This window comes from Micromys minutus (genome assembly GCF_963924665.1).
Source record: "Micromys minutus genome assembly, chromosome: 2".
Classification (NCBI taxonomy): domain Eukaryota; kingdom Metazoa; phylum Chordata; class Mammalia; order Rodentia; family Muridae; genus Micromys; species Micromys minutus.
The window spans coordinates 68,529,285-68,673,463 of record NC_137971.1 but is presented as its reverse complement, the minus strand read 5'-3'; the positions used below and the strand labels follow the sequence as shown (position 1 = coordinate 68,673,463).

The following is a 144,179-nucleotide window of genomic DNA, read 5'->3' as shown; positions in this document are numbered from 1 at the left end:
GTCTATGGTCATATATTCAAGGCCTAACCCTGGAAACATCAAGAAGTAGGGCTTTGGGAGGTGATTAGATTTTAAATAAAGTCCTGAGGCAGGGTCCCCAAGAGTGAGATTAAAGAGACTAGAACAGTTGTGTTCTCTCTGGGAGAAGATGTGTTTGGTTTGAGTTTAAGGTGGATCGGGGCAGAGAAAAGTGAAAAGGGGTAAGAAGGAGGGAGGGGAAGGGGAGAGAAAGGAAAAGGAGAGTGGGAAAGAGAGATGGGGAAGAGAGGGGAGGGAGAAGGAGAGGGAGACAGTAAACAGGTTTTCAAGTCTATGTGCAGGAACTGAGAGCTGCCCTTGGGTCTAGGGTACCCCGACTGCCCCCCACTGAGCATTACCCCACTGTTCAAGTAGCGTTTTTTTGTTTGTTTTGTTTGTTTGTTTGTTTGTTTTGTGTGTGTGTGTGTGTGAAGAGTTAGACATTTTCATCTAGCATCACCACAAAAACATACCAGGCTCCTCGGAAAGCAAACTGTCAATCAGCCCAGTACTAGAGGACTCAACAACTAAAAAGAGCTTCCCACAGGACGGAGCAGTGCTGTATTTTATGGGTGGTTTCTGGGATTTTCAAGGGTAGTTCCCACCATATGTTTTTCTCAGGTCACGTAATGGCTTTAGCTTCTATCCCCTGAGTTAAATGGGATTACTCTCACTGACAGAGTGGCTAACTTCTCTGTTCCCAAAACAAGATCCAACATTACTAGAAGACACCCCCACAGCAAGCTCCCTGGTCTTCTGGCTCTTACAGCTCACTTCCTCGTAACGTCAGAAGCTACATCTACAGGTCTTAGCACAGAGGCTGCCTAAACGCAAGCAACAACAGACACAGTACAGCACATAGGGTTAAGCCAACGAGGTCTCAATCCTACACCAAAAACTACAGGCAACTAAGGAATACTGAGAAGAGAGAACAGTCTTTCCCAGGGAAGAGCTCACCAACTGGTAACCTGATACCAAATGATCAGCCCTGAAAACATACATGCTGGTGACTCTGTACAGACCGAGAAATATATACATGCACATACAAGTGTGCATCTACAGTTAATGAAGAAAGAGGCAAAGGATTGGAAAGAGAGCAAGAAAGGGTATAGGGAGGGTTTGGGGGAAGGAAAGGGAAGAGAGAAATTATGTGATTACATCATAATATAATCTCAAAAAAAAAAAAAAAAGACAAAAGATGCAGGAATCACTCATTCCTGCCCAAAGTGCCCCCAAAACGCCTCACCTTCCCCTCCCAAATGCCTATGATGCTTTTGTTTGCTACATGGGGATGCAAGGAAGGTGTGTGGGTGCTCCAAGGGTGACTGCACACAAATCTCCCCAAACTGAGGCTTAGAAAGGCTACATGATTATCCCTTGTTCCATGGCTGAGCTAGGGGGCTGGTGGAGGGGTAGGTGGGGGGGGGGTAGTGCAATTGGAATCCAAACCCCAAGTTTCACCCACTTCACCATTTCGGCTAAATCACTCTCATCAGTTTAACCCACCTTCATTTTTTCCCCCAGTGCTAATTTATGTCTTCAGTTTGCATCCAATTTAGTCTTTTCTACTCAGGCAGTTTTCTTGCCTGCAAATCCCCCTGGGGAGGCCTTAAGATGACTCTTGCCCAGAAATTACTGCCTTCAGTCTAAGCACACGTGCCCAAGGCATTCCTCAGGGTCCTGAATCCACACCGCGGCATCGCCAGCCACCTTTGCCAGCAGTGCCTCCACCAGCCCACTGACATTTCGAGCCCCTCTCTAGCCCCTTGGTAGCACAAATGCTGCCTGCTTCCTTGGCTACCTGCGGCTCTCATTACTTTCCTGTCATTGACTTCGTGCTGGGGTTTCTAACCACCCAATCCAACTTCCCTGCTTTCATTTCTTTTTCTGTCCTTGGAATCTGAAGCATCTCCCGATTTACTACCATCTGCTACCTTAATTAATAGGCTGTTTACCTCCCCTGTAGGACCTTGCAGAGGTTCTCCTGGACGCCATCCCTGACTCTGTAGAGTTGCAGGCTCTCATTAGTCCTGGTTTATGATCCAGCCTTCAATCTATCTGACAGCTCGCATCTCCAAGCCAATTTGAATTACATTTTTTTTTCTCATAGGATTTCATAAGACACAAATACGCTTTATTCAAACCTGGAACAAATTATAGTTACAAGATTCCCTCTGTCCAGTCCTTTTATATTTTGAAAGGAACCAGAAGAGGAGGGAGGGGAACAAAAAATGAGCATTAATCTGATTTGTTTGATATAAATGCACTGAGTTTTTCTCTGAGCAGCAGTCTCCGGGTTTTATTTCTGAGTGATGCTCCTTCTACATAACACAGTTGGGCGCCTTCTGCTCCCCCTCCATGCCACGCCCTCATCGGCAGACTTCCACTGTATCCAGTGCAGTCACACAAACCTATGGCCAGAAAAGCCAAATGAAGAGTGTGGCTCTTTCAACATGAACTGCCAATGTTCTTACGTCAAAGATGGCGGACTGTCTAGAGGAGAAAACAACTTGTAATTAGTATTCATTGTTGTCGAGCTGAGGAGATGGCTCAGTAGATCAAACACATACTTACTAGGCAAGTTTGAGGATCCATGTTTGGATCCCAAGACCCACATAAAAGCCAAGCTCCATAACACACATCTGTACTCCCAGTCCATCTGTAAGGAGATGGGAGCCAAAGTCAAGAGTTCTCCGGAAGCCTGCAGGGCAGCCTGACACAGGCAGCGCAGAGCAAGAGAACCTGTCTCACAGTGGAAGGTAAGGACTGGCAAAGGAGGGTATGCAGAAATGTGCTGTGGTATGCTCAGGCCTACACTTAAAACACACACAGAGACACAGACACACACACACAGACACACACACACAGACACACACACAGATACACACAGATACAGACACACACACACACAGACACACACACACACAGACACACACACAGACAGATACAGACACACACACACAGACACACACATACAGACACACACACACACACACACACACACACACACACATTTAAAAATGACTTTTTACAGACTTTTGTCAGCTAGGTGGTGGTGGTGCACACCTTTGATCCCAGCTCTGAGGAGGCAGAGGCAGGTGGATCTCTGAGTTTGAGGCCAGCCTGATCTACATATGGGATTCCAGGACAGCGAGGGCTACCCCGAGAAGTCCTATCTCGAGCAAAGAAGCAAAAAGAACGTTTGTTTTTGTTATGTGTCACGGTCATTATTGCAAGTGTTTCTTAAAACTCAGGTGTCTGTGCTCTTCAGAGATGAGGAAGGGGAGAAGGATGGTGTAGCATTGAGCAAGCTCCACCTGTGGATCAGACGCTGAGAGATTCACCCCTGTGGTCACAAGCATGAGTTTAAACTACCCTTATTCAGATCAAAGTGTGGATCTCCAAGCCTTCACCCCAGAAATATCAATTTCAGCCCTTTTCTTGCCCGTCATTTGTCACATGCAATGCTCAAACATCTTCAACAATTTGCCCAGCAGCCTCAGACTGTGGAACCATAAGCCTAGCAGGAAAAAGAGGCCTAGAAGTTTCTGGAGCCCAGGACTTTCTTTATGGCAACACAGAGTCCCCATGTGATGGGAAGGTTCCTTTCCTGCATGGGGTTGGCTTGGCTTTTGTTGTTGTTGTTGTTGTTTGTTTTGTTTGAAATATCTCAGCATCATTTTTTATAAGAAAATAATGTTTTTCGGCATACCCAAAGATACTGATGCATGTCAGAGCTCACTTTAGCTCTACTCATCACAGCCAAAGTCCTGGCCCACCCACCTCCACTGCAAATGAACACACGCGTGCAGTAGAACACCTTTTGCCTACGAACAGGAGTAAAGCTCCTATACACCCTACAACATGGAGGAAACTTGAAGTAAGATATAAGATAGATAATGAATGATAGCACTTTTGAGATGCCCAGGACAAACAAATCCACAGAGACTGAATGCAGAATGATTTCTGCCAGAGACCAGAAGAAAAAGAAATGAAAAGTAATTGTTTATTGAGAACAGGGGTTTTTGTTTAAGGTGAATGGAAAGTTCTAGAAACAGGTTGTGGTTCTGGAGCCCATGCTTTCTTTGGCCTTCACCTGCTCTGCAAGGCCATACGTGTCTTTGGTCAGGGCCTCTGACACCTGCAAAGCAAGGACTCCTTGACTAGTAAGGCATGGCAGATGGCTGAGACATCTTTTGCCTCTACATTTCTTTTCAGATAGATTCTTGCTATGTAGCCCAGGCTAATATTCCTGCCCCCGCTTCCTAAATGCTCTGATTACATGCACACACACCCTTCCTGCCTTCTGCTGTCGTTCTCTTGGTTTCTGTTGGTGGTGGTTTTGAAAAACAAATATGGCCAGCCCAGTGGGTTAAAGTAATTGCTTCATAAACCTGATGACCAGAATTCAGTCCTCAGAACACACATAGAGATGGAAGGAGGAAACCAAACTCAACAGAGTTGTTCTCTGTCATCCACACGTGTACTGTGGTGTGTGTGTGCATCACGCAAATAATAATGATAATAAATACAAAAGGAATGCTCAGTGCAGAGGATGAGTAACTACAGGACCTCATGGACAAGTGCTACATCTACAATACAGCCCAACACTGAGGCTCAGAAGCAATGGAAGAGGGAGCAGAAAGCTAGACCAGAATATTACCAACCTACTGCCTGCCTACCTACCTACCGCAAGATAGTATCATCTAGGTATGACTGAATCCATGAAATCTCAACACATACTGCTGCCTAAACAAGGCATGCACAAATGGCCACAGCAGTCAACACTCCAGCACAGAGGGAAGAAATGTCACAAGGCCTCACCTCTCAATTAAAAAATGTGGGCAATCAACGGCCTGATAAGGGAGAGTTGGTTTTCTATAAGAAAGAATTTCTTGACAGGTTATTGAACTCTAAGTTCTTGACAGGATATCAAGCCTAAATGGTTATGCCTAAATAGATACACACAGAAGCAACATGCAGGAGACTCAGTAGGTTGTGTGTGCTTGTGTGTTTCTATATGTGTATGTGTGTTAATTATAAAAAAAAGAAGCCACACATTTAAGAAGGTGTTGAAGAGGAAAGGAGTTGGAAGGAGAGAGGGAGGAATGATTATATAAGTACAGTACTTATGTGTGAAATATTTAAGAAATGTTAAAATAAAAAGAAATAATTTTTAAATTTTATTTATTTGATGTATATGGGTGTTTTGCTTGCATGTATGTTTGTAAGACTGTGTGCATCAGGTCTCTTGAGAGTAGACAATTGAAAACCTCCATATGTGCACTGGGAATTGAGACCAAGTCTCTGGAACAGCAGAGGGCTCTTAGCCACTGAGCCCCAGCAGTGATTTTTTTTTTTTTTAAAGAACAATTAAATGCAAATGTAAATCCTTTGGCCCTGAGACATTCATTCCAAACCACCTGGGCCAAATGATAAACAGGTAGCTGGCTAACCAAGAAAATGCTAGAAATCTTTCAGGTTGTGGTCCTCCCATTCAAAAGCAGATGAGAACAAGAGATACGGGAAAGAGAACCATGGAAAAAATAGAAATAATTAATGTCTGCCTTAAATTTGGCTGGAGGAGTTATTTAAGAGCCTTGTTCTCTCCTCTATGTGATCGGTATCTTCAAGAAAAATGTGATTTTTTTTTACCCTTCAAATGAAAGCTTCTCCAGCAGAAGACTATAAAAACTGTAGGTGCATAGAGGTTAGGAAACATCACCAGAGAGATGTGGTAGGTCTGTTGTGTCTGAGACAAAAAGGGATGGGACTCTCATGGGCAAGCTGGCGTTGGGTTCCAAGTGGAAGAGTCAAAGTGGAAGATACAGACCACGATGGAGCTAGGGAGATAACCAAGTCAGAAAAGTTCTTGTTCTACAAGCACAAGGACCTGAGTTTAACCCCCAGCATACATGTGAAAATCTGGGTGAAGTGACATGTAGCTGTAATCCCAGTGCTGGGGAAGTGGAAGCAGGGGGATATCATTTCCTGTGGTTTTCAGATCCTGGCCTTCTTGGTGAGATAGTGGCTGGTGAGAAACCCTATCTCAGAAAGCAAGGTCCCAGAAAAAAACGAAAGCCAAGGTTGTTCTCTGACCTCTACACATACATACATGCATACATGCACACACACATTCGATCACAGACAACCTATGACTGAATGCCTTTTGTGTCAATGCATCTCTGAGGGATAGACATCCATTCCTCCCACAGAGAATAAGGCAACGTTTAACCATCACAAAGGAAGAAAAACGCCATGAATCTTTGCCTGCAGTAAATTGCCAGTGGCTCTCTGGAGAGCCAGGAACAGAGCTAGAGGCTAAGTGAGATGTTCCCGAGAAAGAGATGGAACGGGCATGCCTTAAATAAACTGCGGGCTTTGTTAGACATACTTTCTGCCCTCTTTTAATAGTTAACTTGACCCCAGTTCAGGAATCCAAGATAGCAAGGGGCATCTATTGTGCCCTGGAGAAAGCTTTGCAAACCTGGATGCCTTACAGTCTTGGCTTCAGCATTGTCTCTGTGATTCGGGTATGGCCCTTCCCTCCTGGATCTTACAGCCCTCCAGGCCCACACAGAGCTTATCTCCAGCAGGAGACTCAAGGGTTTATGATTTTAAAGCATAACTTGAGTAAGTCTCCATCTTATCTCAGAACGAGTTTCTCTCACTCTGAGTCCCAGCTGCTTCTTGCTGCCCAGCCAGACTCCTGCGGAGATAAAAATACAACTCATTTAGGTAAATGATTAAATTGAAAGTTACAATATTACCAGTTAAGTTTGAACAAAGGAGGGGGAGAGGAAAGCAAATTCTTTGTGAGGGTCAAGAGAGTGCCTGTCCTTCCATACAGCCCCTAGGCAGGCAGCCCTCGCCCTGGAGATCGATGAGGAACTCATGAAACCTCCCCTACTGCCTGTCACTGGGCTCTCCACTTTCAATCTCAGAACAACTACTTATTGTCTCGTGTTGGGGGAGGGGGTGGGGGAGGGAGAGAGAGGGAGAGAACGTGTCTGTGAGTCTCTGTGTCTGTGTGTCTATATGTCAGCATGCTTATTGGGCTATGGAAGGAACTGTTCAAGCATATTTTTTTGAACCTACCAGTTCTGAGGTTGATGGGAAAGAAGATGCAGGCTGTGTGAATAGAATTGGGGTGGTGGCACGTGTTGAATTACTTAGAGTAGTAAAACTGAGTATGCCGAATACAGATACCAAAGATAAAATAGCTACCAGGGTATATCATAGGGCAGAATGGGCACACTTAGGGTGAGGAGAAAAGTCCCTTTTGTGCCCAGTGTAATCCCTCTCAAGGACCAGTCCCATGTCGGCATAAACCCAAGCCTAAGACTCAGTATCTTTCCTATATCAGAAATTCTGGGTAACTCTCTTAAGACATCCTTATTCCAAGCCTATGGCCCAGATTCCCAAAGATCACAAGTGGGCTCCATTCTTCTACCTGAATTTTGTATGATAGGAGAGAAACATTGTAGCAAGCCATCTGCCAGCAGTTACCACAGCTTTATCCTAACTGCTGTTGAATCCTGGTCACAGCAATCCCCAGGTAGCCTGGACAAAAAGAGCTGGAACACCCTCAAGATGAGGACACTGAGAATGTAAGAGTCCATGAAAGTGACATCCAGTGTTCTTCTGTCACTGTGCCCTAGACCCCAACCCTGTGCTGCTGCTGAGGATGGGCAAGGTGATATGCCCTCATGGGACAAAGGCAGCTGTCATTCAACAGTCCTCTAGAGATTACTCCCACCCCCAGGAAGACAGCCCCAGCTTTCACCACTGCAGCCTCTGGGATGCTAAGGTTGATGGGAGAAACTACATGTTTCAGGAATAATGTGTCAGGAGAATGATGTGTAAGCAGACCCAGGTTTGAGTACGGAAGAACAGTTTCCTGTCTGGTGGCCCACTCAGAACGCTGGTCAGGAAGTTTGAATTGGTCCACAAACCACACAGGGCCCCTGATCTTGACCCAGCTTGACCTTAGCCTTGGAGGTTTCATTTAATTCTTTCTAGCATAATGTTTTCCAGGACCTTTTGTTTCATTTTGCTCCTTGTCTACAGAAAATAAATGATTAGACAACACTAAGTTCCCTTAACATCCCATGTCCTCCATTGTTAAGACTTTCATTGAAGAGGTATTTTTATAATAAATATGACAATACAGAGCTATAACTATTAACTAAAACCCAATGTTTACACTAGGGTATGTTCTTGGTCTTATACATCCTATAGGTTTTGGCAAATGAATGATAACATATATCTGTCATTATAGGATTGTATAAAAAAAGAAAAAGAAAAACCCCAAACCTAAAATCCCCATGTTCTACCTTGTTACCCTCTCTACCCTTAAATTTATAGAAGTACATTATCTCCAGTTTACTGGAGAAGTATATATATGGTCTTCTTATTTTTCTTCTTTAAAAATGATGTTGATTGACAAGTAGAATCACCATAAGGCTGAGGTCACAGTTTCACCAAGTCTAGTCTGGACATTCAGACCCTGTGTATTTCAGGATATTTGATCACACTCTAAAACCTAAGATTGTGTTGTTTACTAGAAAAACCTGTTTCTGGTTGTGGTTGGGCTCAGCTTTTCCACACACCTTCAATCCCAAGCATTGAAGGTAAACTAGTTTGTAGAAGGAAGCACCCATGTACGAAAGTGATGGCTAATTGGGTGGCAGACAAAGGGATGAATCAGAGAAAGATTTGACAGAATAGAATATGCCCAACTCTCATGAGAACAGAGAGAGAAGACAAGATTTAAGAAAAAAACCAGTGCAGAGAGATAGAGGAGGCAGTTTTACTGGAACAGTTGTACAGAGACAGATTGGAGAGAGAGGGGGGAGGGGCAGAGAGAACAAGCTAGACACATGTGAAGACTGGACACACCAGAGAATGAGAAGGAGCCAGATGAACATATTGCCAAAGGTCATATGAGGCCAAGCAGAGCAATTCAGCCAGAACCTGAGAAAGAAGCCAGATTGAATCAGTCAGCTTGGTGAGGAGTTTGAGTCAGAACAGCTGAAATGAACCAGCCAGTGAGAGCTCAGAAAGAACTAGGAAAGGGTCAGCTTATTCAGGAGCAAGTCTTAGAGGCTGAAAACATTCTAGGCCTATATTAGATTGTACGAAGGCTAGAAGCTTCCAGGACTAGGCCTAGGTTAGTAGTCAGAGGTAATAAGCCTCTGAGACAACAGTTACATCAGGAGAATAAAAGGCGCCTTTCCATCCATGCGCCCTAGTTTCTGACTAGAACACAGCACACCATTGCTGCTCTCACCAGGATCCCACAGCAAAGCTGAGCTCAGTGGATGCTCTAGTCTGGCCAAATGGGTGGGGGCAGAGAGTGGAAGCATCATCTTGGCCCCTTGCTTGGGAGTAAATAGGTTGGATAGAGTCGATATCCACATTATGCCGAACTGGCTGAGAGACAAGAATGGACAAGAGGTCAGCTCAAGAGAAGGCAGAACACAGCAATACCAAGCAACCAATCTCAAAGCGTCACCAAGGCAGCCACTGCGGTTCTCAGGACCTTCTCTAGGGCTCAGGAGTTTATAATGGTTTTCTTAGCAATACTGTGAAATATTATCCCTTTCTCATTCTTGAAACACCATATGAACAAGTTTTCCTGTCTATATGATATGCCATCTCTCAACAGATCTAATACATAAGCAGTTATAAATTTCTGTTAAAGCAGACAATAAAGAATTTTCCAAAGAGTTAAAAAAAACAGCCATTTTTCCCTTTTTACTATATTTTATATGAATGTATTTTATATGCACACATTTGTTTGTGTGTGGGCATGCACATGATAGGTGCACATGTGGAGCTCAGAGAACAACGTAGGTTTGGGGGATTGAGCTTGGGTTGTCAGACTTGGTGGCAAGGTAAAACCCAGTGTGTACAGTCACCGAGGGCTCACAGGGAGGGCTGCCTTCCTACACAAGCAAAAGCAATTACATCCAAAATCCAAATCTCCAGTAACCGTGCTACAATTAGCCAGAGCTGGGCATATCACAGAAACACTCTGTTACCAACAACCTTCTGGGATGCACCACAACCTTGTCTGCTGATTCCCATCCCAGGCCCCGTCCCAGGATCTGGGCCTCCACATAACAGACACAACCACTGGACACCACTCATTTGCTGATTGCTCAAGCTAGGCTTGTTTATCTAAGCCTTGTGTAATCAGAGGCTTAGAGGGCACCACAGAGATACTGAGAGAGCAGGTCCCTTACCCTGGTTGACGTGCAGTGCAGTGGAATATTCTGGAAGGTTGTTTTATTATAAGAAATGGTAAAGATTTCAATCTCACATCTCTTATGTGGTGGAAGTGGTGGGAAGCGAAGTTCAAATGCCTCTCATTCACCCTCACATCTCTGGACTTGAGGCATGCCTCCTTGTAGCCTCCTAGGCTATGCCTCCTGTTTTCTCTCTCTACTAGAACTCCTTCATCACTCCAGATAGCTTCCGGCCCCATCCATGGACCTGAGACTTAGACTGACCCCATTTCTCACGACACCCCCTTTTCACGTGTGTAAAACCACTATTAATTCTCTAAAAAAGAATCGGAGTAGGAACAAGTTCTTTGCTCTTGTGTTTGTCTCCACACTGATGTTTGGGTGACCTAAAACTTCTCATCCTCCTGTCTTCGATTCTCAAAGTGCCAGGACTAAAGATGTGCACCGCCAGGCCATGTTTATGAAGTGCTGTGGCTAGAACCTGGGTCTTTAAGCATGAATGATACACATTCTCCCACTCATCTGCAACCCCAGCCTCCCGAATGTCTTGTTCTGGGAAGACACAAATGCCTGGATCTCCCTTCCTCAAGCCTCCCTGCACTGTTGCCATGGCTGATGCTGAGATTCTGGATGCTGACCAAGGCTCCACAGTTCTTCTTGCCCTGCAGCAGGCATAACTTAGAGATAACAGGAGCCTCTGCAGTTCACGGAGGTGGCCAGGCTTCCCCTGGGTGGGGGACACTCCACAGAAAAGGTCAACATGGCTTTGTTAGAACAGAGATAACCCTCCCCAGTAGAGAGCATCCCAGCTATCTAATCAGCTGGGTTCCCAGGCCTTTCTCTTGGATGTATATGCATTTGTAAACAGAGAACAGTCCAGAGCCAAGGGCACTGCATTCCTTCCTTTATTTCCTTTTCCTTTCCTCCTTTTTATCCTAAGGATTAGGCCTGGGTGTAGTGAATTTTTTTTCTTCCTTCCTTCCTTTCTTTCTTCTTTCTTTTTTTTTTTTTTTTTGCAAAGTGACCAGGATCTTCTGAGCTGGCCCCAGGCTGCATGCTACACTATCTGTAGCAGGGGCTCCTGGAACTGTGTGGGAAAGGCTGCCAAAGCCTGTGTGAGTGGCGTAGGGCAGGACTCTGTGCTGGGGTGTGGAGAGTGACAAACATAGCTATCAGGGCTGGGGGACAGCAGAGGGCCCAGGTGAGAAGGTCATTGATAAGAAAGTTTTCAAATCCTTCACTCTTAAAACTTTTCTCAGGCCAAGACCATGAGAAAACACATGAACCCAGGGAGCACTGGATTCCTCATCCTCACAACATGCTAACACCCAAATCTTCAAAATACCTGCCAGGGAAGAAAAGAGGAAGATCCTAGCACAGGCTTGCACACACACACACACACACACACACACATGCACACACACACATACACACACACACACACACATGCACACACACATACACACACATATACGCACATGCACACATGTATACACACACACACATGCACACACGCACACGCACACACACTTTACTTCCTGCTGCCTTTCTTCTGATCTGTATTTCAGCGCCTCTGTTAGGACCTTTTTCTAGTCACATCCCTTTTTCTAAGGACACAGATAGAAGCTTGAGTCTTAAAAAATAAAATAAAATAAAAAGAGGAGACACCTGGACCAGTGAGATAGAATCCTTCCCCTACAGTCATCGTGTTGTTTAATTTCTGTACGTTCCCTCACCATGCTGTTAAATCTCAAAGACAGGACAAGTCTCTCGCATTCCCTGTGGCCCCTCTCAACACTTCCCCCAACCATAAACTTCTCCCTTTCTGCTTGCTCTCCCTGGGCCAGACCAGGTCTAACTCAGCCATTTTGATCTCCTGGCCTCGCTGCCTCTCTTGTTGGAAGGCTCCTCTCTTGCTCACCCTCCCCCTTTATTCTCTCACAGAGTGGTTTGATTGACTGGCCATGCTCAGCCTGGGTTCTTCCTCTCACTCCCTGCTTTCTCCCATACATCTGCAATAAAAAGCTTCCCCACGCTTTAGGAATCATGGCTGTTTATTTATTTCCTTTCACTCAGGCAGTGAGTAGATTTCCCTCACCCTGGCAGGCTCACAGAGCCACGCACACAGTGGGTGCTAAATAAGTGCACATTGGGATGAGCGAGTCCATGGATGGTATACCTTGGAGAAATATAGATCTCCTGTGTGCTCTCTCCACGGGTTGTCGTTCAAAGTCACAGCCTTAGTTTCCCTCTCTAAACTAATAATTTGCTAGAACCTAAGACCTTGGGTTTCCTCTGCCCCTCCTCATATCAGGACCACTTGCTGACATCCTCAGAGAAGGCCTTGGTTAGCTCCTAACCTTTACTCATAGTCTTTCCTGCCCTGAAGCTTCAGAGCCTGGAACTCAGGTGAGTTCTTATAATTGCTACCCACTGCTTTCCAACACCAGTCCTGGGTGGCTCCTGAAGACCTCAGATAAACAGCACTGGAGGTTCAGAGGCCTGCCTCCCAAGCCCTAACAGATGGTATTCCGAGTCTCCTTTCTCAGCATCTTTATCACCACTACCTGCTGAGCCCAGACACTTCTCAGAACTGAACAGGCTGTTCTCAGGCCTGAGCCACTGAACAGTGTATCCCGGCTCTACAATGTTTAAGAGAAGTGTTCCACAGAGAGAAACTCCAAAGCCTCCCAGATGCCTAGGCAGCTCCAGCACCACGGGCAATTATTTCCAGCTTGCTGGCTCTTCAACCCACACCCTCTCTCCTCCCTTCTCTTCAAGCGATGCTATCCTGATCTCCTTCTGAGGAATGAGCTCTTTGTCACTTGGACACAGTCTAATGGGACCATCATTCATGACATATAGCCTCCCCAAGCCCCAACCACAGACTCCTGAGCCCCCGGCAGAGCAGGGCTCCCAGGAATCTGAGATATGAGCACAACCAAGGCAGTAATAGGAGAGGGGCAGCTCTGTGGCTACCTTCCATCTGCTTCCATCAAGGGGTACCCTCAGGAAAGTCGAACCTTCATGCATTTGCCCTGACACCCCAGCCATCTCTCTGATCCTTCCACCTGCCCCCACATCTTTATCTTCCTGTGCAGTTGCACATAACCAGTAAGCCCTAATTGATATGCCTGCATCCTAGGTCGAAAGCAAGGAGATAGTACCTTCAACTGTTATGCTATGCTATGCTGTGCTGTGCTGTGCTGTGCTGTGCTGTGCTGTGCTGTGCTGTGCTGTGCTGTGCTGTGCCCTGCTATGCTATGCTATGCTATGCTATGCTATGCTATGCTATGCTATGCTATGCTATAATCTGAGCCACACTCATGCTATGGAGAGGGAAAAGCCAGAGCACTAAGCATGACACCACCTCCAGCTACAGTCTCAGGACTCCACAGCCATCTCTAAAACGGCAATGCTTTCTCCCCTTGTGGCACTGGGGTATGTGGGAATAAAATGTACAGAGGACATTTTGATGTAGTCAGGAGTGGCCGGTGGGCGTCATGGATATAGTCCTAATCTATATATTCTCCCTGTTCATTCACCCCACATCCAAAGAGGCATCCGGGAATTCTAATCAGCCTCCTGCTAATCTAACACACCACAGTCACCTTGGTGCTTCTTGACTGTGCAGAAGCTTGGGATGTCCCAGCATTGCCTTCCAAAGCCCCTTTCAGAAAAAAAAAAAAAAAAAAAAAAAAAAAAAAAAAAAAAAAAACGCTTTTTGAAATAAGAGGAGGTCGGCTGCCAAGTTGAAACAGCCATAAACCTTAGAACCCGCAGATTTGAGGGAATTCTAATCTTGGCCTGAACTGGCAGAAGGAGAGGTGTGGGGGAGGGGAAGATGAGTCAGAGATTCCACCCTTCTGAGGGGGCAGCCTAATATGGCGTTGGGGAGCCAAGGGAGACGACTTAGGTATGCCTGGATTTTCAGACTGGAGCCATGACTCTGGCCAGGGACCAGCTGTGCACCCCCACATGCATGCACACACCTACCTCTCACACAGAGCAGAGCTTGGGGTAGCAAATGAATCAAAATCGAGGACGGGATCATCTTGGAAGAAGCCAGCTGACCTACTTGCAGCTTGACACATGAGGTGACAGCAGCCAGCCTCTACCCAGAATGCACTGGGGCTCAGCCCCATGTGGCCCTGTGTCAGCCCCTGGCGGACTCTAAGGTCTCCTAAATGAAGCTGCCTTTGGGTCTGTGAGACAATACACATGCTGTGAGTAATGGAGGCCTCATCCCAAAGGACCTCTCAGCATACATCAACACCAGGAGGAAAGGGCTTCTAGAGGTGAGATTCCAGCCCCCACCATCCTCTACAGCTTATGAAAACACAAGTTCAAGATGGCGTTTGAAGGAGTGAGTGGGAAGTTGGTGTAGTCTGGTCCTGGCTAGGCTCCTCTCCAGCCGTGTGACTGTGGGCATCTGCTTTGACCACCTATAAGATGACAGAAGTGGAGAGGTGCTCCTCAGATCGTGTGTTACTAAGAATCATCTAGAAGGGAGTTTTTGCTGAGCCCTCGCTCTGCAGACTGGGGAGGAGCCTAAGAATCTGCATTTCCAACAAGTCCCTAAGGCTAAATTAAGAAGGGGAAAGGGTGCTTTATCTTGTATCAATAGCTTAAGTCCTCTGATTAGACCAACTTAGAGCGCATGTCTGGCCAATAGTGTATGGCTACCTTGTGGTAATCGGCCAGGCCAAGGTCCTGGGCTCCATCCCTGGAGACAGAATTAATTAACATCCCCCTAGAAACTCAACCAACAGGAGCAGAGTTGTTGGAATGAGTCAGGGGAGGTGAGCAGTCATTGCTCATGGAGGAGGCAAGGCAGAGATGTCATGGAGTCTGGTGAGACTCCGTTCCCTCCAGCATGGCTGGCTATTTGTTTGGATCCTCTGTTGAAGAGGTCAGATCTTGGTGGTGCTCTAGATGGAGTTTCTGACTAAGGTGGGGACACTCTAGAAAGATACCTTCTTCTCTCTCAGTAGGGACAAGGCCTAACTGTCAGAGAGGAATTTGGTTTTCCTGCAGACAAACCTCAGCAACACTCCCTAGTCACCGGGGTGCTCCGACTACAAACCAGTGCTCTGAAGCAAATGAACAGAAAACTAGCTCGGTCTCGGACCCAAAGACATTTATTAGTATTTTTCTAAGAAGATGTGAACAAATTCTACCTTCCCCACAGAAGGCACCAACAACAGACCAAAGAGTAACCACTGGCGTCCATCTTGGCAAACCAGCAAGGTTATTTGGCCTACTTAAAGAACAGCGGTGAGGGTTTACTTCCAGGAGAATGGGTGAACCCCAGAGCAGTAGTACCAGTAAAGAGTCCTACCTAGCATGGATGACAGCTTCTCCATAGCTGCAGAAATGAAAGCTCCTCCTCAGTGAACCTCCTCCACACACTCCCTGTACACTATCCCCTCCCTAAACCTTGGGCTGGAGTACAGCTGGGGCAGAACTACATACAGCTGGATGGGATATGTAAGAACGGATGGCTGAATTTGATGGTGAGGATCTAATGCCTTCCCTAGCCCCTCCTTTTATGAGGGAACATCAGCAGACCTCATCTTAAGAGTCTTCTCCAGGTAGTCCTAAGAGGATATTGTTCTACAACAAGTTGATACATGAAGTCTGTTTCCGACCTCAGAGAGACTCCTGAATAATGAAGATGGTGATGATGGTGGTGGTAGTGGTGATGCCATTGTTACTGCTGGAGGTAATATGCCTCTCCCTTTGTCCTTGGGGGCTTGGCACTTCCTACGAGGTGCCCTTTGGGACCAGAAGTTCAGGTTTGCAGTTATTTATTTGCTCTCCTTCGAGACTGAGCCTGCACTGGCTCACCCAGGTCCTCGAGCTGAGGATGGAAAGATAACAAAGCCTTAGCATTTAGTCCATGGGCTGGGATGTAAATCTTGGACCAGAAGTGGCTCTCAGATTTAAATCGCAATTGTATTCAAAGACAATCAGGCTTGAGACTCATTCACTAAAAACCAGAATAATTGGGCCCTGGCTCAAAAGATCTGAATTGAATGAAACAGGGTCCTGCCTGTGACCTTCTGAAACATCTGGTTCCCTCTCTGTGCTTCCTCAGCTCCAATCATAATTGTTGGCATCTTTCTCTTGTAGGTGGCTGTGAGCGTCTGATCAGTACTGATGAATCTTAGCAATGATCGTTGGATGCACACAACATTGATGTAGCCCTTCCTATGGGCCACGAGCTATCAGACCAGATACACATCTCCAACCTTGTGTTCCACGTGACCGGAGTCTTGGAAAAGATAAGACTTAAGGATTACCCACAATGCCTGTCTTTACTGAACTTTGCATAAAATGGTAATTCTGCCTGGAAGAGACCTGGAAAGACTTTGGAAGGGCAGGATATCTGGCAAAGACCTTGACTCCCTTGCCACAAGAGGGTATCTGAAGGAAGACACTGTAGATAGAGTGAGCCAAAGATATGTTGTGACCAGGCCTCTTGTCCACCCAGTGGTGGCTTCAGGGCAACAGGAATGTGAAGTTCTAAAGGGGAAAGATATGACAGTATCCTGGAACATAATTGTATAGCATGCATTAATTTGGGCCTTGCCTTGAGATAGCAAGGGGACACTGGAGTTTTAAGCAAGAGAACAGACGGGGATTGTAGGGCTTACAAAACAAAACAAATAAGAATGTGAATAAAATAAGAAATAAAACTGAAACTGGTACCAGAGTAGAAAGTGGGATACAAGAAAAAGATGAGGCCGGTGGGGAAGCTAAACCCAAACAAGGTACCAACAAGGATGCAGGCGAGGCCTGAGGGTGGAGATGGGAAGATGCCTCAGGTTTAGTACATTTTGTGGGATGAAAAACAGGAAGTGGTAGCCAACTGAATATTATACAGAGAATGGGGGGCTGGGTAGGTTTTTTGATAGATTAGGAAGTACAATGAGTAGGAGCCTGTGAACGAAGCTTGAGGGCAAACACCAGGAATAGTTACATTTCCTCCAGGGAACCACCCCACATTTAGCGTGGCCTGTCTCTTTAAAACAGAAAGACAAAGAGTCAACTTTCAAAACTTTCAAAACCCTGAGAATGCCTCCGAGAGGCCTCAAGCTCCATTTTCTGATCATTCCGTCCAGACTGTTAGAAATACATTCCTAGGATAAAACAGACACGGAAGGCTGAAGCCCAGGTATTCTCCTCGGCTACCATTAATTAACGCACTTAAGAAGTATTATTGTCCTTAGAACTCTACCAAAGTCCAGTGTCTGTCTTCAGCTCAAATGGGAGTCCTCCTTTATGTAACCCTGTCCTCATGGGGGGAAATGAGAGAGAATGCCGATCTTAACCACGGAATAAATATAGGGGTGGTGGCTTTAAAATTAGAGGTTGGAAGAATGGCATACTGTGAATTCCCAAACCCCAGGCATGGGATAGGGAGCCGCAAACCGCACCGATTTGAACTTCAAGAGGAGATGATGTCTTGAAGAGCCTGGAAATAAAGAATCTCAGGTTCTGCTGGGGAAGGATGAATCCTCATCCAAAATACATCTTTATGGCTGGGCTCTTGGGCCCGGAAAGTGTTCCTCATGGAAATGCTGAGCCGTCTCTGCAAATCCTACACCAGTGAGGTCTCCACTTTGAGAAAAATCAGACTTTCCCTGCAACTAGGTCAGCTGGTTGGGCAGCAGGAGATTCCCTGGGAGTTTGAGTTTTCCAGGACTTTAAAGAAAGAACCCATTATGGACAGGAACGTCTCTCTTTTTTAAATGTGTGTATTCCTTCACAGTGTCATACATGCACACGGGACGTCCTCTATTGTACCTCCTTCCCCACTGTCCCCATTTACTTCTCCTCTCAAAGCCATGCCTTCCCAACAAGCCCCTCTCCATTTCTTGTCCTTTGTATCGTGGCCCACTGCAATGAACTAGGGTTGCTTGCTTAAGCATGAGGGGTTATTTACTTGAGTTAGGGTCATTTACCTGTGACTGTGCCATTGAAGACTACGATGCCTCCTCACTCTCCTGCCTCCGCTGCTGCACCACCAAACATTAACATCACTATAGCTCCTGGAGGAGAAACAGAACCTGACAAACCTTCTAATCCTTGATGAGACGCGGCCTGACCCAGTCTTGTACAGATAGGCATTGCTATGGGGTCATGTTGCCAGTGGGCTGGGATTTCTTTGCTTTTGCTTTCTCTTTGCTCCTATCTGAAGCCCAGTGAACTGCTTGTGAGAACGAAGAGGCAACCACACAAAAAGCTCTTGTTGTCCAGAGATGTCACTTGCAAGCTCTATGTCATGGACCACTAAGTACAACTCAGGAGACAAAAACTCAAGTTTCACAAACACCAGAACTCAGACACATCTAGGAGTGATGCTGGATGGCAAGGTGGGTGTTGGCCAGATGACATTTTGTGCCCGGTCTAAAGGGAACAACCTCTTACACACCCCACCAAGGACTGAGGCTGTCAGGAAAAGCAAGCCAGTGGCACCAACATTGATATTTCTAAGAGACTCGTTGAAATAGGCACAACCTCTTGAAAGCCTCTACATTTTAACATCGAGAACAAGTTCCAAAATATCTTAGACATAACACGGGCCAAGCAAAGCACAGCACACTGGCGCCCTTCAAGATTTGGGCTCTGTTGCCTCCCAACGTTATCAAGACAAAATTTCAACACGTCAGTGGAAGGAGAATGAGCCCTTGCAGCATGCAGGCTTAGGGTACAGTCAACTTCCAGACTAAGTCCCTACCTACCAGCACCTGTGTGGCTCAGGCTGAGCCCCTCAATCTGTGAGGAGAGGGGAAGGACAAGGGGAACACCAGGGATTGTCTACAGCAAGAATCTATACCTGTGGCCTATAGGCTCATTCACCAAACAAGGTATTGAGAAGCCCTTTAGCTTATGACAATTCAAGGCTAGGTGGAGTCCTGGCTACAATGGTACCATGTTCCAAGTCTCAGGTGATAGCTCACCAAGACTCTTCCTAAACTCTGGTTGAAACGGGGCTGAGAAGATGAAACCACACCTTGTTTGTATAGGAATCAGACCTCCGCTCTATCTTTCATCCTTATCTTTACAAGAGGCTCAGAAGACTAGGGCCTTATCAAGGCCTTTGTCAACATTTTTGGAAGGAACTGGAGTCTCAGAAGGGCCAAGGCAGGCCGGCCGAGAAACAAGAGCAACAAGAACACAAACCACTTCTTCACAATTGCATCTTATCTGGTTATTTTCCTCTACTAACGTTAGTATACTCAAGAGACTTCCACTTTAACATTGTCTTAGGTTACTAAGAGGAAAAGGGAGACAAAGACCTTAATCGTGGAATAAATAGAGGATATAGTAGCTTCAAAAGGTCACTAGCAAGAGGCTGGAAGTAGGTCATGATAAACTGGGGCACGTCTTTTTCAGAGCTATAAGCTCCCAGCTTCTATTGGAAGATTAGAGCCTGCTGTGGAGAATGGGTCATTTGCAGACCTATCTACACCCATTCAGGAGCTGAGGAGTTCCATGTTCCAATTAGTGTAACAACCCCCTCATACTAGTCTCTCTCTCTCTCTCTCCTCCCTCCCTCCCTTCTGTCTGTCTGTCTGTTGTCTTATGTTCTCATACCATGTAGCACACTCATCTTTTACAACTCAGTTTACAAACAAATAGTCATTAGGGTAAAATGAAGGAGACCCTCTCCTCTCTCTGATAGTATCCTTCACGCGTTGAAGGTGGGAAGTAAGGGACCCTGTAGATGTCTATTTTACATCTGTGAAAGACAGGCCTGCTGGACCACCCTTATGCCTGGGTGTCCTGCTGTCAGAAAGGACATGGAGGATGTGTTCCTACCTCCCGTTCCCTGAGAGAAAAAGGGTCCCTTCCTCCAGTGTTTGCACTTGGAACAGCCTGAGCCATCCAGGGAGCTCCCCTTTGGCTTAGCATAGGCAACTTTGTCTCAAGAGGAAGGGAGGTTGAATCTGTGCCATGGCATCATTTCCATGTTCCGGAGTTGGCTGTTTCTTTTATTAGTACAGGGTCTCATTCAGTAGCCCAGGCTGGCCTTGAGCCCTCCATCTTCTGGCCTCAACTTAGAAAGTGCTGTGGTTGCAGAAGTGTGTCACCACACCCATCCTATCAAGTATTCTGTCATATTTGTCCACTGACTTCATTGGCAGCCATGGGGAAGAACCCGGAGCCTTGCAATAGAGTCATGTCCCCAGCTGATCTACTCGGATTTCTTATTTACACACACACACACACACCCCTGTTTCAGACTTTTGTCTCTTCCCAGGGATTTCTCAAGGTTACCGGAGAACAGCCATCTAGAAAGCTGGAGCAAAGGTTATGATCTTGCCCTTATGCTATGCTTGAGAAACCTGGGAACACAGGGCCTGAGTGTTTCACTAGGGTCGTCTGGATGGTGGGGGCTGAAGTTCAACTTCTAGACTTCATTGATGCTGAGTTTCCTGGCTACTGTGTCATCTCTTCTCAGCCTTCCTTGAACGTGAAGGGACTCCTAGTGCCCCACACAGTGAATGTCAGACAAAGGAGGCAAATGCTGCCTTTGAAGCCAGTAGCCACTCAAAAGCTACCCCATTGGCCTGGGAGAGCAAAGCTACATCCACAGTTCATGCTGTGGTCCTGAGGAAACCTAGTTTGTGTATCCTCAGTGGATAGTATCCAGGACTAAATATGACAGCAGGACAGAGGAAGAGGGGGATGGGGAGGAGAAGGAGGGGGGAGGGGGGAAGGAGGGGGTGAGAGGAGAAAACCATCGTTATAGCCTTGTGCGTTATAGTGATGTGATAAATTATCATTTGTTATTCAAATTCACTGCAAAGCTGGCTCTGCAGTTGGGGTTGCTCTCCCTGGTTTTATACTCAAGATTATCTCAAAGCATCTTTCAAAGCCTCTTGCCTAGGGATGGGCCTCCCCTCTAACTCTGTGCAGGAGAGGAGAGAGAATAACAAAGGAGTTAAAGAGTGAAAACCCTGAGTCCTTAACAACAGCTAGGAGGTGAACCATTCCCATCAGGGGTTATTATTTTTATCCTATCTCATGATATAAAGGAGCATGTGGTTGGTGAAGGGAGCCAGAATCTTCCACAGAAGCTCATCCAGAGAGAAAGCTCCTCCAGGAAGTCCAGCTCCTGCCTCAACTTTCTCAATTGGATTTTCCTGGATGTTGTGAGAACTTGACTTGATGATGTTGGAGAACACCTTACCTGAGGGGACATACCACTCCATTTGGGGACTCTCTCCATTGGCATCCTCAGCCAATGGGGCCTCCTTGGTTTATTTCTGCAGGAGGTTTTAAGTCCTTGGTTTGATAGAATCTTTCTATCCATCATCTATCAAACTACCTCTTGCCATTTATTCTTTTATGTTGGCTCAATATATACTTAATAAACTCACTCATTCACAACTGAAAGTATGGCTGTCATAGATTGTTTCTGGAGTGTGTAGAAAACTAAATGATTTGAGGACATCGAACCCTTCCCTCATCTCCAAATTCACACACAAGCTCCAGCCACTGGTTTTGGATGGGGATGTATTAAGGTTGAAAAAGGTTGTAAGGGTGGGACCTTGTCTTAGATAACTTTTCTTCTTGCTGTGATAAAACAAAATAAAAACTGCAAAAGTGGCATAAGTTAAAAAGGGTTTATTTGGCTCACAGTCCAAGGGTAGAGCTGCAGGATTTTGAGGCAATCTGTCAAGTTACATCGCACACAGTTAGGAAGCAGAGAATGATGGATATCCATACTCAGCTAGCTTTCTCTTTTTTATGTAATCTGGGACCCAGGCCTAGGGAATGGAACCACCCATTTTAGGGTGGGTCTTTCTATCTTAGTTAACCTAGTCAAGATAACCCCTTACAGGCTTGTCCAGAGATGATTTGTCTCCTGGGTGTGGGGGATTAGATTCTGTCAAGTTGATGATATTAGACATCACAGGCCTTATTCAGTAGGATTCCAGTAGAGTCTCTCTGTCTGTCTCTGTCTCTCTCCATTTCTGTTTCTGTCTACCTCTGTCTCTCTGTCTCTTTCCTTTTCTTCCTCACTCTCTATGTTCTTCTCTCCTGCCTTTATGACTAAGCACCAAAGAAAGACCATATGAAGACTCAGACACATATGGCTGTCTGTAAGCCAAGAAGAGAGCCCTTCCAGACCCCAGCAGACGTCTTCCTGAACTTAGACTTCTGGCCTACAGAACTGTGAAGAGATAAGGTTCTATTACTTAAGCTTCCCAGGATTTTTATCCTGGCAGCTAGAGCTAGAATTACAAAGACAAAACTAGAAGATGAAGAGAAAAAGAACAGACTTTGCAAGAACCAGGCACCACCCTCGCCTACCGCACTCCTCCCCGCCATGATCTCTTTCATCCTCAAAAACCACAAGAGATCCTACTCTCATCTTCTACAAAATTCCTGTCCTCATGGAAATAGGCTGTAGCTATACCTATACCAAGAGTACACCAAGGCCCTAGCTCTACTCAGTAGCAAAGCACTTTCCTGGCAGGGGCTATGTTAAACACACACCCAAGTCTCCCTCTGCCTATAACTCTGAGGTCACTTTAGCTTTGTAAACCTCATGCTATCTGCATCCCTCTGGAGATCAGCTTGGGCTGCCAGCTGTTTCCACAGGGCAATACAAGGGATGTAAGCAGGGTGGGAGAAATGTTCCATCCTCCTTCTTATCCGCAGGATTGGAGAAAGGGGATGCTCGGAACTTGAATATGGTCAACTACTTGGGAGAAAGACTGAGATCCAAAATACTCAAGCTAAGTTAAACTCCAGTGTTGGCAGGGTTAGAGTGCGTAGTCAGGGAGCCATCTTAGCCTCTCAGATTCAACCCCTACCTAGACTATTTGGTGTATACAAAATTAGTGTGCTTGATGTACAAACATGCTCTGAGTCAAACCCCCCAACTCCCCAAACCTCCTTCTGTATAGACTTCAGTTAATTTATTCCTAAAGAAATTCCAGAACCATCCAACCTCCCCTGATCCTTTCTCACTAGCTGCTCTCCAAGCCCTTCTGAACTCTCCTGTTAAGATGCTCCCAGGCCGTGTAAAGGATCTTAAGTAAGCAGCTGGTCCTATATGGTCCTCACCATAAGAATCTTGAATGTTCTTTTTGTTCTGAGGAGCTGTTGAATCCCGGTCTACAAGAGTGTGTGTGCACACGCTCATACAGACAGCCACAAATGGTCCTTCTCAGGTTCTTCTTGGGGTCATTCCCAGTCCACAGGTGCCTGGTAAGTCAGGCTAGGCCAACAATGCACACCTTCGCCGTGTTCTCTGCATCTTCTCCTTCTCCCGTGAGCCCACCCAGGCTTTGAAAGGGGTCTAACTTTCCACTCTAGGGATCTGCACAGGGCTCAGCTTCCCTAGAGCGGCTGTGTAGCCAGCTTCCTTTATGAGGGGGTCACCCCTTGGTCTCCTATCTCCTGCACTTCACTAAATTCACCCACTGTCAGGTCAGTAAAATAAGAGCTGAGGGCTTGATCAGCTTTCAGCCTCATCTGGGAGACAAGGGATTGTTGAAACTGGATCTGAGCACTTTGATTATCAGTCTCCATCACCTGTGCACATTTACAGCGTATGGAGGGGTTTCTGTGGCTCTGTTTACACGGGGGAGTTGTGTGTGGATTTATGGGGCAAGTGGCTCATGGGTCATTTCAGGTCTGCAGCAACTAGAACTTTGTGAATACTTTTAACTGAAGTTGTTGAGAAGAAGAAAAGAAGAAAAAAAGAAGAGAAGGAAGGAAGGAAGAAAAGAAGAGATGAGAAGAGAAAAGAAAGGAAAAGAGAAGAAAGAAGAAAGCATTCCTAGTTATAGATCCAGGTAAACTACAGTGGCTCCAATATAGAGCAATCCTATGTAATTTTTGCATTCGGAAGGGAAGGTAACAAAGGCCTCAGCCATAGAAATCTAAATTCACACAACAGCACCTCAGTAATGGAAACCCCAACTAGGCCTGCAAGCTAATAAGAGGGTCATCCCCCTGTCCCTGCTACTCTAGACCAGTCAAGCAAGATAATATTACAGGGCAGGGTGTTCCCTCAATAGAGAGGCCTGGTTTTCTTGCCAAACAAGCAAGATGAATGGTAACCTCTTACCCTCTCTCCTGGTAAATCAGTCGTTTTTACTTAGCCCTTGGTTTGTGGGTTTCCGTGGCAACCCTACTTGGAAGAACAGTGGCATGCTGCTACGTGGCACTCTGTGGGTGAAATGATGTCATGAGGGCAGGTTAGACTGATACGTGGGCCATCCACTATTGCAAATCACCTTAAAAACATCCACTTGGTCAGAGGATATGTTTAGTGTGTTCACCACACCTCTCAGGGCTCTTTTTAGACTTATTTATTTTTAGTGTGTAAGTGTGTTGCCTGCACATAGAATGTGCACCATACATGTACTGATCTCCATGGAGACCAGAAGAGGGTACAGGACACCCTGGAACTGGAGTTATAGATGGTTGTATGCCATGTCATGTGAGTGCTGGGAAACTAACCAGGTCCTCGGCAGCAAGTGCTTTTGACCACTGAGCCATCTCTGCTGCCCCACCAACCGTCTATTTCAGTAAGATGGCATTCTCGAAGCAGCATCCAGTTTCAGCACCTTGATACCTCTTAAAGCCCTCACCTCTGAGTCATCTTCAAGGGCCCAGAATCACACTGACACATCCTATTTGACGCAGGAGTCACCGCAGTGTTTTTCACAAACAGCAGTGGATGGGTGGCACACATTCTCAGTCTTCTTGAAGGTCATCTCTGTTCAACCACTGCACACTGCCATCATCCACCAAAGCTGCCTTAAGCATTATGTAAATGAGGGGGTATGGCTGGCTCCCAGGAAAACTTTAGTTATAAACACGGAAACTGAAGCTTTATACAATTTGTATATATAGCAAAATACATATGTTTTTACCCATTGAAAAATTAAGTGCTGCTTAGCTTACAAGAAACACAAAAGCAGGCAGGAGGTCCCATTGGGTCCAAGGACCTTGTTTTGCCACTGTCTGATCTAAGCACAATGAACAGGCTCTCCTAATACCATGGTCTCATTTGCTATGGGTTTTCTAGGTTAATGTTTCAAATTTACCTTTTCCCTTTGCACCGCTGGATGCTCATGGGTGACAGCAGTAACACATGAGCTGTCTTCTACATTTTGGTTCATCCTAAAAGCAGCAAGAAACCACCACCAAAGGGCTGAGACCCAAAGAAGAGACCATACCAGGTTTTCTGCAGTGAAAACACATGCAAAGAAACACACAACTTTTCCCATAGGAAGCAGCAAGTACCACATGGAAGGGGTCGTCATGAGTCTGTGTGAGCCTCCAGCCCAGCTGCCCTTTTCCACCGAAAACTCCGTCAGAGGGTAAGGATGTTGGTACAGTGCTTGTCTAGGATGCAAGGGCCTTGCTTTATGTGGATCTGCCCCCAGGACCACATACAACTGTGTACAGAGGCACATACTTGTAATGCCACACTTAGACCAGAGGGGCAGGAAGATTAGAAGTTCAAGGTCACTCTTGGCTACATAGGGGTTCTGGGCCAGCCTTGAATGTATGAGGAGTATAGTTAAAAAGAAAGAAAGAAAGAACAAGAAATACTACTGTTAAGCAGGACCCAGAAGACTTCCCCATAGAAAGGACAGCTTATGTCAGTCTCTCTAATTCCTGCCTGACATGTGACAATCTATCCACACAGTTGAGTCCGAATCTGACTCGAAGAATGCCAGGTTGCTTGATTCCTCAGGGTAGAATCTCCCTTTATTTGGGTATTCATTGTGCTTTGCTCACCACAACACCACACCTGGATCTAGAGTCTTGCCCCGGAGTAACCTCCCAGAACTACTGGTTCCATCTGGTCTGGCTTTTGAACCATGGTACAGAATCCACTCACTAGCTTGGTGTGTTCCATTCTCAAAATGTCTAATGGTCTTTTAAAGGCCGATGGAGTAGCCATTGTTTGCTTACGGCTACTTAAAAAGATAAGCAGAGCAGGTTGAATGTTGCACAGATATCATGGTCATCTGAGATTTTGATCATTATCTTCAATAACTGAAAACACAGTAGATGTTTTTGTTTTTAAAGAAGAGCTCACCAGGCCGTTCACTGGGTAAAGCTCCCAAGCCTGACAACTGAGTGTGACTGTTATAAACCACATAAAGGAGAAATGATAAAATTGTCTCTACAGAGTTTTCCCTTGGCCTCTGTAAGTGTGCCATGGCATGTACTTGCTGATACACACATGAAACTTAAAAAGTAATAAATATATTTTTTTTAAAAAGAGGCATTGGAGGTAGTTGAATCAGCTCAAGTACCACAAGACCAAGTTCTCCATACCAAGGAGATTTATCTGCCTCAGAGGGACAGAGGGCAGGAGAGGCACAAAGACAGGAGATACAGGAAGAGGGAGAAGAAGAAGAGAGCAAGTGGGGAGGAAAAGAGGGAGGAAAGGGGTATTTGTCCCATGGAGTGGGGGGATGACAGTGACAAAGGACTGTCCCTAGATAGACAGGAGACAAACATAGCCCATAAGAAAATGGCAGTTTATAAAGATAAAAGGGGACCCCTGTGTTAGGATGTGGTGTTTAATATTGGTTGGGCATGTTAATTAGGTAAGCCAAAGGGGGCTTTTGGTTGCAGGATTTCAATACTTTGATAGCTGTATCTTGGTAGTCAGTCTCAGGAGGAGGAAGTGGCCAAATAAGGAAATAGACCTTGGTGGGTAGCTATAGAAATGGAATCTAATGGTTTTTAAGCAAGGCAGAGGGAATCAGGGAGAAGGGCAAGGCCTGCCAGAGCCATATGCAGTCGACTAGAATCACTTTAGACACGGAAAGGAACATGGTCCTGCTCATACTCACACTGAAATAGCAGTAAGGATGACGTGTGTGCATGCGCGTGTGCATGTGTGTGAATATATATGTCCCACATCTGGAAGTCAGAGGACAACTTAAAGAAGTCCACTCCCTCCTTTCACCATGTGGGCCCTGGGGACTGAACTAGGGCAGTCAGGCTTGCTGGCAAGAATATTTGTTTATCCGTTAAGCCATCTTGCCAAAGCTTGGGTTGTTTGTTTATTTGTTTTTTGTTTTGAGATAGTGTTACTCTATGTGGGGTAGACTGTATTTGCTGGTTTTGTATCAACTTGACACAGCTGGAGTTATCACAGAGAAAGGAGCCTCAGTTGAGGAAATGCCTCCATGAGGTCCAGCTGTAAGGCATTTTCTCTACTAGTGATCAAGGGGGAGGGCCATCCCTGGGCTGGTAGACCTGGGTTCTATAAGAAAGCAAGGCAGTAACATTCCTTCATGGCCTCTGCATCAGCTCCTGCTTCCTGACCTGCTTGAGTTCCAGTCCTGACTTCCTTTGGTAATAAACAGCATGTGGAAGTATAAGCTGAATAAACCCTTCCCTCCCCAACTTGCTTCTTGGTCATGATGTTTGACAAGGAATAGAAACCCTGACCAGGACAGTAGACTGACCTCAACCTTGAGATATTCCTACCTCAGTCCTACTTTCTGAATGCTGGGATCATTGATTCTAAGCTCCTTCTTTATTCTTGGTTTATCTTTCATTCTATTTCCAAGTACATCATGCTATAGAGTCTGACTTACAACTGATACAGGCAAAATTCACTTAAGTACTCCCAACAAAGGAATTGCAAGACGACCAAGAGCCTGAGTAGACATACCCAGGAGGACACAGGGTTCTTTGTGAAGAAGCAAAGTCTCACTTGTCCCTATATATATTTTAAACTGAACTTTATCTCTGAACTACTCCAAGGCCTAAGACTCCACTTTGGAAATACTTGGCACTGACTGCAAGTCCACTGTCTGTACTGTGCCTCTCATGACTCCTGAGTCTGGACTGCAAGGCAATCTTGAGGTGCCTATTTGAAACTTCCCCCAAAGCCCCAGGAAAAGAGCAGCTAAAGGGACCCTGTTCAGAACAACATGTAAAATGTGGAAGGTTTCTCCTGTCTTTGCCCAGAATAGTCTGCCAACTCCCTTCAAGGCTTCCTAGGATGAACTGTGAAAAAAGATAAGCTCTGCTTTCATCTCTTAAAGACATCAAAATAATAAATAAATACCATCAAAACAGAGGCTGGAGGACTCCAGTGCGCATACATAAGCCACGGCACATTAATCAGGCCCCACAGGCTGCACAAGGTTGCCAGGCTATATTTGGAAGAAAACTGGGGATTCGAGGTAGAGAGGAACCAGAAAATCTCTTACCATCACCAAGTGATCTTCCTTCATCTCTCAGCCAGGACGAGGATGGAATTATTTGACATTTCAGCATTGTGTGACTTTTCCTGGGATGACACAGTCAAATGCCTCCTCGCCTCAGAGACTACACCAACAACAGGCCATTGTAACATTCTCACCCAAGTCTGGCCTGGTTAACCACAGTCTACTGGGCTTACTTATAGGAGTGTGGGGGAAGTATTCCTTACAGGAGTTTGGGTAAACTCCATCAGACGGCTACATCACCAAAGTCACCCAGCACAGATAATGACTTCCTCATATCTGCAGAATATCCCCTTCAATTAACCTTCTATACTCTCCCAAGACCATGTGCAGCTGGAACTGAACTACATCCAGCCAGAGAAAAGAAGGAAGAGCTGGAAAGGCAGGTGAGTGTCTCTGGGGAAGAGGGTAAACCACAACCACCCTGGTTAAGGTGGTAGTGGTGGTTATGTCAGAGGACAGAATCAGCAACACCCGGCCTTTTTATTCCATGAGAACCTACAAGACTTCCCAATTATTGAAACTAAATTGTAAGGTGGAAGGCAGACCAAATCATCTGGAAGGCAGTAGCTTTTTCTGAAAAGTCCAGTAAGACAGTATATGCCTTTGACCCATGATATGAGTGGTACCCACCTCCTCAGCTATTAAGTCCACAAGGATACAATAATAAAAACATAGACAGCAATGTGGAAAAATTGGCACATTGCTAGTGGAAATATAAAACAGGGCAACTCTTTATGAAATAAGATGATAATTCCTTACAAGTTCAGACATGGAGTTATTCTGTGACCCAGCAACTCTACCACTAGGCCTATGCCCACGAGAAATAAAAACACATGAACTGCCTTCAATTTCTACCAAAAAAAAAAAAAAAAAAAAAAAAGCCCTTAAAAACCCTACAAATGGGTGTTAAAAAGCAGTGTTACTCATAAAGTCCATCAGTAGGTGGACAAATAATGCAATATTCCCACAAAAAGAATATAATTTGAAAACAAAGATGACACACTGAGACATGGTGCCATATGAATGAATCTAACGCTGAATGAATGAAACCCAACACAGAAGGTCGCCGACTGCAGGACCCGATGTGTGTAAACTGTCTCATCAGAGAAAAGATGAGAATTGCTGAGAAGAGAGGCTGCAAAGGCTGCTAATGGGTACTGAGTTTCTTTTTGGAAACTTGGAATTAAATCTGAAGACACTCAGGTATTATGGTAATGATGTATGGCATGCTATATATACTTTACAAAAACCACTAGCAGGCATAAAAAATCTCCAGGAAAAGAGGGACGGTCTGCTAGAGGTAGATTCCTACAGGTAATCCTTATGATGAGACCTATAATGAATGTCCAGATAAAACCTGGAACTTGCCCAGGGCAACAAAGGTGTACGAAGCATGCCAATTGGTTCTACTCAAGCTTGCTTGCCAGGCCTTTCTATGGCACCAGGCAGAGCCACAGTTTTAGTTGTTCAGACTATTTCCCATTTGAGTGACTCTTAGGAACCTGCAGCTCAGTTTCAAGTTTCTATCTGCACTAGCTAAGCTCTCTGGAATGTTCTAGAATCCTTCACTAGCCAGGACAAGCTGGCAGCACCACTTCAGAAGTGTTGGAACCTTGATCTACAGCTGCACACATCTGTATGACACTGTGCCATGAACATGTTTTCATTTCCTCCGTGTGAGGTTCAGGAACATTCTCCAACATCAGATGATGAGAAGTTCCCCAGGGAAGAGGCTGAGCAGTAGACAAGGAACCCAGTGAACTCTCCCACGTTCTATCTTTGTAGCCCAAGAACCCATCTTCCCATCACCATCACAGGCCATAATTATCATGGAATTTCAAGACACACCTTCTGAATGTGCCCTTCCAAGCTGGAAACAGGGTCCAGGACACACCCAACATACCTGCCATCTTTTAGTTCTTCACAGATAAACTGATTTCCTGGCTCACTGACAACCAGCTACTTCCCAAAGCTTCCCTTTAGTGCTGGGGAGTGGCCCTCAACTCCAGGATTCTCAAAAAGCTCCGTGTGTATTTCTTTAGGACAGGTTTTTTAAAAAAAGAAAAGAAGCTATTTCCTATCTTTTCATGAAGGTCCGGTTTTCTTTCCCTCCGTGACAAATCTCTCAAACAAAAATCTCCAATCACTGCTTTAGGATTCCTGCTGACCCAGCTCCCTAAAACAGACAAAAAAAAAAAAAAAAAAGTACAGCAGTTTCCACTGGAGTCTCCAGGGTCGAAGCCATGGTATCTTGGGAGATGTGCAAGGCTGATCTGCCCAGAGACAAATGAACATTAGATCCTGAGCCTGGGCTTAAATACACCTACATCAGCAGCAGGTCCATTCGGCCCCATGCCAAGGGCATCCAACAATGGGAATAGCCAGCCAGCAGCACAGGCAGCCTGTACCCAGGTGACTGTTTTCACACCCTTTCTTAATGCTCTGCTGGAGATAGAACCCAACATCTGAAGCTTGTAAAGCAAACACTGGGCTGCTGAGCTACAGCCCAGCCCACATACTTTAGTTTTTTACTCACATTCCTTTGGTGGGGTCATTACCTTGCTCTACTAATAAGAAACAGAAGCACGGACCAGAACCAAATGCCACCCTCCTGGTGCCTTCGCTTCACCTACGACCCAAGCCCAACAGGAGCAGCAGGACAGTGGGACAGCACTGTTTAGTGACCATCAGCCCCACACTACTGCAGCTCCATCTTTGCATCTCCCGCTCTTGGTGAAGAAGCTGATCCTAAGCAAATATAATGGAAGTTTATAGGTCCTGGATCTTGCCTGCATATGCAGACAAGAACAAACACTCCCTTTTAGTGACAGGAAATGAATTCTCTCTGCGTGTATTTCAAGAAGGGTAGTCTGGAAAGTGGCAGGTCCCAGCACTTAGCCAATCTGTCTCTTGTCATCGATACCTCCCCATCCATAAGCCATCTTTAAGGTCTCCTCTGTGCTGCTCCTCTGGAAAGTATGAAGGACCCAGGAAGAAATGATGTCTTCCACTGATGAGATGTCAGCAAGTAGCCAGGTTTGAATCACCTTCTGGTTCCTCACTGATCAATATGTTCCAGGTACTGCTTTTCCCAGGCAACCCCTTTGGCAAGTCACCCCAATGTGTAGCCTGTCAGCTTTGCCTCTTGTGTATCCACAGCACCAAGTACTGTCCACACCTCCAAGCGCAGGAAACCATTTGGTAAGACACGAGTATTAAAAAAATAAGCTGCGTGACATTTATTTTGTCTTGTTAACATTAATATCTGTAGAAACATTTTTATTGTCAGTATAAAAATTAACAGGTTTTATTAAATACTTTCTCCAATTTCAAAACACATAAAATCAGTGTAATCTGCATTCCTGTCACATGACTGTAGCAAAGTGAGTGGGTGTATCCAAAGCAAAACACAATACTTGAACACAGAAACCAACAATCAGAGTTATGTTGTCGGATGTAGCTATTAGGCCAGATCTTTTAGTGAGGTGAGGTCTTGTCAGAAGTGGGTAGAAGCCAGAAGCAAACCCTTAAGAAGATGGAAGAAGGTCCCAAACTCTTAACAGAATAATGCTGGGCTTTTGATATTCTTTGAAAGGATGGAGATTCCCCAAAGGGTTTTTGATGCTGAAGATTCTGTGTTGTTATTTAAACTCATGGAGAAGAAGCAAGGCAAATGTGATGGATGTGTAACTAGGCAGAAGGCCAGCTGCCAGACAGGACCCACCCTGCTATCACTCTGATGGAAGTCGTTCTCCAGAGAAGTGGATTAAGGCATCTTGGGATGATGAGGACGCTGGTACCATTTATCTTGGGAAGTCTGGTTAACTGTTACACTGGGGTGACAGGGTTTAAAATGTTTCTTGAAAGGTGGGCATTGAGGTGTCTAGACATAATCATCGGACAGCAGAGTTGAAACACAAATAAATCAAAACATCATTTCCCCCCAAATTAGTCATATATCGTAAATATTTCTCTTCTCAAAGGATCCAATAACCAGTTAAGTCCAAGCACTAGATTAACTAGTCCTCTGTGCTGCCTGCATAGAACTGCCACTTAAATTACAAAAAAAAACTATAAATGATTAATTGTTTCGTATATTACCAATTCATTAATAAATTAATGTGACACCATTTTCCCTGAAAGCAAAAGTATTTTCCCACCTCTGCTCGGTGAAAATTAAGAAATTTTAAGAACAGCATTTAGCAAATATCTATTTAAAGAGAGAGAGAGAGAGAGAGAGAGAGAGAGAGAGAGAGAGAGACCAATTTTTTAGGTGCATCAGGACATCCATTTAAAATCAATACAAAAAATAATTCCTTGTAAATATATAATATATATTTATACATAATTTGAATATATTTACATACATCCAGCACCTATATACTGCATTTGTGCTCTGTAAGTGTGTGCTGACATATATCTTCTCCAATTATTACAAAATTAACAAGGAAGGCAGAACATATGTCTGCCTTGAGTCCAACTGGGGCACAGCCAGCAAACATGGTGGGTCAGAGAGGGTGGCATGGTGGTATGCAGCTGTCCACTTATCAGGAAACACTCTTCCTTTCCTGAGAAGGTAACATGTTTCCAACTGTATAAATCATTTCACACGTGACAAATAGGCTTCCCACTATTTACTCCTCTGATCCATATATACAAGTGGAGGCGTGTCACATGCTTTGGAGGCACAGCCTCTCTGCTCAGTGTAAGTAGGTTCCTGGTGCTGTCCTGTTTGGGGACAGGAAGACACGTTCATTCATGTTTTAACACTGCCGTTTATGTGTGGATACTGAGGCAGGCAGGGTTCATAAGGCATGGGGTCTGGAGAAAACACAGAATCGTCCCCTGAAGAACAAGAGCTCCTTGTGTCGGGGTAACTAGGAGAATACTGTTCGAGAGGCTGGGTGAGATCCAAGTATTCCTGTAAGAAGGGAAGAGAGACGTTTTATTTCACCTTGGGTCAGGATAACAAGGTGAATACGGTTCGAGAGGCTGACTGAGGTCCAAGTATTCCTGCAAGAAGGGAAGAGAAGAATCTCATTTTAAACAGAAGCTCCTAAGACATATCTCTATCAGATTTAGGAAGGGATGGGGAACCCCCTGGAAGGTTTCTAAAGGCTTAGCTCACCCCACTGCACAAAGACTTCCCTGATGTCCCAACTCCATTCAATCCAGGCTGCCCTGAACTTTTCTCTTACAACACAGCATCCATAAGCCACCAGCAAGCAGCAGACAATAGAAAACACAGTGAACTGCTGGTAGTAGGTAGTCAGCTTGGCCCACTCTGCCTACAGGACCTGGGCGACCTACTATATCGCCCACTTCACTAGGGTTCACCGTTGGAGTTTAAGGCCCAGTGAAGTAAAAACCCAACAGGACCCCTTTATAGAGTCAGGACATGAACATGTATTTTCTGAAGCACATTCTATAGTTGTCATTTCTAGGATCGTTTAGGGGGGAAGGTTCGTCATTTGTTGCACAGTTTAACAGATGTAATTCATTACCCTCAGGAGCTCTCAGAGTCAATGTAAACAAGTTAGGGAAAGGCTTGGGTACCCTCATGGATGCTAAACCCATAACAGACTGTCAAAGGAAGTCTAGGGAAAGGAAACTTCAGTATTGAAAATGTGAAGTTCACAAACATTTCTCGGCTCCCCAAAGCATCCTTGGCTGCTGCCGAGGTCCCTTTGGGTCATTCTCTTCCTCCAACTCAGGGCAGGGTTTAAGCCCATGTGTGTTTCTGTTTGGCCCATGAACTAAGGTGACTTCTCAACATTTGTACATGGGTAGTAGAAAAATCAAATTGAATCATATCTTATGGTAGCCAATGACATGAAATGATATAAATTTATACAAAATTATATAAATTTTCCAATTTCAGAGTCCATAAAGTTTTAGTGGAACACAGACACTCATTTATTTACGTAGAGTTGTGGCTGCTTTCATGCTAGAGTGGCAGTTCAACAGAGACCATATGGGCTTGAAGATGAAAATGTTTACTTTCTGGGCCTTACACAAAGTACTTACTAACTGACCCTGGACAAAACTGGAAAAGATTTCTGTCTCTCTCTGTGTTTGTGTCTCTGTCTCTGCATGTCTTTCTTTCTGTCTCTTTCTCTGTGTCTCCTGTATCTCTCTGTTTCTGTCTTTCTGCATAGCTGTCTCCTTCCTTCCTTCCTTCCTTCCTTCCTTCCTTCCTTTCTTTCTTCCTTCCTGTTAGGCTCTCAAATACTCCAGGCTGGCTCCCAATACTATGTGGCTAAGGATAACCTCCAACTTCTAATCCTCCTGCATCTACCTCTCCAAGGGCTGGGATTACAGGTGTACACAGCCATGCTCAGTTTATGTAGTGCTGGGGGATTGGACCCAGGGCTGTGTGCCCACTAAGCAAGCAACTCTTATTAACTCAGTTACACCCCCAGCCCTGATAAGATTTCTACCCAGGGGCCTTTCTTGTCTCACTGTCTAAGGCACTGACACAATAGGGTGGCTTTGCTTATGTACCCAAAAGCCGGCAACTCCTCTATGACATATGGTTTTTCTGAGAGGGGGCAAAAAGTGCAGACTACAGCACACACAGCCTCAGCGTTATCAGCAGAGAGCCCATGGAATGTTGGCGACCATACGGTTTAAAAGACAAAACCCACTATAATTCATCACTAGGGTTGGCAAGAGAAAGAGTCGCCATCCAAGAAGGGAGATGTATCGGCTCCAACAACATCAGCATTAACCGCACAACCAGAAACAAACACACCCACCACATCAAAAGAGGACTTTTTGCTTACAATGATAAAAATGAAATTTTGTCCTAAATGGAACCATTTTTCTTAAGCATGTGGTAATGATTTTAAGAAGGAAAGAAACTTCGATTTTTATATCCGTTAGACAATATGGCTTTCTGCTTTCTTATTTTAGAATACGCATATAAAGTTCAGGAGGAATGGGTCCCCCTTTAAGCATTAAATATGTCAATACGTAACTTTGAGTACAGACCTGGGATCATTAAATGAACAGCCTAATGCCCCTCCCAGTTTCTAAATGAAGCTGTAACTTTCAGATCTGATTGGGGGTGCGGGGGAGGGTATCACTGGATTCCAAGCCTGGGGTTAAAGGGACTTGGGCTAGAAACAACAGTTTTGGCAGGAGAAGAAAGTTGGCTGTTTTTTTCCCTCCCCCTTGAACTATTCCTTTCCTTTCAACTTCTGAAGGTCAGCTGTGTTCATTTAAATTCGAGCTCTCCCTTTACCCAGCACAAGCCACAGACAAGAGCACAAACTAAAGTTGCCACATTAAGGCTTTTACATCTCTGCACTGGGCTGTTTTCCTTCGTCTTTTTAATCCCTCTATTTATTTTTTAAATCAGAAATTAACTGTATTCTTTTCCTTTTAAGTATTTGGGAGAGTCAAAACCTCTTTTATTGTTGTGAGAACAACCCTCTTGGGAGGGAATAATTGTTTGGCTCAGAGAATATCTGACTATAGTTTCTGTCATGGGCTTCCCTGGACTATGTTATCTGCTCATAGAGTATTCCCTCTAAAACCCTAATGATCATTCAATTTATGTTGAAGCCAGAGACAGGACTGTATTTAAGCAAAGAATAACAGAAAGTGATATCTTTGGCTGGCATAAATTATAGAGGATGTAAAATATTTTATGTGTGTATTCACATGGATTCGGGTGTACATGAATGTGAAAGCCTTTGTTTTATGAGACAGGAGCTCTCTTGGGACTTGAAGCTTGCCTACTAGGTTAGGTTAGCTGGCCACTGAGTTCCAAGGACCCAGGAGTCTCTGCCTCCCCAATGCAGAGACTACAAGAGAAACCCATCCATCACACCAGGCTTTCTGTATGAATGCTGGGCACCAAACTCACGCTTGTGTGGCTAACACACTGTTACTGACAGGGAGCAACCCACCCCCCAACCCCACCCCTAAGATAAACATTTTAACTACAGGCACCAACTGCTACTTAAAAATCCTGTCACTCGTCACAGAATTATATAAGTCATACATGATATGTATGACACATATGTCACACAGAAAGATCCAAGCCACATGCCTTCCCAGACAGGATCACATAAGGCAAGTGACTCGTGGAAAGGACAGAATGCCACTGCCTTCCATCAAGATGGTCAGCCGCGGAGCATGAGCAGCCGTCACAATAACCACCAGGACACAGAATCCAGGTCACATGTTACATGCCAGCACTGTCCCATGCATACCAAAACACTACCATGAAACATTTCCACCTCTTCCTCTTTCTACACAGACACCCTGGGGCCTCCAGCCTTGTGAGTCAGAATTCTCAAAAGTTCAATTCTGGGAGGGGGGGGGAACCTGGCTGAAAAGGAGCACACTGTTTTTAACTCTGCCTGACCCTTACACAAAATGATTAAAAAAAAAAAAAAAAAGGCGGGGGCTACCAACTCCAACAGTGGAGCTTGTGGTCAACAAACAGGCATCTCCTGAGCCAAGCAGGGTCTCCGAGCTTCCGGAGGGACGCTCTTACCTCATTGGTTGTGAGAGTGAGAATTCGATCCAAGTCTTCGACCAACTGCTTGAACGTGGGTCTCTGTGAGGGCACGGCATGCCAGCAGTCCCTCATCATCATGTACCTGGGAAAACGATTCTCTGGTGAACTGATGCCATTGAGCACGTGCTATACAGACGGGATTACTTTTAACAGTGGCATGGGGACATGCCCTAGACAATAAAATGTACATCCAGAAGCACTAATTACAGAAACTTCTCCGCACCCAGAACACTGGAGGAGGGCGGCTCTGGACCCAGACAGGTGATAAGTGCTTCACTGCTATCTCAGTGACAGTGTGACCTACCACTATGCTGGACACTTCTCAGCATCCTCTAGAGAGTGGAAGAAGACACATTTACAGCCTGCCCCTCTTTTTCCTTCCCAAACTCTCCCCGTCTGAACTAAACTTCAGGTTTTGTTTAAAAAGTCTGTTGACAAAAGTTCCTCAGTTTAAAAAAAATAAAAATCAGAAACCACAACTTGAAGGTTTATGCAAACTAATCTGCCACTTAGAGCTCTGTACTAACTTCCTGATTAACTCTTGGGCCAGTCCAAGCTTCCCGCCTTATCTTGATTATGAGTTTCGACAGACCCTCCATGTTAGAAAAAAAAAAAAAAAAAAAAAAAAGACAGGAACACGAGGCACACAATAAATGCCTTTATATAATACACTATAAAAAGTGGCCATTCATTAGCCTGCCACTGTACACCAGAAAGTGCTCATGGGATTACTGCTCTAAAATCCCCATGAAGAGGCACACAATGGAAGGCGGTCTCTGGGACAATCACTTTCTTAGTCTGCCCCAGAGGAGAGGCAGCACCTCACTGCATAAGGCACGCATCATTAACACAACACAATTTCTCTTACAGTGTGAGGAAGGCATTCCTAGAAACCAGCTCCCATTTTCATACTCAGAATAGTACCCCAAGGATGGCACCACGAAAAAACCCCGAGCCCCCTGCTTTAAACCATGGGTAAGCAAACACAGCGACCCATTTAATCTGAGGAAATGTGGTTGATGGAATGGCAATTTTCTTTTCCTCTCTATTTTTTGCTCTTGCACACTTATATATTTGTGTGTGTTAGTGTGCATGTGCACACACACATGCTGGCATGTGTGCACACTTGGGGGTTGAAGGTCAACCATAAATAGTGTTCCTCAGAAACCATCTACCTTATTCTTTGAGATAGGGTCCCTCACTGAGACCTGAAGTTTGATGTCTTAGGCTAGGCTGGTTGACTAGCAAGCCCCAAGGATGCCGTCTCCACCTTTTCGGTCTGTGGGATTACAAGGGCACACCTCACTGTACCTCCAGCCTTTTATGTGGGTGTTAGGAATGAATGCAGGTCCTTGTGCTTGTTTGGCAATCACTTTACCAAATGAGCCACCTCCCCATCCCCATTGCTTTGTAACAAAATTAACTTATTTTCATTTTATTTTATTGAGAAAAGGGTCTTATGCTGTGGCCCAGGCTGGCCTCGACCTTGCCTTCCTGCTCCAACCTCCATAATGCTGGGAATATAGGTATGAGCCACCATGCCTAGCTGTCATGATGACTCTGTATGGTTAAAGGTGCTCTGGAAGGAGCCCCTTTCCTACATGATATTGCCAGTGCTGTGAGCAACCTCGTACATTCTACAGGAACAGGCCCCACAGCCCCACTGCATTCCAGCTCAGTACCTGACCTAAGGAGTGTTCCTGTCACCGTGTGGTTCTCCCTTCCCACAGGCTGCCAGATTTCAGGTCCACTCCATACACTTTGGCAGGATGCCGATCATTCTTTTGGATAAGCTATGGCTGTCTGTGTAAGCATCTGTCTCAGTACTGGGACTGAACCCAGGCAGCTCCAGCAATTCTGCTTAGAGCATGTTTAGGAAACGGGAGCCTGAGGAACCCAAGACATGTCTAGAGAGAAGACAGATGTGGTGAGCCCACTACATTGTCAGCAGGGGTGGTTACAGCCCTTACAGCTCATTGGTGCAGTTGGTGGGCTTGTCCATCCTGTGTCCCTCTTTGAGCAGCTTAAAAAGTTCCTCCACGGGAATCCCTGGGTAGGGTGAGCCCCCTAAAGTGAAGATCTCCCACATTAACACCCCGAAGGACCAGCTGCAAAGAAAAGAGAAAACATAGCATTAGTAATGCGTCCAGATTGCAGAAACCTAAACATGTCAGTTAAAAAAAATAAACACCCACTCACTTCTTACATCCAAAAATAAATGAGCCCTCCCGCAATCCATCCTACATGCCCTTTCCTGACCCCCAAGGAGCCTCCCTAAATGAGGACAACATGTGGATGGTCTGATGGAATTTTCCATCGATAGACAAAGAGCCACACCACTGTCTCTTAAAGCTCTTTGTCTTCTATGTGGTGACAGTCATGCGGAGGTAGGGGGTGGGTCTCGACTCCTCGACTTCAGGCTTCTTCTTTCTAAATCACCCATCTTGCTTTGTGGCTGACAAAAGAGCCTGGATCTACAGATGACAGAATAAGGCTAGAAAAGCTGACTCGGTGAGAGGATGCCTGCCCTAGATGGCTGGTAGATCACCCTCACGGCAGACTCTGAAACTCAGTGTGATTCAAAGGGACCCAGCACAGGGCTGGGATTAGCATGGAAAAAGAGGAGCATCACACACCCAGAGAGTGAGAAGACCTCTCACAGTGTCCTCTGTACTGTACTTGATGTCACAGAGAACCACGTCTGGATTTCCCCACCCAAGTTTGGTGCGCTCAAGTCTATGGTAGAATCGAGCAGAGAATCAGAGATGATCTGTGTCCTGCAGTTCTGGAAATTCATGCACACTGACTCTGGAAGGTCAGCTTCAGCACTGCAAGAGTTTTCTACCAACCAAGAGCCACAATATAGGCAAAAGCAGCCCAGAGTCTCATTGTATTCACACACAAGTAAGAACTGTGACGTTTTCCTCCTAGGAAGGCTGATGGGACTAAGCATGCTAGTGTAGATTCAGTACCTGAATCAGAAACCTTTAAAAAATACAAAAGCAAAACCAACCAATCAAACCACCAAACAACCAAACAAAACCCCAGCCCATCCAAATTAAAAACAAAACCCAAACCCAAACCAAAACAACAACAAAAACCCCTGTTGTCTTTTGGAATAATTATAGATCCACAGGAGCTGTCAAAAAGAAGCATCTCTACCCAGTTTCTCCCAGTAACATCTCTGAGCTAAAATTTCCAATCTACAATATCAGTTGGAGCCTGATTCTAACAGGAGTTTAGTCATCAAGAAAATGTTATGTAATTTCGACAATGTTATCAGAGGCTAAGACAAGACTTAAAATGTTACAGTGACCACAGCTAGCAGATGTGGTGGTCATCCCAACTGATGGTGCCTCATCCAGCATCAACCTCTCAGGACAAGCCTGGGCCAGAGCAGAATCACATATTCCTACATTGGAAGAACTTCAGTCTTTTTTTTTCTTTTCTTTTAAATAAAGATAGGTTCATACTACGTATTCCTGGCTAAATTTGAACTTACTACATGTGGTCTAGGTTGGTCTTGAACTCCTGTGGACTAGGGCATGCACAAGTACTTTCAGGCTCAGCTAAGAGTGTTTCTTTAAGGGAATGAAGAACATCCCACCCACTGAACAAATAAGACTGAGTGGCGAGTGAGCATCCGCCATCTGTGATGGGTGAAGGTGCTTCCACTGTGGCCGCAGGAAGCTGGTGTCTTTACCTTCCAAAGATAGGCAGATCAGTAACCAAACACTGGGTACCAGTCTACCATAAACTCAGGCCACCTGAGACCTCTGACTCCCATGCCTTCTATGAACATGTGGGACCTGTAATATTTTTGCAACTCAACCCATATGTAAGGCAAGGACAGAAGTTACTTACACATCACTCTGATGAGTGTAAACTCTATCAAAAAGGGCTTCTGGAGCCATCCACTTGACTGGAAGTCGCCCCTGTAAGAAAATGCAAAAATGCCTGTAGGTTTTACAAGAGGACTGTCATAGGTCCAACAGAACCATGCCCTATGTAATCATCCTGACTCATTTTTGTAACCCACATAGGCCCACAACTTACAATTGGCCTGGAGTAGGCCCAAACTCTTGGCAGTCCTCCTGTCTCAGTTTTTGATCTTCCATACCTGGCTGCCTAATCTTGCCAGAAATTAAAATAAAGAATTCAAGAACCACATTAATTGGTTAGGTCCTACAGGGCCTTTCTGCAATGTGAGGGGAGAGACACTAAGTCCTGGAGACAAGTCTGCATTTGCTAGAATGCAGAGAAAATGACTGTGCTGACATGCATGGCAGCACCCCTGTTTGCTTGTCTATTAAAAACAACAAAACACACCCCCCCCCCACCAAAACCCCAAGGCCCCAGATCAAATCCCAGGACTTCCAGGCTGCTTCCAAGAACCAAGTCTGGAAAGTAGACTCAGGCTCCTGTTTCCTTCTCATTTCTCAACTCCAACCTGTCTTGAATTTGGACTCCAAACCTGAGCACCCACCCAGTGCCCAGTGGTAGGCATCCCCAGCTCCCCCACATACCATGCCTGGGTATCCACTTTACATTCTATAAACAAACTGATGCCTTTCTAATGGGTCTCATCAATTTACCACTAGGGCAGGAATAAGCTCCAACTAGCTTTGTATATAATGGCTAAGATGCACAGATTTGATTCTTTGAATAAAGTATCAAAGTAACATTTCTTTATATTCTCATTATCATCTGCCTCACTAACACACAACTATACCCCAGTCAGCCTCTAGGCAAAAATGAACCCAGTAAACAGCCAAGTTCTAGTCATTGCTCTAAGAGCTGAGTCATCTCGTCTGATTATGAAGGCTCTTAAGAAAGCCACACAAAGCCCTGAAGTATTTGATTGTTTTCTGTATAAAACAGCATTCTGCAAATATTAAACCTATCTCAGATATAGCCTAAATTTGCTGATCAAGAGTTAAGCAAAACAACAGAATGTAATACGGAGGGGAGAATCGCCACCATTCCCCCACCAATAAATCTGTGTCATTCTGTAACCTCTGCCACCCTGCTCCCCAGTGTTACATCACACACTCACATTTGTGGTCTTTTTATAATAGTCTATGTTGTTGATATCCCTGGCCAGGCCAAAGTCTGCTATCTTCATCACATTGTTTTCTGTTACCAACACATTTCTGGCCGCCAAATCTCGATGGATACACTGCAATTGAGGAAAAAAAGAGAGAGAGATATAATCCCAACGTGTTTTGAGAACTTCCCCCCACCCCCCAAAAAAACCCAACAACAACAAAAAACATTCTTAGAAAAATGCAAGACAGAAAATACTCCCCAAGTTCACCCAACTGGGTGTAGACTACTACAAGAGCCACACTGGATTATAAACTCAACCAGCATTGACAAGAGGCTCACACAAGACGTGATAATCATTCGCTGTAATTTAAAGAAACAAACAAAGGCCCTGGTCATCTCAGAAAGTAACGGTTGATTATATGACCACATCTTCTTTTATCTTCAAGTGTCCTACAACACTGCTGTATCTCCTGCAGCTTCATGAAAACTTGACATTAGATACCATTCTAAGATCTTTGAGCTCAACACGTGCTCTCTACACCCAGGAAAACCTGACTTTCAGATGATTACACTCCAACAGTCTTCATTCCGTGGCCACTTCTCTAACAACGGGACCTCGTGTCCTATACAGATGGTCTCGGCCAAGTCCAGTCCTATCATTCCCGTCTTTCCTTTTCCTAAGTGGTGTCTAGCCTGGCTTCTAGGCTGTACAAGGATCCTCCTCACTGTTACATCCAATTGATCTCTTCCCTGGCTCCCATGTTTGCCCTCTCTGCAGCTTTGGACGCTGCAGAGGTCCGTTTCTGGAAATGGTTCCTTCACAGCAGCCTCCCCCAATCTTCCTCTTGCTTCACTCTCTTGCAGACTTGGGCTAACTCTCTCCTTCCCGTGTCTCTCAAGAGCAAAGACACTGTGACATGCCATTTGCATGTTTCTTCTGTCCTGTAGCATCAACTCTTAGATGCAGAGAGCAGTTACAAATCCCTACCCTGACCTCTCCTGACACTCTTGCTGTCAAGTCACCCTAGGACATTTCCACAGACAGATTTCTAGCCTGTTTGACCCTTAGTCAGAAAGGGTCATACTCTATGCTCGAGTCCTGACCACTTCACTCCAATGACTGTCCTTTGCTGCACATCCCTTAGGCCAGGCTGTGGTCACTGTCCTTCTCCTACCTCTGTGGACTGCTACACTGACTGCTCGGAGGCTTTCTTGAGTCCCCTTGCACACCTCTTACACGATGTGCTTCAGACACAGCCAAGAATGTCCTCTCCCGACTCTCTGCCAGCCAGTGCTCATTGGTCCACATTCTTGGGTGCAGTTCGTTACAACGCCCAGCCTATGCAGGGGTGAAACTGTGTCTGTACACACATCAGGACCTGGTACTGCTATGTTTGCTACACTACATCTAATGGGAGAATGCTTTGTGTCAATAGGAACCATGGTCTCAGGAAGGTCTTGTCATTGTTGTTCCCAAAGGCCATGCTTTCCTTAGCTACTGTGTCTCGGTACTGCAACAGTCTGTGATTTCACTAAGGTACCTAGTCAATAAAACCCCAATCACCCACTTCTATTTTTAGAAGAGCATCACCCTCAAATGCCTTTATATAGGTTACAAAACAAGGTTAACTGTCACAAAAAGCAGAGAGACTTCATCTACTGGTTGAATAAACTGGGAATGCCTTCTTGTAAGCTCTCCATAAAAAGACCAAGTAAAAATGCAACGGGCCTAATGGCATTTGAAACATGAATAAGAAATTATTTTAACTCTGCCCTCATCCACACCCAAGTATCCCCTGGGTTCCCTTGCATGTGTGGGTGAGCCAAAACTCAGAGATGAGGAAGCAGGCAAGCCACCCAAGTCTGAGTGTCCCCAGCCAGACCAGGAGCGGGGAAATCTGAGAGCTCCTGCGGCTGCCTGTAGCTCTGCCTGGGCTGGAGAGCAATGCCGGTTTGGAGGCCTCTTCAAATTCAACTTTCAAGGCTGTGGCCAAATTCTCCTGGTGGTGTGTTCCCGCTGACATGTGCTCTCTGTGTTTGGCAGTCTGAGTGGTCAGAAGAATCCAGCTTCCCTTGCGGGGGGCTCCGACCACACATAGAGACTCAGCTGGGACAGAGGCAACCATAAGCTACTGCTACCATTTTGCCCGCTCTTTATCCCAGGATGCTGGAAAATACCAAGAGCTAAACGAACCACACTGTGTCTGGTCAATATAAGCTCTCGAAAGGTGGCTGGCAATCAATGCTCACCATGTTATATTAAGAACACTTTCTATTCCCCACTGTTTCTGCAACCCCCAAATGTACTCATTCCCTCTTTGCAAAGTTCATGTGACAGCCCTTGCTCCACTGTACCTACTGGCTGCAACCCAAAATGTCTCAAGTCCACAACACTCAGGTGCGTCGGAACCACAACCAGAGTCATAGACTAGCATGTTCCTTCTCTGACTTTGAGCAGGGACACCCAGCTGATCTCAAGTTTAGCCTAGAAACCTTTTCAGTAGCACCCAAGAGTGGCATCCTGGTCTCTCTGCCTCCTTCATCTCGGCTTCTCCCTAATTCACACCATATGGAAGTCACACCCTCCTCTTCAGCCTCATACTGATGTGTGGCGCTTTGGGGCTGAGCTTCATCCTCTGGCTTGCTAGTTGACATGTTCTCTTAACTCACTATCAGAGATGTTCAATGTGACCTCTGTGTTTCCTACAGAATTTACTCCCTGCCCTGCCTCCTGGCTCCCAGGTATTCCTCCCATTGGGAAGCTACACCACTGCTCAGTTTCTCAAGTCAGACCTGAGGACCTGTGTTTCACTTCAATCACTCTGCTACCCCTAATCAAACAAACCATGATGGTAGAATGTGCCCAAATTCCAACTACCAACTTCTCTCAGTGACTTGGGACCTGATGAAGTTTGGCCCAAAGAGGATCTCAATGATTGCAATGTACCACACGAAAGCAAACTGTAAAGTACATACGACCCTAATACTCACCCTTGATAGCTCTACATAACCCCAAGGGCCAAGCTCAGGGTCCCAGCCTTGCACAGTCAGGCCCTGAATGAGTTGTTTTATCATGCTTCTGATTGTTTATATACTTATTCTTTTAATTGCACGTTTACTGGCCCTTTCCCCCTGCGTTTGCTCATGACTCCTGTTTTGGGAAATCAAGAATGATGCTTCACTAGACAGCCTGGCCCAAAGAACCTACAGTACCTGGGGATTCCTGAGGACTGAGAAGAGTGAAGAGCCAGTACTACCACATGTCCATCAGCAGCAAACCCTGCTGCATACACATACACCCGCCATCTGCTACCAAGAATGATGCCCAGCAGCAACCAAGCCTAGAGAAGCTAACAGGCTGCCTATGGCTGACTGCCTGGTCCAGGGTTCCACGTGAAACAGTTCAAACATGTCAAGAAGAAATTGTGCCATGGCTATCCACGGCTGCCAGATTTGTTTATGATGTTCTTTCTTTCCTTATTTCCAGTGCATAGACACCAAAACCAAATACTCATATACACACAAAAATGCATAAACACATATATGTGAAATGCACACATGTACACATAACCTGCTTGTTTTTATTGATGATCACTTTAGACTTGAGCTGCAAGCATCACAGTTACTTCACATCTTAGCTCCGCAATATTTCCTAACCCAAAAATCCAAAACATTTGCAGTGTTGATGAGATGCCATGAGTGGAAAGTTCCAGATCATAAAACTTTGAATTCTGCACAAAAATCATTAAAAATACTATGCAAAGGTACCTTCTGGTTATGTGGCTATAGTTCATAGAAAACAGCTGATTTTAACAGATTTGGCTTTCATTTAGATCATGTCTTGCTACGTCCTGGCAAACATTACAAAGTCTTACCTTGAAACTCTAACTCTGGTGTTTTTAAAGAATATGGGCTAAGAGATTTCCCCATCTACCCCACCTTAACACAATGATGACATAGTCATCCCCATCCAAGCTCCCGTCTTAACACAATGTCACGATTACTCCTGCCCAAATCCATTGTGACCATGGCAATGGCATGGTAAGATCCAATCTGTTTTCAATTATTAGCTGTTTATAGTCAAATCTAACCATCACCTCTCAATCCAAAGAGCCATCTAGGACTGTTGCTCTTCTGCATCTGGTTGTCTTGTCTCTTATTTTGTCTCCTTCATTCTATCCGTCTCTGCCTCTTTCTGTGTGCTCTGTGTGTGTCTTTCATGTCATGTAAGGTGGCTGCAAACTTGATACTTAGCTGAAGATGGCCTGAATTCCCAGTCTCCTACCTCCACCTCCTGAGGTCTGCACCACTGTGCTGAGAGATGGAACCCAGGGCTTCATGTGTGCTGGACAATAACATTCTACTGACAGCCCCCACTCTCCCTCGCAATTCTTAGATGACATGATACAGATATTCTGAGGTGATAGTGCATCAAATGTCCCACATTCTAGATCTGTCCATTTCTTTTCTCTCCCACACCCACCCCACCCCCCGGCCTTTTTTATCCCTCAAAACTCTTCAAATTTGGCTTTTTAAAACTTCTGTATCAGGAGGTTTTATAGTGGCTTGGAAAAAAAAAAAAGAAATGAACAAAGAAGGAAAATGTCTAAGCTATAAGCTATAAACTCTCAGGAAAATATAAAAAGAAAAATAAATAAGACAAAACACAGCTGGGAGCATATAATAAGGCTCAGCCATTTGAGGAGCAGTATGAGCCACTTGCACCATCTGACCAGGTCACCTCATTCACTTTTGACACTAACAAAGCCCCTGGGGGGATCCAGATTAATGACCCTTCAAAGTAGCCCAGGCTCTAAGTAATAGAGAAGCACCACTCCAGGGGATCCTTTTGTCTTTAGCAACCTGAGGAGTTGGAGACAATGGAACCACAGCAAGCTCTGCTCCAGGTCTGAGCCAAGCCTCACTGTCCACAGAGCACCCTGCCTCTACCTGTGGGACTGAGGAAGGGTATCTTAGGTCCTCCGAAATACCCATGAAAACTCTGGGCACCTGCCTCGCAGCTTCCAGAATAGCTGGAATACTTAGAGTTCTGTTGTAAGTGGCTTGCTTGGAATGCCAACCATTTACCTCAGGGGACCTGGCCAACTTCTGACCACAGAGTCACCGAAGGAGACAAAATAAACAGATATCCCAGACTCTTGATATCAAAAATACTCCTGTTCTCGATCTCCATTCTCAGATCGTTTAATTCCACATCAAGCTCACCAGTCTAAATTTAACACCCAAGTCTGTGCCCCAAGCTCACTCGAATGAAGACAGGCCATCCCAGGAGCATCCCACCTGCCCTGACTCAAAGCAGGCCTGCTCTCCGGCAGTTGCTATGAGTTTATGAGGCTGCTCTGGCCTCTCAAGAGTCCATTAAACCGGAATCTGAATAACACCACAAATATTTTCCAGGTTGTATAAAACATGCGAGGACCAGACCAAGCAAGCGAGCACGTCTGAACCACGAAGCTTCTTCAAAGACACTTAACTGGCATTTGCATCCAGCCAAGCAGAATGGGAGGGACTCACTTTTTGGGAAGCCAGGTACTCCATGCCTCTAGCCAGCTGGTAGGTGCAGGACACCAAGTCCTTGAAGGTCATCTGCTCCTCAGGGACTCGGTTAATGTCATAGGAGTACTCCATGCCAGGTGGCCTCCGGGCTCGGAGGTATTCCCGGAGGTTGCCTTTCGATGCGTATTCAACTATGACGTAAAGAGGCCCTGTGACAGAGAGGAGAAGCCCCTTAAAGCAGGGAAGGCAGGAACTCCTCTGGGCTGACTCACCCAAGGCTTTAGTCATTGCCACCTAGTGTGGTTTTGTGGTGCTAAGGATTAAATCCAGAACCTTGAACACAACACAGCAGTAAGTACACCATCACTGAGAGGTAGCTCCAACCTTTTTCCTTTTTTTTTTTTTAAGTTTTATCACTCAGAAAGGTATAGATAAGAAGAGAACACCTCCATTTTTAAATCTTTCCAAAATGAGGATCAACCCGGTAACTTCCAAAGGATGAAAGAAATAAATGACACAGTTGTAACAACTTTCCTATGGATGCCTTTCTTTCATCTAGAGGTTCTCACCCTTGCTAATGCTGTGGCCCTTTAATACAAGTCTTCATGCTGTGGTGACTCCCAGCCATAAAATTATTCTGTTACTACTCCGTAACTGCAATTTTGCTTCTGTTATGAATGTAAATATCTGTGTTTTCTGATGGCCTTAGGGGACCCCCCCCCTTTGGGGGTGGAACCACTCACAGGTTGAGAAACATTGCTGTCTTCTTGGAAAAGCAATGCGTATCAGAAGTATGGTCATTCCAGATCCCTTCAGCTCTCCCCCTCCCCCTCCCTCCTTGTCCCTCTCTCTCTCTGTGTGTATACACATGTGCTTACACATATATTGTAAGGATAAGTAAATATTACGTTTATAAGATGAAATAAAAGATAGAATTTAAATGGTTTCAAACAGCCAGAGAATGGTGTAGACCCAAGAGCCGGGAAAAATGGTCCCCAGGCCACACCCTGCCCAATGCCAGTGGGGGCATCCCATTTTATTGTCACACAGTTATGTCCATTTGTGTATCTATCACATAAATTGTTTTTCCAATACAGTGGCAGTGACAAGTATCTGTAACAGAGACCACAGAGCCACAAATGTCTAAAATATCTACAATTGCCCTTTAGGGAAGAAGGCTCCGTTCCAGTCCCTGCGCACCTAAGAGAGAAGCTGTGCAAGCATTTTTCAAATCTACTAATCACTGTCAAATTGATTTCTAAAGTCCCAGTAGGCACTCCTGAGAGCAGCCAAGGAATCGTTCCCCTGGGGTCTGGGCCTGGAGGCTGCTCTTCCCGCCCTCCATGTTAAGCTATTCTGCTCAGTCTTCTGCTACCTAAAGCAGGACAGGACTCCTCAGTCCCCATTGCGAGAGAACTTCTCAACCAAAACATACTCATTTATTTTAAGAAATCTCTCTTAGCCCCTCACACCAGAAAGGCTCCAGCAGAAATTCCTTTCCAAAGAAGTTCCCACTTTCAAATTTCCATAACCCTGGGGGCAGACATGGACTCTCTGTGTACCCGTGGCTGGCAACATCTTCCTAAGGGTAGAGTAAAAGTGATTTTAAAAAATTGTGTCTATATGTGTGGATATGTTTGGATTTGCGTATTTAGATACACATGCAGGTATGTATGCTTGTGTTTGGTGGCCAGAAGACAGCCTTGTTTTTTAGACAGGGTTTCTCACTGAACAGGAACTCACTTAGAAGGCTAAGCTATCGTGGGCCAGTGAGTCCCAGGATCCACCTCCCTCTGTCTCCTCAGTGCTGGGACCATAAGAGCTTAATTTTAAATATGAATTCTAAAAATCCACCTCAGTTCCTCGTGCTGCAAGGCCAACGGTCTGTTGACTGAGCTATCTCCCAGCCTCTGCTTTTGTGGATTTTTGAGACAGTCTTACTGGGTACCCCAGGCTGGTGTCAAACTTGTGATCCTTCTGTTCTAGCATCTTGAATACATGGGATAGGTGTGCACAACATGCCTGATGGGAAAATGAGCTCTTGAGATGCTCTAAGAGCAGAAACCCAACAGCCCAGTTGTTTGTAGCTGAGGCCTGGCAGCCGGCAGTACAGTGTGGACAGAAGACACGCCCTCTCATACTCACCATCCTGGGTGCAGGCCCCCAGCAGGTTGATGATGTTCTTATGTTTACCAATCATCTTCATCATCTCCATCTCTGAGACCAGATCAGACAGGTCCTTCTCTGTGGCATCATCTATGAATATGAATTAGGCGAATCATAAATCGGTCGGTCTCTCCCAACTCCCGAGTTATCACTCTTGGCCATCAAACTCTTAGAACACCATGGAGTTGAATTTTAGAACCAGAAATACTTCCCATCTAATCAGCGAGACGATGAGAGAGATAAGCTGAGGCAGGGGAGTGCCAAGCTCAATATCAAACAGATCACCGGAGGCCACAGGGTCAAGAGTTGGGACCAAATCTAGGCTGCAACGCTAAGGCCATGTCTTTCTAAGCAAAGTACTTGATTGTGAACTAACCCCACTCTCGGATGTATCTAAGGTACCTTCTAGAAGACCCATCAAACTCCCTGATGCTCCCCAAACAAGGCATAGGAGGGACAATAGGAACCACCAGAAAATGTTTTCACAGAGCAAAAACTCTAAACAGAGCCTTTTAGCTTATTCAAAGTTAGGCCGAGGCCCATAAGTGCATCTGTAAATGTGTGTGCGTACAGAAACAGTGAGCAAAACGCCCTCAAAAAAGCTCCAAGAACTACCTTACCAGAGATACTAGTCACGTCTCACATACATGGCACGTACATGGGAGAGGCCCAACACAACAGGGGTTCAGAGAGAGCTTCAGACAAGAGGTAAGAACATTTCCAGTGTGTTGTGCCCTCCACTCGGTTAATCCTGCTGTCATTTGGATTCTTGTAATGCTAGGATGCAAACCTAGTACCATGTGCACGCCACCCAAGCATTCTACCACGGAGCTAACTCAACACAGCAATAATTTTTAAAAATCTGAGCTAAAATAAAAAAAAAAAAGGATTGACTATGGCTTTAAAAATAAAATAGAGGCACAGATGTCTAAAAATTTATCCTGACCAATACAGAGAAGAGAGAAGGGAGATGGGAGGAGAGGCCTATGGACGTGACTCAGCATGCATGTTCCCTACACCTCAGCCAGACTCTGGCTGTCATATAGAATGTTGAAAAGGCTTTGGGACCAATGTCCTCTGACCATGATGAAAAGAATGGTAGGCAATTTTACTTAAAGGGGGGGGGCAACACCTAAACCTCCCTTTTGCACCAGCCCCAGGTATCTCAAAACTAGAGGTTCTATGGAAAACAGTATGACGCCTGGTCCTTCCAACTCACAGTTCCCAACAAGTACCAAGGGCTGCCTCTGCCCTGGTGCCCAGATACCTGCTATCTCCTCCCTGGTACCAGTCACCAAAGACAGGAGCATCCCAGATTTCACTGGGAGTCTCCGGTCAGCAACTAAAATGACAAAATGAAGGATGTCCTGGCCCTTTCTTGTCTGCATGTTCTCAGCGGGGGGTGGTGTGGTAAGTGTCCTGTCAAAGAAGAAAAAGGTCCGACTCCTGAGCATGCGCCATATCCCACACACCCAGGACAGACTCTCTGCCCATAAGCCAGGGAAACATGGAGCATGGAGTCTTCCTCTCTGAGATCCTCGCGACAGGATTTATAATGTGACCTTTTTAACTCTCTGTATGAAAGAATACCATGCAAGTTTAAGTTAATAGTTGAAAGTAATTTAAGCTCCTTGGGCTTGGCCACCAAGCTGTGTTAGAAAGGTTATGTGTAAATTTTCACCACCCCCACGCCCACATAAAACCAAAATGGGCATTTACATCACTATTGTTTATATGCCCCAATTCTGTTTGCTCCTTTTTGGCTTCTAAGGGACTCTTTGAATCAACGTTTTGATAGAATGTAGCATTTTGTTTGGGGGGGGGCCCTCCAGGTTCCCCTCTAATACCCACCTCTCCTTATTTGTAAGTTAGAAGTCTGGGTCCCAGATTTACCATATCAGTCCCACCCCAACCCCTGAACTTTCTAAACCCACCAACACATGGAAGAGAAGAGAATCCGGACCTCTTCTAAAGGCGTTAGAGAACAGCTCAACCCAGCAAGCTACAACTTGCTCCTAAACTGACTTTTCTTTTAAGTACACACAGTGAGAGGTAAATCCTGTCTCAGATGCTCATTTATCCTGAAAAGCCCTCAACCTTCAGGTCAAGTATGTGCTCTCTGACCCCACGTCACTGCAGAGTTCACATGTAACAAAGGAACACTCCCGATAAGACCCTCTCCTCCCGGCCCATCCGCCCACTCACCTTTCAACATTTTCACTGCCACGGTGACCGCCTCCTTGGGCTTGTCCTTATCGATTCCCACTGCTTCAGCCATGACAACTTGCCCGAAGCAACCTTCCCCCAGGGGTTTGCCCAGCGTCAGCCTAAATGTGTAAATAGGGGATTAGCGCACGGTGAGTCTGGCTGAGGGGCACAGGGAGGGAAATTCCAGCACTAAATATAAAAATCTTCCAGAGGCATGCATATGGAACCAATGAGGCCCTGATGCACACGCCGGGTATTTTCTTAGTGATGTTTTTCCAGAACGTCAATTACTGTTGGCGGGACTATTAAATTTCACATTTGTACCCTCGATTTATTTTCTTTTCCTTTATAGAAGGTGTCCTTGCTATCGAGGTGGTCAGACTCCCTGCATGCCAACCAGGAGGAGCTTTTGGTCTTGAGCCAATTAAATATTTATAATTTAACATGTCGCAGAGGAGAAAAAAAGTGAGATGCTGTCCTTATTTTCTGTCCCTGTAAAGTGGCAGCTTTCAAATCACTATTATTCAATACCTGTCAATTTTATGGTTACATTGTCCGACAGGTTATAGGGTAGGAATCTTCAGCATGTTTCAAAGAATTTGTAGTTTCTCTCGGAAAGAAACTTCTAGAAAATGGGCACAATATTTTTTTTTGACATATGTTTAGAAATCTTTGTCACTACCCAAAGTAAACAAGGAAGAAAATAAGTAAAAAAAAAAAAAAAAAACCACAAATGACATTTTTAAGTATAAAAGTTTTATACACGACAAATGGACTGACATTATTTTAAGTGTTCCGGAAGCCCAAAGAACAGGAAAGACTTTGGAATACTTAGGAGTGTATTTTTTTTTAATTTACATATTTTCCACAATTTACTTTTAATTATGTGTGTGGGTATTTCTGGAGAGAGGGTATGGACATGTGGGTGCAGGCGCTCAAAGAGCCCAGATAGATTCCCCAGATCTACAGTTCCAGGAGGTTGTGAGTCACCCATCAGGGGTGCCGGGAACCGAACTCTGGTCCTTAACAAGATCACTAAACCACAGAGGTTCCTCTCCAGCCTGAGGATGCTGCTTTTTTTTTTTTTTTAACATAAGCACAATACAGCCAAGTATTAAGCTGTCCTCAGTAAACAGCATTTGCAGTAAGCACACAATGTTTTTAAAAGCTCAAAGGAAGAAAAGAAAATGGAGGTAAGCACATGCTTTGCTGAAGGCACCTCCCCTCTTCAGTCAAGAACTAAAGTTACATTGAACATCTTGGCAGAAAATAAACATTTGCGTTGGAAAATGGCTAATTTATGTCCCTTTGCCCTGTTGCTACAACCATAACAAACCTCTCTTTGTGTAACTTCTGCCTCCAACCTAATAAACCGTTTCTAAATAGCCTTCATTCACTGGAAAAGCGCTCCACCTACATTTGTGCTAAACACTGCTTGGAAATGCACAGCACTCAGATTTTCCACACTTGGGTACCCCCCGGGTGGGAGCTGCCGGGCGACACAGACTCACTGTTGACTGTGGGGTCCCAGGTGGCCCAAAGCACAGACTCGACCTGAAAGCTGCAAGTTTTTAACATATGAGCACAACTCCCCAGTCCATAGTGTATAGGAATGTGCACACGAGCCCAGCTATTTATAGAATCACACCCAGCTAGGAGGTTGGCAAGGGTCAAGAGAAACATACCTTCCTTTCTCAAAATTCTGTAGGTAAAGAAACCATTCTTTGTGCTTTCTTTGCTACCTTACCCCCCAAAATGTCCACTCTACAGTCCCTGAGTGAGTGAATGAATGGATGCTTTTTCATGCCAGTACATAAGTAAACTGGAAATTCTTTCCACGGACAGAAGGCTGCATAGAAAGTTCCTGAGTCCTGGATTAGGATATATGTAAAGATTTCTAAATTGGGAACCAAAGTACCTGGAATTGTGAGTCACGAAGATGGGGGTGGGGGCAAGCTTCCTCCCTTCCCTTTCCAATTAGAGCTGGTCATATCCAGTCTTGGAAAAGCTAGTCTTAGTGTTTCTGAGTCTCTGTATACATCACACACACACACACACACACACACACACACAAATATAATCTTAGGAAGACACTGCAAATGTCAAGATAGGCAGGCCAGTTGTCTTCCAGCGAGCTGAGCCTTTGGTGCAGAAAGAGCCAATTTTCCCGCCTTCTGTTACTCTCAAGCTGTTTAGATTCTAGTCAAACAAGAGGAAGCTGCCAGCCTTCCAGGATCTTCACTTCCCAGAGCTAAGGTTGGTCTTCTACCTCCAGGGCAGAGGCTGGTAGCCCACCACCTGCACTAGCAGCTCTGTTAAATGAACCATCTTGTTGAAGTTTGAAGTTTGAAGGTTCCTGATTATCGAGATACAGGTGAAAACGAGAAACTCCCACGACCGAGAACTGCGCTCAGTCCCAGGAGGTGCAGACCGTGACCCTCATTTTATAGGCATGAAATTCAGAGAACTGAGTGAATCCAATAGGTCTGCTCAGCCAATGGCTGATAAAACTGGGGTCAAATCCAGCCCAGCCATAGGCCAACATGCATAGATTTATCCAGACCAAGAAACAAAACAACTCCTGGCAAGACCCTGTCCAAGCCTGCGTGGCAACCTTGTGCCTCAATATACAACTAGACAGACACTCCTATCAACCAATAAGCAAAAGTATTGTAAACCAAAGAAATCAGGCATCAGCTATAAGAAACTTTTCAGCCCAACACCACACTAATAACCACTAAACAAAACTGGAAGACCAAAGTAGACCCATAAGGCAATTTCTAGTCACCAGAAGTCGGAATGTTAGTTCGGTTTTAAAGACTGCGTTCAGGGCTGGAGGGAGATGGCTCAGTGATGCATAACTCTACTTCTATTAGGTGACTGGGTTTGAAATGTCTAGAAACAAGTTCCAGATACCATATTGCTTGGTGATCAGTCAGGACTTTGTAGCTCTTCTCTGAAGGAGCTATTTATAAAAAACAAAAAAGGGCTTTTTCCAGGAATTGTTATTTTGAAACACAATCTTACTCCTACTGACAACATCAGAGTAAGACCTTTGAGCTAAAGGCCAGGAAAGGAAAATGTCAATCCAATATTCCCAATTATATGGAAGCATTCACTGGGGCCATGCCCAGAAGGGGTACTTACTTATCTCTGGGGAATTCCCACTTTGGATCCTCTGGTAACTCATACTCAGAGACCCCTGCTAACATCGGGGTGTCTGCTGTTGAGGACAGACGTGTCGTTATCCTCACCAGTGGGGTGTTGGAGTTCATGGAGGAGCTGGACTCGGCCGAAACCTGTATACAAAATGCAAAGAAGCAGATGTAATGTTGGCTCCACCTGAGAAGGCCGGAAGTGAGCTGGGACCCAGCCAGATCATGAGTTCTTACAGGGGAAAGAACCAGGAAAAAAAAATAATAACCCAAAACCCAAAGCAAACCAAACCAACCAACCAACCAACCAATCAAACAAAAAAACATGAGCCAAAATGAAAAGTCACAGGATCCCCAGGTCAGGGTTGTAAATAAAAAATGTTTCCAGAACTTTAATCATAGTACTTCCTCATTTCTTCCTAACTTTTTAAAAATTAGTTTTTTTAAAATTTTTATGTACATTGGTCTTTTGCCTGCACATATGTCGGTGTGAGGGTATCAGACCCCGTGGAACTGGAGTTACGGACAGTTGTGAGCTGCCAAGTGGGTGCTGAGGACTGAACCCAGGTCCTCTGGAAGAACAGCCAGTGCTCTTAGCCAAGGAGCCATCTCGCCAGTCCCTTATCCTAAATTATTTTAGGACAGCAACTTAAGAATGTGCAGACAGACCCTACTGACTTCATTACAGGTTTTTTGGTTTTGCTTTTGCTTTTCCTTATTCAGACCCTGGATAACCAAGATCCTGTCAGTCCTGCTCAGCCTAGGGACCAATGCTGTACTTCTGAGAGATCCTGAGATTCGCTAACTCGAAGGCTGGGCTCAGTTACAGGGTGCTGGACAAACATGTGAAAGTCCCCACATTCAATTTCCAGCACTGTAAAGTAAAAACACATCCGGAATCAAGTCAGCAGGTAGGGATTCACAAACATGTAACAAGCTTCATCCATACTTCCATTGCCCGTAAAATGCAAAGAAAGGTTTCTTTCTCAAGGAAAGAGCTGTGGGGTATGCATGCTGGGGTGGTTTGAATACTTGGCCCATAGGGAGAGGCCCAATCAGATGGCCTTGTTGGACGCAGTCAGGATGGCCTTGTGGTTTGTTCAAACTCCCTCTGGTGTAGTACACAATCCACTTCTGCTGTCTATGGATCAAGATGTAGAACTCTCAGCTCCTTCTCCAGCACCATGTCTGCCATACATCCCACCATGATAAGGAACTAAGCCTCTGAACTGTAAGCCAGCCCCAGTTAAATGTTTTCCTTTATAAGATTCACATTGGTCATAATATCTCTTCACAGCAGTAGAACCCTAAGACACAGGGAAAGGGTAGCTCGGAGCCTTTTCCTCCACGGAAACCCGAGTCCCAGGCATTGAGAGGTTATTCTCCATCTCTTCTCAGTAGTCCCAAAACCTGATGATGTCCAGCCCATTTAGTGAAAATGGGATGGCTCTTGTCACTTTAGCAGCGAATGCATGAGACCAAGGGTTGAGGAAAAGACATTTTCACTCAGAGACCCACAGGAAGGATCCTCCCCCACCCGGTGGCACACAGGGCTTCACCAAGTTTTCTCATTTACCTTGTTATACACCAGTCTATGCCAGACCACATATGCCAGTGTCTGTTTCTTAAACACACCATCTCTCCTTGGCTGATTTCTGAGAAAGAAAATATACGCAGAGCCGACACAAAGGCTGGGCCTGGGTTTGACTACACCACAGCCTTGGTGTGATTGTGGGCTTCGGGATACTGCTTTCACCTCAGACCACAGCTGAGGCTTTGGGTCAGGACACATGGAGTGTGAGGTTAGACAAGAGCCACCCAGGCAGCACACCAGACCACCATTGCTTCCAGCTCCCTCATGGGTAACAATCCCCTGCTGAGAATACAAACTCCTTCTCAACCCAGATTACAAAGATGAAGCCAAAGGAACTTTCACAGGTAGATCCTGGATGAAAGTATGAGGAACCCAAGGACTGCCCCGTCGGCAAACCCTTCTGCTCTTTGTAAACCCAACTACCCTTAATGGAATTGAGGGAAAGTGTTTGCAGTATTAAAGTCAGTGATGCGCAAGGTTATCCTTGGCATATTGAGTTCAATCCCAGAGACCCTATTCCCCCCCCCCCAAAAAAATCCCAAAGAAATGTTAAAATTAACAAGTAAATTTTTATATGAAATATTGCTATCATTTAAAATATACATAGGGACATTTCTGAACCTTCTAAGTATCTTTTGGGAAGGGGAAAGGTGATTTTCTTTTTAAATGGAAAAAAAAATGTATCTGTGTGCATGTGTTTGTAGGCATATCAGTGTGGAAGTCAGAGGAAACTTCTGAGGGCCAATTCTCTTTTTCTACCACGTAGGCTCTGAGGATTGAACACAGGCCATGGGGATGGACCTTAAGTACCTTTGAGAACTGAACCCTCTCACCAACCCCCAGGGAGAAGTTATATTTAAATTGTACTATGCAGACAGGACATTTACTTATTTTGCCACAACGAATATTGATGCTTTTTTTTTTTTTTTAAAGAAAGAACCTGATAATTTTGTAATAGAGAGCCATACATTTAAGGATCCAGTCTCTGAGGCAAATCCAGAAGCAAGCAGGGGAAGATGGGCTAGGAAACATGTGAGTACCTCTAGAATCTACTCCTCTTGTTCCCTACTCCTGGGTTCCGGAATAGGAGCTCCTCCTCAGCATAACAAAAGGTGAGTCCCAAGCTCCTCCCCACCACTGTTACATGGTGTCCAGCCTTGCAGTGATGAGCAGGCTGCATCAGAAACTAGGAGCGTCCTGACAACAGCAAAAGCCCCCTTTCCACTGGCCACAGAAACATCATGAGCTTGATCCACAGAGAAGGGGCTCAGAAGATTCTGGAATGGGGCTGGTTCATAGTGCTTCCCTGGAACCACCCACCTGACTCATTCTGAATCAGGGTCAAAAGTTATGCTTGCAAAAGGCATATAATTTTTTTTTAATTTAAGATCTTTCTGGAAGTCCTTCCACACAAATAGGCAAAAATCATCACCTAGTAGAAATATAGTAAAAATTCACACCAGAGGATCAGAGGCAAGCAGCCACAGCCAAACAAGTGAAAGTCAGTCCAGTAAAGAGACAACACAGGTCCCAGAGAGCAAAGAGCCAGAGGATGTGTGGAGCCAGAGGATGTGTGGAGCCAGAGGATGTGTGGAGCCAGAGGATGTGTGGAGCCAGAACTCTTCATAGGACCATCAGCTTGGCTCTAAAGCTCCAAGCTGAATTGTTAGGCCCCACTGTGTCCTCAGACCAGTGAGGAGGGGACACTGATTGGGACATCTGAGGAGAGCACAGTTCTGAATGATGTTAATGGCCGGAAGCTAGTGGCACATCGCAGCTTTTGTGGCTGGTCCTGGGTGTCTATACTCACCCCATGGAAGCTTACAGGATGGGTTGTGACCACAGGCATTTTCTGGAAGGATATCTAAGGTTTAGCCATGGTCGCCATTGGGGAGAGAGATGGAGAATTGGGAAGCAAGGCAGGAAGGAAATGTTTTCTGGAAAGATATCTTAAGGGTTTACCAGTGGTCACCTTTGGAGAGAGAAAGAGATCGAGAACAGGGAACAAGAAGGTAGGAAACAGGTCTTATTCCAGAACTTTCTACACCGTTTAGATTTTATTACCCTGGTCTGGTGTTTCTTTTGTGTTTTAGTAGACGTTCTTTCTTTAGCCAAAATATTATTTGGAATAAAATAAATATGAATAACGGGAAAGGGAGGCACAGGCTTGAAATATGCAGACTTCAGTTTAGAAACTAGCAAGACCCCCATCTGCACTTCTCTCTTGTCCCCCACGCTGTTTTGGGATGTTCCCACATTCTTCAATGTGTAACCTGGTGACCATCCAGAGCCAAGATGACCTGGGTCTGGAGGAATACATCCCAGTCAATGGCACTGGGGTCAGGGTGGGGGTCATGGTCAGATTCCTGGTTTTACGTCTCCATTATAAAGCTGGCTCTGTGAGTCTGGAGGTCTCAAACACATGTCCTAGAGTTAATAGGACAAAGTAAAGACAGCATTAAGGGCTCACTGCTAGGCTGGGACAGCCATAGCTCACCAGATTACTCTACTGGGTGGGTCTGTTCTGATGTTAGGTAATGTATACCTTAATTACATATCTGTTTTACAAGATGGGACCCTAAACTGCCAGCCAGGATGGCCTGGAGCTCCAGTCAGCAAGAAAAAAAAATTTTTAATGTAAAAATTAGGGGAGAGAAAGGAATGCTATATGGTATCAAAGTCCTGCTGGTGAATATGACTTAGGGGCTACTTCAAATCAGAGACTTACCATCTAGTCTGACATTAACTGCTCTGTGGAGAACCTTGGACCCAAACAGAATACATACCACAGACCTGTGGTGCAAGTTGATCATATGCATACCCACCCAGGACAGAGCTTTAATGTGAACATTTTCAAAATGGGAAACAGGAGAAGGGAAAGAAACTACAATAATAGAAAAGAAAAGAGAACCTTGACAGCATTTGCTGCCGCCATTGCTATTAACGTGGAAAACTGCCTTTGCTTGTGGGAATTCTGTTCAATATTAAGTGCAGACTCAGGTTCAGTGTACAAGTCTGGAAAATACCTTTGTAACACACACACACACACACACACACACACACACACGCCCAGAGAGAGAAAGCTTAAAAAAATACTCAACGTATCTGAACATATAGAACCTGCTCTCCCTGTCTGCGGAGGTATATCTTAATTTTACCTCCATGCGTTTACTATACTTTTAAAATCCCCTCTGGGGCTGTAATGCATGGCTGGCTTTCTCTTCACTTGCCTCTCCTCAGAAAGACAACCTGTCTGGAGGGCTTGGCAAAATCCCCAGCAAGGGGTTCCCCGAGGAACCCTGCCTTTCAGGGGCTCCTTCCCTCTGAACTGTGGCCCCCACCGCCTACCTTGGACGTTCCTCACAACCACTATGTTACAGACTTCCTTTCTTTCCTTTTGTAGTTCAAACTTCCCCCTTCTCAGCTATTCTTCCATCTTTAATCTAGAAACTTCGATCCTGGAGTTTCCCTTTCAACCCACTTAAAAACATCCCACTGTTAGAAGTCACTTACAAACAATAAATGCTAACACTCTAGTAAACTGTTTCTCCACCCACCCGAATCTTGGCAGGCGGTTTTTAGAAAGCCACACACCCTTCACAGTCTCCAATTCGGCAGCCTTACATGCCGGGATCTCTTTACCACGTGCCATAAATCAAGCTTTTAACTAAATGTGCTTTTCATATATTTCCACAGTACATGTGGGAGATTAACGGAGGAAGTGGGTTTTCTTCCCTTCTCTTTTTAAAGGGCCACCAAGTAATAGCGGCTTCTCTCTATACTGCCTCAAGCCGAACATCCAGAGGGGACCTCACAGATGGCAGAGGAGGCGGAAGAGAAGACACGACTCGGAGGTGTGAGTCAAGTTCCTCTTTATTCTTGAGGATTGGCACATACCCTTGGACCACAGCAGACTTGAGACACCCTCTGACTCCCAGGCAGCAGATGGATGGAGCCTTCCACATCAGAACAGAGGGCCAGCGTGTACACAGTTCTGCCTTAAGTCTAGCCCCAAACACCTGTACCACCAAGCAGAATACCTGCACCACAGCAAGCTTCAGAGGGCCTCTGGGGGTGGATTTTTTTTTCCTTCCATAACAAAATCTAGGTAATCACTCACACTGCCCCCTAAACAGCCTCTACCTCCTCCAGACACTTGAATGTTCCGATCAGCTTACAGCTCACCAACAGGAGTCCAGGGTAGATCTCAGTCAGAGAAGCATGTCTTTCAGAGGCTGAGAGAAAAGACAGGCTACGCTGGGGAACAGGAAAGCAATCTATTCCTATGAAGGTGAGAACTCCACTTGGGTCATCCACAACTATCCTGCTGCCCAAATGCTTCCCAGAACCAGCACACTGCAGCTCTGGGTCGACCACACCACGAAGGAGATTCCAGGTCATGGTGTTGGACTGCTAAGCAGTAGGTAAGTCAGAACTTACACTTCACTGAGTCTCGTATACCATGAATATATCGCCCTGAGAACAGCTCTGGAGTTGAGCGTTCCTCCGCCCCACCCCTGATAACCATGGGTCTCAAAGGCATTATGAAATTGCTCTCTGGTTTTCTCAGCTACCCAGGTCAGTGGCTGAGGCCGGGAACAATCTCACTGCAGTCCCGTGTGAGGCTGGGAGATGAGGAGGCTATGGAGTCATCTGGACACAAACTTCTGGCTCCAGAGAAGCGCTGGCCCTACCTGGGAAAGCTTGTCAACAAACACTGCACTCCACAGAACAAGGCTTTCTCTGTCCCACTCTAAATGCATTGCCCCACCTCCCCTAACAAGGGACTCTGTGGAGATCACAGAAGGCAAATCCCTCCACTCAGATTCAGGAGTACACAAAGACCACTTCTCAGTGACCACCGATGGTCCAGTTGGGTCACAAGGTGCCCTTCTCTAGGTTAGCTACTGCCGTTCAACACTAGGTACCAAGAAGTAGACATAGGGAACAAGTACCTACAAAGTGTCCAGTCCTAGGCTTGGATGAAAGGGATGACTCCTCCTTAGGAGGGGTCCCACACGCTACCAGCCTGCCCCACCAGCAAGTTGCTTCTCTTTTCCCAATCATCAACATACATTAAAATGTCTCCCAAAATTAATACTTACTGGAAAGACTATATAGAATTTATTTGATACAGAAAACAACCCAAAAGACCCACCTTTTTACCTCAGAAAAATTAAGTGAAATACCTGCTTTAAACAAGTTCAGGGCAGGGAAGCAAACATTAAGGAGAAAGGTGTCTCAGTGGGTAAAATGGCCTGCCTTCCTTGGCCTGAGAGCAATCTCCAGAAGCTACATTAAAAAAAAAAAAGCCAGGCTTGGTAGCTGACACTTGGAATCCTAACAGGGAGGAGGAGCAGGTGGAGGCAATTGGGGCCCTGGGGCTCACAGGCCAGACAGACTAGCCTACTTGGCTAGTTCCAGGCCAGAGAATGAGAAACTTAGCACAAAAGAGTAAGGGGTGGACCACACCTGTGGAATGACACCAGAGGTTAGAATTTGGCCTCAGCACACATTCTGTACACACCTACACACCCGCACACACTCGCCTGTGCACACGGAAAGACAACATGAACAAACCAACTTTTAGTGTTCTAAGACAGACGAGGATGGAGTGGTGCTGCGGGGCAAGGGATCCCACATGGACGTTGCATCATATAGAAGCTCAGGCCAACACAAAATAAAGCCTCGCCTCCTAATGCCTGGGAGCCCGTCCTCCAGACATCTGATTACAGGCTCATCTGTCGCCAGGTAGAGGCATGCAAGGCATCCCCGTGGTATTCACTCTGTCATTAACCTATCTGCACGCCTTTGTGGGGCTTTTCCCTCCAGCCACAGCCCAATACCCTCTTTATCCAGAGTCATGATAAGCATCTCTTCCTCCTTCTCAGCGGGCTGTGCTTCGGGGAAATCCTTTGGGAAGAGGCAGTACCACATCCCCCCACACCCCCGACTTCTAGGAAATGCAAGGGTATATATCAGCACCTCTTCAACCCATTTATCTCCCAGAGACTTGTTCATCCAGAGAGCCTGATCCTCACACACTTTCCTTATACAACGTGATCCTGAAGAAACGTTTCACCAACCTTGCCTCAGGTGCTGAAAGGGCAGGCTTTCTCTGACCTGAAACCGGCTTAGTTATTTTCTTTTGGTGTGCTGGGGGTTGGACAAGCTAGGCAAGCACCCCACTACTGAGCCACTCTCCCAGTCCCAGAATCCTGATTTAGGTCCACTCACTAAAACAAGCTGCCCTTAGTAAATGACAATGAATAAAGGAAAAAAGGAAGGTAAATGGGAAACTCAACTTTTCCCTCTGGTTACACACGTAATATGAGAAAAATGGACAGTTTAGGTGGAGACAGTGAAGAGACTCAGTTGGACAAACAGAATGGAAGACACGCCGAACACCTGTGCCAAAGGAAACTCCATGGCATCTGTCTTCTTCACATGAAGCAAAAGAAAGAACGCTGCAGTAGTGAAATGTTTTCCTTTAAAGGAGTCAACAAAATGGGTCACCAGGTAAAATGACCTAGCTGAGCCTGATCTGTTTGATTTCTGGGGACCATGTGGTAGAGGAAGGTGCTGGCTCCCTTGTAAGCTGTCCTCTGGCCACTACAGACATGCTATTCCATGTGCATTCTCACATTCAAACACACACACACACACACACACACACACACACACACACACACACACACACGCACGCACGCACCTGAGCTACATAGATATATAAATGTAGACTTTAAATGTGACAAGGGCTGCTGGAGAGATGGCTCAGTGATTAGGAGCACTTGCTGCTCTTGCGGAGGACCCAAGTTCTAGTCCCAGCACCCACATCAGACTGTTCACAACTACCCGCACTCCAGCTTCGAGGGATCCAGCACCCTCTTCTAGCTTTCGAAGAGCTGCCACACACATGTGTAAACATGCACACGCAAAAATAAAGATCGGTTTCTTAAGTGATGAAAGAAGTATGGCTTATCTACTTCAAGTTATGGATTTCACCTATTTCCTCTAAGAACAGAGGAGACGTGACCTCCCTCCCGTGACCTCCCTCCCATCTTTCCTACACCAGCCCAGATGTTAAGGATGACCCAGGGCTAAGAGATCAGGAGAGGCTGTGAAGGAGTGGCTAAAGGAGTGGCCATAGTGCCTGAAGCCTTGGCACTATCTCACTAGGTAAGAGTGTTACTAAAGGACTCTCCCAGCAACTCATTAGGCAACTAACTAACTTCAACCCCATCTTGCTTCTCTGGTCCCACAAAGGACAGTGGTGTCACTCAAACTAGCACAGCATTCTCAGAGCCAAAAAGAAACCCACTGAGCCTCTTGGATCCTCACATTCAACAGCTGGCCTGTGGGATGGCTACATCTGACATAGGCTCCAAATGCTATTTGAAACCTCTACAAGAAACACCGGTTGGAAAGGCTTCAAGGAAGTTGTTAAGGACCTGCTCAGCCTGTAGTGTGAAGCTAGGTTGAGAAGAGACAACCAAGGCCCGTGTCCAAGCCACTACTGCCTGCTGGTTCCCAGTCCATCCCAGAACATTGTCCACGGAAAGGTCCTTGCTAGCTGGCGCCCCAGGAAGGGCAGGGTTGGAATGAACGCAGGGATTCTTAAGGTATTACACAGAATCACCCAAGGAAGTGTTTAAAATGCAGACTTACAGATCCATTCAGGAACCACTGAATAAGAATTTTTAGGGCAGAGACTAACAAATATGCAATTTTAACAAACACCTCCCAGTTCTGTTCTACTAAGATAACACAGCCCAGGTTGGTCATTTCAATTGCTAATTAAAAATAGTGACAATTTTATCAGAATCAAGTTCCAAATCCTATCATAAAGATTTACACCCACACATCCCAAGCCCTTAAGAGTCCTTGAACAAGCACAGAAGTCAAGCATTTTTTTTTTTTTTTTTTTTTTTTTTTGCTTATCTACCTTTGAAGGACTTTGTTTTATGGCACAGAGGAGGTTCTATCTTGCCTTACCTCCCCCAAAGCCAGCCATCAAAGACCAAGCTCAAGGTTAAAGGTAATTTTCTCCCTCAATTTATCTGGGGGCTGGAGAACTGGCTCAGTGGTTAACGAGCGCTTGCTGCTCTTAGAAAATCAGAATTCAATTCCCACTGTCTATACTGGGAAGCTCACAATTGTCTTAACTCTATCACTAGTGGATCTGCCACTCACTTTTGACCTCCACAGGCACCTGCCCACATGTGCTTACAACAAAAATACACACACACACACACACACACACACACACACATATATACACATATAAAATCATCCTACCACTGAATCCCTAGCCCCACCCGTAACCTGTAACAATAAACTATAAGCATACAATGTTGTTTCAACCAGAATCCAGTTTAGCAGAAATCACAGATCACTTTCAGGCAAGCATTAGTACCTCCATACCGTATGTTTCTTATCTCTCTACTTAAAACAATAAATCAAAGAAAACTAGACTCTCCCATTAATGATAAAAAGAAAAAACTGCACCTGAACATCCTGTCTCATAAGAAGCAATGGAGCCCAGACAAAAATACCTAGTCTCTCAAAGGAGCCCTGTACTTGAGACTTCCCACAGGTCTAGAGCACGACCTCCTCTGGCCTCCAGAAGAACTGCTCACCCCACTGAGCAGCTCCAATATCCCCACTATTGTCCTTTAAGACTTTCCAACCTCCCAACCCCAGAGCAGCATTTCGACTTAATGCTCTTTAGTCCCAGGCCTGACTGAACTTGCTCAGAGCGTCAGGTTAGAATTGCCTACAGTTCTGAAGCTCACAGAAACCAGAGGGAGAATCAAAGCAGAGGGAAAAGATCCAGGAGCTGGCTGGGTGGTGGAGGGGAGTAAATCTCTTCAAACTCTTTATCTACTTTCTGTTACCTGTCTCCGCAGGGGGATGCGCTTGGTCAGCTTGTGCACGGCTGGCTGGCTGCTGAAGTCTGGCTTCTTGGTCGTGTTCTTCATTCGGCAAAAGATGACCGTCACCACCATGCAGGCGATTAGGAAGACCCCTATGCAGTAAATAGCTATCTCCAGGTAATCTGGGGAAGCTGTGATCTCCTTCTCTCTCACAGGCGCTGGGTTGTAGATCACAGGAGGGGACAAATAAGCAGGCCACAGAGTTAGGATACCAGAGGGATGTATCAAAGCATACTTCAAGGAACGATGCCAAAGACATCAAGGGCTCCCCCATCAATATGTCAACGCAGAAAGACACCCAGATGCAGAACAGCCATGTGCTTCCTGCCTCCAAATGCTAACAAAGAGCCAAGGGCTCCTCAGTTTCTCACTACAGCCCAGGGAACAACTACCTTCTCTAGCCTCAGTGGGCCTCTGCCACCAATGAGCAGCTGATGTCAAATCATATGGGAGACTACAAGGCCACATTCTGCTAGGTCCTTGGTCAGAGCAGGACACCTAGTACACACACCAAAGGAGGACTAGCTTTCATTATGGCCACTCAACATAAACCAAACAGAATTGTTAAAAGGGAGCACATCTACTGTTGTTTCTAAGGAGATGGGGACAATGATTGCTAGCTAGGGAGGTCCCTCCAGAGGAAGACTCAACAGGGCCCCAGAGGACCACAGCTTCAAAGGGCTCACACTCATCTAGTAGACTGGCCCAAAATGTTTTGGCGAGTCTTTTCATAAAGTGCAGAATATTATCCAGTTAAACAAATGTATCAACCATGAGATAGTCACACACATATATATGTATATATATACACATATATGTACATGTATATATATAATATTTAATAACCACTAAAATGTTTGTATAACCAGTTATATTAACTTGTTACTGAACCTTTAAAAATATGATGGTACTACATGTGAGCCGAAATGTGATTAATTTAACATGTTCTTCCGTCAGCTATATTGGTCCCTCCTTAGTCCTCAATTGGTCAATGTACAAGCAGTGTATTTCCAAACATGATTACTCTCAAGCCGCATCTCCTTAAGGAGTAGCGCTGTCAGGCAAATTGGTTAAGAAGTGCCAGGTAGGCACTTACAGAGCACAGCATTGCAACAAAAGCAAGCTCAACAGGAGAGGCCTCTGTTTCAGGAATAAATACTCACAGAGCAGATTCCTAACATAACCAAAGGGGAAGATGGATGCAATGGTTATCATTTTCAAGCTTATACATTTTAATCAGAAAAACAAATAGTTGCAAAGGTAGTCAAAAACTCTCAGCAGCACAGCACAAAACAAAACAATCCATTTATTTTTACGAGCTATAAAACAGGCATGCAGTAGGCATGGTACTCTAGAAACAAGGCATTCATAACTGGAGCAGGAGAGCATCATTAGCTGCAACCAAGTCTATGCAGGTTTCCAAAGGAAATGCTAGGCAATGCATGAGAGAGAACAGCATGTACCAAGAAAGCCGGACTAGAACAGAGGCAGTGGTTAAAGACTTAGACAGCAATGGGCTTTGCTGATGTTTATTTCTCTACGAGGCAGAAATAACATCGAGCCCGGGATAGCATACACATGCTTCTGCAGGAAAAGCAAACGAGCGTCCACTCTATTGAGGCATGCAGCAAGCCACCCGATTCCCAAGGTAACACACTGCTTCTGTGCACCTCCCTTTAGAGGTGCTTCCCGGGTACCCCAATACAAGTCTATCTGCCCTCAAACGAGAGGTAAGCAAGTCAGACCAAGAGGCATCAAACCACATAGGGGCTTTTAGCAAAGTGGAATTTACAATGGGGAAAGCAAATTACTTTGAATCTCACAAAGTAATTTTGACTTCCTTCTTAGGGGGTTGGGCAATGGGGCTCATTGAGTCAACCACTTGATGATCCACTAAGATTCTAAGATCCCTTCAGGTTTTAAGGGTGACATTTTATTTAACCGTAGATTCTAGTATGGGATCTCTTTATGCATGAATTTCTAAGGTGGTTTCTTGTTCTGGAGGGGTCATTTGGAACAATTGAGGGGAGGGGGCATCTTTATTCAATCGATAAGTGGGGCTACTTCTATAACAGAAGCTGTGTTAATTTTAGAGCAATCAACCAAGGACAGAGACCAACCCATGGAGAGAAAGAGCAGTATATACCTGGCAGAACTGTCAACCATGCAGAATGAAAGGATATCCCGATAGAATTACCCGCCAAGCACGTATACTCCCCAGCATCCTCAAAAGTTACATTCCGAATATAGAGAACCTCAATCTCTTTGTCCGTGGTGTTAACACCGGCGGCCTAGAAAACAAACGAAGCAAGAGAAAAGGCTAGACATAGGAATGATTGTGGAGGGGGCCTTGGAACCAAGAGGCCTCGTCCCAGCGGGTCCAGGGGGTACTGGCCATCAGGAGATTCCAACTGCAGCCCGTCCACAAAGCCCACAACCGAGAGACACCGGCCAGCTCACCTCTGCAGGCCCATCACCACACCGGCGTCACCACCTAGACATGCATGCGATCGAACACATGGAAAAATGAGCCCACAGGGTCCGTTCTCTTTGAATTCGTTTTCATTTGGATTTCACTTGGGGATGGGTTTCCAAAAAGTTTAATACCCGGAGGGCTAATCTGAGTCCTGGTCCTGTTGGATGCAGACTCCCATTGTTAGATAAGGGGAAGTTCTATGTTCTGTGTGATGGAACAAAACATGGCCGATCAGGTGGACACCTCACACATCCCTCGGGCTCCATGGGAACCAGGGTGGGAGGTTATCTGGGTTACCGAATCCTGGTTAATTTTATTCAAGCTAAAATCATCTTGCTTTACATAACCTTGAAAGAACAAGGCAGAAAGCATAATACTGGATACTTAGTTTGTTTCCTTTTCTAAAATGAATATGTCTGTGTGTGAGGAATGATAACTGAAAACCCCACCATCTGCCTTTGTTGTCCTCCAGTGTCACATTCACTAGAAGATAGTCATCCTCCAGGTCTGGATAGGATCCGGTGTGGAACCAAACCAAAGAACAAAACTTTCATCAGGTGAAACCTAGCCTGCTAGCATTGCTCTCCATAACCAGCATGAAAGGCAACTGAGTCTGGCTTAATAATCAGAGAGCTCAAGACTCCACACCCATGCAAATGCAAGTCCCATGTGTATACTCAGACACAGTGGTCACGGGAAGTGTGCAGTCCAAACAAGACAGTACAGAAAGAAGGGCTTGAAATCAGGGTCAGGGTGGAGGACAATCTTCAAGCACTTTGAACATTGTGGGCATTTTTCCATGGCTGCTGGCGTGACGCCAGCTGCACCACCAGAGAAAGATCATCATAAATATACCAAGGCCACGAGAGTTATTCTAGAAGCTGCCTGCTGCCTCCCAAAGCACCAAGTCTTTTTAACTCCTATATCCAGTTTTCTTTTTAAAAAAAAATAAAATAAAAAAAATAAGAAAACACAAACACAAAAACGTTGTTACCTTGCTGTTTGGGCAGGACAGTGAGCCAGGCAGACTGGTTGGCCTGCCCTATATAATTGGAGACCTTACATATATATTCCCCAGCATCCATCTCCGTCACATTGAACAGAGCCAGCACTTCTGCATTGGAGCTATTTATCCCCGAGTGCTGGAACAGACACAGGAAAACAATATAATGGCCAACCAGGAAGGACTCGGTGCTGCCTATGGTCCCACCACCAACACACCGCAAGAAAACAACCTCCATTAATCACACCTAAAGAGCTGTGGGAGGGAGAACGCGATACGTCAAGTGGTAGAGAACAGTAGTGATCAGAGTGGGGTGGAAGAGGTAACCAGTGGGTAGGACGGGTGAGCAGCTCTCCGGCCTGGCAGTCTTTCTCCAGCACTTTGGATCCTGGGTATTGCTGGCTAGAGAGAAGACTATAGGTTGAGTGTTCTTTGTTATCCGTCTGGTGCGCCTAGACTTGAATAGGAAGACTGGCTGTTTGGTATACTCCCTGGGGGCTTGGTAGATGGGCAGGCAGTGGCTTAAAACTGACAATACAGACTTAGCTCAGCACGCTGAAGAGGAAGCTAGACCCCAAAATTAAAGAGGCTGAAGCCACAAAAAAAAAAAAAAAAAAAAAGTATTTCTTTTAATACAAAGGGAAGAAAATTCTCCCTGCTCATTGTTTTATAGATGTGAAAACACACACACATTTACTCTCTAGACCACACCAAAAAAAAAAAAAAAAAAAAAAAAAAAAAAAAAAAAAAAAAAAAAAAAAAACATAAACAGTGAGAGAATCTTTTTTTGAAAAAGAAAGTTGAAATTTTTTTGTAACTACTACAATTTGATTCAAATGTTATATATCAATATGGCATTAAATATCATAAAACATCAGAAAAAAAAACATTAGTACGTAAGCTGTCTAGGGCTTTCCAGTTATTTCCATTCACTCGATCCCATCTACTCTCTACGTCGCCTTGTGAGCAGTACCCCACCCCAACTTTAGCATCTCCTCAGGGCTAATAAACAGCAGAATTCTCTGGTTCCAAGTGTAGCAGCCCCTCCCCTATTCCACAGTCCCCTCCAGAAATTTTATTAATGGGCCTAATGGCTACTCCCTCTTTAACATACTCTACTGGCTAGTCCATAAAGAAAACCATCTCTGAAATCCAACAAGAAATCAAAGACGCTGGCCAAATCTCCCAGGGAGCCCTCACCAAGGGCCCCTTGGGCTTCAGAAAGTTCTCACCTTTAGGACCTTGAGGTAGGGCAGCCCATCAGGCCCGTATTTACTGCCGTTCTTTTCCACGTGCTTGATCCACTGGATATGGGGCTGGGCATCACTGTAAACCTTGCAGACAAACTCCACGTCCCCTCCGACCACTGTGGAGGCATTTGCAGGCAGTCCAGCTTGGAGGATGGGCCGGTGTGGTGATCGCTCTGATGGAGAGTCGATGGGAGGGGGAGAAAGAGCAATAAATAAGTTGTGTTGTCCAGAAGGCTGTCAGGGGAACTCAAGCCAAAAAAAGGCCTCTGTCTGCTGGCTGACTCCGTTGGAATAACACAGGGGCCCCATGCGAACACAAACTACTTCAAAGAGGGGCACTGAAGCACAACCCTTGTAAAGGCTGACTCATTAGAGAATCAGAAAAAGAATACCTTACACTGTGAGTTATGGACTACCCAATGAGCAAGGGGAAATCCTTTATTGGGCAACCCGAGAGACATATGGAGTGGGTAGAAGGCCACTTATTCACGTATTTGGCTTGAGGTGATGCCCAGACTCACTTTAAACAGGAGGTAGAGGGCATAGGCAAGGAACATGGCTAACTCCTAAGGATGTGTTGAATATTGAGAGAGGTTTCCCTGTGCCTGATCTCTCCCAGTTTCTAAGATGCTCTGGGAAGTCTTGTGTCCCCTGCTTTAAAAAAAGCAAATCAGAACCCAAAACTCAAAGTGAGATGAAACCAAACCTTCTGGATCTCTCTTGTTATCACACAAGATCTACATTTAGTGGTTCTTTCTTTACTCATTCATCCATCTGACAAGTACCAAGTCTCACTGTACACCAGGCACCAGGCGTATAAAGTAGATATTCCTTAGTCTATTCTGATATGATACTAAAGAAACACAGGAACAGATGTCTATTTCTGGGCTAAGTTTCTTAGTGTTAGAGGAGGCTGTACAGGAGGGATGCTTGGCCATTCCTTTCTAGCCTCACTGAGAAGATTCTCAACAAAGTACATTTCTCCTTGTCTTATACCAGAAGGTTCTGCTCCAGATGAGAGGTGTTCTCTGCAGAAACCCACAGAGATACCAGGTCAAGGTCTGCTTGCACCTACACATGAGGTCCCTAAAGAACTAGTGAAAACCCAATTAAAAGTGGACTAAGGAGTTTCTCCAAAGTCATACAAATGGCTAACAAGCAGCTGAAAAGATGCTTAGCATCAGTAGTCATTAGGAAAATGCAAATCAAAACAATCATTAAAGAGATAATAAGATAGGTACAGCTGAGGGCCTGGAGAGTGAACCCCTGGACCACACACTGGAAATACAATTGTTAGGGTGAGTTCAGGAAGCTGGAGATAAAAAAACAAAGCAGTTCATCTGACCCAGTAACTCTCACTCCAGTGAAGATCTGAGAGATACAGCAGTCACAGGGCTCTTCACAGCAACCAAGATTTTAATTTAATCAAGACCCTCAATGCCCATCAACAGAAGAATGGGTAAAATAAAAACTCCAGTCTTGATATACAATGGAAAAACTAAACAGCTTTAAGAAAAAGAAAAGCATGCAATTTGATGCCAACTGAGAGTGAGAGTGGACCTGGAGGACATTATGCTAGGAAAAATATGTCAGTCATGGGGACAAATACTATGTGATCCTACTTACAAGAAGGGATCTAAAACTCTCAAATTCATATATGAAAAGAATAGAATTGTGGTGGTCAGGAACGGAGAAGAGAAGAAGTGGAGTGGCTAATCAATATAAACTTTCAGTCACATAAGGTGAGTGCATTCTAGAGATCTGGTCTACCTATGATGGACAATAAGGTTCTATATACTTGAAAGCTATACTAGGAATATGCCATATGTCACTGCTCTTACAACAGTAAAATGAATGCTGAACAAATGAATGTATAGATGATTGAGGGTAAGAAAGAATTAACAAATGGAGTGGGCTGCTGTTTAATCTCAAATATAAAAATATTGTGATTACAAAGTTACTGGGACCTTCTTCACAGTCTCTCTATCAAATGCCAAATGCACCCTGGTTACCAAACCCATTCTCAAATATATGCTTATATACTCAAACCCTTCTCTTTTCTTCTTTCTCCAACAAAGTGTTCCACTGTCTTAGCTTAACAAATACAATTCAGGCAGAGCAGAGCATGAAGTCACACATCTTTCATCTCAGTACTTGGAGGCAGAGTCAAGTAGATCTCTGAGTTCAAGGCCAGCCTAGTCTACACAGTGAATTCTATGCAAGTCTAACACAGTAAGACTTTGCCTCATAAAAACAACAAAAAATAGCTAAGAAAGAGAAATAAAAAGAACCCTACACACCAGCACCACTGCCACCATACCAGTCCGCCATATCAAAAATGACCCTATGTTTGAGATTCCTGGACACTGGGCTGGAAGGAGCAAGTTATAATGAACGATCTCTAAGCCTTTCTGTATTGGGGACTTCCCGATTAAAATATCATCCCATGGAATTTGCTGAACCAGAGCCAGGCCGTATACAAATTGACTCTACTCCACAAGTTCATTGCTGGCCCTTAAGAAACTTTTTAAAAAGAGAGAAAAGGTTGGAGCACATTTCTTTCTGGAATCTTCCATCACTTCATAGACACCTACATTGTCATTCAATAAAGATAAAAATTTCAGAGCCCCCCCAAAGAGTCATCCATCTCTTCCTTTATCACCCATGTAGAACAGAGAACTTAAACTGTTCATTTTTGTGACTGGGGGAAAAAAATCTCAAAGCGTCATTTCTTCACACATCACAGGAAACCCTATGGGATGATGTGCTGCTTCTGGAATGGGCCAGAGGGACTTGGGTACACAGAGAATGACCAAGGTTTGTATTAATCCCAGCTGGGCCCTTTAAAATGGGAAAGATAGAATTAAGTGCCTGTATTCCTGTCTCTGTGAGGTCCAGGTTCAATGAGAGGCCCTGTCTAAAAAAAGAAATAACAAAGTTAAGGGTTACTAAAAACATCTGCCTCCAGCCTGCACACACGCACGCACACACAAAGATGTTCATGCACATGGGTGTACATATGGGTGTTTGTGTATGTGTGCATGTCTGTTCCTGTGTGTTCATGTGAAATGAAGGTGACCTAAAGGCCAGAGGAGGATACTGGATCCCCTGAAAACAGAGTTACCTGCAGTTCTGAGTACCTATCATGAGTTCTAGGAACTAAACTTGGACCCTCTGCAAGAGCAGTATACTCTTTTAGCCACCGAGCTCTCTCCAGCCCCAGGGAAGAAATTTTAGTTATCAGTCCGTGCCTTGGGTTTTCCGAATTTGCATTCACAAGCATGCTTTTATGCATCTATGCATGTGTGTGCATAGATGGCGTAACTTTCTTTAGAAACAGAAGTACTAGAAAAAAATCTCTAAGGTTCTAAGCCAGATTTATGGAATTTCATTACAAGCCTTTTTTATTAGCCATACTTGTTTCTAATAAACCATCTCACATGCAAACACTAATACCAAATAACACAGCCCGTGAACAAGGAGTGCTTTCAGAACGCAGCATCTCCCGCACCAGCCTTGGGTAGGGAATCAGTCGCTGGGGTAACACTGGCAGGGCCTGGACCAGATCTCACAGTCTTGTTTTCCTTGTGGTCACAGGGCTGCTGGGCTCCGGTTATTAAGTTATTCCAAGCTATCCTGACTATTTCCACCCAAAGGGAAAAAGGAGACCTTTGCAATGGTTCAGTGTTATTGCATTTGCAAATTACAGCATACTGAACGTTACAGCTCACAGTCTTGAATTCATCCTTTCAAATTTTCTCACCTTATACAAAATAACCTCCAAACTACCCACTCTCCCCTCTCGGCTCTTTCTCACTTTGGGCAGAAAAACTGCAAGTACAGTTGCTGTGTAATAGAAACCTTACACCGTCTTCCAAAACTTCTTACAGCTGCGCTCAGTATAAAATGAAACCTCAGAGAATGTTATTTAAAATGTTTTTAAAAAGTCAGTAGGCCTCAGGTTTCATTTCTCCACATCAGGCTTTGATTTCCTTTGCAACCTTAGTCTCTGCCCTTAAACAAGTCGAAGAATGAGGCCTGAAACGTCTTGGAAAAGGCCCCAGGATGCCAGCATCTGCCATCTTGTCCTCCTTGGCCATCAATCTGGTGTCAACAGACCCTGAACAACAGCAATGGGCCTGGCGGGCCTAAGGGTGCAGAGCCATGACCAAAGCACTCAGAACCCGGAGACAAAGGGAACATAAGTTCAAGGTCAACATGGGCCACATAGTGAGACCTTGTCACGGAGGGAGGAGCGGGAGTTGGGGGGAGGGGACACAAAAAGCAGCCACCAGGAAGTTGGTGGAAGTGTGTGAAAAGCTTCTGGAAAGCTGCTGGTGAGGACACCTGGTTCAGGTGGCCTTGTGCACTTTCCCCATGGGCCCAAAAGAAGATGGTGAGGCCCCGGGTGATAGTCCTTCAAAAAGCTCCCCTGAACCTCATTTAGCCCCAGGCAAATCAAAGCCCACCGGTTTGCAGCTCCTCACACTAGAGTAAAGGGATTAGGCCTGTGAATTATTTCTGGATGAGAGACTGAAACCCACTGCTGGCTCAGCTCTTCTACGTGATAACAAAAAAATCACATCTCCTCCCGCAGGATTTACGGAGAGGTGATCCCTAAGATGTTATAGAAAACACATTTTTCTTTTTCCAGGGGAGTGAGTGAAATAAACACGAGGAAGGGGGCTAGGCCCACAGACCGCCTACCTCTACTTCTAGACTGAAGTTTGAAAATAGTTACAATTTGGACTTCCAGCCTGCAGAGCCATGGACCCAAAAGGTGGGGAAGGAAGGGAGGAGGGGCTTTTCAAATAGCCTTTTGAGGCCCCTGTGTGAATTTCAAATTAAGACACAGTGGAAACGCAATCCAAAGGGTGGGGCCGAGGCTGATGGGACAGTTGGCCGCAGCTCTGGAATGAGGTTCCTTTGAATAAATGCTTAGTAAATACAGCCTGGAGTGCTTAAAAAAAATAAAAATACATGCCCTCCCTCCTGTCTCTCTCCTCTGGCCCCGAGCTTTCAAGTGTCTACTTCACCACAGCACAAAGCCCAGCTGCTGCGAGACTACCAGACACATTAACTCCCAAACCTTGCTCTGTAGCTGGGAGCCAAGACCCAGCCAACGAGGGGTGAGGGACAACTGCCCTTTTCATCCCAAGGTTATTATGGAGCTGGGGGGGCGGGGGAGGGGAAATACCTGAGTGACCCAGAATAAGTCTTTGCTAATTGACCACTGGAACTTTCTAACATGTCAGGAGACCTCCGACCTACTGCCAGTAAACAGGGATCTCAGGGATCGGAGGCCTGAGTTCTTAAGTCACACCTAGAAATCAGTCAAGCCAAGGGCCCCCAGTTTCCAGCATGCCTCAGTCTCCTGAGTTTTTCTTCTCCGGAGGTAAGCAGCACGTTTTACTCCCTGCCCCACTCCCACCGTTGAAAGCTACTTTCTCGGGCAGCGAGGCTGAAGTCCCACCCTGGAAGCAGCCAGTGTCCTCTTGGACAACCCATCGTTGAAGGATAACCTCACCTGCTCTATCTTTAAACTAAAATCAAATTTTAATTGCCCCTCTTCCAAAATGGCAGTCTCTTAGCAACTGCAAAGGGCTCAATAGAGAAAGAATATTCTGCAATTTTCAAGACAAGTAAAAACAAGAGAGAAGTCTTTTTTGTTTCTCCCTAAAGTCAGACCGACTTCTCTCTCAACAAGAACAAACTAAACCAGTTGGTGAGGTACGGCTATTAGGAGAGGCAGCCATCAAAGCCACTGATGTTCAGGGCCCAATAACCTGCTAAAGGCTTCATGCTCATTACAATTAGCAGAATGACTTCACTGCCCCGTCAGGTCTCTGCGGACATATTCACACCAGCCAGGCTCACGCCAGTTGGCTTCTGAGTTTTGTTTTGTTTTCCCACCTCTAGATATCAGCACAAAAGATGGTTAGAACTAAAACTGATCGGTAGATGAGGCAGTGCTGGATCAAGGGAGCACTCTACACTTTCAGAATGAGTGCTGGTGCCCAGAACAGTTAGTGCATAGTCGGTCTGTCGGTCTGTCGGTCTTCTCCTCCCTCTGTCTCCCTCTGCTCTCTCTCTGTCTGAACACACCCTAACACACACACCTGTAGCTCTGAAACTAGGCTAGGCTGGCCTTGAACTCAAGAGATCTGTCTGTCTCTGTCCCCTAAGTTATTTACTTTTGGAATGCAGGGTCTTGCTCTGTGGCCCGAGCTGGGCTTGAACTCATGATCCTCCTACCTTGGCTTCTCCGGTGTTGGGTAGAGACCGGGTCAGTACTGAGTGCTTCTCCCTCAGCTACTCCCTCTTTTAATTTTATTTTATTCATTACTGTATGGAGGATGTATGTGAGGAGGGCACACGTGCCACGGCACTGTGTAGAGTTGGTTCTTGCCTTCCACATTACATGGATTCTAAGGATCAAACTCAGGTCATCAGGATTGTACGGCAAGTATTGTAACCACTGAAGCGTCTCACCAGTCCCTCCCCTTTAGTTCTGAGATCTTACAGATCGGGAAGCTCATCAACTGACTTGGTTAGCTGGTCAACAAAACCAAGAGGTTCTCCAGTCTCTGCCTCCCCAGCTTTTCTTGCTGGGGATCTGAACCCCTGCTCTCATGCTTACACAATAAGCTCTATACCCACTGAGCTGTCTCCCCAACTTCTTCTGCTCAACCCCTTCCAAACCTCTTCCTACTTCTGTATCACTTTCTTTTAAAAAGTCTTATCTTGTTATTTACAGTAATGTGTGTGTGTTTTAGGGAAGTGCAGTCTATGCAACCAGGAGTTCAAAGACACTAGATCTTAGTATACTCAGCAGGTAGCCACCCCTCCTGTTGGAACAGCTGCCTATGAAAAGTCTTGCAGAATCAGGCTGGGGCTCTGGCTGCCTTCAACATCTGCCCTGGACCCTCCCCAACACCTTTGCAGAGTCTAAGCAACAAGGTTGTTTAGGAAGAGATGAGTTATCTCCCCTCCAGGGCCAAAGTCCTAAAATGACTTATGAAGGGAGCACTATACAAAATGCTAGAAGCAAAACAGCACTAATTCCTTTGTGCTTGCTCAGTGGTGTGGACAGGCAGAGTGAAGGGCTGGCTGGGCGCAGGCCTGGGAAGACCCAAACATGTAGGAGCAAGATACTCTAATGAATGTCACAGAGAACGGCTGGGCTGGAATCGAGCCCTTCTACATGCTGGCTTGTCATTTTAGATCTTAGGCAAATTACAGGACCTGAGCTTAGTGTCACTTATACTCCAAATGTTTAAGCCACTGGAGCTCTGTGGCTTCAGGGGTAGACGACACTGTCAACTCTTAGGCCATGTTTTGGTTTGAAAGGGCCTCTGCTTTTCTTTACAGGGGACTTGGCTCTAGGGAGGAAAACAGGATTCAGGAGACAGACGAGGATGATGTTTTGAGTGTGTTAAATATCACTAAACCAGATATTCAAAAAGTTTGAAATGGCCAGTTTCATGCTATACATGTAGCACAGGCTTGCTTCAAACTGGCCTTAGATTTCTGATCCTTCTGCATCCTCCTGGGATTTACTGATGTATACTAGCACACCCACTGAGAGTGAAACCTGGGGCTTCATGCATGCGAGGCAAACACTCTATAACTGAGCTGTATCTCCAGCCCAATCACAGCTTGCTTTTTTTTGTTGTTGTTGTTTTAAAAGGAGACACGGAGACACAGGAACTGTGACTCCTTTGAATCAATGCAGATTGCTCCTAGGGTCCTGACAAACCCACCCTCTTAGTGAAGTCTACTATCCTGTTCCATTTACGAAATGACAGTTGTTCTTTTGATACCAAGTCTACACAAGGTCCTTGCTACACTGGCCTTCAGTGTGGAGGCTGATGTCAGTTCAGACGTCAGATGTCCACAGACTCCATCCCGAGGAGCAGAGGTAAACACAGCTGAGATCCACCCCACTGGGCAGGACACCGTAAAGCCCTGCACACCACTAGAAGAAGCAGCACAATTCAGGAATGTGTGATTTTAGCTGGTGTGTGCAGTGCCGGGCTGCCCTCGTGGGAAAAACATGCTGGACAAGATTTGGCTCTTTTTAAACTTGGAAGAAACAAAATGGGGATCACTGGAAAACCCCCGAGAGCCAGAATTCTATGTCGTGGGTATCAAATGCTGTGCAAATATCTATCCAAAAGGATCAAGGTAGCCTATATTTAGAAAAGTATTCACATAGGTGCTCAATAAATAGACGTGCACCAAGCTTGTCATTCTGGTGTTATGATGGGAAAAGGGGGTACACACAGCCTAAATATGATGGCATGCTATGTTCTATGAGCAGCACTGGGCCACAAGAGTGAACTGGAGTAGACTGGTATAGGTAGACACAGGGCAACTTGGCTCCATTATCAACTCTCACCATTTAAAAAGCCTTTCTTTCCAGACTTCGTACTAATCCCTTGGATGCCTTGGTTTGCTCCTGGGGTGGGTCAAGCAGGAAAAAAAAAAATCTCTCAGCACATCTGAGCAAACAAGAAATGTCTCCCTCGGGTACAGCCAACAGGAGAAGCTAAAGGATCAACTCTCTGTTTTCCTAAAACCAAAGTGGAGATGCTCAAGATTACTTGTAGCTCACAATGAACTCAAGTAGCTGAAGGCTCGGGATCATCACTGTGCTGACAAGACAGAGGGCTCACCCTCACAGTACAACACTGAGGGGGTTCTAACCTCTACCTCCAAATCAGGACCAGGACCTCCTCACCGCCTCCACTTTCTTCACAGAAGAACAGAACACCATCCCCATGCCAACATCAATGTCCTTGTCACCTCCTCCTACCGTCTCCTGCTCTGGACATGCTATGTAAAACCTACAGCAGTAAAAAACACACCCTTCCATATCAAATCTCCCGTTAGCAGCACATCCTGACCACATTCTCCCTTCTCCTTGTCTGTGGGCATAAAAAAGCAGACTGGAAGACGATGGAGGGAAAGGGAATCCGTGAGCACAAACTTTTATGCAGCGCTTGCAAAAGGAAGACTATGGTCCACGGTCATACTCACTCTTAATAAGAGCTGGTACAAGACTCAACAGCATGGCCCTTTGGTTCATAGAGGCAGATGCTGACTAAGCTGTGTAAAGACATGTATTTAAAAACTCCACAGTTTTTCTGTTTCGGAATTTGCAGTATGTTAAGACACCCCAAACTCGAATATAAATTCCTCATGAGCTAGTTTCGCTGTTACAGGGTAGATGTGTTTTATCTAAAATGCTTGTGGCCAGAAGGGCTTCAAGTTAGGGCATTTCTTGGATGTCAGGCCGTGCCTGCATCTGCTTTAATGGCTGAACATCTGTAATTCTAAAAGTCCACAAATCCTAAATTCTCCAAAATCTGTAACTTATAACATGACAATCCTTGACTGACAATACGATAAACTGGAGAGGTAAGAAGTTTTGGAGACTGGATTTGCAGATTAGCGATGTTCAACCCAAGGGGCCCATTACTGCACACCATTGCTGCAATCCATCGGCACATCCTCGGGCCAAGCTCAATCCCAGGCTGCGTGCAGCTAAGTAGCTTTCTACCTCCCTGCTCCCACCTGCACTCTCTATGCCATGGAAGAGACCATCTTCACACAGAACTGTAGGTCATTCACCTGACCACAACCCTTCTACATCCTCTAAGCTCCTACCACAGATTAGACAGCCAACCGAATATTAGCTCTCTTCAGGACTCCTGCCAGAACTGAGGGGAATCAATAACCTTCCTTCCTCAACTGTAGGTCAAAGAGCTTCTGACGGTCCTCAGAACAGAGCAAACATAGACTATTAACCAAGCACTGAGAGATTCCTACCAGATTGGTGCCTACAAGCTCCCATCTGCAAGGGCTAACTTCTTCCAGGAAACCACGCATGTGCCAGGCAGCACCTTTGAAGCAGCTGACGGCCAACCAGTCTTTGCCCCTGGAAGCCCTGTGGTAAGGCAGGAATGTGGAGCCAGCCGCTCTGGAGTAATGAAATCTCATTAACCGGCTTTGACCCCAGGGAGTTTTGAAATCCCCATCAGCAAAGTACTAAGCCTCAGCACCCCTGTAAAGAGGAATAGGCTGAGTGAATGCCTCGGCCTGGGGACAGGTGAAAAAGCACAGGATTGCCTAATAAGCATGACGATGAGCCGGTGCCATGAGTTCGAGCCCTGTTCTCATAGCAACTCTTTCTTGGCTGGGTGCTGCAAACAAAACAGGTTGTCACCCATCACAGTTTGAATCAGAAATGGCCCCCATAGGCTCGAGTTTTAAAAGCTTGAATCTCAGCTGATGGCACTACTTTGAGGGCTGGAGAGGGCTTTTAGGGGTTGAGGCCTGGTTGTCAAAAGGAGGCCCTAAGAGTGGGCCTCTGGAAAGTAGACCTGACCACAGATCAACAGGGATGTGTTTCCTGCCTGCTGCTACTGTGGGGCTAGGATTCTGTGTCCATTCACAGAGGCTGTCACTGGGACCTATATCACCTGCATACAGCCTTAACCCTGAACACAGTAGAGGGGCTTCCTACCTCCTCCAGCTAGGTTTCATAAGTCCAGAGCTGAAAGAGAGAGACAGCTCCAGCATGATGTCAAACTACCACAAGCAATGGGACAATGTCCACTGGCAGCAAGATCAGATATAGAGAGATCTAGGTGAGGCCTGGAGGCGAGGAAACCTCTGGAGGACCTCTGAGGGTCCCAGTGCGGAAGCCTGGCTAGTGCTGCAAGAGCAGAAGGCTTACATCCAAGGATGGAAGGAAAACCAGCATTCAGTGTTAAAACCTCTAAATCTCAGTTAGGAGTCATTTAAATTCTCTACCCAAGGTCCCTCCTTGTCCATCAAGCTCTAAGAAGCCAATCAGATGGAAACCAAGACATATATAAGATCTTTCCAAGCAGAAATAAAGGAGTTCCTACTAGAGGCAATTTCTATAATGACCTTAATGGCTAAATGGTCCACCATCAAACATCCTATCGCCATGCCTTTATTTTTATCCATATAGCCCAGGCTGGCCCCAAATTCACTTTGTAGCCAAAGATAACCATGGCCTTCTAATCTCCACAATTACTAAGATTACAGACGTGCCATGCTACACCTAGTGATATGTAGTGGGGGGGGGGGGGGTCAGACATAGGACTCCATCATGTATGCTAGGCAAGTTCTCTACCAACTGAGCCACACCCTGGTCCCTACTATCACATCACATCAAGGACTTGAACACTATCCCAAGTTAGATACTCAGGCTCCTCTGAACCCTTCCACTGCTACTCAATCACATGAAGCCTTTGCCATCCTAGCCTCCAAGTAGCAAACTGATGCTTTGTGCAATTTCTTCCCCTCACTGGAGATTTCTAGAGGCTCCAGGCCAGGAGTCAGCCACACAGCAGGGCTTAACAGTCTGTGCCTAGAAGAAGCAAGACTTCATTCTTCTTGGACACACACCTGAGGTACTCGGCACATGCTGCCGGGCTGTGTCCCATCACGTCTAGAGCTGAACTGTGGAGGATTTGTGTCAAGGGCTAGCCAACAGTGTCATTCTGGCCTGCCAGCGACAAGCCAGAACAGGACTGGCGGTAAAGGCTGAGCCACCTCCACCCAGTCACAAGTGAAAGATGGCAAATGGCAGCCCTAATCCTCCAACACCTGAGGTAGGAGATGAGAGTCCAAAAAATCTGTTTGAAGCAACAAGGGATCAGAAGTGTTATTAATACCTCCGCTGCCCTCTGGAATACACCCCCACAGACCAAACATCAAGAGGAAAGAATGACCAGTAAGCATTGAATAGTTTCTTAGAATATAAAGGTATAATGGTTAGCAAGAAAAAAAAAGGCTCATCACTCAAAGCCGAAGGGGCTCCATGGGTGAGGAAGGATACTGACCCCTAACTTCTTATGTATTATGCATGTATGTCTGTATGTATATATGCATAGGTATGCATCCTTGCATATTAGTGGATCCAAGTGTATATGTGGCTATGGGGGTCTGAGGTCCATATCGGGAATTTCCCTGATTATTTTCTACTATATTCTTTGTGACAGGGTCTTTCTAACTCGGAGTTCACTGACACAGATAGTCTTGCTAGCTAGCCTACTCAGGGGATCCTGTCCCACCCTCCAGGGCTGGACATGCCATGTTCACCCAGCATTTACCTGGGTTCTGGGGACCCAACCTCCTGTCCTCTAATCTTCAAGTCTGTTTGCTTGGCCAGTGCTTTACCTACTGAGCAATCAAACTAATCTTCTGAATTAGAGCCAAGGGGACCAGGTCTGAGATGCCTACTGTAGTATCTTCTCCAAGTCCTTGTACAAATCACTGACCCCTGCTGGGCCCAGATCTCCTCATCTTTGATGGGGAAGAGATGGAAGGAGGAGCAAGGAGGCTCTATGATCTTCTGCAAGCCAAGCAACCAAACCAGTCTAAGATGACAGCATTACCCAAAGATGCAAAGTCAGCAGGAAAGGGAGCTTCACCCACTGGTCCCCAGATGGCACTCAGTTTGCCTAGTTAAGACTTGTGGGGTACAGGAGATGGTACATACACACACTTACTACTGATTAAGACTAACAAAAGTTATTAAAGAATAATCTGCGTGGGGACATTTGTTACAGCAGTTTTAAGGCACTAATACGGTCATCAAACAAGTGAGACAATCATCTTCTTTCCAGTGTTGCTGGTTATAATGCAGGTACAGAAGAGCTCGACAGCTCTCCTGGGGCCCAGATGTTTCTGCCATTAGGCTGGCTACTCTTATCACTACACCAAGCGGTATTTGTTCCTAACGTGCCAGGGCCTCAGTTCTTGGGTCAGACAGACCCAAGAGATGTTAAAAAGAATTAATGATTTGTAGGCACCAGTTGGTGGTGGTGACATCCGTCAGATCGAGGACTCCAGGATCCTCACTGAGCAGTCATGGTGAGGACTCACCACCTCCTAACCATTCACCTGGCAGGCTGATTTATGATTGCCCGCAATCACTGAGACACCGAGCTTTGTGCTAATTTTCCTTGATTATCAATAGCTGAAAAGCAATGGTGTCAATTTTAATGAGGATCAAGTGAGGCTCCTAAAAGGACCTTGCAAAAAAAGAGTGATTCCCCTCACATACAACAGTAACCCACTGTTTTAATCCAGAACACAAGAGTATCACTTAAATGACACAGCTCCCCGGCTTTTACACACGCATGCAGTAGTGAATCGTTCAGTCTGGATGATTCCTACCAGCACCTGAACCACAGAGGGAGCTAGCACAGAGACAGTGAAGCAAGAGCCAGCCCTTTCGTTTGTCAGCAACAGTTTCTAGTTTTCTGTGAAGTAGAGAGGCAACAGAGACCCTGTTATCACACAGCAAAGTACAGCATTTGGGCTCCAGGGCCACCAGGAGTTTGTTGCCTAAGCCTGAATCTTTTCTGTTTCCACTTGCCAAGATGCTAAGAATGACTGCCAACCCCGTAATACTCTCGTCTCATTTTATTAGAAGTTCTCCAAAGTATGCTGGGGTTGAGAGAGAGAAAATTTCACACCTCCATCTTTACTGAAAATGTCTTATATTCCACTGACTTTTGACTATTTATAAAGAAGGCTCAAGACTTAGAAAAAAAACCACTGGAGTTGTGCTTTAGTAGATATTCTCAACCAGCATTGCATCATTGTTGGCCTGGGTTGAGCTGGGCGATCTCCCAAACTTGTGACATAATCAGGCCTCTCTCTGCATTACTCCATACACTCCACGCTCTCTCCACATCTCACCACTGAATCATATGCTCTTTTCAGCAAGACTGGTTGCCAGGGGATTAACATTAGACAGCCCGATTCCATTATTCAGCAGGCCCATTCAAATCCCAGTCCTAAACTCTAAGAGAGATTTCGGAGCGTTCACAGGGATGAGCTGCCAGAAAGCTCAAAGGGGAGGTGGGGCAGGAGGGGGGGGATTTTGAATGTTTAACACAACAACTCAAGCTAAAACCTGCTGTAAGCAAGACCCTGGGGCTACAGCAGCCCTGCCTTGACTCCTCAATTCTTGGAATGGCCCCAATCATGAATAATTTGTAGACCTGTGCTAGGCTACAATCCCAAAGGACTCCTGCAGAACAATTATTTTTTTTCTCCATAATAAATTACTTAATTTTACACTTAAGTATTCAGAACTTTTAGCCCCAAATCTGGCATTCTTAACACAAACAGTTTGTGTCAGATTTTGTCCATGCGGCCTGAAGTAAATCCCAAGTCATGTGCTCTTTGATGAATGGATTTAGAGCCATTTGTGACAAAAGAAATCCTCTCACACGTCACTCCTCTGTGTGTGTGTGTTTACTAAAATATCTGAGTCTAGCATACCACAAATATCTCTATAAGAAATAGGCCCAGAGCCAGGCCTGATGATGCAGGTCTCAAGAGGAGCTACCACTCAGGTGCTGAGGCAGAAAGAAGTTCAAAATGTTGACCTGCTTGGGCATTAGAGCAAGTTCAAGGCCAGCCTGGGCAACTTAACAAGATTTCATCTCATCTCAATTGATAGTATACATATTTTTTTAAGGTCTGGAAGATGGCTCAGTGATAGAGTATTTGCCTAATTCCAGCCCTCAGTATTGGACGGCAGGAAGTGGGGCACACAAACCAGGAGTGTTTGAGATCATTCTCAGCTACACCACAAGTTCAAGGCTGGGCTACATAAGACCCAATTTCAAAAAATAAAATAAAGCAATTAATTAATTAATTAAAGTAAATAAGAAGAAATAAAAGAAGGCTCTGACAATCTTTTATGAAGAGTTATGGGATAAATATTACACAATGCCCTAGCAAGTTTCACACCAAGGCTCCCAATAACTCACACTCTTGACACTGAATGTTTACACCCTATGTAAGTTAAAGACTGCTCTCTATGCTTTGTAAGGAAGGTTTGTGAGCGTAAGTAACCTCACTTAACCAGACAGTAAAATCAATATGACTTTCTGTTTAACTCTTAGTTAACCTAAAACTTCAATTTGACCAATCTTTGTGGTTTCATTAATCCTATGTTGAGGGAGGTTTTTAACTGGTTCTTGGGCAATTCAAGAATTTGCAGACTTTCCTTCCATTTACATCTTATGACAGAGACAGAAATATCCACAAGGAAGATGATACCCAGGCCACGCGTGCAGAGGAGGAGATGCAGCAGTGTCTGTGTTTACAGTGGGTGGGTCCATTTGTCACCTTGTCACCCGTGAGAAATCAAAATGATTGACTCCTCAGCCATCAATCTGTGCACAGCAGAGTAACCCAAAGACATGGCCGAGGACAGAGAAGAAGCCAAGTGTCACTCGGCCTGACAAGTCAGAGCACAGAACTAGCCACAGCCTCACGTCAGTGACTGTGTGGCAAACACAAGACCTAGAGTCACCTTGAAGACAAACCTCTGGGCAAGTTGTGCATGAGTTTCTAGATTAAGTTAATAAAGGTGGAGAGACCCACCCTAAAGGTGGGTACCCCACTAAGTATACTGTGCAAGAAGAGAAAAGTGAGTCTGGTGGTAGTATTCATGTTTCCTGACTGCAGGTACAATGTGACCAGGTAGGTGTCTTGCTCCTGACCCCAGGCCTTGCCCACTACTAAGGACTCAAACTGGGAACCCAAAGGAACCCTTCCTTCCATAAGTAGCTTCTGTTAAGTATTCTGTGCAACAATGAGAGATGTAACTTACCAATCAAAGAAAAGTAGCAACCAATCAAATCTCCTCAGCAGTTAAGACACAATCTCATGATAACCAGTAAAACTTGGGAAGAAATGTCTCTTCCTGGAACTACAGGCTATGTAACCTTAAGATGGGAAATGAAAATGACCTGCTTATGTGTGCACTGTGACACAAAACGTATTTGTGAGTCTCAAACATGGGTGGTTCCCTTTGCTCAGAGGAATATCCTCCAGTATTGAACTACCTAACGACCATTTCTGACACTGACTTTTTTTCTTCCAGTCAGCACAGGCTCCATCGTTGAATTAACCTTTTCTTGGCTCTTCAGACCATGTGATAAGTTGCCCTTCTTTAAACAATGTTGCCTCTCTCTTAAAAACAAAATTTTCCAGGGCTGGGAAGGCTCGGCAGTTAAGAGCACACACACTGCTCTTCCAGAGGCCCTGAGTTACCTGAGTTTGGCTTCCAGCATCCACACTGGGGTAGAACACAACTGCCTAGAACTCTAGCTCCAGGAAATCCAGCACCCTCTTCTCTCCTCTGCAGGCACCTGCACTCACTTGCACACATCCACACAGGCACACACTTACAAACATAATTAAGAGTTTCCCTGCACACACTGAGATTAGTCAAAGTAATCTTAGCTTCCAGAATGAGATGTTTTATACCACATCCACCTGATAAAAAAACAATGCTTAGGAACCAAGATGATCTCCCTCAAGCCCATAAAACCTGGCTACCCAGGAAACAGAACACAGTTATATGACAGATGGGACCTTCTCAGATGGCATCTTATGGATACAAAAAGAAGACAAGCCAATTCTCCTCAACTGTGAGGAAAAAAAAAAAATACTCTCTCTGCTGTGGTTTTAAAGGAGCCGAGCCAGAAGGCAAACTCACCGACAACATCGAGATGGTAGGTATGGTTGATGGACCCGTATTCATTCTCCACCAGGCAGGTGTAATTGCCTTTGTCCGATGGCACCACGCTTTCCATAATAAGGCTCCAGTGCTGGTTTCGTACCTGAAAGAGTCACAGGAAAAGTGGTTCTTTGTCACAGACTAAGCACCGGATATGCGCAGTATGGAGGAAATTTGCTGCATCTGAGCTAAGCTCGTGGACAGAACACGCTCAGCATGCACTTGGACTGGGTTCAATGCCCAGGAAGTTAGTGGACTCAGGGAATGTAGAGGATTTGTAAACTGCCCTACAAGTAACTATTCAGAAAGCTTTCCCTAGAACAGCCTCACAGGCTAACACTCAGGAGCCTGTAAACATGTGTTCTTGTCTTAGATTTGGGGTTCCATTAGGAGAACCTACATGGCTAAGGGGTCCAATCAGTAAACCTCAGAATGTCATACCTCACTGATAGGTGAACTGATAGGTCATCCTCCCAACCTGGAGCTGGCAGTCCCCAGAGCACCACAGAATCACATAGAGTCAACACGGGAGACTACTCGCTGCATGTCACACCTTCTGCCTTAGCAAATCCACTAAGCCCTTGGATCAGATCTAATACTGTTCCTAGGGCTGTTTGACTCATTCTCTGGGGCCCCCCAGATATGTCTGACAGTATGTTTCCACTGAGACCCTGGGCCCGCCCCTCCCCCTCCCTGATGGTGAGATAAATAAATGGCACATGTTCCTGGTATTCCCAGAATTCCAGACACGGGAGCAAGGACTCCGAGTTACGCATCTGTTTGTTTGAAAATGCCTTGAGACTTTCCAAAGATAAGACGCGCACGTAAGACTAAGCAATCATGACTCCCGTCCACAGCCTGTCAGCTCACATGAGGTTCTAACGTTCTCAGCTTGTGAGAACCTAAAGCAGGCGGTGAGGAAAGGCAACTCATAGCCACGCCCCTCTAAGAACAGGGGGCGGGGCAGCTGTCCCAGGATGCACCTTCAAGCAAGGGCACTCATATGCTGTGGCTCTAACTGCCTAGAGGAGCGATTGCCACCGAGTTCAAAGCCAAGATCACTGCTCTCCACTAGGGTGCCACATGGTGCCCCTGGGGTGAGGGCTAGATGCCTCTTAACAGCACAAGCAGAGGCTAAGAAATGAGGTGGGGCACTTGCCTTGCTTAGATGCCATTGACCCCCAACCCTTGCACAATGGAGGAGTTGCCTCAGAGTCCAGCACAGGAGGGTGTAAAGAAAACCTGACTCACAAGCCAGCTAGGTGGGGAGAAGGAATGGATCTGAGGGCTTCAGACTGGTAACAAAGACCTGTGTTCTGCTCAAAAGACTCACAATGGTCCCCTTGCAGGACCTACAAGACCACCTGAGAAAAAGCCAGGCAGCCCCTTCACGGGTAAAAGACCCGTACCCCCTGCCATGGGAGTGTCCTGATGTGGGGAATCCATGCCAATTCCACAGTCTTATGGGAACCTATCAAATTCCAGCCCCAGGGTGACTGGAGATGTCACTCTGAGAGGTGGGGGAGACAGTGACAGGCTGGCTCTTCTGCAGAACTCAGGGCAGATGGACATACAAGACTCTGCAGCCCAGGCTCTCAAAATGGTCAGAACTGGTTCCCTCACAGCCAGTCACATGGAAGGTAGTTTAGGGAGGCAGCCACAAGCTCTAGAGTCCACGCTACATAATCCTGCCCTGAGCCCTGCTGTAAATATTCAGTTCTTTGAGCCCCTGCTCAAATGTCACGCCTCTGAGCCTTTAATCATGGCAGCGCCTCACTCTGGACCCCATCCAAACTGTCAATGTCTCTCTTGTGCCTGGATTCAGACTCTGGCACATGGCATATTCTAAATAGACTTGCCCACAAACTGCTAAGGGAGGTGACATTGGCTGCCCAAGACATCAGAACTCGGCTTGGGGCAGCACAGCCAGGCAGCTGCCTTTTTGAATACCACCCCACACGCCATCTCAGAACACACCATCAGTTAAGTGTTTCCTTGGGACCATGACCTTCTAAGAGAGAGCCCCAGATATTAGCTTCGTAGAGACACACTACAAATAGCAATAAGTTAACATGGATAAAATGCTTTTGCAACAAGAAGCACATATACAAAGGTGGGTATTTCTACCTTTTCCAGAACCCCATTACTCAGTATTTCCTGCCTTCTAGAACCTTGTGACTCCAGCAATAATCCTCTACCTGCAGTGCCACTCATATTTTCTCTCTGACATCTCTGATCCCAGCTGAACTCCTTAAAGGTACGGCATTTTCCAAAGGATGCTCTTGGAAACTAAACACCAAGCTTCCGTGTGACCTGAAGCAGACACCCTAGCAGCAAGCACATGAAATGCACGGTGCCCTTCAATGTGCTCTGAGTGTCTCAGAGCTGCAGGGCCACAATTATTTTTGTCATTTGGGCCAAATGCATGTACATTGTTTTTGTACTTAGAGTATAAATACCTCTCCCCAAATCTAAGAAGCTGCTCATCCTCGTTAGCAATCAAGGGAATGCAAATTAGAACAATAATGAGATATGTGTTCACCAGCTGATTAACAAAAATTAGGAAGATGGGTCAGGGAATAAAAGGGAACAGACACCAAAGGGGAACAGCGACATAAAACCAGAGAAACCAGTCTGAAGAATAAGGTGGTGGCACCCTTAAAACCAATGAAGGACACTTTCGCTTGTTTTTTTGCTGTTGCTTAACTGCGTGATGCTACTTCTGGGCATCCTGTCTACAGAAAATAACCAGTCAAGCCAATCAGCAAGTTCAAGGTTCGGTGAGAGACCTGGTCTCACTAAATAAGGTGGGAAGTGATTGAGGGAGACACTTGTCAGCCTCCGGCATCCAAACACGTGTGTACATATGAACATGTAGACACATGAACTGAAAGGGAATGTCTCCTCAGCCGTCTGCTGAGTCTTAAATCCTGTTCTGGAGTTTGTTCCTCTTCTGGGTCTCTCTAGCTGACCAAGAACAAAAAGGCCAGGGACAGGAGGAGCCCTGCACCAAGCAACATTCCCGTAACTTGTTATTTTCATTCCTGCCCACAGCCAAATCTGTGTGGAATTCATCGTTATTTTCCAGCTGCCAAGGAACAGAATTGGCGAGCAGAGCTCCGAAACTATGTTCACCAAGGTCTTTCTTGAAATAACATTTCAGCACGAAACAAAGCAGACTGAAGCTAAACCCCAGAGCTCTTTAACCTGGAGCACAAAAAGCAGATTCCACCAATGTTCCACAGCCACCCATTCAAGACAGAAGGTGGCCCATACAGGTTTTTGGTTTTGCTTTGGTTTGGGTTTTGTGTGTGTGTGTGTGTGTGTGTGTGTGTGTGTGTGTGTGTGTGTGTGTGTGTGTGTGTTTGGGGGGGGGGTTGTTTTTTGTTTTTGTTTTTTATCCCCCAGACTCCTTCTAGTATCCCTGACCTTTTTAAATGCCTGTGAAGGCCTCCATTATGTTCAAGTCACAACAGGGAATAAAGATTTAACTTATGCAGAATCAAAACGTCACCAGAAAGCCAAAGGTCAAAGGCCCCAACTGTCACCTGGATGTTTGGCTTCCTCATTGCAAAACAACAAAATATTCAAAGATTTCCAAATACCCAGGTGTTCGCTAACAAGTAGAATAAATATCCAGAAGCTGTACTCTGAGCCAGCAAAGGAAGTGTATCCACGTGATAACAGATGCCCTGTAAATTCCCAGAAAAAAAAAAATCCCTGGAGTCCAGGCTCCAGAAAGGTAATCTATAAATACATCTGTGGTAGGCAGGATATATGAAATCTCACTATTCTATCCTCAAGCCCCACTTCCAGAAGGCTCCTAAGGATGCCAAAACCATCCTTCTGAATACACTTGTATAAAAGTCTCACACGTGTGTGGAAGGACTCACATTTAGCTGCTGTCATCACCCAGATGTGAAGGCAAACACTTGTTAATGCTTAAACCGGCATCAATAGGTAGCAGTTTGCTTTGCAGTGGGGTTGTCCAGAAAACTGTACCATCAGACCTTCCACCACAGTGATTCTCAACCTGTGGGTTGTGACCTCTTTGGTGGGGGTTGGGAGACAAACAACCCTTTCACAGGAGTCACTTAAGACCATTCCCTCTGGTACACAGCAGCAGCAAAATGAGTAATAAAGTAGCAATGAAAATATTGCTACTTCACCACAACACTAGGAACTGTATTAAAGGGTTGCAGCTTTAGAAAGGTTGAGAACCACTGATCTACAACCACATGTGGAAACGGAATCCCTTCTCTCAGATCAGTAAACCCTTGACTCTCCGCAGAGGAGATGGGTCTTATACCACCAAATGTAAGGTTGCCTGAAGGTGCTAACAAACTGGGTAGCATCAGGGCATTCAGCACCTTCAGAACTCAGCGATTTAACAATGCTGAACCTCAAGAACTGCCATACGACTCAGTAGTTCCACTAACCACATACCCCAAAGACCTGAAAGCAAGGACTCAGACACGATCACATAAATTATAACAAAAGGTGCTGGGTATAGACATTGAATGGAATATTGATCAATCATACAAATAAATTAAGTTTTGATTCACACTGTAACATAGATGGACCCTGAATGGATTAAGATAAACTAGACATAAAAGGTAAACATCCTAGGATCACATTTACAAGATGTTTATGAGAAAACAAATTTAAAAACAAACAAATAGACTTAAGAACCTCAAGTGCTAGAGAAGGCTTATTCTTTAATGGGTGCCAATATTTTATTTAGAGTAACAAAAAAGTTTGAGAGGTTAAAAACTTAGTCAAACAAGGTGGTATTCGAGGTATTCTGGGACAGGTTTGAGTGGGTTTTATTTTGATTGTTTTTAAGTTTCATAACCCAGAGAGGTGACAGAAGTTGGAAGAACAAATGAACAATACACACGTGTGTGTCACGCACACACATACACACACACACACAGCTAAGGTGCAGAATCCCAAATATTTCTTCCTGTCTTTTATGTGGAAACAAATCTGAGCTCCCATTTAAAGATGTAATTGTCTTGACTTTTAATCATGTGGACTATGTGAGAAACATACAAGCATATAGATGCAAATGCCCTCAGAAGCACAGCAGATTTCTGGGCCCTGAGAACTGAACTCGGATCCTCTGCTTGACCAATACATGTTCTTAGTCACCAAGCCATTGCTCCAGCTCCAGTTTTGGTCCCATTTCTTAATTCTCTGATTTCAAGTGGTTTTGTGTTTTCCCCTTCAGTGGCCCCATGCACAAGTCATTCCAAAGCATGCTGGGGTGTGGTGGCGAAAGGGCCACAAAGCCATAAACAAGTCAGAAGAGCTTGGGGGACGGCCATCAAAGCCCTGCATGGCCTTCAGAATGACAGGTTTATGAAGAAACAAGAAAAGTCCCACAAATAACCAATGTTCCTTTATGGAAACTTCCAGGTCTCTGGCTTTCTGGAAAAACATACCACGGAAAACTTGACACCTTGCTTCATTAAGAGGCAAACAGAAATCAGAGGAGTGAGGGCTGGGACTTGGCAGGTCCTCTCTGTGGTGACTGAGTTAGGTAAGTCTTCAGTTAGGTATCTCTCTTATGACATGGAATTACCTCCAAGACAGAGTAAATGTGATTCCTAAGACCCATCTGGTGAAAGGAGAAAACCAACTCCCTCCCACAGTTGTCCTCTTACCTCCACATGATATCAGACAAACAAGACAGACAGACAGACAGACAGACACACACACACACACACACACACACTCAAATAAAATAAGCTTTTTTTTTGTTTTGTTTTGTTTTGTTTTTAAGTAGGTCTCTCCTTTCCAGTGCTGAGACGTGCAAAACCACAGTTATAGTCAAATGCTTGCACGTACATTTTCTTTAGGAGTTCACTTAGCAATGAAGAAGATATCAAAAGGAGAACCCCACACAGAGACCTTGTGCCATGAAGGTCCGGGTGAAGGCTAAGAATAGAGTGGTTTTAGGCAGGTGGCTATACCAGGAAGGGAGAGCCAACCCCAGGAGATGGTATCGGTTGGCGGACCTCCCTTGCTTCACAACCTAGGAATCCTGGGAGGGTTAAATGCACCTTAGCAAGAACTATGCTTTAGGGAACATGTTTGTCAAGCTGAAAAGCTGTGACTTTCTTAATTCCCTGAAAGCCCTGGGGTTCCACGGAATGTCTAAATGTCCAATATCACCACAATGAATGTCCTACCAGGGTCAACTTTATTGCCCTGATGTGAAAAATCTCTGTTGCACAATCATTTGCACTGGACAGGTCACCTCAGGGGTCACCAGGCCACAGCCTCCTTCTGCTCGCAGCAGGGAAAGTTGAAGCGAGCACTGAGGTCAGGCTCCAAAGGCTGGTTTCCCTCCATCCTTCCCACCCTCTTTCCTTTATTTTCTTGGGAGTGGGCACATGTAAGTATGTGTTTGTGTGTGCATGTTTGTGGAGGCCAGAGGTCAAATTTGGGTATCTCCCTCTCTACCTTATATTTTTGAGACAGGATCTCTCACCAAACCTGACTTGGTAAAATAAGCTGGCCATTGAATTCAAGCCCTGAGATCACAGGCACACCCTGTGACATCTGGCTTTCCTTTTTTTTTTTTAATTAATGAGTTCTAGTCTTGAACTTGGGCCCTCATGTTTGTGCAGTGAGCACTTTACCAAATAAGCCCTCTCTCCAGGCTTATTTCTTAAGCATCAAAATGTCCTTTAGAGTTAGAATTTTACCCCTGTACATCCAAATTCCTGTCTCCTTCCATCTAGAGATAGCTCAAACACAACTTAACAAAAACTCCCAGGGCTGGGTGGGAGGGTTGGAGAGATGCGTCTGTGGTTAAGAACTTCTGCTATTCTTGCAGAAGACCCAGCACCCACATGGTGCAATTCCAGTTCCAGGGTTCAAACGCCTTCTTCTGACCTCTGAGGGCACCAGGCACACGTGTGTGCACACGTTTACATGCAGGCAATACTCATACACATAAAACAAACAGATAAATCTTAAAAGAAAAAAAAAAAAAAAAACAGCCTGGGCATGTGTCCTCAGAGGCTACAGCCATCTTCGGAGGCGGGGGAGGGGGGATGTCCTCCTGGGTGCTCTTAATTAGCACAACGTTGTCACGGGTAATTAAAGCTACCTGCACCTGTTAAAAATCAAGGGCATTCCCTCATTAAGCCCTATGTCTAATAGCTCCGAAATCGTAATCACTCATTCACATTTGCAAAATGTTCCTTACCCATAATGATGATGTACGGCCCATTTATTTTAAGACCAGGAGTCTCTGGAGACCTGCAGGCTCACTTGGTACCTGCTTACGGGTCATCTGCCTAAGCATAATTAGTTAACCACCAGGGTCCTGACCACCATTCTCCTGGTAAACTGTCGATTCTATGAGTTTCCAGAAAGCTGGAGTGGTTCGCCAGTCAGGGGCCAGAGTTTAAGCAGTGTGACCCTCCCTTTCTAAGCTGCGATACCTAATAAAATCTTTGTCTATGTGCTATTCTTACTTATTTATTTTAGAGTCGACCTTCCAATGCCACTGCCCTGCTTCTCACAACATGGAGAGGTCACGGGCCTGAAGAGTTCCTGAATCTGAGGTCCAGCAGGCCTGCCCTTCTTTGCTCCTAAGTGCAACTTCCCCAACCTAGGCAAAGACTTACAGGCTTTCCCCATCTTCTTCTGGGTTTGGACCTCTACATGTTAATTCTTAAAGGTTAAAACCAAGGGCAAAAAAAAAAAAATTTACTACAGAAACAAATCGCCCTTTAAAGATGGAAGCCTGCTCAGCCAGTCCCAGGTATCTGACAGGTGGGAGGAAGCTCACATAAGTTTGGCAGGGCGGCACGGGGGCTGGGTACCACAGTGCCAGGTTAAACACTGGGAGAGACCGTCCTTCCGCACACCCCAAGGCTGCCTCCAAGAACGCCTCTCCCACCTAGCTTTTAGGAACCGGGCATCGGTGCCTTCCATTTGCCCACGCTGGAAGCTTTTAGGATGGGTCTTAATGATACTCTTGGCATTCGTGCCCTTGGCTGGGCTCCTCCCTGGGGACCTGTTTAATTAGAGGGAAGAGCTGGAACGCTGCTCCCACAGTGAGGTAGCAGAGGCTGCGAGGGCCTTGGAGATGGCAGCTGCTACAGTGTCACCGCCTCTGCTCTGGCCCATGTGGCAAGAAGCATGAGAGTGAATCCTAATGGCAAACGAGCAGTTCCCTCTCCCCAGAGAATCCTTTAAGGGAGAACCCAGCCCTACCTAAAACCTTGGCACAGTTCTGGGAGAAACCTAGAGGAAAGACCCCACTAGGCTGCACTTAGATTTGCAGTAAAACTGAGGAGCCGACTCTGTAAAGCCCCAACCTGAAGCGGCTTGTCACAGGGCAACTGACCATTTATACGCCCTCACCGATTCCAAATGCACAGGAACAAGGTCTCCTTAAATCCTCTTCACATGCAGAATTCTTAAGATAATTCCATCCACACTAAACAATTTGAAAATTCCATCTCTTTCTTTCAAACCAAACCAAACCAAACCAGACTACCACCATCACCACAACTTTCCAACTAATCCCCAAAGAGATCTGTCTGCCTCCCCCCTCCCGAGTGCTCAGACTGAAGGCGTGTGCCACCATGCCTGGCTATCTCTGCTTCTTCTTCTCCCATTGTGCTGAGACCACGATTCCTTGTATACCCATGGGATACAGCTTGTGCTTGTGACGTCATCCTTATCTTTAACTGCCAGCTCTCAAGTTGGCTTCCCTGCCACACCAGGTCCCCTCTGACTCCAGACCACATCTAGTCCTGCTTGCTTAGCTTCCCCGGTGCTTAGGCAGTGTCCTATATAAGGATACTTAATCAATGATGCTGAATGGATAAACGAAACCATATGGAACAACCCCAGGGATGTTCAATCAATGACCCTGAGTGAATGAATGAGCAAAATCATACTTAGCATCCCAGGGAGCCATTCCAGGATGTCCCAGAGATGCTGTCAGCCAGCTCTTCAGTGAAGGATGAGACTAGATTTAGGCCATTCTCTGATGGGTCCTTGAGCGTCTTTGGTGATGGAGAATCAGGGGCTACTTCCATCCTTGTCCAGCATCTCCCCCTTGTTACCTAATACTAGTTCAGACTTCCCTCCTCTAACCCAGGCTATTCACTTTTAATATAATTCCACCCTCACAGGCTGGCTGCACCAGTTCAAGTTTTTACAGGCCATAAAGAATATAGAAAACAGACCCTCAACTTTCGACCCCCTGGTTATTAAACTCTCCTTGTGTAAAAAAGAATGCAAATGGGGACTAACTTTAAAATTACAGGGGCGTCCGGGGTGATCCTTTAAACATATCAGACAGTGACGTGATCAATTATAATAATTAGGTCTCTTTAAAAACACGTATTCCCTCTGGTCCTGCCAACTCCAGAGGACTTCAAAAAATAAACATTTGGGAATATGGAGCTTAAGAAGCTTGGTCCTACCTTGTAGCCTCCAATGCGATGCTCCTGCTTAAACTCCTTTCCGTTTTTTAGCCACCTCATCGTGGGGGTTGGATTGCCTCCAGCTGGACAGCGGAACTTCACAGTGTTGGCAGCAGGGACAGCATGGAGCCGCTTCTCCATCTTTTCTGTGTTGGTCCAGTACGGTGCTCCTGGGTCAGAAGACAATGAAATACATGTAGATGAAGGAACCATCTCATCAGCTCAACAAAGGTGGGACCACTTCGCTGTGCAGGAAAGGACCCGATTCTCTTTTGACTCTCTGGATAATATTTATGTTAGAAAAATATTTTCAGAAGTCTGGTCCAGCTGGCCTAGCAGAAGGTCCCCAGAGGGGCTGCTTATTGGGTTATGCCTATTAACAGGGAAAAAGGCATGAGACGCACCTTCTCTCTTGCTCCTTTCTGGTGCCAAAAAAATAATTCCATGTCAAATCGTGCTTTAAAATGCTACTTTATATTCAGAGAAACAGCCCATGTAATAACAAGGGCTCAGTCCTCCAAAAATACATCAATTTTAGATCACCGCGCCTATTAAATGGTCATAGATACACATTGTAAAAATAAACTGGCCTCGGGGACCATATCAATTTACAGATCAGAACTAACTTTCTGTGTGGGCACGGGTAAAGGGTGTTCACCTGTGTTTGGGTGCATGTGCATGTGTGTGAGGTCAGAGGTCAACCTCGGGTGCCCGTTACTCAAGTGTCAAAAGACAAATATGTTATTTTTTGACGCAGGCTCTCTCACTGGCCTGGAACCTAACCAGGTAAGTGAGGCTGGCCCGCTGCTGAGCTCCCGGGGATCTGTTTGCTCCCATTTCCCCGTCACTGGGATTACAAGCATGTGCCACCATATCAGGCTTTTTCTAACGTGGGTTCTGGGGATCAAACTCAGGTCGTCATAGTTACAGAGCAAGTGCTTTACTAACACTCTAGCCAGCCCCAAGGAGCCCTAGAAATGGCAATTGATCATAACAGTATAAGTTCTCGGTAAAATGATACTGGGAGCCATCATTACTTTCCTAGCACCATATATGATAAATCCAAATACTGTATTGCTAAGTATATCTTAAGTTTTATTTTTAATGAAGGAGAACTTCTTTTTTTTTTTTTCTTTCCAGAAGTGGTTATAAGAACTATAATCCTAACGCCATGGCTAAGCTTATTAAGAGGCAACTAATCAAATGCTAAGTTCCCTAAATGGCCCTCAGAGTCACAGGCACAAGTGACTGATTAAGCTCAGAAAAGGAGGTAGATCTTTCCATGACCAAGTAACAAGCACGGTGCATCTTACACCCAGATACCCAGCCTCAGTCCAGGATGCTGCTATAAAGTCCTCACGCCTGGACTATTGGCTGGAGGCTGCTAGTGACCCAATGTTTATTTGCCGCGAACACTGCTCTACGAGCTTATACATGCTTAGCATGCACGTGACTCCTCACAAGATCTCAATGGTAATCCCAAGGGAGTTAGTACCATCCCTACTACAGGTCAAGGAGGCGGAGGTAAGGCATCAGGTGCCAATAGCACAGCACCAAGAGACTTGCAACCAACATAACCAACCAAGATCAGTCTGATGCCCAAATCCCAATCCTTAGCCCCAGTCTTCCTTGCTATTACAGACCAGCTTTACCATGAAGCCAAGCATGCTGTGCCACCTTCTAGACACTAAAAACTAGAATCTCAAACAGTCAGGGTGAACACCTTAACCTTCCACATTGTCCTGAACCTCTACTGAAATATTGAGCAGGAGTCGCACGCACACACTCCACAAACCAGAGGCAAAATGGTCACAGTCAGGGCACATATTTGGGAAATGTGTATGGGGAGGGTGAGGGGGGGGGTCCAACCTAACAGCCAAGCTTTCCTGTTACAGTCACTTTCTAGAATAACTGCCCCTGTCCCTTGCTCTTGATACAAGAGGCAGAGCTGAGATTTCTTATCAAGGGAACACTGCATCTTCTTCACAATGATGCATTCCCAAGTGTCAAGGTGGTGGGTGGGATTTCAGTGGCAACCTCATCACACCAAGACTGTACAAAGCCATAGTTGCTTACCCCTTTAGAGCAGAAGGGCGGGGGGGGGGGGGAGAAGGGAGGGAGAGAGGGGAGGGGAGAGGGGGAAAGAGGGGAGAGAGAAGGGGGAAAGGGGAGAGAGAGGGGGGAAAGGGGAGAGAGGGGGAAAGAGGGGAGAGAGGGGAGGGAAAGGAAGAGGGTGAAGGAGAGGCCAAGAAAGAAGAAAAGAGGCTGTACCGTTTCTATCCAGTTGCATTTGTGATATGCATCTGTGAGAGGACCTTGTAGCCTGGGTATTGAATGTTTGTAAACACACCTATTCTTCTGAGAGTTCACCAGGGGACTCCTGGACTCTCACTTATCACAAGACCCCAAGGACCTCGCATACCCTGAAACAATTTCAATCATCTTCCATTTTAAAAGCTTCTACTTAGGAAAAAAATCCATCCAAGGCCACTGAAAGCAGCCATTGAGATCCCCAAATAAATACTGAGCTTTGTCCCCACACAAAGACTTTAACAAATCTGACCTAAAAGGAGAACATACCTCATGCGGTCAGGTGTTAGGACTCATGTCGTTTGTTTGAGTAAACACAACGGCCTATTCACATGAATTAGCTAAATATTAATGCAGTCACTCTTTCAGATAGCATCAGTTACTGCTGAGCTGAGCTCTGGAATGCCTTTTTTTTTTTTAACATAAAAGAGGCCAACAAATAGGTGCTTACAAACCATTAGGTATGATTTTCACGTTCTCTGAGATCAAAAAGTAGGGGGTGGCCTCAGGAACCAGGAATGATCTTTTCCACTCTAAGCCATCAACCAGGCTGCACCACCGCAGGAGACTGTCCCCCCTAGGCCTTATGCAATGCACTGCCCTGACTTGAGTCTACAGCACACTGGCAACCAAGGCCTTTGTCCCAGTAGCCAAGGAATGACCATTAGAGAACAGCCTAAAAGAATGCTTCGGGGATTTCTAGCAGGTAGTTGCCTTCCTGGAGTGGAACTGTATCTAGAAAATCTGCTCATAGAAAACAGACACTGGCCACACACCACAGTGGGAATGGCTTCTTGCCTCAGTCACAGAGACTGAGGGTGGGTGGGGGCACGAAGAAATCCAATCACAAGTCTGTAACTGGAACTGAATTTCACAACAGTCCCCCAGGAGCTGAAAGGTCATTGAGTTGTTAAGATACCCATGTGCCAGGGAAGGGTCATCCCAACGCTCTGCTGGGCACCTGACTTTCTGACCAGTGCCACTCTATTGAGAGGTCTATCAGGACAAAGGCCTTTGCAACCAAACCTCTCTCTAAGATGGTAAGTGTGCATATATTTTTTAAAACACTAAACATGATGCTTGAAGAGGAGATGAAACTATTGTTATTTATAACAATAACACTATTTTTACTTTATCGCTGTCCCTGATATGAACTTAAAGGGGCTACATGATCTAGAAAAATAATATTCCTATATGGGCATCCTATGTGCTCCCTGCAGCAGCAACCTCCTGTTCTTTCATACAGGCTTCTTATGGAGCCCAGACTGGCATCAAACTCAGGATCTTCCCTCGTCTTCCCTGATGCTGGAATTGCAGGTCCAACATGCAGGACTCTCTACAGACTCTTCTTATTTCCTGCCATTTCCAAAGTAACCACATACAAACGTTAAGAAACCAAAGAGCTAGAATATATGCCCAGAGAAACAAGAACCAGGCATCTTGAAGAAGGCAAGGCAGCCTCTACCCTCCCAAAGCTTGGGAGCATTTCAGAAATTCTATGGAGCAGAAATGCTGCACCAGGGTAAAAACCTGCAGGAGCAGAGACAACCCTGGTACCCAGCAGATGCTCACACGCAGGTTATTCAACAACCTTACTGGAGATGAATCTGCAAGCCAAGAGCACATGAGGCGGTCTGAAATCGGGAATGTGAGCATCTGCTTTCTCTCCCTCCCTCAGCCTCTTAACATCTTAGGGATACGCAGAAAGCATACAGAGTCACTCGGCCGATCAGACTGGACTGCGGGGTAGACCTCCAAAGTCACCAAAAGGGAAGCACACCAAGTCACTTGTGAGAGAATGAGCAGACTTCCCTTTAGCTCTGACATTGCTCTATCTCCTCACGGCATATACAGCAAAGGTCCCGTCAGTCACAAAATAATACTAACAAGAAGCAAATCAAAAGGACAGAGCGCTGCACCCTAAGAGGTAAATAAAATCCTGTCCCAGAGGTGCGGCCAACCTCCTTATAGCTATTCTCATGGATACCTGCAACAGTCACATCCCGAGGTCAGCCTGGCAGCCCTTTGCTCTGTTAAAACGCACCTGAGTACTGAGTGACCATAACTGCGCACACAGTCCCCCCCAACCACCCAGTGGTTATCCTTAACCACTCTGTCCCACCATAGAGATTGGTCCTTCTTCCTTTAGATGCATTTTTGCTGCATTTTCAACAATGCCAGATTCCACAATGGGTGTCTGTCCATCCTTCAAAAGTACACCTGCTGGTGGCTGAAGCATAGACTGAAATAGGCCACAGTTTGAGTTGCAGCCGGCCTCTAAGGAAAGCAAGGGGACGCTTGGCTGGGCAAACCTTTACTCTAAACCAAGGAAGCTGTTCTGATAAGGTTCTAATATTCTTTCCAGGCTTTGGTGTGCTATGTAGGTATTGATTTCTGACAACAAATGGTAGGGCTATGGGGGCTTTTTTTGACCCTGCAATTTAAACTTAATGATAAAACTTAAGCTGCTGGGCCTCCTCCCTCAGCCCTGTAAAAACCCTTACACGGCCAAGTATTGACACCTAAGGTTTACAGGCTGCTCCCTGTCAAGAACCAAAATGCAAGCACAGCCCAATACTTTACAGGAAAAACAGAATCACATTACAATGCTCCTCCATCTGGCTTGATGGTTGATGAGATCAATGTCACCCAGAAAGGTTAAGTGATTTGATCAAGGTCACAAAGCCAGAGGCCCAGCCCAGGCTAGCCCAGAGTCTGCAGCTCCCTTAGCACTGCTCTTTGCCCACAGCAGGCTGCCCCATGAACTCTCCCACAGTAATTAAGTCAAAAGTTCAAGATTTATGTGAGCTGGGGATGCTGGCAACCGCCAACTGTATTTTTATTGATGCAGAATTTTTAAAGCACACAGGCTGTTTCAGCTCTTAGATCAAGTCTCCCCGGCTCCCCAAAGCCTCACTAAGGCCCCCTGCCTTAAGTCTATAATTAGGGCTTTTAAAAATATCGCTAATCAGGACATCTGAATGCTGTGCACCCTGATGTGTTTGTTTTGTTTTGTTTTAAATGCCACTATCCTTGCAATAGACTGACATTCGTCTACTTTGGTTTGATATGAACTAAGAGAAACCTAGCAGAGTTAAGGCTGAAGTGTCACTTCGAAAGGAACACTGTCTTAGTGACTGTTCTATTGCTGTGAAGAGACACCATGTCCAAGGCAACTCTTATAAAGGCAAACATGTAATTGGGGCTGGTTTACAGTGTCATAGGTTAGTTAGTCCATTGTTGTCATGGTGGGAGGAAGTGTGGCAGCATGCAGGCAGACATGGTGCTGGAGAAGTAGACTGAAATTTTTGCATCCTGATCCACAGGCAAAGAGAAAAAGGCACAGCTGGCTAGCCATAGGCTTTTGAAACCTCAAAACTCACCTCAGTGACATACCTCTCCCAACAAGACCACACCTCCTAATCCTTCTCAAATAGTGCCATTCCCTGGTGTCCGGGTGTTCAAATATATGAGACTTTGGGGAGCATTTTTATTCAAACACCACAGGAACAGCCTGGCTTCTAGAAATCACCACCAAACAGCTCACTGACCAATGACGTATTTAATCAGAAACATATGGCGAGCTGAGGAGAAGGAGTATCACATCACTCACAAGAGAAATGACTAGAATCTCCTGGGAGACTGCTTTCATGGAATTTCCAGGATGTTCTGCATCCCAACTAGCAACTGTGTAGCTGGCCAGGTGGGGATGAGAAGGCAGGAAGGATCACCATCAGCACCTTCTGTGATAAGGCACTCAAACAGACCTACTGGTGAGGTTTCAGTTAGGAGGAGTTTCTAGAACATTCGGTAGCCTATGCACTTTTGCCTTAAAAAAAAAAATCATCAGAACAGTAATGGTTCAGTAGTGTTAGCAGCAACTGGGTAAACAGTCAAAGAATCCAGGAACTCAGACCTTGTCCCTAGTTCCTCCCAGCCCTTTCCCCAGGAAAAAGAAGAAAAGAAGACTACCTTTCTCTCTGATGTGGAGCACGCGGTATGTGCAGGTCTCAACAGGGATGAGAACAAAATGGAAAATCCCTCGCCACTAGAAAGGACCACTCCAACAACAGGAATCTTGTCCTGCTGTCGAGCTCCACCACTTAAGTTAACAAAGACAGACTTTCAGTCAAACATGATCTATCCAAGAACTAAGAACTTTCAGAATCCTTAGAAAGCAACCACTTTAAACACAAGCTTGAGGAAATATAAGAAAACAAAACAAAACCAAAAAACCTCCACAAGTCTGTTGCCAGGTTATCTATGGAGACTTAAATTCCCAGAGAGGACAAGAACTAGGTAAGTAAGAGATTTATTTTTTCCATGCTGATGTACAAATGCAGAAACGTCTACACCCTCAACCCGGATACATTTCAAAAATCAGCATCAAATGTTCAGTCCAGAGAAGACAAGTTGAGGTGAGCATGCACTTAGGATGACATCACAGGATTGCTGCATTCAGGAGAGTGAGTGAGCTAGTGCAGGAAAGGTGTGAGGTCATTAGTAGTCAGCTGCTAAAATATGACCTGGGGATGCCCTTCACACCTGCAATTGAAAGACTTAACTTGAAAGGGGATGGGAGCCCTATCCATCTCTGATCAGCCCATGTAGAAATGTGCGTGCATGCATGTCTGTGAATGCGTGTGTAAGCGTTAGGTATAATGGGATGTTAAGAGATGCTAAACTTTAAAGGGCCTCATGGTCACTAGGCTTGAGAAATCCTGGGACATAGCATTAAGCAGATGTTTACTAGAGGACCCCTTAGAGCAAGAATGATGCTGTCGAACTTGGTCGCTAAGCAAGAGTCATAACATGAGGTGCTTCCTAAACTCATTTCAAGACTCAAGTCACCTTCAGCAGAGACTTGTTCTGAAGTATCATTCCAGACAATATTCTTTGAGAAACAGTGGCTTGGTTTCCTCCTGTATGACCAGAACTGAACAGCACTCTGCTTTAGAAAAGACCCAGAAGAGATGCTTGGGGAGCTTTTAAGGCCAAGAAGCATTCACTCTACACCAGGCTGGCTCTTGCTCTTGAGAAGTCAATGGGTTACTGAAAAAGGCAGGCCTGCGATGCTGGCTCACAGGATAGACAATGTCACAAAGGAAAACGGGTAAGTTCCAAGAGTTTATGTGAACAAGAAAACCTTCCACAAAGAACTCATCAAGAGGAGCTAAAAGCTCGGAGCAACCCAAACACTCAAGAACATCCATCTCAACACCAAACACCACCTTGTTTAATGACGCAGACTCAGTGCGCTGCTCTGCCTCGGTCCACTCATCTCCGTTCTACTGTTTGCTGCATGGGTGAAGATCAATGGTGTGGCTTCCTTTTCATTCTTTTTCTTTTCTTTTCGCTCTGTAGCCCTGCCTGTCCCAGAACTCACTCTGTAAACCAGGCTGGCCTCTAACTCCCAGAGATCCACATGCCTCTGCTTCCCAAGTGCTGGGATTAAAGGCATGTGCCGCCGCCACCACCCTGTTTATCTTTAAACATGTATTCATTCTATTTGTGAGTGTGCCTGTGTGTATACGTACAAGCATGCAGATTGTGCTAAATAGGTTTAAGCCAACGTGACAGGAGCTTCAGTCTCCTGAAAGGAGAGAACCTCAATTAAGAAAATGCCTCCATAAGAACCCCACTGTGGGCAAGCCTGTAGGGTTATTTTGTTAATTAGTGATTGACTGATAGGGAAGGGTCCAGCCCATTGTGTGTGGTGCCACTCCTGAGCTGGTGGTCCTGAGTGCTATAAGAAAGCAAGCAGAGCAAGCCAGAAGGAGCAAGCCAGTAAGCACCACTCTCCGGATCAGCTCCTGCCCCTGGGATCCTGCCCTCCCTGCTGTGGATGATGAGGTCTTATATGTAGCTGTGAACCAGCTAAACTCTTTCCTCCCCAAGTGGCTTTTAGTCGTGCTGTTTTATCTCAGCAATAGAAACCCCAAGACACTGATTGTAGGAATGCTATCTCTCTTTCCACTGAGTGGTTCCAGGAATAACCCCGGTCACCAAGCTTGGTGGCAAGCACCTTTCTACCCACTGAATCATCTTCCAGCCCTCCGAATTCTTGGTTTGTTGCTTTTGTGCTTATGCTTGGCCACCATGCTTTCTACACGCTACAGGGTACTGACGACCTCTACACATTAGGGAAGCGTGCCTTCCTGCACTGATAAATGACCACCTAGCACCGTGAGCACATGAAGTATCCCAAAAGGAGGCGATTCAAGCCCCAGGACTACTCCAGTCTGCCCTGTCTTAGGAGCCAGGAGCACCTGGCTAACTTTACTTAAGGCGACTATTCAAACACGCTCCCCAACAGAGCCACCAAGGAAAACTTTGTGGACACAAGGATGTCTCCAGGTGGCTGAAAATGCCAAGAATTCAGAACTTCTGCATTTTCTCCAGTCATCAGGTTCGGTCAGGTATTTGACACTTGAGGTGGCAGGAGAAAAAAAAAAAAAAAACAACAAAGTTTCTAACAGTCACATCCCCTTTCCCACCTTGCCAAGTATCCTAGTCCTGACATTCTTTGTCCCCCTCACACAGGCCACAGCTGCTTAATCTCCCCGGGCTGCACCTGTGAATCAGACCAGCCTAATCACACTAGCAGATGGCAGAGACCAAGTAGCCAGCTAAGAACTGCTATCACTTTAAATAGCATCTAAGGTTTCACAGGCCCCTCCCTGCAGCAGTATCTCCCTGGTACAGCTAACACCAGCCCTTAATCACCACACAGCATCCATCTCAGGGACAGAGCGGGAGTCATTCGAGAGCTCATTATCAAACTCCCAGTTGAGAGGTGAAAGTGTAGTAACCCGTTCTATGGAATGGCACCCATTATGCAGTGCTCTCCCTGGCGCTCCTGCACAGATGCTGGGCAGATAAACTGAGTCACAGCAGAAGCCCTGGAAGTCCCCATCAGGCAAAGTATTGTTGTCACTGGGCCTTGGCTGTTGCATAACCTATCCCTAATCTTACACATCATGACATCATGTGGACTCCTGGTGATGCAGTCAGGCAGCATACTTGACCCAGCACACGGAACAGTTCCCAGGGGTGCCAGCAACAGCAAGTGGGTAGAACCTGATGTCTCAGTCAATCGAGGAGGCGTCTGCATGCGGTAAGGTTTGAGAGTTGTAAACAACTACACAAACATATCATTCCACTCCTGTGGGGACCCGGGACGCCCATGGGTACCAGGCTGTGCGTGGCTGGACATCCCACTTTGTGCCCTGAGATAGGTTTCTGGTTGTTATTACAAGACATGCTGTTTTCTGCTCAGTGCCCGAGCCAGTAGCCAGCACCAGTGCCCTCCAGAGCCAATTCAGGAGAGTTCCGCCTCCTGCTCCGGGCAGAGCCAACGAGTGGTAACTATGAACAGCACGTGTGCTAAGCCCCCATGCTATCAGAGGACAGTAAGAATGGGAACCAGTCTTTCCAAGGCTATCACAACTCACAGTCGCACACACTGTCCCTTACCTTCTAGATTTTTATGAACATGGGTGGTAGTAAAAGCCTGTTTGGGGCAAATCTCTCTCTCTCTCTCTCTCTCTCTCTCTCTCTCTCTCTCTCTCTCTCTGTGTGTGTGTGTGTGTGTGTGTGTGTGTGTGTCCGTCCCTATACCAGCAGTTCTCACACCTTAATATAAAATGAAATATAAACACACACTCATACAGACACATAGACAGATGGGCAGACACCCACATCTCTAACTAGCTAGGTCTAAGGACAAGCTTAAGGGACATGCATCTCTAAGGAGGTCCCAGGTGATGCTGACATTGCTGGTCCAGGCACACTTTGAAAACCACATTCCTAAGTGTTCACTCTCCCTAGAGAAAAAGTTGTATTCATCAAAGTATTTTTCTTTATGCCCAAACAGTTGAGAGACTTAAGGACAAAGCCAAAAATTCAGTGGAGTGACACTATTCATCCCGAGACCTGTCGACACTCTCTCGCTTAGCTTTCCAGGCTAAATGGTACAGGGATGACTAAACATTCGGAGCCAACAGCAAATAAATTTAGACACAGACCTTGTAAATTCATCACAATTGGGAAATAAACGTAAAACACAAAACTATAAAGCTCAGAAGAAGCGACAGGATCACCCTTGGGTTTGCTTCTGACTTCAGCAGCAAAGGGGTGAGGGGACCCATGCGAGGGCTGATAACAGAGACTTCCTGTGAATCCAAAAATGCTTGCTCTGCAAGACACTGCTGAAACAAAGGTATTCACACACCAGGAGAGAGGATTTGGAAAGAGAAAAGAGGACTGCTGTCCAAAATATACAATGAGCTCTTGAAACTCAACAATAAGAAAACAAACAACCCAATTAAAAAATAAGCCAAAGCCTTTGTTAGACACTCACTAAAGAGCACATGGAGATGCTAATCAGACACATAAAAAGAAGCTTCCCATCCTGGGTCATGGGGGAAATGCATTCTAGAATGGCAGAAGTCACAGCACCAGCATCACAAAATGGTGCCAAGGATGCGGAGCAAGGGACGCTCTCCTTCATGGATGGTGGCAACGCAGAATGTTATGGCTGCTTTGAAGAGTGGTTTGGCAAGCTTCCAATGACTCTGAACTCACCACAGCATCTAACTGTCATGTTTCAAGGGAACAAAGGAGGAAACGTATAGCTAAATGAGCCCACTCCTAGTTTACAGCATCTCTCTACTTGTGACTGCCGAACCTAGGCAACAGCTAAGATATCTTTCAGTAGGAAATGCATAAACCAGGTTCACACAAGCCAGAGGCTGCTATTCAGTACTAAGAAAAAATTAGCTGAAGTCTATGGAAGATTCAGGAAAAAAAAAAAAAAGCAATGCATAGCACTAGAGGCAAAACAACAATCTAAGAAGGCTATGTGGTCTATAAATCTAACATATGATATTTCTGAATAAGCGAAGCTACACAAAGATTGCAGTGCCTAAGGACTGGGCAGGAGTGTGTGTGAAGAAGTGATTCTCAAAAATATTTAGGACAATAAAATTTGTGTAATACCACGATGATAGAAACATGTCCCAGAACCTGCAGTGAACCCCAGTGACAGGCTTTGGGCTCCAAGGCTGAGTCCATATGGGCTCTTCAGTGGTCTCAACTGTTGTTGACAATGGGAGCTGCTGCACTTGGAGCACAGGGAAGTATGTGACATTTTATTTAAGAAGTGTTTTATAATGGGATGGCAGGATGGCTCAGTGGTTAAGAACCCATTCTGTTCTGTATAGAGGAACAGAGTTCGAATCTCAGCGCCCACCTAAAGAAGCTTACAATTGCCCATAAATGCAGTTCCAGAGGATGCAATGCACATATGAGCCCACACACACAAAGACAAATACATATGTATAAATGAAATAAACCTTTAAAAAGAAGTATTTTATTTAAGAATAAAATCTCTTAATTTTGTTGTGAGCTGTTCTAACTGTACCTGCTTTCTTTCTGACCCACCTCTAGAGTATTAAGCCTACAGGCATGTACCTCCATGCTCAGCTTAGGAAGTGTTAGGGGTTGAAAGCAGGGCTCCAGGCATGCTAGGTAAGCACTTTTACCAATCAAGGGACATCACCATAGGCTCATTTTGATAACTAAATGCTATTATTTATGACTTATTTGTCATTTACTTATGACAAAAAAAAGAAATCCTTTCATAATAACACTGAATATACATAGTTTAAACAAACAAACAAAAAAAAACCCTTAGCAATACAGCATCTCTCTAGAACAGTCCAGCCCTACCTGAAGAACATAATTCTGTGTTTTGCTTCTTTGTGGGACAAATGTTCACAAGTTCTTAAGTCTTCAAAGCATTGTCCTGACACCTCTAACTCCCAGGACACTCACATCTAACATGGCCGACATTCCCACCTGAGGCACAGGTAGCAAACGAGCAACTGAGAAATAGTGAATCAGGCTGGAACTTAGGCTGCCAATTCCAGGCAGCCAGCCATGTTCTTACCCAGCAAGTCAGCAACGTCAAAAGTGACTGCCTGGTCCCCGCTGCCTTAAAACACACCAGCATTCGCTCCCTTTCTCACCAACATCCTCAAAGTAACACATGCTTTCTGCCCCCAGCAAGAGGCAATATTGCAAAGGCGAGGGTGTCTAAGCACCCCCAAAACTCGTACTCTGGACCAGGTAATTCTTTGTTAAGCTATATGCTGAGTATAAGAAGCATCTCTGGCCTCCAACCACAAGCCTCTACCAAGCTCCCAAGGAGGACTTTCCAAAGCAGATCAGTCAACAAGGTGGCTCACACCCGTGTGCCCAGTACCCAAGAGGCTCATGGAAGGATGGCAGGAGCCAGGGATTCAAGTCCGGCCTGAGCAACAAAGTTGACACCTTGCTTCCATAAATGAATATATCAACAATAACAATGAAATACTCCAGAGAGTGGAGGAAGGAAGGCAATCAACCCTAAGTTAGGAAAGGCATGGCGAGAGTTATGAAGAAAATCAAGATGGCCACAGTTCTACTAGTGGTCTATCTGTGAATACCAAGAGACCAAAGAAGACAGTAAAACCACGGACAGAGGTCGTGCTGGTGTGGAAGAGAAAGCTGTGGACACAAGAACAGACAGGTAGCAAGACGGTTGACAGCAACACAGTTTATTCTCAAGTTGAAAAATAGGGACAGCAGACAGAGTGGGGGACAGTGAGGGCCAAGGGACATACACTGCATATAGAGAAGTCGACAGGAGACAGTTGATGGGCAGGACTCCCCTGTCACTCCTCTCGGGACCTTCGGTGGCATGTTACTTACTCTGGTTGCTCCTGTTCTCACTGACAAAGTCTTCCGAGCTATCTGTGTCGTCCTCGTCATCTCCAGATGAGATGGCATCTGCATTCAAAAGAACATACGTGTGGGATGCATTGGCAGAGGCAAACGTCACCATCACCTGCGGCTGAGTGAGCTCTTTGAGTGACCGACCACCCTCCTCAGAGTGAGCTCAACCACCCAGGAGCAATGGAAGTGTCTCTCTGCGGAAGTCAGTCTCTGATCCTCTGGGTTTTCCACTCTCTCTCTCTCTCTCTCTTTTTAAGCCTCAAACACTATTTAAGTCCCCAGTGGTTTTCTGGATGACTTACTTATTTTTATTTTATATGCATTGGAGTTTTGCTTGCATATATTTCTGTGTGAGAATGCTGGAAATTGAACCCTGGTCCTCTGGAAGAACAGCCAGTGCTCTGACCACTGAACCATCTCTCCAGGGTCACCTCCACAACAAATTTGACTCTAGAATAGCCAAACATCGATGTGTTTCCCCTTTTTCTGCATTTGGGGTTCCCTTCAAGATAGAAATGACTCCCTAACCAGACAGTCTCCTGTGTGGGCCTTCTGACTGCTAACTTTCTGACAGCAGAGTTCCCAACTTGGCCAGGAAGGAAGCCTGGTGCTACCCCATCTCCTTCACTATAAGGAAGGAAATAACAAGGAGTGAGACCCAGGGGGTTAACAAAGGAACTAAGATCTACCCCTCACATTTCAGTTCTGGGCTGGAAGTGCCAAGAATGCTGGGCAGGGTGAAAGTGAGAAGCCTCTGTGCTGCTTGTCAGACCTTTGTAAACTGTGTGGTATACCAGGTCAGGAATTTCAGAACCAGATCAGCCAGGTATACTAGCCTACACCCAGGGTCTCAGCACTTAGAAAGAGGATGGAAGGCTGACGTGAGCCCAGGAGTTCAAGTCTAGCCTGGGCAACACAGAGACACCTTGTCTCAAATGAATAAAGAACAGCCTGACAGCGGTACGTTGGCCGTCAATGAGTGCAGCTCACTGGTGATTACACTTGGCCAAGAATAGTAACAATTTCCAGTCAGAAAACAGCTACAGAAGAGATAGGGGGTGACACTCATAAGCCAACTCACCTGTGACATTCACCATGAAGTACCAAGTCTCACTGTCTACTGTCCTAGCGGCAGCACAAGCATAGAGGCCGGAGTCTCTAGGTGTGGCACCTTTTATTTGGAGGTACTCCCCAATAAGCACTGTCCTATTGTTGGGCCCCAAGTGCACCCCATCCTTAGTCCAACTGATCACGGCGGCATCTTTCAACATGCACTGCAACTCTAGCGGCTCCCCGGGGGCGACCACGTACGCTTCTGGTTGGGAGATTTGGTATTTGGTTGGTGGCTCTGCAGAAGAGGTGGGAGAGAGAAGACAGAGGCAGATGGGAAGGAGGGAGAGGAGAGAAGGTCCGACAAAGGTCAGTGGAGACTAGTTCTTCCCCCAGGAGGTGCTTGTCTTACAGACGGCCCCAGGAGGTGGCTATCTTCCCCTACACCCAAACTTGACCGACAGCACTGGAAATGACAGCCACAGAAACATCCAGCAGGAGCTGTCCTCCTGTCTTGGTTCGTTTCTACAGACTGTAAATAGGGTTTTAAAAACCCAACCAAGTCCTAAAGTGGAAGAAAAATCCACGAGGAAATTGTGAAGCTGATTGCAGAGCTAACCATTCAGCATGACTGCCTACGTACATGCACACGCACATGCGCGCTCTCACACTGACTTAACTACTTATTCATCATTCACGTAGCCTGTTATCCCAAGACCAAGCTTTTCAGTACAAAAACGTCTCAAATTCAAGGGGCAAACAGATTCATCGACAAAACTCTTCACCACTTGGGAAGTGGCAGCTATTGGCTTGATCATTTTTATGACCTCTTGGGATTCAATCAGTACTAAGCTAGGTCTGTACTGGGTGAGCTGGGACATTATCTTCCTCAAAATGGCAGGTGCCTGGGGTCCTTTAACATAAAAAGAAAGAAAAGTAAGGAGTCCCTGGCAATTAATGGCCCTGTACTGATATCATATATATACATAGGCAGTATGCACTGGATAAAGATATTACACTGTCTATCCGACATGCTACTGGTAAAGCCAGATCCATCCTGCCCACCAACCCACCCACTACCCCAGGGTCCCTGATCTCCTCCAGCATCCTTCTCCTCTTTATAAACACAAGGTCATCTCTCTCACCCCCGTTTACCCCAGCTCCTCCTCTGACGCTCAGGTCAATCATGGCCCTCCATGATGGACCACCCTGCCATCGGTCACCTGGCTAGAAATAGAAGGGGTCTCTTCCACTCTAAATGTCTACCCCAGACCTCCAAACACTGGAACAGACACATTGCCTATGAATGTCCTGACTTCCGGAGGAAACCTTCCAATCTGAGAACTCAGTTCTGATAGGTCATTGTGCCCCATACCCATCTCTACACTGGGACACTTTTACGGTGCATAGAGAAGGCAGAATTTTTGAACATCATCACAGTTCTCCTAAGAGACAGGGCAGGATGAAGCCAACTATGATCCAACTTCCCAGCTTCTCCCAAAAGAAGTGAGAGGAAGCTCCTGACCTTGCTCAGGGACAGGGTGGCCACGAGGCCCCATGAAATAAGCTCTCATTCCTACAGTGACAGCTGTGAGTGGTACCCAGAGTCCCGAGCCTGGAAAACACAAAGCTTCCTTCCAGATCTGGGCAGCGACATCACAAGGCAATTATTCTGCCCAGAGCCCACTCCAAAGAACAAATCTCCCCCACGACTAAAATACAGTCAATTCATGTTTCAGTCCAGCTATTTAATAAACATCTGGTCCAAGAAACACCAGCAGTGCAGCAGCAGCCAAGATGAGGGGCCCGAGGCTTCTCTCGGGGGACCCCCACTTCAAGTGCACACAGCCAAGAGGGGGCACAGATGTTAAACAGTACAGGCACATAGAAGGAAACCCACATAGGGAAGAAAGCAGAAGTTGATGAAACAGAAAATCACCCCCCACAAAAAGGAGGGGGACAGAAAGCAAACCCAACTAACAACCAGGTAAGGTTTCAAAGGCTTGTTTTTCTCACTCACCCTGTTTATTGAACACCTTTGAGGCCAAGCTTTGTTCTATATGCTCAGGAAGCAACAGGAGAGTAGGCATAGTACCTTCCCTGGTGGACCTTCCATTGTGATGGGGCAAATGGAAGTAAATTAAAAAAAGAAACCTCACATAAAATAGCAAGAGTATAAGGTAGTTTTAAAGTCGAGACAACTAGGTAGCAGTTAATGTAGAAATGGTGAGCTAAGGCCACATGGGCAGCAAGAGCCAGCAAAGTGTGGCTGGAGGGCCAAGTCAGCCACTTGCTTTCATAAACAAAGACTTCTTGGAGCAGGGCCATACTCATTTGGGTATGTATTGTCTAGGGCTGCTTTTGTGTTACGTGGACAGACCCGAGTCAGAGTTGTTGCAAAAAAGGTCTCGTGACCTACAAGCCCCAAACACCGATAGCCCTGCCTTCATTGAAGTTGTTTCAGCTTCTGCTGTAGGAGGGGATAGGAGTCTCCTCCAAGGAGTGGCAGCCACCCTGTAACTAATGGGCAATGCACAGAACCAAGTTGGAAAGGCGTTGAGAATTTGGTTGCAAGGTTCTCAGATCAGGTCTTCCCGGGCCATTTAAACCAAGAGGCAGCTGACCTTTGCCTAAACAAAGGAAGGAGAGGCAGGTCTGGAACGATGGCTCAGTGGATGAAGGCATGCTTGCCTAAAGCCAAATGTGGTTCCCAGAAACCCATAAAAAGGTAGAAAAGGAGGAAAGACTTGACTCCCCTTAAGACTGCGCTTTGACCTTTACACAACATGGCACATGTGTGTACACTCACTAACACATCATACACACACATAACACTAATAACAATTAACAGCAGCAACAACAAGTAAAATAAAAGGTTCGTATTTTAAGGAGGGGAAGGGGGTTCGATTTGACCCTAAGTCTCATACCATCTGCCACTCTGGTCTTAACATCTTTGAACCGAAGGCTCATACGATGTTAAAATCTGACGAAGCCTTAAAGACTACACCATCCACTGAGAAATCCTTCCTCCACCTGACATCAACAGAGGACCAAGATTCATTGAAAGGACAAGTTTCAGCTGGATCATGCTGGACCAGCTCCACCATAAGGTAAGTACCACGCCAAGGCAAACACAGGATGAAGAGGGTCTCAGGTAGGACAGGACACTGGACGTTTGGTAAAGGGGCACTGCCCTTGGCACAAGGACACTGAGCTCATTTCCTCTCTGTCCTGCTCAGTCTCTCAGCCACAGGATCCCCAAAATACAGGACCGCCCAGGCATTCTAAGGAAGGCGCCTGGGAGCCACCCACTTGCTCTCCCAGCCAAGGAGCTCAGTCACCCTGCTGTTCTCAAGCTCTGACTGTGGCGCTATGTTCACTACGTTCAGAAATGACTGGTTTTTATCTCAAGACTTTCACTGATGGGCTCCCATCTCAGTGAATGGTGAGAACAGCATGGCAGGCTCAAAAAAAAAATGGGATCTGTTTGCTAGTAAAACCAGGTGAAAACTCTCTAGTGTCCCAGGAAGATGACTGGCTTCTGAGACAGTAAAGTATCATCTGCAAGCTCATCAGAAAGATAAGTATCTATGAAATCAAGCCACCCTAACGTCAAGGCCTCCTCCAAGGTATCTGCCTAGGATAAGGTAAAAGGCACAATTCCTCCGGCATCCCCAGTGGCCTTTTCACAAGAGGGCCCCACTTAGGGGTCAGCAGCACCAGCAGTAAGCAATGCTGCCTCCTCCTTGGATATCCTAGGGAACTGGGAGATTGGATGAATACAAGAAAAGAAAGGCAGAAAGGAAGGAGAAGGCCAAAGATCAGAGTGGGGGAAGAAACAGGACATTGAAGGAGGAGCAAGAGGGGGATAAAAAGCCAACCCATTAGCATCCCAGGACATGGGTACAGTTGGTAGGTCCCGGAACACACATGAGATACATCATGGACCAGGTATGCTGAGAAGGTGCCATCCTGTTTCCTTTTAGCCCTGGAGACTTGCTTGATTGACAGCTGAAGGCTTCTCTTCTGTGCCTGAATCCCTCACAGGCTCTAGGGCTGGCTCCTCACAATCGTTGCTTGCTCTGAAGAGCCCTGTGGTATTACAACTCTAAATCGTAACCACCTCATAGTGTCCTACAAGGGGCCAAGGCGCCAAGAACACGGTGCTTACCACGCCCCACCTGTCTCTCCTACTCGGATGGCCTTCCCACACAGGCCGCTCCTTGCCTGACTCTGCCAAGCTGCTCTGTGCAACACGTGACAATTGGCATAGGGCAAGGAACTCCCTGGGAAATCCAAACAGTCTCTTTTATAGCAATACCAACATTTCCTGGATTTAACATTTCTGATGCCGTGGCTTACCAGAGGACACACTCCCAAGTTCTATCCTCCGCACTCCCCACAGCACAACGGGGAGAAAGTTCCAGAAGCTCCAAGCAGAGGCACCAAATGCTCTTTCAGAAGTTTCCACAGGCAGAAAGTCTGTTCCCATACATTTTTTGTAATTAAATGGAAACTTGGAAAGAATCTCGGGAGCTGGGCCATACATTGTCACTGTCACCTACACTCTGAACAAACAAGGTGACATGTTTACTTTCTGGGAAGGCTCCGATCAGCTGTTTCTGCTACAAACACAACAGTGGCCGGAGGCTCTCCTGTACGGAGGCTTATCTAGTGTTTCTACCCACAGGTTACAAACCCTTGAGACATGCCAACAGCTTCCTGTAGACTGGGCATATTCTTCAGCGGGCTGACTATCCAGGAGACAGACAAAAACATAAAGAAGGTCCTTCACAGCATCAAAAGTCAATAACAAAAATATCAACAGTGTTGGGAGCATTTGGGAGGGTGGGTTAGGAGGGTCATAAGTTCAAAGCCTGCATTGGCTTCAGAGTTTAAGGCCCACCTAAGCTACTGAGTACAGTCAAAACCAGCCTGGGATATGTAGTGAGATTCTATCTTTTAAAAAGAAAAAAATGCACATATGTGGCTGTCACCCAGCCATGAGCCCCCTCCCTTTCTTCCTCAACATCCCCCAAGTCACTATTCCCTGAGAAGTAATAGGGATTTAGAAATGTGGGGCTTCTGACCCAAGCAAAAGGGAAACTGAGGCAGAATCTTCCTGACCCTTCCCCCAAGTTCTTCTGCAGATCCAGGCAGGCCACAACCTCTAGGTGAGATCTCACCTGCTGCCACCAGTGACAGCTTGTGTTTACCTTCCTATAAGTTGGGGGAAGGGGCATGACACCCTACTATGAGTGAAGTCACCCTGGAAAGGGATCCTTCAAGAAGTAGATGAGGCCCGAACTAAGTCACCTCACAGCTCACAAATGGAATTTTTCCTCAGCACCATCAGGATGGCTATCTTGAGGCTCCCAAACAGCTTGAGCGTCTGGAAGTAGGAAGCTGCTTCAGGTAATGCTTAATGTTGCCAAGACAGCGATAGCAGTACTTCAGACTGTCACTTTTTATAATGTTTGCCTATAAACTTTTCCCGTGTGGTTTCTGAAATGGCGCCCGAGTGCAAACAGAGAACAGATGGGCGTCCGAGTCCTGCCCTGACCAATCATCTCCTGCAAAACACATGGCAGAGTCCCACTCAGGGGGAGGAGCCATTTCTACCAACACCCTGCACATCACACCAGCCACGTCTAGGGGTCTAGGGTGTCCCCAGAGTGACTTCTTCTTCAGGGTCTAAAGGATCCAAGTTAAAAGATACAGTGGAGTACCTCAAATGGCCCCACTTAGGAGGTTTCCCCACAAGGCAATCTGACCCCAAAACACATTCTTCTAGAAAGGACAAAGGAGAGTCAGAACAGACTCACCTAGAAGAGGAAAATGCAAGGAGGAAAGGGGGAGATGAGGAGAGGGGAGGGGAGGAGAGGGGAGGGGAGGAGAGGGGAGGGGAGGGGAGGGGAGGGGAAGGGAAGAAAAAGCAAGGAGGAGGGTGGAGGAGAAGGGGCAGCCCCAGCAAGCATGTCCTGTCAAGAGATTGGGCTGCCCAGCTAAACTGTCCCCCCCACCTTCCAGCACACCTCTAGCCCAGCAGGGTCGCACAGAAACACAGGAGAGAGCAATACCATGGCCCGGTACAGTGCCATCTAGTACAAGACAAATAAACACCACAGCCACGGGACTGCCAAACGTCTTTACAGAGAATGGGGACTGAGCTGCCAAATGTCACTGCAAAGTCACAGGACACCGGGTTCATAGCAGGTGAGGGGCAGTGGGTTGACACACTCTGCCCTCTGAGCCATAAAGATGCCCTGCAGTGGCCCCTCTGTGGTCCCGGCGAGCTGTGCTCACTGGCCACGTGACAGCGCATAGAACTTGAAAGTCTCTTTGTAACTTCGAATCAAGGACGCCCAGAATGCAGGGCACATGGTACCGGAATGCCCACCTATGCTTTTAGAAACACGTGGCACCTGGCTAGACCGGGACCTTGGAAGAGCCCTCCTGTACATTTTTTTTTTTTTTTTTTTTTTTGGCATGGCATGGTTGGCATGAAGCTGGCACCTTAATAAAGATGTTAAGGACAATGGGGTGCTTTGGTGGAGTCAGGAAGAACCTCCCCTGGTAGCCTGTCCTCGGACACAAAGACACCCAGAGCTGGCTGCTGCAGCTCCTGCTCTTTGAAAGCTTCCCCTTTACAAGTGCCAGCTTGCACGTCCTGATATCATCCTTATAAGGCCTCAGTACAACTCATCCTTAAAGAGAGGAGGGGGCGAACAGCCACACAGGACAAAGATGGAAGTGTTCAACCTCAAGAAATACTGCTGCATAAAATGTTTGGGGAGGGTGGGGTTAAGGCTGGGGAGAGCAGGCTGCCCAGGCTTTTTGTTTACAACCAATTGCTGGAGCATCTCTTCAGACATATGTCCTGTCAGCATCACCTCCACCAAAAGCTACCTCAGCTGCAGTAGCCTGACGGCCCCAGAAACTCTGGGCTGGATCAAGCCGCCCGTCAGAAAGGACTAGAAGGTAGCAAATGTTTCCAATATGGGAACCATTACATATTACTTATTTAGGCACACCCCTCGTAATTTAGGTTTGGCTTTGAGAAACGGTGAACAGCCTTCCATGTTTGAAAAGAAATAATGCTTGAGCCCAGGAGAAAATAAAAATGCAGAAAAGGCAAAAGGGCCCTAGAATGCCTTACTGTATCACCCAATACCCGAACTCAAAGTGACAGCTTCGCTCCGAACCCACCTGCAACCCTCCTCCCACCCAATCCTGTCATGACGTAGTGTCCAAGTGACAGAGTCACTAGTCACAGCATATGCACTCAATTCGTATGCCCCCGAGACCGAAATTCTCATCTGCGCAGCCACACAACCCCCCCCCCACCTCCAGTTATTGGTGCTTTGCTTGAGCAAGAACTGTAAAATGGAACCTTTTGTTCTGAGAGTATATCCCAGAGAACTCAGCCATTAGAGCCCATGGCACCCAGGAAGTAGAAACTGGCATTACAAGTTATGTCAAAGCACCCAGCACTCATGGCTCAGAGGCACAAAGAGGAGTCTGTATCCACAGTCTGGCCAGCCAGGCCCAGGCCTCCTGCGTCCTGAAGGCACATGCGCAAGGGAAAGCACAGGCTTCCTAAGGTCTGCGGGGCTCCTTGGGACACCCTGTTCACCAAATCTTGCCATGTAGGGCTGGATCCACAGACAGACAAAGGCCACCAGGAAAGTCTGCTAAATCTCATGTGGAGCCAGGTTGCCGCTCTCCCTTGTGGCTACAACATCAAAGGGCAAAGGGCACCTAAAGAGTCAAAGGCCTGAATGGAATGTACCCATCAATAAAGATACAGTCTTAAGATCTAGTTTAGTGTCTCTCTAGAAAATTAATTTACATCATTTTCCAGGTACCACATTCCTCCCTCCCTTTCTCCCTCTCTCCACCCCTTCTTTCTCTCCCTCCCTTTTCTCTCCTTCATTCACATGGTGGCTTGCCTAGCCAGAAGGTATTGTCTGTCCTCTGTCCCTGTTCCCTGTATCCAAACTGCTCTCCACCTGAGAGGTTCCTGTGCAGTTTTCAAAATCCGGCCCAAATGTTTCAATCTGTAAGATTTCTTGATTCCTATTATGACACATGCCATCACCCAGTCCCCATGATGTCACAACCTATGTTTTATCCATGTAAAACACACAGATATATTCACCCCCTCACCCAACTGTCTCATGGAGACATTCCAAGAGGGTGGGAGGAGGGAAAACAAATGCAGTGACCTAGGTTTATCCTGTGTAAGGACCTCCCTCCAGGGTCAGCCTAGAGCACAGACTGGGTGCTCAGGTTAGGTACGCACGGGCTCCCGGATGAGGATGGCACTACCAAGTTATAAACCCTCTGTCTAGAGACCCAGGAAAGACTGTGGTCATATTGAATACCCCCATCTGTCCCCGAGACACCAGTAAGGCCAGCTTCTGACAAGGAGAGAACCCAAGGCTTTCTGGTAAATTTCTCACAGACCCTGATGTGAAGAACACTCTGAGAGGAAGCCCTCGGCATAGAGGGCAAGTGCTCTCTACCTGAAGCTCTGCGCCAGCCAGGGGCCACCTGGGGCTTGGTATCATGGGTCACAACCTGACTCTAACAAGTCAGCAGAGGATTTAGAGGGCTCCGGGAATATCCACTTGCATTCCTCTGACTCCAAACCAGGGTTTTCTTTCATATTAACATATCTGTCACATCTTATATAGGCTGCTTCCCTAAGTGAGGATTCCTGCAAGGTTCTCAAGTGGAACTAAACATCTGCAGGTCCTGCAGGGTCCTCATCCAGTCATCCAGACCATGCCTAACACCTCCTTCAAGAAGCCAGTGAGCCCAAGGCCTACAGCTTACTGTACCTTTGGGGCTGAGCTGACAGCTCGGTCAGTCCATTAAGTGCTCCCCTTGCAAGCATGACTTTAATTCCTCAGAACCCACATTAAAGGAAGGAAGGAAGGAAGGAAGGAAGGAAGGAGAGGAAGAGGGAGAGAGAGAGAGAGAGAAAGAGAGAAAGAAAGAAAGAAAGAAAGAAAGAAAGAAAGAAAGAAAGAAAGAAAGAAAGAAAAGAGAGAAAGCTAGTTATTAGAGGGGCCTGCTGACCCTCTAGGTTAGCCTATAAGGTAAGTTCCCGGTCTGCGAGAGACCCTGTCAGTATAACCAAGGTGAATAGTACCTGCACTCCTGTTATATCCAGGTGTGAATACACACACCTAGTTACACCCAGGTCCCTACAGGAAGTCCCTACAGCGGTAGGCTAAGTTATTATACCCCACCCCCATGCTGGAAACAAGGGTTCTAACAGCAAACCACAGACAGGCCCAAGAATCCCAGCGCCTAAAGCAGCTACAGAGAGAGGACCTGCTCTCAATGAACTAGGGGGACTGGCAGGTGTTTCCCGAGGCTGAACTTCGTGTTGCCCGGGGCTCTTTAGACGCTGCATCTAGAACAAGCTTGCCTCTCTGACACTGAGATAAATATTCAATAAATGGTATGCACTCAAGTGGAGATATTTACCCTCTAATTCCCTTAAGGGCCAGATCGATGTCCAAAATCCTATATGACATTTTCCTTGTTGGGAGCGGCCCCTCCCTCCTTCGCTTGGTAAGTACTTTCTGAATAAAGGAATAGTTTTAAAGTGGTCTGGTAACAAAGGGGAGGTTAAGAGTTAGTCCTAGAGGGCAAGGACTCCTGCTTCTCTGACTCCAGACCTTTGGGGGGATATTGTTCAGCCAGTTTATTTAAAGGGCTTGGCCTTTCTTTTCTCAGCAGGACCCCAGATACAGCACCATTCAGAGACTGCAGATGTGTCCCCAGGACCAGTCCCCTCCAAAGCTTTCCAGCCAATTGCAAATGAGGGGCCAGCAGCTGGAGACTGAGGAACAGATGGCCTTCCTCTTGGAATGGGTTTGATCCTGTTGTTGGGGCTCAGCTAGCTCAGCTCTGCATGGAAGCTGGCAGGGAATGTCTGCGAGAGGAATGGTAGACTGTAGTGCCCTCATAGAAAGTTGTGTCCAGGAGAGGGCAGGGATCGTCCCGGAGCTGGGGGACACGCCATTCCAGCTGGTTAACCTAGAAAGGCAGGCCGGAGCCTGAAGGATCCCGTTTACAATTTTCTCCCAGGGAAAAATCAAGGATTCTCTGTCTGGGGATGCTATCCAGAAGGACCAAAAGCCACATCTGCTTGGAAGTCCCAAATTAAGATGGCACCACCATGGTTAACCTTTCTCTCCTGCCCCACAGACCTCAGATTTGCCTGGAGGGGAAGGCTTTCAGAAAGCAAACAAATCTGAAGAGTAGTTCCCTTCAGACTCCACCACTGAATCTAGGAAGATCCGGGCGATGCGCCCAAACATTGTGGCTTCCTGAGGACAAGGTGTGTCACTGTGCCAGGCAAGGAAGTAATCTTTCCTCTGCCCAAGACCAGCGGGGGGCGGGGGGTGGGTTTCTGGCCTCTCAGCCTTTGCCATTTCCTTTGCCTCCATGATGGCGGGGCAAGAAACCAATCAGAGAGGTGAGGTTTTAGGAAAGAGACACCAAGGAGCAGCTACAGCATGGCGCAGCTTCCCCAGGCTGGCCGCCCCTTCGAGGGTGCACACTTTCCTACAGCAAAGACAAGATGGGAACTGGCTATGGTGGTGCCTACAATCCTAGCACTCAGGAGGTGGAGACCCGAGAATCAGACGTTCAAGGAGACCCCAGGTCAACCGATCAACCGATAAGTCGGGAAACTAACGCAAAGAGAAGTACCCCGAGATGGAAAAGCACATCTCTAGATGGTATCTTCTCCATCCCAGCTTGAGAAGTGCTAATTATATGCAAGGGTTGCACAGCTCTGAGGGAAAGCAGATGTGGGTCTTTCCAGTCAACAGTGATGCTACCTCATTTCATACCTGCAGCCTCTGAGCATCCCCACCCATTGCACAACCCACCTCTACAAAGATCTGTATCCTAGTCAGTGCCTCCAGACCCGGGCCAGAGGTCATCTCTCTCTCTCTTTTTTTTTTTTTTTTAAGCCACCAAAGTGAGCTTTGCTGGCTTTAAAAACAGGCTTCATTTCCTGACTTCTTTTTCCCCCCGAGGGCCATCATTCTTGGCCAAAGCTGGAAGGGGAGTGGGTGTCTTGGCTTCCAACCTTCAGTTCTTGGAATTTTTTTCTTTTCATTTTCCCCTGGGGGAGAGGGGAGGAGACAGAAGGTGGAGAAAAGATAGAGGAGTCCCTAATCTCTGGAGAAAGTACTGCGGAAAGGGCTTCCACACCTGTCACTTCCATGACCACAGGCTGAAGGAATTCCAGGTAGTCCTGTGCAGGTGGCCTTTGATTTTCCACCTTGTTGCCAAAAGGCAGAAATGCTGGAAGGAAAAGCTTGAAATGCTATCAAAACAGCAAGCAATGAAGTTAAGGTTTGGCAGGACCCGGAGCAAAGAAGATCTAGCGATGGGTTAGGAGGGGACAGGCAAGAACGAGATGGCCCTTCCCTGTTCTGAACTCTTGTCCAGGGGCTCAGCATAAGTCACCATCCAGGACTCTGTGCTTGTGTCCCACTGGTCCCCTTGGCAGCAGAGGGTATAGACCAATTCCCTACACGTCATCAGAGGCCATTATAAAAAGTATTAGAGAATAGAAGCACTAGAAAACTTTCATTGCCTGAAACTTTTCTTCAAAGAATTTCATAAGGAAGGGGCGTGGGTAGATGAGGGAAGAACAGAATCAACCAGCCTGTCCTCTGAAGTTTAATGTTCAAAGTAGGGGTGAAGAAAAATAAACAAGAGGGGTGTCCAACACCCCATCAAATATCCTCTTGCTGAGGAAGGAGATATGAGCCGTGAAATCCATCTTCCACCAATAAATTCACCTAAAGGGTAGGTGTGTGGTCACTGAAGTTGTCCGGAAACCACAGCATCGCTAAGAATTGTAAAAAGTTTTATTCATGAAACGGGATCCTGGGATCCGCCTGCCCATTGGGAAGGGGCAACCTGTCAACATCCCTAGCATGTGTGAGACACTACTGGCGCTTGATGATGGCCTGGCTGCTATCAGCATCACCGACCTTCACCGTCATTAACACAAGGCACGGCATGAAGAGAATGAGCTCATCCGGCCTCACGGAAACCATCATGATCCCAAGGACTGAGCTGAAGAACGTGATCTCACCCTCCACCCCGCCATCATAAGCCCCTCCCAGAGGAACCATGCGGCTCTTCCAGTACTCCGGATCCCAGCACAATTCCTTGAGTTTCCCTTCCAGGCAGCCTAGCTCCCCTGGCAGGCAAATGGAAGATGGCATTACAGGAGAAGATGGCAAAAGGCAAGCATCACCTGCTATGGTGGGCAGGTTCCTCACTGGCCTGGACGGAGCACAGCGCACCACAGCACACCCAACACACCCAACCAAGCTTACACCAACCTCTCCAACCACCTTTCACTGGCAACATTGATCCTTTAGAAACCTCAAACAGAAGACTCCTGCCAAAATATATTTATGTCTACGACATATTCTCACTATGTGATGTGTGGCTACAGTTGACTTTGTTTAAAAAAGAATGAAAATAAAAAGTCAGCCTTGGACATCTAGGCTCTAGGTAGACAAAAGGTCATTTGTCTAAACACCAGGGGGCTTTGCAAAAAGCCCAAGAGGGCAAAAAAAAAAAAAAAAAAAAAAAGAGTTGGATAAAGGAAGGCCTAATGTTCTTTTCTACTTAAATGTCTAAAAATTTGCCATTTATCATTATAGATTACAAGGCCAGTATCATATTAGGTCTTTGAAATATGGGTTTTATTTATCTTGATAAGGGTGTGGGATGGGAAGAATTCAGCACTTCCCCAGCACCAGTGCTGGGCCAGGAATTACAGTTCAGTGTGTATTCAATCTGCACAGTTTAGAGATATATTATCTTGGTGTTTCAGCCAGGTTATCTCACTTGACTAAGGTCAAGTAGATAGTAGAGACTTTTAAACTCAGCTCCCAAGGGCAATTTCCTCTGAGATTATACCTCCAGAAAGCACAACACATACTATTCAAAACAACTTTACTAGTCTCTACTTAAAATTTTAAGGCAAATGTCCGATCAGGACTCCTTAGTCTTTAAAGACTCAAGTGGTTTTAAATCTGAAACATATATCCGTACAGGTTATACATTCAGCAGGGTACCTGCTACAATCAGCTAAGCAACAGTCTTAGTGGAAACCCAAAGGGATGGAACGGAACTGGGAAGAGGCGGCTTGAAGCAAGCCTCGTGACTCTAGAGCTAGCCAACTATCAGCTCTCAGTGTGAACTTGAAGGGTTTCCAAATTAACTTTACAGAGATCTCTAGTCTCAAAAACCTCATTTTAATTCGTTAACAAGCACACCAAGTTGGCCATTTTTGGTGTTAGATACCTTTAAAACACTTGGTCACACACATATGGAGAAAAAAAAAACGGTATTTGTAAACCGTTGGGTATAGCAAAGTAAAAAACAAGTTTCAGGGTTAGGAAACAAGGAAAAAATTTATAAGAGTTGATTTCTTTAGTGCTCAGAATTGAGATGCCTCGGGAAAGTGCTTCATAAATAACACAAATAAACACACCGGCCAGGTTCTCCTTCCTGAGTCTGTCAGCATTCTCCTTATGAGCTATTTTTAACAGCCCCATAAAACATGGTCACCATAACCTGAAATTCTCTCTGTCCAGAAATGGCTTGGGATTCATGATTCTTTAGTTGGACAAGAAGTTTAAAAGAAGGTATGTGACAGTTTAGCTCCCTGACTTGACTCAATCAAAAGCAAGTAGTGGATTTTCTTTTATTCTCAAAATATAAAAAAGTCTACAAAGCACATCACTACCTACAGTGGCCTTAAGCAGGCAGCACATTCCACATTTAATCACAGGCTGGAGAGCCCTGGGTAAAGTGAAGACCGCTGGGGGCTATTTCAGGACCCATATGGCAGTTCACAACCACCCATAGAACTATTTCCAGGGGACTGAAAGTCTTCTTCTGGTCTCTGCAAACACTAGAATACATGGTGCATATTCATACATGCAGGCGAAACACATGTACTTGTAAAAATAAATAAACCAAAAATTCAAGTCCCCGTTTTTCAAAACTACTGAAAATCAAGATACATGCTCTTCAAAAATGATGGACAGTTGGGAGTGGAAGCTGAGGTGGGGGAAAGGGGTGCATGGTGGGGGTGTTAAACGTTCTAGACCAACCTAGGCTACAGGGCAAATCTCAAGCCAGTCTGCAGGAGATGTCTATCTCAAAAAACAAACCACCAGCACAAAAGAATGGTATGGTTAGTCCTAAAGGTTAAAGACACTTTTGTAAAACTACCTGAAGTTTTACAAAACTTGTGTGTGTGTGTGTGTGTGTGTGTGTGTGTGTGTGTGTGTGTTTGTATGTGTGTGTGTGTGTTTGTATGTGTGTGTGTGTGTTTGTATGTATGTGTGTGTGTGTGTGTGTGTGTGTGCACATGTGTGGGTGGTGGGGGTTGGGTGTATGTGTGTGTTGGTTTTTGGGTTTTTTTTTTTTTTTTTTTTTTTTTGTTTTCTGACACAGGGTTTTTCTGTGCAGTCCTTGCACTCACTCTGTAGACCAGGCTGGCCCCAATCTCAAGGAGCTACTGGCTTCTGCCTCCCAAGTGTTGGGATTAAAGGTGTGCACCACCATCACCTTGCTCACCAACTGTATTTTAAGAAAAGGCTTTAGTCACCAGTGGGACTACCATCTTGGATTTTTTTCCCATCATGCTCTACAAAGCAATAAAGACAGTAAGGACAAGGACAGGCCACAGTAGGTCAGAGGCTTGGATTCCCCAGCAGCTAGACCTAAAATAATGAGGACCAACACTGGACCTCAGCAAAAGGAGGACGTGCTCTTAATCACAGAATCATTGCTCCAGCCCCTACAGGGACAGTTCTGCACAGGAAACCCAGAAGTATCTGTAAAACAGCCTGCAGTATCCCTTCCCCCCAAGTAATTCCAAGACAAGACACCCAACTGAACCAATCCCAGGGACTCAGTCAGAAAAAAAAAAGTAATAGACCCTGATGAAAGGGACTTAGTTGTCTTTTCATGACCACCCTAACTATGTAAATGGCCAAACCATCTGCAAGTGTGAGGGTTACTGCACACACAGGGCTACTGCACACACAGGCTACTGCACACACAGGAATAGTGCACACACAGGATACTGCACACACAGGATACTGCACACACAGGAATAGTGCACACACAGGATACTGCACACACAGGAATAGTGCACACACAGGATACTGCACACACAGGATACTGCACACACAGGGTTACTGCACACACAAGAATACTGCACACATAGGATACTGCACACACAGGATACTGCACACACAGAGTTACTGAACACACAGGATACTGCACACACAGGATACTGCACACACAGGATACTATACACACAGGATACTACACACACAGGGTTACTGTACACACAGGATACAGCACACACAGAGTTACTGCACACACAGGATACTGCACACACAGGGTTACTGCACACACAGGAATAGTGCACACACAGGGTTACTGCACACACAGGAATAGTGCACACACAGGATACTGCACACACAGGATACTGCACACACAGAGTTACTGCACACACAGGATACTGCACACACAGGGTTACTGCACACACAGGAATAGTGCACACACAGGGTTACTGCACACACAGGAATAGTGCACACACAGGATACTGCACACACAGAGTTACTGCATACACAGGATACTGCACACACAGGCTTACTGCACACACAGAAATAGTGCACACACAGGGTTACTGCACACACAGGAATAGTGCACACACAGGATACTGCACACACAGGATACTGCACACACAGGCTTACTGCACACACAGGAATAGTGCACACACAGGCTTACTGCACACACAGGATACTGCACACACAGGATACTGCACACACAGTTACTGCACACACAGGGCTACTGCATGCACCCCACAAGGAACATGAACATTAAACATCCCCTTCCTGTTTAAACACTACCCCAGTTATTTCATAACCATGTAATTATTCATTAAAGCAGATATTGGAAACATCTCATATTGGAATGCTTGGTTATTTGAATTCTCACCCTCAACCGAAAAAAAACAAAACAAAAGAAAAAGTCAAAAAAAAAAAACTTTGAAATATCTTGGAGCAGAAGAGATGGCTCAGCTTTTATAAGCATGTATTGTTCCTGAAGAACATCTACATTCACTTCTAGACCCAGCTGCCAGGCCTCACAAACCTCTGGCCTCCAGGGGGACCTGCACTCATGAGCACACACCAGACATACCCACGCAGAAATACACACGTATACACCTAACTTAAATTAATTAAAAATAAAACTTAAAAATAGCAAAAGGTCTTTAGAGGCTGGCTGAGTGAGAAGGGGAGGCTATTTTGTTAAGTAATTTAGTTTTTTAACTGATTGAAATAAACAGGCAACAGACAGACACACGTGAGTGCACTTACACACACACACACACACAAACTTGCTCTGGTCAGATCAGTGGAAGCCAGCTAGAGAGAATTATATAAATGCCAATTTTCTGGGCTAGCCAGAATTTTGCTCTAGAAGTAATATTAAACACAGTTCTTTGCCCATGAATTGTGAAATACACTATATTCTAATAAAGGACGTGTACTTCATTGTGTGTTTAACAGCATGCGCCTGCATTTGGTTTAATTGACCAAGAATAAGCCCTTGTTCGTCAGCAAACTATCAGGTTACAGTCAACTCTTAAATATTCACACTCACACCGAGGAGCAACACATGCAGATAATGGGAAACACAAGACTTATGTTAAATCATCCACTTGCACCATGCAGATATTTCTTTTCTCTTCTTCTAAAAGTGGCAGTTAAGTGTGGAGGGCTGAGACCACAGCATGTAGGATACTCTCTGACAAAGGACTTGAACTACCCTGGGGGGAAAAAAACCCTTCAGCAGGTCTCCACGTAGACCTCACACTCACCGAGGTCTCTGCTGGTGAAGTTCATAAAGGCTCAGCTCACTTCAATCCAGAACAGCATCACCCCAGAAGAATGCCCAAGAATTAGTGTGTGTTTTTAAGGCATGTAAATTACTCCAACCCCCCACTCTCAGGCTGTCCCTTTGCACATTTCACTTAGCAGAGGGTGGGAAAGTAATTAAGGGGTTGGGGTTGGGAAAGCCTTTTATTTTAGCTCCTACTGGGCTGGGGTAAACAGATTCCCTTAGTGTCAACAATGACTTAATTAACCAGAGCAGGTGACAACGTCAGGGGGAATCTGAAAGTAAGAGCCAAGGCTGGCTGTAATCAAGTTTGACTACACTGGGAGCATTCAGAATATGAATCAACAGAGCAGTACTTGGAATGGGGACCACCCCTCCACAACCCGCAACTGTTGACACTGCTGTCCTTTGTCACAGGGATGACCAGTCGGATATGATCATTTCTAGTCTGAAATACTGAGCAAAAGCCATATAGAGGTGGCTGGCTGTCTTAGGTCAACTGACCTGACCCAACCCTGCTGCTGCCACTTGAGAAAGTGTCCAGAGACAGGATAGGATTCAGGACGAGGACATACATTACAGGACTATATATACTACTCGGGACTACACAGCTGAACATAACATCTCCCTAAAGGGGCAGAGGGGCTCCTTAGTAGGAAGGCACCGGCTCTTTCTAGGAACTTCCTGATTACATATTTGTCTGGCCCAATAGGAATCATCTAAACTGAGCCTCTAAATTAGCAAACCAATGTCTTCCGTGGTAAGGCTTCAGAAGATGGAAGCTGAACTCAGTCTTAGCTGAAGTTCCGGCTGCATCAAATATGGCCGCTGGAGGGATGCACCTATTAGACACCAGAGCCTAGCGTGGAGCCCAATCTCTAGCTTGACTGCCTTCTGATCGCCTGGATATCAGTGGCAATGTTGGTCTGACGGTCAGGAGATCACGCACAGACGCTGCAGAAATCCAGCATCACCACATCTTCCCTTCAAAAGCAAATTTTATCTCAGGGTACCTTGTTTGCCCCACAGAGAACTGGCACCACAGTGTCCCCACTTGCTGGGGATGGTAAGGGCCAAGGCCACCATCAATTCCAGGAGCTGTGCTTTCTGCTCTTTGTGTCCAGGTCACTGATGGGAACTAAGCCTCTTGAGGTAGTCCTCAGAAGGCATCAGGATGTTACTGTTCAACGACTGTTGATAAAGAGATTCCACCAAACTCAGTAGTAGAAGAGGCAATTGAGGCTCTGAGGTTTCTCTGCATTTTGCAAGCCTGTGCTGGCGAAGCTCCACACCTTAAAGCATGTTTCATTTCTTTTCTTCTTAGCATCTCCTGACTCTGGATGTGATTCGAGCCTTGTGCAAACTCTGAACCTAGCGAAGTGTACCCAGGGGCATTGGCAAAGTGTGACCTACAACTTCTGGGACTTCTCAGTCTTCCTCCCTAACCTTACATGTACCTACAGGTCCCCAGGTGGTGGGATCTGCTTTCAACAATGTGAGCATTGTTGGATTTCAGTTCTTACACAAAGAGCCATTTGGGGGACTCCAGCCCACTGTCCTTCCTCTCCCCACCTGTCTTCTCCCTACCCACACAAACATCTTGTAACCTTTCTTAGGGACTTAGACACAGTCCAGGAGATGGTCCAGGGCCATTTTATACTCTGCATTGAAATCAACTCACAGCAACACTGCCCCGAGAGTCCAAATGAAAAATGACAATTCTTTCCTAACCGGGGCTGTTTCTGAAGCCCACACTGTAGGAAATCTCAGCTCAGCTTCCCTAGTTTGTGCCGAGCCACACACTCCAGGGAAAACCAGCAATTAGGGGGACATCCATTTTAATTATTAGCAAAATTAAAGAAGTACAGACCAGACTTTCAGAAACCCAATCCTTTCCCTTCTCATTAAACCCGTTGAAAACATGTCACTGTTGCGAATTACACTCTCCCTGACGTCACAGGACAAGTCACAAGATTCCAAAAATGGGTGTGACTCGTATGCCACCGAACACACCTCAGACGCAAACTCCTACCATATTTCCAAAGACACCTGGTAATTTACAGCATTTCTAGGCATCTGTGTGCCCCCCACCATCACTCATCCCCTTCACACAGAGACAGTGAGGGCGCCTGGGTGGATCTTACTGGGACCCCCCCTCTCAGATGGGTACAAGCCATCCTTGGGGATATCCTTTAGGGGGGTCTGTCCCCTCCCCTTTACCATTCCCCTCTGGATGAACACACTGCTCCTTAGGACCCTGATTCAGGGTGTATAACCACAGTAACTCAGCTGACCTGCCAGCACTCAGGACCGTGACGGACTCCAAAGCCAGCCGGCACCAGGTGGGCCCTCAGCAAACACGTTCATTAAGTGGCGATGAGTACCGAGATCTGCAGTGTCACGCTCGGATTACCACTCAAAAAATAACTCGCCTACCAATATTCCCTCCTGCTGACAGATCCCCAGGCTGGACCGAGCAGAGGTTTGGCTATCAACCACATCTCTGAAGGACCTGAGAGAAGGACCAGCTCTTTGCCCAGCTCAGCATTTCAGCCATGTCCTCACAACTAGCTTTTCACATCTGCAACCAAGTGTGCAAAGCCAAACACGAGTGAAATCTGGCTTCTCCTTGGATGGGGGAGACTCTTGGCAAATTCACTTTCGAATCTTCCCAACATAAAAACTGCCCGTCTGTGATGTTGGGCGTGAGCACAAAGAGCTTACACGAGCTTAAACACCAATCCAGCATGGCGAGGCTCTTGGTGCTCAACTTCGGGACCTCTCTGCTCTTAAGCAATATGAGAAAACACCAGCCTCCAGAGGCTGCCCATTTCCTTTAACCAGAAGATAGTGATCCAAGGCTTTCCCTCCATCTAGACAAGAACAGCAGAAGGCCAGTCACTCTGCCAAGCACGTCCCCTCCAGACTGCTGCAAGCCACTGGCTGAACAAAAACTGCCGCTGCCTCTCACCCAAGCACAGAGAACAGAGCAAACCAAACCACTCCACTCATGCCTGGGAGCCAAGACCCTCCCTCCTAAACTCTGATGTGGAAGATGTGGAGAGAGACCACCCTCATAAGACAGCTGGCTGAAACAGGCCTTCCATTCAAAGACCACTCCCCCCCCCCAGACACATCCCCCAACAACTTGGTACCCTTAAAATGACATGCAAGAACTTACCTTCTGGTTCTAAAGTGGTATCCTCAACTAAACTGAATGAGGGCCGGGCCAGGGACAAGGTTGCCATGGTGACCAAGACCAGGCAGATGAAGCGCCCCCAGCTGACCATGGTCACAGTGCCAATCCTTGGTCCTCTTCCATATCTCCATGTGGACGGTAATCCCATCTGCACACTTCTTCTGGGACCATGGGCTACCTGCAATGCCTTCAGCCCACAGGGGGCTCAGGAGCCAGGGCGCTGCAGCCGCTTTGCTCAGGCTGCTGTTGCTGCTGCTGCTGCTGCTGTTGCCGCTGCCACTGAAAAAGATTCAACCAGATTCAGTCTCTCCCCGGTGCCAACCTGCTTAAACCCAGATGGGATAAAACCGTTTCTCAGCCTCTCAATACATTCGCAAACACGTTCTTTCTCATTATCGGAAAAGCCTTCCGTCCTCACCTCGGTGTCCCAGGTGTTTCCAGAAGCGTCCACAAGCAGGAGTAGGCTAATCTTTTTTAAAAGCTTACTTTTAAGAGACACAGAGATAAACCATCACTGTAGGACCCAGCCACCCGGCCACGCAGCGCGCCCTTCCATCCACTATCAAAGGTACCAGGTTGCTGAAGCGACTTGACCTTCCTTCCTTTCAAGGGCAGCTGCAAAAAAACCGAGTGTAAAACGCTGGGCTTGGCACGACCAGCCTCATTAACTTCTCTTATTCCAGCTGGCCTTTAAGAGCTTACTGAAGGAAGGGTTTGCTCTAAGAACCGCATTTCAGCTGAGCCGAGAAGCGGGTCCCCGATTCAGAATGGTTCTCGGAAAGAAAGGAGACCAACAGAATCAAAGAATCTCAGGAAGGCTCCAAAAAAAAAAAAAGAAAAGAAAAAAAATCCCACCAGTTTACACTTGTCAGAATTCATTTTCAAATGCAGGCGTGTATTTCAATCTTTCGCCAAGCAGCCTTTACAAAAAGTGAGTTTAATCCAACCAGGGGATTCCACTGACTACAAGCAGTGTACAGACAGGCTGACTAAATACCTTCAACCTATGTGAAGGAGGCGAAGATAAGGCGCAGATACAAACGCTGATGAATAATTCAAGATTCTATTAGTAATGGTGATGATCGGTACAAGCTGTACGCGATTGGCCTGGGAACTTTTAATGTGCTAACCGATTGGCTAAACTTCCAAAGTATCAGTTACAAGGGGCACTCGGCGTACTAGATCCAAAGCAGAGAACTTCCCAAGAAAGCTTACTACAGTACAAATAACTTTACGTTTGTTCGATGTCTTCAGTGACTAAGCCCTGAGTCAGAATGCCTAAGCTTCAGAGAATCTGCTTAAACCTATGACAGGAAAGGATCAGACAAAACCACGGGCTTTTGGATCCTGTAATGCACACTTTAGGAGACAGGGAATGAGAGAGTGTTTTAATGAAAAAGAGAGAGAACGAGGAAAGAAAGTCTAATCCCGCGCTTTTGATGATTTCAGTTATGACACAGGATTTCAACACTGCCAGAACTTCCCTGAAGCCCTCCCCATCCTAAAATCTGTTCCTTTCACCCCTCACTGAGATTAAAAGGCACAGAGGGTGCACCATCTCCAAGGGGGGAAATCAGAAGCTGTTGTTTGCTTTTGTTTTTTTAAGCACAGGTAAAATGGTATAGCTAACAACAGAAGCCAGGAAAGTGTGTGAGTGTGTGTGTGTGTATGTGTGTGTGTGTATGTGTGTGTGTGTGTGTGTGTGATCATGCACTCAGGAGCCCAGTGTTTTTAGAAGGCTTGAAGGATTTTTGCTCCCCAAGTCTTCTTTCTTCTTAAAGCCAAAAGTCCCAATAGATAACTCCTTGACTATTTCTAGCTACTCGTCGAAGGAGCCTACACAAACATTCTCACTGTTTTACTAAGAACTTTCAGGATGCAGGTAAATTCTCCACCTCTGTAGCAACCTTACAGTCTCTGCTCCTAGTGGGTCTAGCAGCAGTGCTCAGCCCTCCTTCCCTACCACTCACTCCCCAGGAGTGCCTCAGCTCCAGCTCAATGAGGAAGATGGCCCGCTGGTTGACTCAACTTGAAAGTTGGTTCTTCGAAGGCCCAGTCCCACAGCAGCCCCCTCCTCAAACCTCTGTAAGGCGAGAGGTGAAGGCAGCAGGTCTGCACAGCTCCTTACCGGAGTGGACAAAAGTGCTGAGCGACCTCCTAGGCAGGATAATTAGGTCCCAAGGCTCCGTGTTGGGAACACAGGCCCAGCATGCTGCTGGCGGCCACAATCCCAGTTTCCTGCCTTCAATACCATAATCCTTCCTGGAGGCTGAGCCCCAGAGAAAGCCCCAGCGTGTTTATTTTTCCCCCTGAAAGGGGACTCTCTTCTCAGCCTACGAGGGAGGAGTCCTCACCCTCGCTCTGACGGATGGCTCTTCACGGCCACCCGCCCCTTGGGGTCATCTCCACACAAGCCTGCCTCCAAAGACAGGCAAAGTGACGAGCAGAAAGGGCCTGGCTGGTGAGCTTGTGCTGTGTTGTACACGTTTACACACTCTTCCCCATCCTGCAAGAAGGCAGGCTAATTTAAGGCCAGCCCTGGGGGGAGGAGAAATGAGGGGGGTGCTGCTACCTTAAAGGGTAGTTCCAGGATACCTCAGTGGGATGAGCAATTGGCATTTTGTTCCCAAGTGGATTTCTCCTGGAAGAAATCAACGCTCCCAGGCTAACACTAAATGTAGACCCCTAACCTGGCTCAAGGCTCCATTATTCCTCGTAGGGACTAAATAGGGAAAGGATAGTGGGTACTCGGAGTAGCTTGGGGTGCGCATCACCATCCCATTTCATTGTAGCATTTCTTTCATTGTCAGCCCGGAATACCCAGTTTTGTCCCTCTTCTTGGGGCGCTAAAGAGCGCTGAGAAATCTGCATTTTAATTGACATTCCAACGAGAGGGAGAGGGGCGCCTGATTGCTTTTCTATTCAAACTAAACAGGCTTTTCAGATGAAAATGAGTCCAGGCTGGTGGAAGATTTACAGGGATTTGGGACGCTAGGGACAATAGAGTTTTAAATGTTGATAGCGTTTCACACCAAACACATAATGGGTGCCCAGAGTTTGAAAGCAAGTCTGCCTTTAAGGGGTAGGTTTTATTGAACTGGGGGGGGGGGGGGGGGTTAAGGAAGGAAGGTCTTGGGAAGTTTGTAGAGGCGCAGAGCCGAAGCCGGCCCTCGCGCCTGCCCCCTGGCCGCGAGGGTGGAAGCCAGCGCCACGCCGGGCCTCGGCCGGTTCCCCCGCGCTGAAAGAATGAGCGCGCAAGTTAGAACTCGCCTGTGCTTTCAACATCTCGGCGCGGCTGCGGTCGGAGCAGCTAGGAGAACTAGGAAAAGTCGGTCCAGTTCGCCCCCTAGCCCCAGGCGCGCTGCGATCCCTCCTGCGCCAACCGCTGTGACGGAACGGTCAACGCCGGAATCCCGGACCAGAGCCACTGTCTCCCCAAAGGTGTCACCCGGGCATCTTCATCCCTTTGGGGATGTTGCCTGGCACACTCCAGCAGTTTCCTCCCAAGAAATAACCTCTCCTAAGGGTCTGTGTAGTACCAGGCTGGAGCTTCCAGAATCCACGAACCAGGCACCCCAAAGATGCCTTTCCCAAACCCCCGCCTTTGGGCTGTGCCACTGGCAGGCGGCCCCATGGCGCGCCGGCTCTGAGCTCAAAGGAACGCGCCCAATAAGCAGGACTGTGCCCGCCGGAGTCTGACAGAAAAGGGGTGCGGGCGGCAGAGGCAGATGTCAGCATTTGGATGGAGGTGCTGAAAGGACTCCCCCAAAGCCAGCCATCCGCACTCATCCACTCCTCCATCACCAATACAGCCAGAGACTGACAGGGCGCGCCCCCAAATCGTTTCACCCGCGCCCTCCTCCCGGGGATCCTGCGCCTCGCATCCTCCCACGGCACCCACTCCCCCGGCTGGCGAAGCTCCCGGAGGCGTTCGGCACGACGATTACCTTGAATGGCAGCGCTCCTCGGCGCTCGGTGCTGCGCCCGAGCCCAGAGTGGATCGGGATGGAGCAGGCGATGAGCTTGGAGAAACTCCAAAAAGAGAATGATCCCTTGGGTCGCAGCCGGCGCCAAGGTTCCGAGGCTTCACGCGCGCCGGGGATCGCAGAACAGCGCGGACATGACGCCGGAGCTGCCCTCGGATCTGGGCAGCAGCAGAAGAAAGGACTGGGGCTTGGCGTTGCCTACTCCAAACTTCGCTGGCGGGTGGTGAACACTCGCAGCGCTCAGGAACGCTGAGGCCCGGGGACTCACGCCCGGCCCCCGCCAGCCCGGAGAGCAGTCGCCAAGCCGGGCCAGGGACACACAAGCAGCCCGGGCTCCGGAGCTCTGGCGGCCGCGCGCTCGATCGTCAGTGCGCCCGTTCCGCGCCCGCCGCCGTCGCTCGCCTCTCCCGGCGCTCTCCCCGCGCCGCCCGCGCCGCCGCCGCAGCCTCCTCGGGCGGGTCACGCCCCCCGCTGAAACCCGAGCCGTTTCCTGGACGGCGGCGCCCGCTCTGCCAATCAGCGCCGCGCGCTGGGGCAGTCCCGAGCCCCGCGCCGCTCCCGACGCCTACCAGCCGCAAAGAGACACCCGCCAGGCAGGCGAGGGGCCCCGCCGCGCTGCCCGCAGGGGTGCGCAGATGACCTCGCGGAACCGGCTGGGTGAACGGCCCTGTACGCCGCTGCCCCCTTCTCCTTCCGTAGCCAGCTTCGGTGCCGAGTGAATGAATGCCTTAAGTTGTTTTCTGTCAAGTTAGGAAACAAATGACAGAGTTCTGTGCAACTTCAGCCACCTTAGACTAGGTCTGCAGCGTCCTGGGGCCAGACATTTCGCGTCACTGAAGCTTCGAGGGTAGAAGCAGCTAATGTCCGTAGGAGATGCTGCGTTGTCTTGCTCTTCTGAACAATAGAGGGGGGCGTGTGTTTGGGAAGCCCTCCCTTTAAGAAGGGAACGAGTGAATAGGTAATTGTACTTAATCCGCACGTCTGCCTGCAGAGTAACATACCCAGATTCTGTCTGACAAGACTGAAAATCGGAGAGGTTAACACACTGGCTGCTGGTCGAGCCCTTTAATGTGGCTGTCTTCGAAAAAGCCAAAATCTACAACAGAAAACATCTTGTTTAATGGCATCAATGTAGATTAACATAAAGAAATCCAAAGGTGGATTGGAGAGATGGCTCAGCCGTTCAGAGGGCGTGCCCTGCCTTCCAGAAGGCCAGAAGCCAATTGCTGGCATAGTATCAGGCATTCAACAGTGGCCTGTAACCCCTGCTGCAGAGGCATCCAAAGCCTGTGCTCTCCTTAGGAAGCTGCACTCGTGAACACAAAGATACAGGCACATAGTTTTTAAAAATCAGTATGTAAAAGAAGGTGAGGCTGGAGCAATGGCTCAGTAGCTTAAGAGTATTGCCAGAGACTGGTTCAATTCCCAGCATCCACATGCTGGCTCACAACTACCTCTAACTCCAATTCCAGGGGTTCTGACGCCCTCTTCTGGATTCCGGGGATACTGCATGCACAGGGTGCAGACAGACATGCAGGCAAAACTTCCATACCTGTCAAATAAGATGAAAAGAAAGGGAAAGAAGGAGGGAGGGAGGGAGGGAGGGAGGGAGGGAGAGACGGAGAAATCCGAAAGAGTCTGGAGAGGAACTGGAGATGTAGTGCTGCGGTAGAAGGCTTTCCTTGCTTGTACAAGGGCCTGTGTCTGATCTCCATGCCCCCCACAAGAAAGAAACAAAGAAACAGAAAACACACTCACTCTATCCAAAAAAAAAAAAAAAAAAAAAAAAAAGTCATCTGGTCTTGAGCAAATTGGATTCCCCTCTCTGACTCTTCCTTTGCAAAGCAGGAGTCTTTAACTAAATGTCAGGCCAGACTGGAAATGACTGGCATCTCCCATTTGTCTCTTCCACTAGACTATCTTGGGATCACTTATCTCTCAATATGCGTTCTCTTTCCTTCCTCCAACCCTTGAGCAATTGTGCTGAAATTCGAGGCCGTATAAATTGTAACCCTAGAGCTTGGAAGTGTGAGGCAGGAGGACTGCCTTGTGTTCGGGGCCAGCTTGGTCTATGTAGTAAATTTGAAGGCAGCTGCATTTTGTCCAAATAAATAAGATCTTACTTATTGAACCAAACATGGTAGCACATGCTGTATATATGGTAAAGTCCGGGAGTTTGACAACAGTCCCAGGTACATGCTGAGTGTGTATCAAGTCTGGGCTACCCCAGACCCTGCCTCACAAAGGTCACTGAGTTCAGAAAAGCCTTAGACACCCTCTGGTGCCTGAAAACACAAATCCAAACAGGAAAGCTCGCCTGGGAAACAGGTTTGGAAGAGGAGAGGCACCAGAATCCTTAATTCCCTCGGGACTTTATGCCATTCACACACACAGATTCCTTGGGCCACATGATCAGAAGGTGGCCTTTAGTCACAGCACAGCCTCAGAAACTTTTATGCAAATCACTTAAAATTCAAGGAGTGGCCAATCCCTTTTCAGTGCCTCAGGCAAATGCTTATGAAATTAAAGTCTGAAAATCCAACAAAAATAGCATCCTGATTTCCAAACGGAATGATCTGTTTGCTTGTGTGATGGAAAGTTTGGATGAGTTCTGTGGCCCAGATGGAAAGCACCTCAGCCAGGTAATGCTGAGCCATTCACCAGGGGTGCCAGTGTGCGTTCATTCTGTGACCTGAAGTCACAAAGGAAAGCCTGTGGTACTGCTCCAAGATGGCACTTCTACCTCTGTGATCCCACTGATGGTGACTCCGTGCTCAGGACAGAGCCCTTTCCCTACGCCAGTGGGTCCACCAGCCACTGAAAATGAGGTTAACACATTCTCACATAAATTAATGGCCCAGGAAGCCACTGTCCCTGTCCCCCCATTCAGCCACAGCTTTATAGATGCTGAATGGGAGGGAAGCCCTTCCGCTGAAAACAAAAACACCTTCTTTAACGTCAGAGGCAGTGTTCAGACTCTGTTCTTTATGGAGATGAAAAGGTAGCCATCCATCCAAACGCCCTGATTGCCAAAGAGCATCTTTTATTTTTCAAGTTAGGAAAGCCCACAAATCCACAATAGGAAAATTTTAAGTTAAAAAAAATTTTTTTAAAGCATGCCTGGAATTTTGGGGAAAAATAGTTTTGCATCATTTAGACTTCAAGTGACCTCAATGGTCCAGGGACGCTTTCGTCCCAGCCAGGCTTCTGAATGAGAAAATAATCTCTTTGCAGGATTTTTACCCCCTCTCCCTTCTTCAAGTGGCTGGAACCCCTTTTGTCAATGGCCTCCCGTGAATGCGGTTACTAATAGGCCTATTAATGAGTTTCCATGGCCGAGTGTGAATAGGTAAATAGGGCCCAATCTGTTGAGGTTTTGGGGGTGAGGGCAGAAAAGCCAGCGAGAACTGAAGGTGACAGTTTGAACTAAAGGCAGCTAGGCGGCAGGTTTCAGCTGAAAGAAACGCCAGACAAGGCCACATTCTCCGCCCTCCACCCCCTGCGGGGCCTCCTTTCTTCCCAAGTTTCCCCTTTTATAAAATGTCTTGAGTAGTCACCCTTTTCTTTTTCTTCAGAAGGCCTCACGACACCCCCTCCCCCACTACTCTAGTAATGATACGTCAATGGAATGAAAGGAAACTGAGGGTAGCAGAAATCACGGATCCTACACTTGTCCGGGAGCAAACTGTGCGGCCAGTCCATCGCCAGGAGAGGAGAAAAGGAAAGCGGCCGCCCAACCGCCCTCTCTTGAGGTGCAGATGTTTAATTTTAATCATTTGTGTTTTAATTTGTGTCTCCTTTACCCTATGGAAAAAAGCTGGGTGAACAAAGGCTCTGTGGGACAGCCAGTGTGGGCCTGGCCACATGCAAAATGATGGGTTATGTCTTGATGTGACATCTCTATAAGGTCCCAAGCATGACTGGAGTTCAAGCTCATGGTCCAGGACCACAGCCAGGCAACTTACTCCAGGATGAAAAAAAGAGGCCTATCAGTGAAATGTGGTCTGTGTGTGTGTGTGTGTGTGTGTGTGTGTGTGTTCCCATAGTCACACTGAATGTCATCTAGGATTCTAAACTACATGGGCCTACTTCCCTGGGCATATAGGGTCCATTGGAAGCCAGACCTGGTGATGAATACCTATAATCCCAGCACTCAGGAGGTAGAGACAAGAGAAAGATTAGAAGTTCAAAGTCAGCCTCAAGTAGAGAGTAAGGTGGGGCTATCCTGGGCTCCATGAGCCTCTGGCTTAAGAAGAATAGTGTCCTCCTAGTAGGACTATCTCGGTTTGATGCCAGTGGGGATTTTCTCTTTGAGGGGAGGCCTTGTGGCCGCCCCTCCCTTCACCATTAGGTTCTGGAGTGTGTGAACTGGAGCCAGATGCTTCCGTTTCCTGTGTCATCTGCTTCCTCAATAGCAAAGGCTCTTCTTATATCACACTGTCACATGATCAGACGAGGATGGAACAGACACCAGGGTGCTCCCAGGGGGCTTCAGACACTTTGGCACATGGAAGAAACCATGTGTGTTCTATGATCATCGCCAACCACCCCAAAGGTTACTACTCCCACCTTCCAGGACCATCAAGGATTGAGCTTGTGGCTGCCCTATCATTACTGTGCTATCATTAATAATTAGTGAGCGCCTCCATTAATATATTCTGGAGCCGTCACTGCTGACACACCCTCCCACCCCAGCAGAACAGCCCAGTGAGGTCGCACAGAACTTGCTGTTCCTCTCAGTAGTTCCTGGGGATATTGAAGGACTGCATGGGGCTGTGTAGAAGGCACACGTAAGGATATAGCTGTCCCTGAGGACCACCCTGCAAGGGAAAAACAACATAAACATAAAGATCTGGCAAATCTGATGCATCTACCTCTTCTCTCCGGAATCCACACAACGGAGTTGCACATTCTCCCTCCTTTGCTGGATATTTGAATAATTTCATAATTTTCAAAGGGCAGAGGAAGCGTCATAGGTATGGGCTCTCACCTCAACACCGCCCCCTTCTGCCCTGTGCTCCGCTGCCATTTACCTGCCCCTGAAGGGCATGCTGTATTACAGGAATGTGGCATCCATGCAGAAGAACGGACAGCTGTCTGTGAGCTCTTGACACTTCTCTGCTCATATTGAGCCGTTCCCAGAAGAACACCTCCAACCCCGGCCCAACCCTACTTAAGAGCAATGCATGACATGCCATTCCTCAAGGGCAATTCTCCAGACCCTTCCTCCACCACCCCCCCCCACCATCATCATCTTCAGCACACTGGGACAACCTCCTCTACAGCAGTCTCCCCCCACCCCCGCCGCCGCCGCCTGTCCCCTCCCGTCCCTTCAGCAGACAGCGCCAATCAAGTTATCACATACAATTCCACCTTTTCTTACCACCTGCCACACCCGGCCTCACCTGGAGCCCCGGGCTCCGATTTAGTAGCACTAGCCACATTCTGAGAGTTCCAAAGCCATGTGTGAACAAAACATACTTGTGAGAGGCTTTTGCTATCATGACACTGTGAGCCAGGCCCTTGCTTACTGCCTCCGCCTCCAGGATGACCTCAGGTCTCTTCCTACCCACTCCCATCTGGACTACTCCCATGGCCTTGTATAGTGGGACTGAGGACAGTGGTTCTCAATCCACTGGGACAACAGTTCCTCGTGTTGTGATGACCTCCCCTCCCCCGTGTGTTTCCAATGGTCTTAGGTGACTCTTGTGAAAGGGTTGTTTGATCCCAAAGGGCCAAACCTCAAAGAGGTCAGGAGAGATCAAGACCCACAGGTTGAAAACTGCTAACTTAGGAGAAATGAGCACAGACTCGCTTGCCCATCCTGACACCCCCTTGCTCTCGGAGGGACTTTCAATGGGCCTCCGGTTCCCCTACCCTAAGGTCTCACTGTTCCCTCAAATCCTCAGAAGTTCACAGCTGTGAGGACCCAGTGAGAAGTGCTTGCTGATTCAAGATGGCCGTAGTCCTGGGACAAGCCCACCAGAAACTGACCTTGTACAACAGTCCTGGAAAAAGGAGCCAAGTGGGCAGTGATAAACTATCACACTCGGAAAGGCATAGCCTCTGTCTCTCCCGGCTCACAAGGCCTGGCCCTGCGTGGCCTGCTAGAACAGCGTGGTGAGCCTTGATTATTGCTGACAGGCCTACAGACCGATTCTCGCTGACGGAAACAGAGCCTCTTTGGATCTCTTTATAAGATGTCCGGGAAGCCTATTTTACACACGGTGAGGTCTGTCTGAAAATTAGGGAGAAAAAGCCATTTTAGGGCAAGATTGATTTAGCCGTGCCACCCCCCCTTGTTTGCAGTGACCCAGTTTCCACGGTGCGTGCCTCCTTTTCTGCCGATTTCTGCGTTGTCGTTATTCTATTTCTCGAGGGCGTGTGTCTATTTTGTCCAAATGTGTGAAGAAGTTGCCTTAATAAACCAAAAGGGAGAAAAGGGGGAAAAACAAAAGGCAGCTGCCAGGATCCTGCTAAACTCAAAGGAGGAGGCAGGGAATACAGGTCAGGACGTGCATAAAACCACAAACCTAGTAACCCCTTTAAGGTCCCAGAGCTCCTGTGTTTTGTCCCCAGGCTGGGGATAAAGGCCATCAAGGAGTACGGAGATTTCTTTAACAGATTTCTAAGAACAGTGCTGACCAAAAGTTAACTCCTAATCTCAGCTGACACTCAGGGACCCAAGGAAGCAGGTGGCCCCAGGTGAAGGAGACCGAGGACCTCAGGTCTGGGCCAGGACGCTCTTTGTTCCTCTGCCTCTGCACAGGAGGTAGATGCTCAGCGGACGCTAGCGCCCCCGTGTGGCCATGGGTGTCCCTGCGGGCAGAAGAAGAGAGGGCAGGCCTGAGGCTCTTCGTGGCCTGGCAAGGGTGCAAGAGAAGAGGCTTCCAGGACAGCAGGAACGTGGTCGTTCCGACATTGTTCCCGGCTTCCAGTGGTTCCCGGTGTGTAGCCGATGCAGTGAGTGGTGGGGAGGCGTGCCTGTAGAAAGAATCGGCTGGTTGCCCGATTCTAGCTAAGATAGATGGTCTTATCCCTTGGTGTCCTGGGAGGGCATCCAGCTGAAATGGCGAACATCAGCAGTCTGGAATGTTACTACTTTAGGCCTCTTCTCTTTCCACAGGGTGGCTTAACCCCCTGAACACTGTCCCACATTTCCAGATAGTGGCCCCTTCCCTCCACTTGGATGAAAAAGGTTCCAAACGACCTCAGCAGCGTTGTGTTAAGTTAGAGTCTCCTTTCTGCCCTTAGTATATCTTTCTGGAGTCCAGCAGCACCGTAGGCCTCCAGGCCTGAGGACCCCAGTTCCCTCTACCAAGGCCAGTCAGTGCCCAACTCTGGGCTATATCCTCTTGTGAAAACCACCATATAACCACCCTTCCTGTTGCAGATACAAACTGTATGCCTGACTCCTTGCTAACCAAAGCAACTTAAAGGAGAAAGGATTTTTTTTTTGGGGGGGGGGCCAATCATGCCTAGAATGTCATGGTGGTAGGTCTTGGGGCAGCTGGTCATTTTGTTCCAATGAGAAAAAAGATTTCTCCTTTTCAGTCCAGGAGTCTCACCCATAGAACGCTGACACTCAAAATCAGGATGTGCCTACATCCCTCAATTAATGTAATCTAGATGATCCCTTGTAACTATGCACAGACACTTGTTTCCATGGTAATTCTAAATCTCATCAAATTGGCAGTCATGATGGACCATCCCAGGTCCCTTTAGGATCCTGGCCATTTCTGCCTCCTCTCTACTAGTCACCTGCCCAGAAATGGAAACCATTACCTTTCTTGTCCACAAAGTCATCTTGAGTTTTGATAGGTACAGGATCATGACTCAGTGCTCTTAGCATGGGCAGGGGCTTCCTGGAAGACATTCACTGGATGTTCACATTATCATAGAGACAGTGATTATGGTTTTTTTAAGGCTTATCTGCCTTCAAGCACAAGAACTCTGGGAGGTAGCACTAGGTGACCCTGGTAACAAGCTAAGAGTTGGTGTTGTGAGCTTAGCCAAGAATGCTGTTGTCATGAAGAGCAGCTTTAGAGATGTTGACAGTGGCTCTGTGGGCTGCGTCTTTGGCTGACTCTAGTGGTTACAAACCTACAGCTGGAACTCCTGTCTGATCCTTATTCCTCAAGACCCATGTATAAAATGAGGTACAATCAGCTCTGTGGATCGCCAGGTCCTCTGTCTATAGACTTCCTCATAGCCCTGGCTGTCTGGAACTCACACTGCAGACCAGGCTGACCTCGAACTCAAGAGATCTGCCTGCCTCTGACTCCTGAACGATTAAAGGTGTGTACCACCAGGTTGGAGAGATGGCTCAGAGGTTAAGAGTAGATTGCTGCTCTTCCAGAGGTCCTGAGTTCAATTTCCAGCAACCATGTGGTGGCTTAAAATCATCCATACTGTCCTCTTCTGGCATGCAAGCAGATACAGTATTTATGTTCATAAAATATATAAATAAATCTTTTTTAATCAGAAAGATTCCAAATAGATTACCTGATAGATCATAAGTTCTTAGAAAGAGAAAGGTAAACCAAACCCCAACGTGGTAAATGATAAGATATAATGTAGATCCTGGCAGAAATTAATGAATGGAAAGTAAGGAACAATAGATTGAATCACCCAAGCAGAGTTGGTTCTTTTAAAAATAAAATAAAATAAAATAAAGGTGTGTTCCACCAGCTCCCGTGTCCTCAGAGACAACCAACTGAGAGAAAGAGAGATTTGGGGAAAAAAATTATATTTGCATTTGATGTGTACATATTCTGTATGTCTGTCATTTTCCACAAACCAACTCTTTATGTTACATTTACATTGTCTTGGGTGTCACATGCGATTTAGAGGCAGTTTACGGTTTCCTGGAAGATGTGCGGTTTATATGTAAACACCATACCATTATATGTAAAAGGTTTCAGCAGGCACTGATTTGAGTGTCTCTAGGTGGCCATGGTGCAAGCCCCTTGCAGACAGAAAAGGACACGTGGGAACGGACACCTAGTTCTCAGTCGGCATAGACTGAGAGCCCACGTTCACCTGAAAGGCTTTGCTCACCTCGAACCACTGGCCCGTGCTGTTTCCGTAGGAGAGCCTCTAGGCCCCACCCTCAGTGGAGCTCTTTTCTAACCCAGGCCTCCCTTCCTGCTGCTTCTCTCTGCTGAGTGACATTAGGCAAGTGGGGCAGCCGTCCAGAGCCCCTGCATCCCCTCTGATGAACTATGCCTCTCAGACATAGCTGGCTTTGAAAGTGACCGTCCTCCGGCAGTGGTTTGCACTGTCTAGGACGGATTGCCTCCTCTGACTCTTCTAGTGTCCCCTCCACTCTGTCCTTAGCTTCTCTGACAGCCGAAGAAGGTGTTTGTGTCTTTTATGTTCCCATGCGTTTCTTTCCGCAGAGCATCT

General features: G+C 46.3%; 1 protein-coding gene across 5 annotated transcripts; it reads right to left on the bottom strand.

The window, feature by feature from the left end:
* Nucleotides 1-33,275: 33,275 nt before the first annotated feature.
* FGFR2 (fibroblast growth factor receptor 2) lies at nucleotides 33,276-130,933 on the bottom strand (the record flags this gene model as incomplete). Of its 5 annotated transcripts, none has more annotated exons than XM_080911303.1 (17): nucleotides 33,276-33,440; nucleotides 37,029-37,134; nucleotides 39,023-39,160; nucleotides 40,917-40,987; nucleotides 42,109-42,231; nucleotides 47,637-47,827; nucleotides 49,764-49,874; nucleotides 51,990-52,111; nucleotides 55,140-55,291; nucleotides 65,639-65,835; nucleotides 69,148-69,295; nucleotides 70,389-70,579; nucleotides 86,977-87,100; nucleotides 96,459-96,628; nucleotides 109,524-109,601; nucleotides 110,629-110,895; nucleotides 130,768-130,933. In XM_080911303.1, 17 exons carry the CDS (start codon nucleotides 130,931-130,933, stop codon nucleotides 33,276-33,278), a joined length of 2,520 nt encoding a protein of 839 aa, XP_080767429.1. The 5 variants fall into 5 exon arrangements, with proteins under 5 accessions (XP_080767429.1, XP_080767430.1, XP_080767431.1 ...); XM_080911304.1 differs by lacking the exon at nucleotides 69,148-69,295 and adding an exon at nucleotides 67,824-67,968; XM_080911305.1 differs by lacking the exons at nucleotides 69,148-69,295; nucleotides 110,629-110,895 and adding an exon at nucleotides 67,824-67,968 and having other exon boundaries at nucleotides 130,768-130,876.
* Nucleotides 130,934-144,179: the final 13,246 nt, after the last annotated feature.